At 39.1% G+C, this 144,179-nt stretch overlaps 3 protein-coding genes and 1 long non-coding RNA gene across 12 annotated transcripts in view; 2 read left to right on the top strand and 2 right to left on the bottom strand.

Moving 5' to 3' along the window:
- PPP2R5A (protein phosphatase 2 regulatory subunit B'alpha) overlaps positions 1–46,306 on the top strand; it is a 47,695-nt gene extending 1,389 nt beyond the window's left edge. The window contains exons 2-13 of one of the 2 annotated variants that reach the window (XM_030035012.2): positions 18,788–18,984; positions 24,187–24,288; positions 30,317–30,409; positions 32,390–32,520; positions 32,741–32,800; positions 34,014–34,122; positions 36,522–36,575; positions 40,685–40,735; positions 41,700–41,819; positions 41,905–42,032; positions 44,216–44,317; positions 45,077–46,306. In XM_030035012.2, the coding sequence (XP_029890872.1) occupies positions 18,788–18,984; positions 24,187–24,288; positions 30,317–30,409; positions 32,390–32,520; positions 32,741–32,800; positions 34,014–34,122; positions 36,522–36,575; positions 40,685–40,735; positions 41,700–41,819; positions 41,905–42,032; positions 44,216–44,317; positions 45,077–45,209 (1,280 nt within the window). In that variant the 3' untranslated portion in view covers positions 45,210–46,306. The remainder of the gene's footprint in view (positions 1–18,787; positions 18,985–24,186; positions 24,289–30,316; positions 30,410–32,389; positions 32,521–32,740; positions 32,801–34,013; positions 34,123–36,521; positions 36,576–40,684; positions 40,736–41,699; positions 41,820–41,904; positions 42,033–44,215; positions 44,318–45,076) is intronic. The other variant, XM_030035013.2, reaches the window with a different exon arrangement.
- A 2,648-nt stretch (positions 46,307–48,954) lies between these two features.
- On the bottom strand, positions 48,955–71,061 carry PACC1 (proton activated chloride channel 1). Of its 7 annotated transcripts, XM_030035015.2 has the most exons (9): positions 70,849–71,060; positions 66,780–66,876; positions 64,988–65,197; positions 62,767–62,921; positions 61,134–61,276; positions 54,688–54,832; positions 51,483–51,587; positions 49,512–49,675; positions 48,955–49,401 (listed from the first exon to the last, which is right to left on the bottom strand). In XM_030035015.2, the coding sequence occupies exons 1-8, from the start codon at positions 70,882–70,884 to the stop codon at positions 49,514–49,516; spliced, it is 1,053 nt and encodes a 350-aa protein (XP_029890875.1). In that variant the 5' UTR covers positions 70,885–71,060; the 3' UTR covers positions 48,955–49,401; positions 49,512–49,513. The 7 variants fall into 7 exon arrangements, with proteins under 7 accessions (XP_029890875.1, XP_029890874.1, XP_029890878.1 ...); XM_030035014.2 differs by having other exon boundaries at positions 48,955–49,675; XM_030035018.2 differs by having other exon boundaries at positions 48,955–49,675; positions 64,988–65,089.
- Positions 71,062–73,576: 2,515 nt separating this feature from the next.
- NENF (neudesin neurotrophic factor) lies at positions 73,577–80,297 on the top strand. Of its 2 annotated transcripts, XM_030035025.1 has the most exons (5): positions 73,656–73,772; positions 73,988–74,178; positions 74,959–75,019; positions 76,218–76,321; positions 76,969–80,297. In XM_030035025.1, the coding sequence occupies exons 2-5, from the start codon at positions 74,095–74,097 to the stop codon at positions 77,143–77,145; spliced, it is 426 nt and encodes a 141-aa protein (XP_029890885.1). In that variant the 5' UTR covers positions 73,656–73,772; positions 73,988–74,094; the 3' UTR covers positions 77,146–80,297. The 2 variants fall into 2 exon arrangements, with proteins under 2 accessions (XP_029890884.1, XP_029890885.1); XM_030035024.2 differs by lacking the exon at positions 73,988–74,178 and having other exon boundaries at positions 73,577–73,772.
- LOC115350012 lies at positions 78,522–142,327 on the bottom strand. The gene is made up of 6 exons (XR_005933823.1): positions 142,243–142,327; positions 138,178–139,867; positions 85,621–85,826; positions 83,622–84,378; positions 81,537–81,659; positions 78,522–79,261 (listed from the first exon to the last, which is right to left on the bottom strand). It is a non-coding gene; the product is annotated as an uncharacterized LOC115350012 (long non-coding RNA).
- Positions 142,328–144,179: the final 1,852 nt, after the last annotated feature.

Genomic DNA, 144,179 nt, shown 5'->3' with positions numbered 1-144,179 from the left:
GGAAGGACCCCACTGACTCGCCACCCCTTTTCTGGGTAATTTAGGAGTGAGCGTTAGGGGGGCAGGTGTGCTTTTTGAGGGCTTATTGAGGAAAACGTAGGTAAGTTGAGTTCAGGAGTGCAGGGAATTGAGCACTAAAACCTAGGAGCGAGTGGTGGCTCCTCCTACGGGGGGATTTTGCAAAGAGGAACTCTTTGCCCGTGGCAGAATATCCTGAGTTACCGGAGAGAGTTTGCGTTTGGCTTCTTGGTTCCTTCCCATCACCTTTGGACAGTGTTTGAATGATGTTTTGCCTGTCTCTTTAATGATCAGGAGTTGCCTCAGAGACCTTCTCCTGCATAGTGCTGTATGTGAACGCTCACAAGTGAATGAAAGTTGTAGATGCTGGCATTACTGACATTAAAATAGATAGTGAAGCTTTTATCTTTGTACTGGAGCTAAAATCTGAAAAGACTCAGTTCGTTAGATTAGAAAAATGAAACGAAAGTTAATTGCAACCTTCCACACCTTTGAGCATCAAAATAAATTTCTGTATATTATTTCTTTTAAGAATTACAGAAATAGTTACTAGGCAGAGAATATAAACTTGTTATTAAAGTATTTGACAGGGACCTGAAAAATAAGTGAGAGATAGTACCTTAACATGACCCAGCATATTAGTTTTACTTCCACTAGTCTTAAAGTCTTAAGGTTTTTGAAGCTGCATCATGTGATGGTAGAGAAAATCTCTGATCATTTCCAGCAGATATCCAAAATCTGAATGAAATACAGCAAATGTAAAAATATTCCTGCACACTAAGTAATTTTTTTTTCCTGTTTGATTTTTATGCTTTTTACAGTCATGTCTGTAGTATTTCACGACAATTTTTTTTTTCCTGCTCCTGAGTGGCACGTGTATGTGAACAATAAAACTGGCAGAAATGTTATTAAATGCAAGTAAGCTTGGGTGGGAGAGTAACAAGGTGAGGGTTTGGGGTTTTTTTTTTAGCATGTTTGTTGCAGCAGCTTTGTGTGTTAGTTTTAACAACAGCAGGGGTGTTCGTGCTGTTTGGTTTGAGCTTTCTTTTCTCTGTGAAGTTGTGTCCTGTCTTGGTACACTAGTTTGATTTGAGGAATTTATAACCGGAATATTATGTTTGAAATCAGTATTTAGTTTCTGCTATTTACGTGCTGTTTAGACAGTATATTTTCCTCAGAGATCATTTTTATAAAATCACACTTGAGACCTTGTAAAAGCACTTGGTAAATATCGCACATAGGTGGCAGACTTAAGAAAGTTTGACTCCTGATCCAGCAAACAGTTAAACATACATACTTTATTCAGGGAGTAATTCCAGCTTAAATCAGCAAAATATCCAAGTTTACATTCTTTGCTGAGCTTGGACTTCAATATTAAATTTTTAACTCTATACGTTTAAATATTACAGTTTTGTCGGTGTGGTTTTACAGCTTTTTACTTAGAGAAATTTTGCATGGCATCAGCAGCTCAGATGTTCGGAAATTTGAGGCCATAAACTATCAGAGGAATTTCTTCAGTTATGCAGAGTTTTGTAGTAGTTTGAATTGCATTAAATTCTTAAAGGAAAATCATATCTGTCTTTATGATTTTCAATTTAAAGACTTGCCTTCTAAACCTGCTTCAGAACATAAATTGTGGGCAAAATATACTTTTATGAAATATAGTATCCCGACTAACCAGTTAGCAGAAAGTTGGGCAGCACTCTTCTGCATGTTTTCTCCCTTGGGTTTGTGATGTTAGATTTGTCCTGAACGTAGCTATGGACATAGGATGATTTCTCTCCATCTGCTTGAGGCTCCCTCTCTTCCTTCCTGTCTTGAACTTCCCCTGCCCCCCAAACTAAAAAAGCTTCTAGAAGGAAGGTGTTTTCTTTCTCTATAAACATATCATTTTGTAAACTTTTTGTTCTAATCACACGTCTTGGGAAGATGCTTTGCTTTATTCTTTAAGGTTATTATAGAATTCAGTAATAGTTGTGATGCTGCCAGTCACTTACAGAGTAGTAGTCAGTGTTCCCAGGGAGGGGCTGAAAAAGGAAAGTACAGTCATTATACTGATGCCTAAGGGTGCTTAGCGTATGCTTACGAAATTAGATTAACACTTTTTGGTTTTCCAGTTATCTTCAAATAGATGGTTAAATCTGAGGTATTTGAAGCCTGTCTTGGGAGAAAAGTAGTGTTTTGTAGCTGAAAAAAGGCAGTTTGGTATTATGCTGCTGTAAAATATTTCATCTTGTTTATAGTTACTGTCTTGTTTCATCACTTTTAAGAAAAAAATATTGTAAAATAAGTATAAACTGTATTCTAAAACTCCCTGGTAGGTTTGTCAGACTGGCCTAAAATACTTGCATCTCTTTTACTGGAAGGAGAGATGTTCCAGAAGAAAAATAAAAATTACCTATCCACTTCAAAAAGTACCTTCTTGGGTAGATAGTGTTGTGGTTTTTTTTCCTTTTATCGAGGGACTGTTGTTTGTTTGCCACTGAAATGGCCAGATCAGATTGTGTAACATGCTTTCATAGTTGCGTTTTTTGAAAGCTTCTAGACAGATAATCTTAAAAATACATATTTCTGGAGTTAGTTGTGCTGCTGCTGTGTTTTACCAAAATTCCTTAATTTGGTTGCGTATTGTATCACTGCTAGGAGAAGAAATATATCTGTAAGTAGTAGGTAACAGTCCCAAATAGTAGGTTCTTTTCCCTTTGCAGTTGGGGTGGGTTTTTTTGGGGGGGGGTTGGGGGGGGTGTTAGATTGAGAGGACAGGCAGCAAGATTGTGTGTTGTCATTAACGTTCAGCTTAATGTTAATTGTTGTGTGTGATAGATATCTGGCATTTTTAGATAAAAGCTACACAAAATGTGACTGATGTCAGGATACCTAAAATAAATTAGTAGTGTGTTCTTCAGTTAAGTTAGCAGGTTTCCTATGTGTTTGTTATTCAGGATAGTGTCCATTTTACTGTATTGTTTAAAAGCTGAATAAGAAATACTGAAGAACCAGTGACTGTATTTAAAAGGGAAAAAAAAGCTTGCTAAACCTGTTAGAAGTTGAAGTTACTTCCCCCCCCATCTCCTTTTCATTGTGCTACTTTATAGTTTAGATAATACAAATCCTTTGAAAAATCTGCAGCCAAAATAACATGCTGGTTAACAGCAGGACTTTATCACTTCATGGACAATTCTGAGGGTGTTGTTTAAAGAAAACTGACAAAGGAAGTGTTACTTTTAAGGTCTTCAGAAGTGGCAATTCTGTCTCAATAGCAAGTCTTTTAAAAGACTGCAATAGCACATGCAGTTACCTTCATTTTTGAAAAAAGAGATACAACTTGACCTTGGAACCTGATCTGACTTATTACAGTAAAAGTATGCATATTTGTTGCTGTAATTTTTTATTGAAGCAGCGTGTAAAAATACAGGTGGAAAATGGTGAATAGAAAACACAACTCATTGCTTTTAGTTAGCACAGTTAATGTGGTCTGTCAGGTTGTAAAGCAAATACACCTTTTTTCCTGTGTACCAAACATGTCAAGTGCAGCTGGAATGAATAAACATTTCCTGATTCCTTTCTGTGATCTTCTCAATAGTGAATATCCATTTGGGAAGACACATGTCACCGTGGGCTTATTTCCTGTATTGTGCTCAGAGAACAAATATATGAAAAGAAATTCTTAGTATTCACTTCCAAATTAAACTGCCTCCCCACAGAGAAAACTCTGGTGCTTACAGCAGAAGAACTGGAAAGTGGTCCAAAAATCTTCCAACCCTAGGCTAGTGATGGTTATAACTATCTCTGTGGGGCTGAGAGTTATGGTGGTGAAGTATACTGGAATAGACATTTTTAAGACGACCTTCCAGTATGTAGTTTCGACATCAAGTACGGGGCCTAAAATAGGTGTTAACCATTGTATTTTCTTTACTTAAACCCTTGAGAGAGAGCTTTGGTTAGACTGAAAACAAGGTACCATGTTCAAGCTAAGCTTTTGTGGAAACATTACAGGAAGGCCTAATAAGCTTGCTTATGGGTAAAATTTTAACGTTATTAAATCTATCAGGGTCAGTTCAAACCTTAAACTTTGAATGTTTTGAGTCACAGAATCATAGAATGGTTTGGGTTGGAAGGGACCTTAAAAATCATCTAGTTTCAACCCCCCTGCCGTGGGGAGGGACATATAGTCATATATGTAGTCATATAGCGTGTGCTTCAGAGTGACAAAAATAAGTGGAGTTAAAAAACAGGTGAGAGGAATCCTCTCCTCATATTAAGTTGCCTTTGCTCCCCAAAGGAAAACGTCCATCAAAATTTTAGAATGGTTTACTTTTACTACAGCCTTAATAAATATTTGTAAGTGAAATGACAGTTTTCTGTCTCAGATTTGCACTTTTTTTTTTGTATCCCTCACGATTGATCATTATTTCCTCTTCTGTAGTCCCCCATCCTCTCTCTACCTTTTGTATTCAACATCCCTTGCAACTACGATCTTCTTGGGGGAGTCATTAAGAGAGATAATCTTTATTTCAGATGAAGAATGGGGATGTTCTGTGAGGAATTTAGTTGTAACTCTTCTGTATAATCTCAGCAGGGCGTACTGTAAAGTAGTCAAAAATTCTGTTTAGTGAAGTAACAATCTTGAGAAATAGAGAACCTATAATAGCTATAAAAGCTTTAAGAATTTTTTTAATATTCTAATGTAGCTTCATGAAAAATGAGCTGTTTAATTTTTTTTTCTATATTAAGGAACCGTTCCTAGTTTATGGAGTGGAACATTTAGTCTTTAATTCTTAACAAATTGACCTTTTTTATCCTTAGACTTGAATTTTTGGTCTTAGAATATACTTCCATCAAGAGCAACTCCTAAATATAGAGCCTATTGACAGTCTTCACATGAACTTTTCTATTTAAATCTTTCACATCTTCTGTGTGCCAGCTTAGTATCAGATTTCTTTTTCCATATTCGTTGCTTTCTAGTTTAGTCAGATATTACTTTTGCAGGTGCTGAATTTAATGTTGGTTCCTGTAGGAAATACAAATGGAATTACTTATTGCTCGAGGCTATCTGATTAAAAGAAGATTATTTCAATCTACAGATTTTTTTTTTTTAATATCTATCTTAAAATCATTCAGTGCTTTTGAAAAGGTGTCATACCAACAGTTCTGGACAGATTAATATTCTGTTTAAACATAGAAGGGATATGCGTTGTGTTCTTATGCAAAAAAGTCACTTCCATTGGGAAGGGTATAAGATTCAGCTTCTGTGCCATTGTAGTCCTGAATCCTGTTTTAATCTAGCAGGCTAAAATTATATTTATAGTTTCGTAACAGCGTGTGGATTTTGAAGGTTGGAACCACAGCCAAACTAGATGAATAGGTAGTAAGTAATGTCTGTTTTATAAGACTTCCTTGGCAAAATGCTCTACTAGAAACTGGACCAACAGCGACAGCTTCTTTTTGATGTCTGAATCACTGATTTTTATTACTGAACTAGTTTCTGTTAAATTTTGCTGAATTCATGGCCAATGAAGTATGTTGTCTACAAGATGCCTATTTCATAGTATACTTTTGACTTAAAGGCAGAGCTCATCATAGTTAAGGTTGCCTACAATTTTCCTTCACAAGACCTTATTCTCAGCTGCTTACAGCATTGCTAAACTGTTTGGACTGAAGTTTTCCGTGCCAAGTATGGACAGTTTTATTTGGAACTGTTCCTCAGGCTAATTTTCTTAGTTTCAGCAAAAACAGTTCAAACTGCTCCTAAGACTAGAGGAAAAATAAATCGTACAGTGTCAATATTAAAAAAAAAAAAAAAATCTTACTGTCTTGAGGTTTAATGTTTGCTGTACGTGGGAGCTTAGGACATAGTTACTAATGAAAGTGGATCTGATTTGGTCCAAATTCTAAGACATGCTCAGTAGCTATTGTAGCTCAGTAGCAAGACTGATGATTCAGTATGTACTACGCTATTCTGTACAGATACTTCAGGATCTACTATGCTACTCTCATCTGCTATGCTCTGTGGGGCTACTGTGCATGGCTTTTCTGTGGTTTTCTTGTCTGTAGTACTGCTAGGCACAGCAACTAAGCGTACTGAAAACTTGTAGTTTTCTACAAGCAAGAACCCAGAAGTGTATTACAGGTGAGGGGGTAGTATGGAAGTGGTGGGCTGATTAGAGAAGCTTAACTGGGAAGAGAGGGCAGGAGCTAGCTCCTTTCCAGTAGCTGTGGTAAGCTCAGTATTTAGAGTCTCAACATTCCTGTTGGCTGTGAAACTTTCTGGAAATGTTTCTTATCATACTCTTGTAGTTTCTTCATAGTCTTTCATTGCAGCCATGGTTTTTGAACTTCCCATGATCTTCCTGAAACTTCATGGGCTTAGGGTTTTTGTTCTGTACATCAGGAGCTGATTGCAGATGACTTGGTTCATCAAATGAGAGTCTTGCGAATTTAAAAATGAGGAGAACATAACAGCAGTGACCATGATTAGAGCATGAAATTCACTTTCAGTCATTGTGTTTAGTAGTACTGCTCTGGCTACCATATGGGTGGGGGGTGTGTATGGGAACTGAAGCTGAGAAAGGCTGGTGAAATGTAGATGCAGGATACTAGGCCTTAGTATGTTAAGGGTATGGAGGCTATGGGAAGAGAGAGCAGTCTGATCAGAATTGTAGGTGACCTGTAGCCTGTTTAGTAGCAGCATGTATTGCTGCTATGAATATGGTGAAGGGAAAAGGCTATAGATTTTTCTTTAAAAAAGATTGTGCTGTTGTGTTGCCTGGCTACTACTGAGAAAAGATTTCTATCTTGTTCTCATCTCAAGTTTCCTCTCTTGGCCATTGTTTCTCACTATCTTACCAAGCAAAGCTTTGGTGAAATTTATAGTTTTTGTCAGCTTCATTGATATGTTTCAGAAGAGAAGTATGAATTTTGCTGTGGAGCTGGGAGGTCAAGGTGCAAGTAACAACAAAAATTGTATTTGCACGTGTGTATTCAAGAACAGTGCTACAAAAGGAAGATGTTCTAATTGTAGTAAGTGATTTTTAAACCCTTGAGAATTAAAGGCATTAAAGCTATTCCCTACCATAACAGCAAAACTTTCAATATGTTATACAAGTTTACTTCTTCAAATTACTGATTAAAAGTTTCTATCTGAGACCATCACACACTTGGAGAGTTGACAAGCTGTGGATAACAGAGGTAAAAGCAGCACAGTAGATTTTCTCAGATCTGAAAGAAGAGATGAGGTGAGTGAGTTTAGAGAAGGACAATAGAGCATGGGCCAGGAATGCTGATCTGAAGAAGAGCAGGAATAAAAAGTCACAGCAATTTGTCTGAATATGAAGGGTGGAACAGCTTTATTTCTGCTATTGCTGTATTTGAGAATTAGCAGGGTGCATCACTGCATAAACAAGTGAACTTTTAGATGTGATTTAATAGGTTACTTTGTTTCTGTAGATGGTTGGTCCTTTAAAAAATAAAAGCACAGCTTTTATTTTATTTATTTCTTCCCAAGTAAAATTCTATGGGAAAGTGTAGCAGAATAAAATGGGTTTAACAAAAAAAGGTTGCAATTTAGTGTAATTGGGTAAAACTTTTGAAAAGTGTATGATGTTTTTCATTAAAAATTCTATGCTTGCTTATAATATGGCATATGTGTAAGACTGAAGTCTTGTTAAGCAGCATAAATTTTGGTTCCACACGTATGTAATGGCAAAAAATGATGAGAATTTAACTTAGGCTTTGAATTAAATATGTGAAATAAATTTTGCATTTCAGCATTGTTGGATTCTGTAGGAAAACAGTCATTATTATTTTGAGATGAAAATTAAATTGCAAATGTCAGAATCCCCTAGAGAGGCATAGGCTGGGTCCCACAGTACAGTCAGGAAGGACAAGGTTTAGTAATTTATATTTCTGTGTATTTTCCCTTCAGAGTAGGAAGCAGGAGCAAAATAAACTCAGTACATCAAAATGGTGTAAATTGAGTTTAAAAATAGCCAAGAGATTTTGCCCAATGGGAATATACTTAAGTGTAGGATCCCTCATGACTGAACACTGAAGTTTACAGTTTTTGATGGAAAGAACGTAACTGTTAGAGTATGGTTAAAATTGATGAAAAAAAGTAGCTCAACTTTTTATTTATGAGGCTAAATACTTAAATTTTAAGTGAAGTGGGTAAAGAAATCACGCAAGTGCTTTTGAATATTCATCTGCTTGGGATGATCTATTCCCATTGAGGTCAGTGGGAGTTAGGTCACTGAATGCAGCAGAACCATGATTTCACCGGTGTTTCCAGTCTAATTTAATCTTGGTTCTTCCTACTGTAACACTTATCATTATAAAATATCTCATTATCTTATTAGTCTGAGAAAACTTTGAAAGTTAAGAAACACTGGTTTAGCCAATTCGTAAAGTATATATTTATCTGAGGAATGAATTAAATACCTGTAACTTCCACCCAGATTTACACAGGGATTTGAGGGAAGAGGAGGTTTTTCCTTGGCTTTTGAAAAGCTAGATTGCATGTTTCCCCTGGCACAGACTTCCTATTGAATTGCTCCCCTATACATCCCCTTCACACACTGCAAAATGAGTTCCTGTACTTCTGTGAAGTAATGTTTAACAGCTACCCCTTGGTTTCAAATACAAGGTATTCTTATATTACACTCAGCACTAATTTTGCCATGTGAAAACAACATGAGTGTGTCTTCAGTTTCTAGGAAAACGCAAACAAAATTGATTTGTAATGTTGACTTGCATTTTCTAGTGTGATGGCAAACTGGAGAACTTCAGTGTCTTATTGAAATTAATTTTATATTTGGATAAGGTGAGGAAGTGATTGGGGGAACATACAAGTTAATAGATTTTAAAAAATAATATCCCACACCAGATTCACTTATGGCATACTTCATTATCAATGCTTACTAATTATAAAATACCATAATTTCAGTCATACAGGAGTTTTGCAGTTGACTTAATAAAAAGGGAACTTTCAAATTGTAAATACAGTTTCTGTCCTTTCAAGCTTAAAAAGTACAAATCTATTTGTTTTGGTCTTCTCGTCAAGGAAAGTGTTTATGTTCCTATGAATAGAGACTGTTTTTAATACAGTATAATGTATAATACTGTATAATGGATATTGAGCTTAAGTTTTTACTGAGTCTGTGTGGCACACAACTTTGTCACCTGCTTTTCAGCTGTCTTTATCCCCTGGTAATGTATATGCAGAGTACTACAGCTGTTGGGGCAGTAAAATAGCTGTTCAGATTATTCTTTTAATACTTACAGGGTAGATGTGAAACGGTTCCTTGAATCTACCTTGTCACAACCTAAGGGTTGTTTTACATCTTCAGAATTACCTGTGAAAATCCAAAATTGTATTGAACCTTTACACTTCAATAATATTTCTTTAAGGGCAAATGCTTGCGTTTGGTGAAAAGTATAATTAGCAGTTTGTGTGTCAGGAACAAGCAGCATCATACCGATTGTCCCTTCTGATCTTTTTTGATTCAACAATCTCAGAAACTTGGTCCGTTCTCTCCTTCCCTTTCTGTAGAGTCTCTTTGGTCTTGCTGGTGGTTCATTTTCCTGGCACGAGTGAGTTACCAGGAGTAACAAGTTGTTGTGTGCCAGCCTCTGTGGGTGCTCTCAGCTTGTGGCTAATACAATATAACCTGAGTTAGACTTCAGAGAGAGGACCTTTTTATATACCCAGGACTTTACCTTGACCTTTCTTTGCCCTCTTGTTAGGAGGACTTCTTGAAAGCGTGTATGTTTTACCATATCAAAAACTTTTGTTCCATTTCAATGTAACAAAAGCTATTTAGGAGTTGTATTTTCTGTTTTGGGAAAGCAGTTTTAATTCTCAGACCTTTGTATCAACTTTTGTAATTTTAAGTTAAAGGTTGCCATCTATCCCATATTCACATCTTCTGAGAAACAATTTCCTATTCCAGAGATCAATTACTTTCCCCTCTTTCCCCATTTAATGACCTGGCTGTGCATGTTAATTCTGTGATAGGATTTATCACCTTTAAATTTAGCACTGTCTTCCTTAAAGAGGCAGGGTTCCTATTTTAAATTATTTTTAAGATCACTATTACTTAATAATCATGAGCCATGACACCTCTGTCAAGCCAGTGAAACCATTATTTGGGCTAATGTCTTGCATGCAGGAGAGAATGCTAAGCTCTTAGAGCCTCTGGTTATAGTCAAGATAGGCCCATCCTGGCATATGATCAGTCATTAAAACTACTTGATGGTTTTTAAATGAAGACATCAAATACAGTAGCAGTGTATGCCAAAAACATAAATGAATGCATTGAGGAACATAATAGTTGGCTTACTGGTGGAAGAAGGCTTGTGTGCTGGTTTTGGCTGGGATGATTTTCTTCATAGTAGCTGGTATGGGGCTATGTTTTGGATTTGTGCTGAAAACAGCATTGATTACACTGATAACTGAGAGATGTTTTCGTTACTGCTGAGCAGTGCTTACACAGAGTCAAGGCCTTTTCTGCTTCTCACCCCACCCCACCAGTGAGGAGGCTGGGGGGGGCACAAGGAGTTGGGACGGGGCACAGCTGGGACAGCTGACCCCAACTGAGCCAAGGGATATTCCAGATCATATGATGTCACGATCAGCATACAAAGCTGGGGAAGAAGAAGGAAGGGGGGATGTGATGGCTTGGAGTGATGGAGTTTGTCTTCCCAAGTAACTGCTACACGTGATGGAGCCCTGCTTTCCTGGAGATGGCTGAACACTCGCCTGCTGATGGGAAGTGGTGAATGAATTCCTTGTTTTGCTTTGCTTGTGTGTGCGGCTTTTGCTTTACCTATTAAACTGCCTTTATCTCAGCCCACGAGTTTTCTTGCCTTTACCCTTCCGATTCTCTCCCCCATCCCACTGTGAGGGAGGTGAGTGAGTGGCCATGTGGTGCTTAGTGGCTGGCTGGGGTTAAACCATGACAGCTTGGTTCAAACACAAGAGGCGTAGTGTAATTGTTTTTTGAAAACATACAATTCAGCTGTGTAAGAAGTGAAACTTCTTTGCCTTTTATAATAAATATAGTATCACTCTGAAAAAGCTTGCATACGGTTAACCATACGCAAATGGCTCAGCTTCTCTTGCCTGACCACAATGTTTGAGACATTAACTCTTTCAGTCTCTCACACTCAGTACTTTCAAAAGCAGCATTGATTCAACTGTGTCAGGTCATTGGACAGTTTTTTGGGTTTTTTTTGGCTTTTTGTTGTTGTTGTTGCATGGAACTAAATTTCAGTTAGATTCTGAACTGGTGGTATGCTCTTGAGGAAACCTTTGTATTGTTCAAGTTGTACATTTTGTTAAGGATAACTTCAGGGTGTTTTATATTCCTGTTCCAGTGGTTGGTATGTTTGGTGAGTTGTTTTTTTGTTTAAGGAATCAATGGTGCTTTAATTCTCCTTTTTGAGAAAGTGTGGTAGAAATGAGGTGAATTGTGGCAGACCTGGTTACTAGAATCTTGCTATTTAACTTTTTGGGGACCGAGAGTATGACTTATATTACTTTTTGCATCTGACTGCATGTTGTATTCTGTAATTAGACAGTAGGAAATAGGGCTATTAATATGAAAGCACTTCAGCAGAATACTTTCTTACTTTCTGAAGTGTCTTGGTTGACTCAAATCTTCAGTAAAATCAAGGGATTTGACGTGGTAGTAGTTGGAGACTCTTAACTGTATGAGATTATAAGAAAGCTTGGAAGATGGTAGAAACAATCCAGATAAGACGCTTGCAGTTTACCATCACTGCCAGGAGTCATGTCACACAATTTGTGACAGATATTGTTAGATGAGCATAGGCTTTTCAGATTTTCTGGACTGATTTAAGGTCAACTGCTGGCCCTGTGGAGTGGTGGAGGAGACTATCTGGACAAACAATGTCTGTTATTGGATGGAAGATAGCTTTCCAGGAGTACTTTTAGTAAATGACTTGGTAATTATCTATAGCCTAGACTTTGCAATTAACTCCGTAAATCACAATTCTGTGTGTGAATAAAAGTCATTGTTGATCGTTATCCTCATTTAGTTTTACTTCTGATGTGTGATTTCTTTTTTCTTTTTTTTTTTCCTTTTTTTCTCTTTCTTTTTCTTCCTTGGCACGTGTCATAGAATTAATCTTAAATCCAGAATATTCTAATGAGCAAAATTTCTGATTCCTTAGCTATTTCAAAAGAAAATGGGGATTTACTTGGATGGTGGTATGATTTTTAGCAGGTTGGTTGGTTTTGGCAATTTTAATTTGACTTTGCACAACTGGCTGGGGAAAGGTGTATATTAACTTGGACAAAATGTGTTATAGGGACAGTTGAGCAAGTAGGGTCTAACAGTGTATTTTTGAAGTACTGTTCATGTGGATCTCAGTGCAAGTCCTGCCTCACGACCATCTGCAGAATAGTTTGCCTCTAAGTGGAAGTACAGCAGAAGCTCAGCTCATTATCTTGATTGCTTCTTTGCAGTTCTTTTGATTTCTGAAATGAAGAGGTTAAGTGTTAGTATGAGCACACAGGTCCTAGACAGGATTGACCAATGTGCTTTCTGTGCCAAGTCTTTGTTTTGGTTATCTCCTATGTATGTAGTGTGAATTACCTTGTAGCATAATGTTTGAGAATACCATTCTACTTTGTTGTCTTCCAAACCTCCTTCTCCAGTGAACAAACATATTACTGTATAGGGAGCTGGTTAGCTTTTAAGATATATAATGTTCTGTCTGATTTCCTTATCTGACCTGGAAAGTCAGAGCTCTGTTTACTGCAAACATGCAGAGGAACTTACTCAGTCCCTTCCAGAGTTCCAGCAACAGCTGTAGACTTTTGGGTAACAGGTAATTTGAAAATATGTGCTGTTGAACTCTGAATGGAGGGGGTAGGGGGGGAAATCTACAATGCTAGTCTATTAAGAAATGGTACTTAGGGTGGCAAAGTTTTTCTGTGTGGAAAACCTGAAAATACTGATGACAAGATCCCTTGGATACCTAAGGTGCTGCATGAGTACTCATCTGAGTAGCCCCGCCAGTTCCAGTTGGGCTGCTGAGCTACCAAAAGCTGGAATTGTGGGAAATTCTGTTACAGGTGTACAGAGTTACAGGAGAATGTTACAGACTACCAGTATAGCCAAATATACTGTGAGATTTTATACAGGGGCTACATTTTCTTTAAAAAGGAGCTTAAAGCAATTTAAAAAAACCCCACACCAACACCCCTCCCCAAAGTATCATTCAAAAAAGTAGCTAACTTAATGCATAGGTAGGATTTTTCAGTTATCTCATACCTCTATAGTTGGATGATATGATTCCAAAGGTGATGGTGAGCTAACTTAACAGCTCACTGCAGCTGAAAGGAGTTTCTGCTCCCATCACTAATCTTGTGCCAGAGCTGAGGCACATCAGGCCCCTCCAGAAGCCATTTAACCTTACTAATATGGCCATGTTATTGAGTTAAAGCAGCTCACGGAAGAGTCTGACAAGTTCCAGAGCCAGTGTTGAGGGATGGATGTGACTGGGAGCAGAGGAGGGGAAGGGAGGAATAAATGGCAAGGGGGTAGTGAGGAGAGAGACCTCTCTCCTTTTCATTGTCAGCCAGCTATTTTGCTGCCTGTCAAGCTGCAGATGTAGACTTCTGAGAACCTGGAAACATGCTCCCTCTGTCCTCTGTTGTTACAAAATTTCATCAAAACTCCATTTCTTAATAATGCTTTACCATGCCTATAACATAAACACTGACCCAGATGCTACAAGAGATCACAACAACAATGCACACAAGAACTCCTCAGGACAAAAATAAATCTTAAATTTAGGTTAAACAGGACTCCTTATGCTTGATTTATGTAGACTAGGGCAAAGTTTATCGGACTAACCCCTTTCCAGACTAATGGTATCTCTGAAAAGAGCAGGCTGTACAACAGTGTTAGTAATTTACTGATGTGAAGAAATAAATCAAAAAGCAAAGCAAACCAAACACTTAATGTCTCACAGTGCATGTGCTTCTGTGCTTCTCTCTCCATGTCAGTGTTAGGGTTCTATTCTGCTCTGGCAGGTCCTTCCACCATTGAGTACAGCTACATATAACACAGTAAATGTAACCGGACAAGAGAGACTAAATGCTAAACTTCATGCTGTGGAATATGGCATAACTATGGCACAATCCTTGTCATGTATCAATCCTTGTCTGTATTTCAGTTTGTCAGGGAATTATGTAGAAATGTAGGATTGCCCACCAACTTCAATTTACTGTAAGGAGAGATGCAGTACTTTATTCTATAATATCGTTGTCCTCTAAGTGTTTGAAACGGCTGTATGTGAAGTGCTTTAAGAGGCTGTCAGAGGAAAACTTCATGGTTGTTTCTCTGGCTTCTGCATCTTCCTGGGGCAGCTTTTTCAGGAAGAAGTTACCTAGTTAGAGATATTTAAAAAAAAAAATTGGAAACTTGTTGCAAATGTTTGAGAGGGTTTACTTTGTATTGGCAGGGAAAGTGTGTTATTTGAATTTCCAATTTGTGTAGTTTAGAGAGGAGTTCCTGTGGACTTAGATTCTGGTTGCTGCTATTGAAGCAAGGATTATGTTAGGTTCTCTGGCTTTGTATGGAAGGTCTCGCGTAAACAATTCTGTTGAGAAGGGAGAAGAATCTATCTCTTCCTTCCACGAGAAAGGCCCGTAAACATATGTGATAAATACACTGTGGGAAGGCGTCATTGTAGTGCCCTGGCTAGTGATACGGTGGTAGTTGTCTCTCCAGTTACATACTAGTGAGGTAGCTCTGTGATTGTGAACTCTCCCTATCTGTATTTCATTTGGGCCCTCCCTGGAAAAAATAATCTTTTACCTCAATATTCCATGCTTAGACTTGGATTGACAACTTTATAATTTGAAAGCATTCGATTTGGAGACAAATCTGTACAACCATGCAGTTTTAATGTTTAAAAAACTTCTGCTCAGGAGGAACTTCCAAGTCAACTTGTTTGTAACTTTTTATCCTGTGATATTGTGGCTACTGCCTGTAATGATCAGGTTTTTGTAAACAGTAGAAATAGCCTGTTGAGAATTTCAGTACTATGAAGTGCAACGATCAAATGAACTACTTTAATCAGTTACAAACATTTTACCATCTATTGTGGAAATGACAAGAGACAATGAATGTCCTTAGAAAGAGTCATGGTTAAAGTGGATCATAACTTACAGTAATTCTTTTGGTGTTGGATGGAAATCTTGGCTTTAGAATTTCCCATCATCATACCTGATTAAGAATTGACTTTCTGTGGCTGCCTAAAAATCTCATTGCTACTTTCCCAAGGACCTCAGATCAACTTAGAACCAACCTTTCAAAGAATGTAACAGTGGATTTAAAGAATTTCCTAAATAGCACTTCTGTAGAGCAGCCTCTAGAAAATAAAGTTGAGGCAACTGCATTTTGTTCACCTGGATCAGATGCTGTGTAGACCATTTTCTGGGGTGTGGTTTAATATATGTATCTTGACATTCTTCTAAAAAGGATTAAATGCTTTTGTTCCTTTTTTTTTCCTGCTTTAGGCTTCGTCATGTTTTGTTTCCTTCCCTCCTTTTTTTTTTTTTTTTTTTTTTCCTCTCCCTAAAGTGTCTTTTCCAACAACATGCAGCAATTCAGGGACAGGCTGGTAACAGAATTCAGGCTTCAATTTTTATCCTACTCCTCCCCCCAATATCGCCCGTCAACAGGGTTATTTTATTGAGTCATCCACTCTGTACTTTGAATCTACATTATCTTCTATGGTCCTTATGGTATTTAGGGTATTTGAATAAAAGCAATTATCTTGAACTTCAGATGTATGGTGAAATATTGATAGATATTAAATTAGAAGTGGTTTAAAAATCATGCCACAGGTTGTTAAACTACTAAAGCTAAAAGCTCCACTATTTATGCAATTATGGTGACACAGTTTATTTTATTCATAGAACTGGAGTAAACTATTGCAATATGATATTATTGTTGCGTAGAGTTGTCTAGCTTCTGTTGTGCTGGGATAGCTAAAGATAGTTAAAGACAAGGCTTTAAAAAGCTAAGAACACTATCCAACAAACAAATTTTCCCAAATTACTCGGTGGTTCCCGTGGTACCTCTCATAACATTCCCAGGGTAAATGTGCTATGTGTCAAGCAGTGATTGAGTACATGAAGACAGGTAGTGCTGATACAACAGAACTGGCTTTCTTGTTACCTTTTTTATTACCATGGTTGTACACAATTTTCATCCCGTGCAGATGTCTTTATTTTATGATTCCCCTTATAAGTATGGAAAATGGATGTAGGCGTAGAAGAAAATACTTCCTTCAGTTTTGCTTTAAATAATAAGAGTAACAAAACAGATTAATGGGCAGGTTTTTCATTTGAGAAAACATGTCTAATTGAGGTAGATCAGATTGCTAATGAAATGGACTGGTGATGTATGGCAGGAGAGATATGATCTCTGTTACTCTAATGTCTAACTAAAAGTGGCTAATGCAGGGATTTCTTTGATACTCTAGGGAGGGTAATAAGTGATTTGATTATATTGTCTGAATTCCTGTTACTTGCTTTTAACCTTAGGTCTTTAGTCTGTTTTAACCAGTGTTAGGAGTATTCAGATGCTGTCTGCTGGTTTTTGAAACTTCTGGGTAAATTCCAGTTAATGATACTTTATTTTATCGAACATCAACTAAATACACTGTATTAGTGTATTTATACCCAGCCTCACTGCTGGGCTTTTGTAACTTGGAGTATAGTTAAGTTTGTAGTGAGGAAAAATAAGAGTAGGTTTGACTCCTGTTTGAGCCTGGCTATCAGCTTGGGGCTAGTGTCAAAAAAAGCTGTCCTCCCTGTGTCGGTTCTTTAAATTAGGCTTTTTGGATTTTAGCCTCAGCATGTCACTGTTATTGCTTTGTTGCTATGATACAATACTTACTCATGCAATCCCCTGTAGAATATTAGAAGATCTGAGCTGAAATGTTATGTAACTTACTGATGTTTTTACAGCTGATGCTCATTATTTTGCAGAGTGTAACAATTCATGTCTTTGTAGTTATCTGAGTGAAATAAGCATATTGCAAGATTTTTATTCAAAAGAAAAATAGTTAAAACTGCAGAATTAACATTCAAAAGTATGAATTGTTCTTTATGAGGGAGTAGTAATTGCTAGCTTTTTCAAAAGCTCACTGAAGTTGTTATGCTCATTTAATAGGATCATAACTGTTAGATGGGGAAAGGGAATACAATACAATATTCTGGTGTTTGAACTTTCAGGGCAGAGTGGGTGGTTGGGATTACAGTGGAGGCGTTTCCGTCCATTTTAGCAATTACTTTTTGCTTATGGAAACGAAAGAATTCTATCAGATAATTACTGAACATTAAAACCACTGTTGACTGTTGTTCCAGCCACTAAATAGAAAGTGTTTTGGTAAGAAACTTGAGGAGCTGGCATTATTAAAGAGCGTCTGAGTTGTTAAACTTTAAAATGAAGTTTGTTTAATTAGAATAATGCTTAAACAATAAAGAGAAGCATGAGATCTTTTTGTGATTTGTTCAAATTTTAAAGTGAGACTCGAGATTTTCAATACTCAGTGTTACAAGGCAGTTGCCTTTTTCTTGTCTTGATAATTTCCTTATGGTGAAACAGCAGTGCTAAGATCAATACTGCAGTGAATGAATGAAGCAAAGGGATTAGTAGTCTGGCTATAGACAGGTCTTGAAATTTCTTCAGGGGGAGAGCATTCCTTATTTGCAGATAAAATTGGAAACAAAAATTTTTCACAAGAACAAGTGAAACCCCAACTGACTGATAGATGATGTGATGCTATGTTGCTGGAGTGGCGTAGAACCCCAACAATTAAAAACAAGAATGACAGGCACATTAAACCAATTTTTCAGTTAAAACCATGGCTTCTTTTGTTGTGATCGTGCAACTTTTGACCAGTTACAATGTTTTAAGGATGTATTAAATTTAAGTGTACAGTACTTAACAATCCATCTCTTTTTAGAGCTAATGTGAAATACTAATGGAGGAATTTTGCTTATCAGCTTATAGAGAAACTGCACTCTGAAATGAAAATGCCAAGTCATAGCCGAACATGTTGCCTTAATAGGCCAAAAAAGCTGGAAGACCTTACATGACTAAGATTGTAATAAATTATTTAGACCAAAGCATGAAAATTCAGGATTAATCCTTTGGAAATATTGGAGTTGTTTCTTAAGAGAAACATTCATCACATGATGTCAAAAGTATGGGAAGTATTTTGCATTGGGGTAAAGCGACAAGGTTCCTTCAAAGCAGATTTTACAGCTTTTAAGCAGGTTACATAATAAAGGATTAGGGAACAGAATGAGACAAATCGGATGAATGAAAGGTTAGTATGATACACTGCTTCTGTATATGACTTTTGGTGAGGGAGAGTTGGTACTTATTAATGTCTATGTATTTCAAATAAAGTTAATTCAGGCACTCATTTTCCATAAGTATATTTACTGCCATATGTTTATCCATTATTTCTTGTACAGAACACCAATTGTGAATGGCGGGTCTTTCATTCTAATATACTTGAATAGGTATTTTCAGTTTTGACAGTATTGCTTATTAATTTGCTGACTATAGAGCATACTCTTCCTCATAATAAAAAAACCTGATAGCTATGCAAATTTTAGTCAGCAAAATATTTAGAAATCCTGTGTTTGCTTCTACAGACTTAAGTGTTGGTTGGTTCTGTTTGGTTTTTTTTTGTTTTTTTTTTTCTTCTATAGATGCCACCTTCAATGAACAGCAAGATCTTTTTTGTCAGAAGTTGCAACAGTGTTGTGTACTCTTTGACTTCATGGACTCTGTTTCAGACCTGAAAAGCAAAGAAATTAAGAGAGCAACACTGAATGAACTGGTTGAATATGTTTCAACAAATCGTGGAGTGATAGTTGAATCAGCTTATGCTGACATAGTGAAAATGGTAAGTAGAATGTTCTTGTTATATTTTGTATTTTGATAAAATATCTTAAATTAATCCGTTTACAACTCTGATGGCATCTAACTCAGAATTGCTGTTGGTTATTCTGCTTATACAATATAATATAATTCGTTAATGATAACTTGGCTTACAAGATTGTTTAGAAAGGCTTGTAAAAACAAACAACTTTTAAGTTTTAATTATTAGCTGCAATATGATGCATTCAGGTTAATTAAAATGAAAGAACTGGTATATTGCAGATGCTTGCAGTCTGGGTAAGCTTTGAAGTTGTTCCCATTCAGAAAATGGCAATATTTCAGTGCTGCCTGTCTTTAAGAATGGCAGTGGAATGAGAGGCTAAGGTTTTTTGGTAAAGATTCTTGCAGGTACTAGTGTCAAGAGAAAGATTTATCAGTGTAAGAAAGCAACTTTGTAAATACTTTATATGGCTGTTTGTTACTGTTTTGGCCTTGGAGAGCTGTGCTAGAGTAGTCTTAAGTGGTTTGCTTGAGTTGTAAACCACAGGGTGTCTTGTGCTGTGCAATTTCTACAAATAGTGTATTGAATAAGCAACAAAATATTTGTGGTCCTTATCTGCTGACTTTCCCAGGTTTTTTATATGCATTTTCAAATGCTACGTAAGAGATGTTTTAGATATGCCTATACTCCATGTACAGGCAACGCAACTGAAGGACATTTGACAATAATCTGAAATATTTTAAAATTGTTTTTTCTAGAAATTTGAGATGTAAAAAGAATGTGTTTAGTGCCCATGCACTTAAGCTAATGGTTCTCTAAACTTTGGTTAAGTTTACATAGGCACAATGCTGACTTTAAAAGTAGCTATTGGGAACATAAGCAGACCAGTTCAAACATATGGCCTATGACTTTTGTAGTTTTCTATACAGTGCAAGCTATTTTTTCTTAAGGTTTTGTTTGGTTTTTGTTCTGTGGTTTTTATTTTTTTCTTTTTCTGAGCTGCTGATATGGAAGATCAAATCCTTAATATAAATAAGTGTAGAAATTTTGCCATTATACCGAAGGGCTAGGATTATTGAAACCCTTTTAATCATTTTGGCTGTTTCACCAGATGCTTATCAAGTTTTACAAAAGATCTAGGACACTGGGTTTTTTTGTATAGTTTTGTTTTTTAAAGGACCTGTGTTTCTGCCCTAAATGTTTTTTACACAAGAAAATAAAGGACAGAGTATGTCTACCTCTTCTTTGGCTTTTTTGGTTTTGCTGCTGGTGGCAGCAAGCCTGAACCCTTGCAGTGTTTTCTTACTCTGCCCTCTATAGCCTCTTGTTAGAAGAAAGAGTATACCAACTAGCCTATCGGTACTTGTTGGAGGGAGATTTTCTTTTATATTGGAGTTGTTTTCTTTTCTTGAAGATAAGGTGGTGTTGAGCTGTTCTTTTGAGGTCGTTGTTGTGCAAATGATTGGGCTCTGTGGATGCTTGTTCCTCCTTCCATAACAAATTTCCATCTCCTTTTCTCCCCTAAAATGACAGAAAATGAAGAAGGCCTTAAATGCTCAGTGAGAGCGTTTTCAGAGCTTGAGACAAAAGATCCCTCCAAGCCTGAATAGTATTTCTAGTCTCCCTGGCAACTGGCAGCAGAAAAGGTCTTTGCTGTGAATTAGGACGAAGTACCAGCTTTCAGAAAGAACTCTGGATGGGTCTCTCCCTCCAAACAACACGTGTGTCAGGCTTGAGGCCTTTCTTTGTAGCAAAACCTCTATGAGATTTAAAAGGTTTTTTTTGTTCAGTGAACTGTTCAGTGTTACTACCTTAAAAGAAAAAGCATTTGATTTTTTTGCAGAGTTTGAAGGATAGTGGTTTTGGGACGAAAAAGTAGAAACCAGCCTTAATGAAATCCAACTATCATCTGACTGATAGTAAAGGATGAACAAACTACAAAAATTCCAGAAAAAAGCCAGAATGGTATCAGTGGCAGAAGCTGAGCCTATTTCTTTCCAAAGCCCCTTGTCTTTCCCTAGGCCTAGGAGACCTTTCCTCCAGCTTGTAGAGGAAGCAGTCTGGGTTCCTTGGAGTGACCTGAGTCTTGGGGAGGCAAAGTCAACAATCCCTTACAGATATCAAGAGGAAAAAAATGTTCCTGACCAGTGCATAGGCAAGGTCTGTGCAGGTGAGGAGGTCTCCTAGCATTCCTTCTCTTCACATGGTCTCTGTTACCATGATAACTACTGGGCCAGTACCACACAATAACGGCTTGTGTAGTTGTCCCCAGTCTGCTTGGATCCTGAGGTAGGGAGCACTGGGTGAAATGGTATCGATGTTTTTTCAAGCCACCAAGGATGGAACAAGATCATTAAAAAAAAAAAAAAAAAAAAAAATCATCTTTGTTTAGGCAGATGTGCAGGACATATGCTGCAGGTTATCTTTTTGGTGCCCTAGGCACCTGATTTTCCTATAGTTTCTTTGCCAAAGCCTTTGAATTAAGAACTGAGGAAGAGTTCTGCTTACAGGTAGTTTTGGAGGGGCAGCACAGTGATCTGTGTACCTCCTTTCTAGGTCATCTACATCTTCTCTGTTTGGAAATTCTCAGTTCAAAGTATTCTGAAGCTAACAGCAAATTAGGGTTTGTCATTGTGAATGTTTTAACACTTCCTGGGAAGTTAGAAAGCTCTAGCCTTTCAGGTTTGGGAGTGCAACAGAAGTGTCCCTCCACTACACGTTACTCCTCCATCTCCTTGTGCCTGCCAACCTCCCCTCATTCCCCACCAGCATATAAAAATCCAATGTAAATGAGATTGTCCTAGCAGCTTGCACAAGCTATGAATTCAGAATTTCAAAAAACATCAGGTATCCCTATCTGTATGCTCAGAAATTGGAATTGAATCTAATATCTCTCCAAATGCTTAGCTCCTTGGGAAGTGTACAGACAATAAGGGACTTTTTTTTTCTTGTTTTAATAAAATACAATTGCTGCATTTTAATACATTAACTGGCACACTTTCAGATGTCACTTTTACAAAACTTTCTGAGATTTAGTTTAGAAAGCTAATGCTGGGTGTCTCTGGAAACCTATCCAGCTGTAAAAGCCTTTTATTATTTGTATTTCTCAAACCACAGTTTTGAGATAAGACCCCACTTACAAAGGAAAAAGGATGTTTTAAATAATATGAGCTGATATAGAGAAGAATTTGCCCATAGAAAAACAGTGGGGGTTTTAACCACATTTTTGATCAATACTATTAGCAAGATATTAGAAAGAAACAAATGAGACAGGAACCAAAAGTATTGCAAACATAATGAGGTGAATGAATGAGTTCTTTAGGGAGTCAGGCTAGTACATAAAAATAGTACAGTTTATTCTAAGTTTCATATGGTATCAGGAGACCAATAATGCTAGTAGAAGTACTGAATACTCTGAAAATCATAAAATTAGTTTTGTAAGGATCTGGCAGAGAGGCTTGCTATTTGTTTCTGCTACAGAAGTACATTCAGTAGTTAGTACCTTTGTTTTGGACTTGAATCTTTTGCATTCTGTACTCTGAGGTTCTGTGCTAAAGGGTTGACGGGTTCAGTTCAGCAAAATGCATCTAGAAATAAAAGGATGCATTTTCAAGAGATGTTACCAGAAGACTTGTAAGCAGAGGTAAGGAAGACTCTGTAGGGGACTGATTTGTATGTTGGGTGTTATTGTTGAGTACCTAATAAGAGTAGACAATATCAAATAACAGAACCAGGATTATAGTCTTTTGTTTTGGGCTTGATTAAAATTCACATTCTTTGACTCCTATTTTCCCCCCCTCTCCCGTCAGCCAGTTTCTCCTGTGGTCCAGAATCCCAAGTCCCTTCTGTTTACAACATTAAAGGACAACTGTACTGTTTTGGGTTTTTTTTTGTTTTTTTTTTCCTGCTGTGCAGTAAACTAGGAGACTGCTGTAGTGCCCGTCCATACAGAACATCATTGCCCTTCTACTCCAGAGCAGCAGTGCCTGCAGCTTTACCGTGTAACAACAGGAGACAGTGACAGGACATAGAATGAAGCGCATAGGAGGAAATGAAAAGTCAGTTTATGCAATAGCTTTATATCTTGTTTAATGAGGCAGCTGATTCTTCTATGCAGAGCCAGCTGGGTGACTTCAGGATTTTTTAAAGTCCTTTTGCAAGATTCTTCAAACACCTTGGAGACTCCACGGAAGCTATGCAGTAGCATTTGCTGCCAACTGTCAAACGTTTTCTTTTGTGTTTAGTAGGCTTGGGTGGTTAGCAGCTATTTGAAATAGATTTGATTGAAAAGACTAAAGAGTTTTAAAGATGATTGGAAAAGTTGGGCTAAATGTGTTCCTGAAAAAACAGTAGAAAATGCAGAAATGAAATTAACTGCATGTTCTTTTCTGTTCATGTTAAAGAGATTTAAAATCCAGTATGTTGCATCTGGCAGAAGATATGACATTTATTTTTCTCTTGACATCTGAAAGATTGGTCTTCTATCCAGACTTCCATATAATTCAAAAATCCCTGAAGAAACCTTTTTAAACTTGCTCTTTTCAAATTGATTTGATATGACTATATCATACTTAAAGTAACTTGGTAGCTATTTTTCTTAGTTTTTTTAAAGTTACTTTGTGTTAAATCAAAAAGTTATGATTGTTATGTATTTCTGACTTCCCAAAACCTTGAAACATTTTGAAATCATGAAAGGTGAAAAACGGTAAACAGTTCTTCAGTTCTTACTTGAAAGTGAGAAATATGTTGAAATTAAGTAAAGTGAAGAACTCTAAAATTAGATATATTTTTGGGATTGTCTGCCTTGCGCATGAAGAGAGCACTGTTTAAATCATAAATGGTTAGTCATACTGTATTTGTTGTCTTATATAAAACCTCAGGTCTCAGTGTCACATACTTTAAAATTGTCTTTATAACGGGAAACTGAAATTTTCTTTCAACTTTCATAGTTTCAGAGAAAAATTTTAAATATGACCATGTCTAGCTACAAACTTGTAGAACAGTTGAGATAAAAGTTACTTTCTTATTATTTTAATTCGCCTCTTTCAGACTTTTGGCTGTTTGGATTTAGCAGTTTTGAAAAAATAAAAGTGATTATTATGTTACTTTTCTTTTTTTAAGATGGTTTTATTTCTTGTAATTTTAGGGTAAAAGCAGTACGTTGCTGAGTGTGATCTGTGGAAACATAAAAAGTGATACAATTAAACAATTTTTTTTCTCTTGCAGATTAGTTCTAATATTTTCAGAACACTTCCACCTAGTGATAACCCAGATTTTGATCCAGAAGAAGATGAACCAACTCTTGAAGCCTCATGGCCCCACATACAGGTATACGATTCCTTTATTTTCAAGCCTTCATTCACAGTTCTTGCCTTACAAGGATGCTTGAGTCATTTTGTGCCTTTGCTAAGAACGTCAAAATTGCTTATATAATACAACTGAGTTTCTATACTTGGGAGGGAAAAAAAGTGTTGCTTTTCTTAATGTGTATAAATATGGCAGAATGTAAGCCTTCCAAATTGCTTAAATACTTTTTTTTTAAACAGAGTGTTTGCACCTAAATTATCCATATATTTTTGTTCTTTACTTAGGAGGTTTGTTTTCTGCACTTCAGCAACTTTTTTGTGTGACTTCAATAAAATATAAGTGGATGTTAACAGTTTGGTTTCTTGTGACAATAACAAAAAGTGGAGTAGTAGCCTTTATTTGTTTTTTGAGCAAGAAATAGATATCTCCTCATTCTTCCCACCCTGTTCCCTCCATGCAAAAACTTTACAATATAGGAGTCGTTGTTTGGTAACAGTTGGTTAGTTATTCTGTTGTTGCACTCCTGTGCCAATCTCGTGATTTTTATAGCATTGCTGTATCAGTCACGTGATTGACTTGCAATACTGCTGAATTTTTTTTCTCAATTAACTGTTAAAAGTTGAACAAACCTAAATCACTTATAATCATCCGAGTTCATATCTCAGGTAGTTTGTTGCCAAATTTATATATAAGTAGTAGTTATGTAGCAGCTCCTAGTAGTGGGTAGAAGATTAATAGCTACTGCCCATCTGCATACCATTCTCTCCCCTCTCTTACGAGAGTTAAAATGCTACTCTGTCCCTATAATATTACAGTTCTAATGTATCAACAAATGCTCTTATTTAAAAACTGGACTTCTATTGGCTATAAAAAGTACGTGTTCAGGATAGTATTTGAGACTTACGCCAAGTAAGAAACAAGTTATCACAAAAAACAACTCTGCGGGTTAAAGGCTGTGATAATAATAATCTTATATATGGCTGATTCTGATTTTGTAGGAGAAATGGCTATAACTGAACTAGATGAGAAGCTTTATTATGTAGGGGTGGGAGGGGTGCAAGGGCTACGCAAATGTCTCTTATAGTCAGTAGCGGCATCATCTGACTTCAAAATGCCCCTGTCTCTCAGGAGTAAAATTTGTAAATGTTAGCTTGGTTCACTTTAGGTTGTAAGCAAACTATAGCTCTTTTTATAGAAAAAGACTTGTGCTTTCTGCAACCAGTTCACTTGTACTTTAGGCTTGCCTAAGAGAAATTGAAAGAGGTTCATAGCCCCTGGTATTATTTGAAATTTTACTTTCAACTTTTTCCTTTGCCTTTTTCTAAATGAGTTTTGGTCAGGCTGTCTAATCATTGTGGATTTTCCTCTCCTGCATCAGTTGTTCATCCTGTCCTTGGAATAGATTGCTCGTTACAGCACAATGGAAACCGTTTGTGTTTTCCTCTCCTTTCTTTTACAGTTCATGTGCTATCGGATGGTAGAAGACTTGAGTTTGGTAACTTGCTAATTGCCATCCAGGAGCACAAAGCTGCTGGAAGTGTCACATTTTGTGTATGAAGGAAGGGGGTGTCCACACCCATTCCCCTGCCATGAAAACCCATTATTACTTTTGGTGTAGTCTGAAGAACTGCTTGGGGGGCAGGTGGTGTGGATGTTTTGCTGGCTGTGATTTGTGATTGCTCAGTTACAAACAAATTCAGAATTTTATCCTAATCTGGCAGTCAGGTAGCCAGTTTTCTGGGAGGTAAAAGGAAAAAAAATCTGAATCTCTACTGTTCTCTGGTTGCATCTGTTGGCATTTCTCTATAAAATAGCATGATAGAAAATGGCTTAGTAAATTACCAGTGTGTGTAGTCGCAACAAAAGACTCTAGACCTTCAGTAAAACGAGTGCCACTTGAAAGACATTGCTTTAAAGCAAATACCTAAGATGGCTTGTAACAGCCCAACGAGGTTGAACAGGTTGGCGTTAAAGCTACTGTGTATTTTAAAGCTTGGGGAGTTTCAGACTTGGTGGAATTGATAGCTTAAACCAGTAATATTCTAGTGGTCTCTGCAAGAAAGAAGATTGAATCACCAAAGTAATAGGAGTTATATTTCATAGCTCTTTGACCTAAGCAGACCAATTTTGAGAACCAGAACGCCTAAATCCAACAGTTCTCCCATGATTTAGTATTTCCAATGGTAATGCTTCAGTTGTATGCTCAACTTTCTTGAGGTTTTTTTTTTTTTAAGGTGGGAGCAGCCAGTGTCTGGTATCTGTTGGCTAGAATCCATTCTTGTCCCCCTACTTGATAGTTGTTGTTACACTTCTAAGTTTGCAAACATTAGCTTACAGGAGAAGGGAGAGGCTGAGAGGCTGACTAGCCAGAAACAGCCATTGCAGCTTGCTTCCTGAAATGCCTCTGAAGCTTCATGGATTTCCCAAGGTTCCCAAGGATTTCTGAAGTTATTCGATCCTTTTACCTGCTGTACATGTTCTAGAAGCAGTGGTACTAATTATCAGGAAGCTACATGATTCTGTAAGCATCAGAACTGCATAAATGCTCCTTCAGTGCACATAACTTCCCTGAGATACATCTCAGAAACTGTATTTTTGAGCACTACATTTTGTTTTTCTGAAAGCTCTTTAAGAACAATAGCAACAGTTGCGGTTCCAGAATTGCATGTGTTTATATGAAGCATTCAAATGGTTACTAATGCGTACTCTCCCTATATTAGAAATGAGACATGTAACTGACTAATTTGTCGTATGTATTGTGAATCTTGCATTAATATTGACTTGTTCTATTTTATAGAAGAGATGTACCTTGGTTTCGATCCCAATTGATACCCTAAACTTAGTCTTGGACAGGTTGTGCCAAGATGTTACAGCATTATGCTTTAACTACTTGATGTCTATCGTAGTTTCTGTATCTATTTATGGGAAGAAGCCATGTCCTTCCTCCCCTTGTCCTTTAGGGAAAACAAAATATGCCAGTTCAGTCTTCACTTGTAAAAGGTGCTCTATCCCAGGACAATTCTAGTGGCTCCTTCTCGGTATCATTTCAGGTTTGAATAAATTTCCTCAAGCATGTGTAGGGCTGTGCATCTCTATCTGTACTGTCAGTATCTTCCTGGAATATCCCAGGATTACATCAGTTGCTTCCATGGCTTCATTGTGTAGATGGATCTTAGTCATCCTATGGTTAACCCTTTCTCAGCTTAAAGGCTTGCAAATGCTTAGCAGAGCTTTTTCTTGGATCTCGAACTGTGACTCTGCAATCCTTGAGTTTCATCCTGTATTTATCACTCCAGGCCTTCAGGGTCAACTGGTCCTTTCCTATTGATAACCTGACATACTTTTTTTTTTCTTTTTTCTCCCCCCTCCCCTGGTGGTAGCTTCCAATATTGTGTCATTGTCTAAGCAGTTATCACACGTAACTATTCTTTGTTGTGGTCGCTGACAGAAATATTTGATATAGGAATTTATTACAGAAATATTTAATGAAATTTAATTCCAAAATTAATCCCTATGAAGTTGTGCCAATAAGCCTCCCTCCAGCCATATGTTTCCCATTTCAATACAAGCCACTAATCAATTTAGCTAGTACTAGGTTGAAAAAGATCAGTAGAATCATAGAATGGTTTGGGTTGCAAGGGACCTTTAAGGATCATGTAGTCCAACCCCCCAGCCATGGTCAGGGATACCTTCAACTAGAGCTGGTGGCTCAGAGCTCCGTCCAACCTGAACTTAAGTATTTCCAGGGATGGGGCATCTACCACCTCTCTGGGCAACCTGTTCCAGTGTTTCACCACCCTCATTGTGAAAAACTTCTTCCTTATATCTAATCTAAATCTATGCTGTTTTAGTTTAAAACCATTACCCCTTGTCCTATCACAATAGGCCCTCCTAAAAAGTTTGTCTCCATCTTTCTTATAAGCCCCCTTTAAATACTGAAAGGCCACAATAAAGGCTTCCCGGAGCCTTCTGTTCTGCAGGTTGAACAACCCCAACTCTCTCAGCCTTTCTTCACAGGAGAGGAGTTCCATCCCTCTGATCATTTTTGTGGCCCTCCTCTGGACCCGCTCCAGTAGCTCCGTGTCTTTCCTGTGCTGAGGGCTCCAGAGCGGGACACAGAACTCCAGGTGGGGTCTCACCAGAGCAGAGTAAAGGTGCAGAATCACCTCCCTCAACCTGCTGGTCATGCTTCTTTTGACACAGCCCAGGATACAGTTGGCCTTCTGGGCTGCGAGTGCACGTTGCCAGCTCACGTCTGGCTTTTCATCTACCAGTACCCCCAAGCCCTTCTCCGCAGGGCTGCTCTCAATCCCTTCGTCCTCCAGCCTGTATTGATACTAGGGGTTGCCCCTACCCAGGTGCAGGACCTTGCACTTGGCCTTGCTGAACCTCCTGAGGTTCACGTGGGACCACTTCTCAAGCTTGTCCAGGTCCCCCTGGATGGCATCCCGTCTCAGGCATCCATTGCACCACTCAGCTTGGTGTCATTCACAAACTTGCTGAGGGTGCACTTGATTCCACTGTCTGTGTCACTGATGAAATTACTAAACAGCCATGGGTGATACCTTTCTAAGACAGAGGATGGAGTATGTTAATACTTAAAATTATATTATTGGATTGTCTGTTACCAAGCTTTTAAAAATTCTGTCCTGTGTTGTCTACTGTGCATCTGTGTGCTATTGTGTTTATGCACCAGAAGACTAATTAAGGCTGTATGGGGAAGCTTGGGTTTTGATACAGTTCTGTTACATGAAATTTGTATACATTCAAACTGCTGATATGAAAAGCTCTTGTTACAGTCTGTCAGAGGGGAAAAAAGAGCGAAGGGGAATTTGTGTTTCTGAGATTCTGCTTTGCAGATACAGCATACCCTCCTTGAGGCTATGCATAAGTAACTGTCATCTCAAATGTTGTAGATAAAAAGCACTTCTCCCAAGTGAACTTCATAATTATAATTATGAATTACTCAGGTGTTGGCTCTCTGTTTAATAAGTACTCATAGTGGTAATAATTGAAATACATGCCTGTGAGTATGACCACAGCTCTGTGTGGGTTTTATTTAGAAGTCCAGTCAGTGATGTTGTTATGTATCTAAATTGCATTTTAGTATTATTACTAATCAGTTGTTTAACTAACATGGAGTTAAGAAATAGGCATTGAGAACATAGGTTTAGATACATTCAGGGCTGCTTAAGACATCTGTCGTCTCAATTCTGTCTTAAGTAAGAGATGCCTTACATGTATCTTATAAATCTGCCATTTTTATGGAAGTACAGTATTTTGTGTCTTGAACTTTTGATAAACCCCAAAATATGGGACTTGTGCTCTGGCTTTGTCATGCCTCTCTCGGCTACCTTGCTAGCTCTCTCTCCTGTCTGTTTTTTCATCTGTAGGCATTGTGGGATCATAGCCAATGGGGACTTGAACTCAATAAAAATAATATACTACAAAATATAAAGGATGTTGAAGATAAATCTGCAGAGGGTCCTGTTGTTTAAATTGAGTGTCCAGGATATAGAAACCTAATGTTAAGCCAAACTCTTAAGTTTCTGTGTATTCATTCAGCTTTTTAATATGACTTTTCATTTTTGGACTTTGAAGCTGAAACTTAATTTCAGGAACACTTAGGAGATTTTTTTCTTCATCTCTTTAAGGAATTATGTGATGTTAGAGCACGTAATTTTACCCTCAGTGTTGATAAGTGTTTGGTAACTTATTTCTACATAATAAATTCTTAATATAGTAGGAAATGTGAATCTATGTAATACTTGGAACTTATTTTTGTCTAATAGTGATATTTTCAGTAGATTATTTATTAATCTTTGACCCTTCTGGGAATTAAAGTGTTCTTGATACTTACTGTAAGTCTTCCAGTGGATTCCAGTAGAGGCTGTGATTAAGCAGTGATGTGTTAAGCTTTGGTTTCCTTTTGTACCTTTTACACTTGTGAATAGAACCACTTGACTTTGGGGGGGGGGGGGGGGGGGGGGCTGAGGTCTGTGTAATGGTGTACTTACTAACTTCAAAATTTTCATTTCAATATTTGTAGTTGGTGTATGAATTTTTTCTGAGGTTTTTGGAGAGCCCGGATTTTCAGCCTAGCATTGCAAAGCGATATATTGACCAGAAATTTGTACAGCAGGTAAGTAGAGAGCTTTTCCACCCCTGGATTTAAAGATCACCTCTCAAGCTTATCAGATGACTGTACAGCTATGGAGAATATTAAAGCTTTTGTGTTGACAGGGGGTTAAATTTTAGTTTTTCCAACAGTGGTTTCTGCCAAACACTAAATAAACAGCACATCATACTACACAGGCTATATGTAGTTAGTAACTTCAGAAACCCTTTCTTTTCAGGTATCAACCTCAGTGCTTTGCAATGCAAGATATTTGTAATTTGTAAATACAAGTTGTGTTTTTAATGATTTGTAACTTACTTCCAGTCAAATCAACAATGTGCCAATTAGATTTTTGTAGTGCTCTTATGTTTGTTTTTTTGTAGCTTTATCATGGGAAAACTTACAGCAAACTTTTTTCCTGTAAAAAATTCATGTACTTACTGTACTTGAAATGTGTTCCAACATCTGCTAACTTGTGACTAGATAGTGTCATTCTCTTTACTATCATGTGTTAACCACAGAAGGAAAACCAAGTGAGGAAGTACATAGGAAAATCATACTTAGCCATGCAAAGTAACTATAACCAAGAAAGTGATGTGAGATTTCATATTAAATATAACTTCTCAAGGAATTGGGATGTAGAATATCATAACAATTTTTGTCCGAGGTTAACTCGGTGGGTTTTTTTTTTTTACCGTGTCAAAATACTTGTTTGTCAAGGAAAAGCTCAGTATCTGAAGAGTGAGTGCTGGCAGGCCATCACAGTACAGCAATGAAAAGTAAAAACATAAATGGGTGCTTTCCCTCCCCACCTTCAGTGACTGCATTTCATTTCCACTTGTTTAGTTTTACTGTTCTTGTTTATAGGTGTTTCCTTCTTCTCTGTTTTATTCGACTTTCCCATAAAATTTAGGCCTGAAGCTGCAGCTGAACTAGTGGCTGTGGGTATCCAATTTACTAATTGACCCGTGGTTCTTAAGAGCCATGTTGCAGAGTTTCAGTTCCTGACATTTCACTTGATCTTTCTCTAGAGTACAAGACAGACAATGCAATGAACAGCTAGCTATATATGGAAAAAAGTGGGTAGTGACCCTGAGAAATTCCTTCTAAATATAAAAATGAAATGAGCCTGGACAAAGTTCCTGAACAGCTGTTTCCAGTCCCTTATGCTGCTTGGTGTAGATATACCTAAGCTCACAGACCTGGGCTGAGCAGGAGAGTGTAGTGACTGCTTGAGCCAAATTACTAACTTGTTTAGCACAGTTAGCATTTCTGAATATGCTCTTACCTGGACATGCAGGAAAAAAAACAAACCTAAAATAATGGTCTGTAATGGGATTGGAATATCTTTGGATGTCTTCAAGTGAGTGTGGTCTTTTCTGTATCCTTGGAAATCTCTCTGCAAGAAAAAAATGCGTGGAAAATCTTGCTAGCTTATTGCGGCATTTAGTCTGTATTAGCAGAGAATTAGTTAATAATTACATATCTTATGCTTATTTTATGACCCTCTCCATATTAAATCATTAACTGTGAAATTTCTTGTATAGGAATGCTATTGCTTAACCTTCAAGACACAAGTAGCTTTTTGAGATGAGCAGTACAGGATTTTAGTTAAGAAATTGTAAATATCTGACACTGATTTGATTCATTCTGATTTCTTAAAGACCAAGTGTAAACCACTTACCTAAGGTTTGATAATCTCATTCTTACAATTTCATTTTTATTTTGCTAGTGTAACAGTTATAGGAGTGGCTTTAATGTCAGTTATATACTGACTTTTAAAGGGAATGAAGCTTCTGGGTTTATTTAAAAGAAAAAAAAATCAGCTTTATTAAAAATCTTATTTTGAAAACATAATATTGACATCCAAACAAAATTTTTAGTTAAACTGATTCTAATTTTTCTAATGTAAACTTGTAAATTAAAGATAAAACTCAAATCAGTTAGTAATGTAACAAAATTTAACCCTTTCCAATGTAATACATTTCAATTTAATTTTTAAAGTTGTTGGAGCTCTTTGATAGTGAAGACCCACGAGAACGTGATTTCCTAAAGACAGTTCTTCATCGAATTTATGGAAAATTCCTCGGTTTAAGAGCATTCATCAGGAAACAGATTAACAACATTTTCCTCAGGTATGCTGTGTATGTATGTATGTGTCTGCGTGTGTCTAGGTTGAGGAATATTTTTATCTTGCCTTCATGGTCTGGGTCTGCAGTGATTTATTCTTGAAATAAAAGAGCTGGGTTTGGTCTGTGATCTGGCTTTCAAATGTTTGAAGCTTATTAAGGGTTATGTCTTTGGAATCTCTGATCCTGTGTTTTGATTTTTGACGGTTGTCTCTTTTTGTAACAGGTTTATATATGAAACAGAGCACTTCAATGGTGTTGCTGAACTTCTTGAGATACTAGGAAGGTAAGTTTGATCTGACACAGAAAAAATACAAAATGATATTGTGGGTGTTTGCTTCATCTTTCTTGCTTTGGGAATGGAGGGGAGGAAAGAATTGTTACAGTAACAAGTGATGAAGTGCAGTCACTCGCATAATCTAATGCTGTCTGGGTTACCATGTGAATATCAAATTAGGATATAGAGTATAAATTGTTCTTTTTTGGTGCAAGTTTTAAAGATGACTGGCAAAATATTTCTCAGGAGTTCTTGTTTGCCAGGAATATCTACTCTTGCTTATCTTGTTTCTGATGACATTCAGAAAATGAATGTTAACTTTTGCCCTCATGCTGAATGAAATGCTTTAACCTTCAGCAGGCTGGTTTTCTTTAAGTTCTATTCAGGAAAGCCTTGTAAGTGCTAGCATTTTTTAGTTATCTGTTTTGACATTATTTCACTAATTTAATTTTTAACATTGATGTTTTTTGTGGTAATAGTTTATTGTTTGTTCCAAAACTTTCACATATATTTCACAGTAGAAAATTCTATAAATATTACTGGTCTAACTAAAAATACAAACATTGTGGAACTATTGTGGAACAAATTTTTATGAAAATCAAGTGAAAGGGGTACCATTATTTTCTCAGATTTATCTAAAATGTAGCGACGGGGGGAAAAAACCCAACCTCTTCCTGAAGTACTTTTTTCTGTTCTATGACTCATCAACTCTTAAAAATAAGATTACTGAATCAATGAGACAACTTTTTAACTTTGTTTTTGGACAGAAAGGTTATTCAACAATCTCAAAACAAATGTTCAAACAGCACTGTTAAAACTGTCCAAAATTGTATGCCATCTACTTTTTTTTCCTCTGCAAGTTGCTAATGATTGTGGATGAAGTGGATCAGCTTCCTGATGCATCTGTCTAAGCTTTACAATTAGACAGCAAGAGTTACTGTAGATTACTTTACTTAATAGAGGTCATGATAAAAATACTTCAGCTCATCTAATTATTTGACTTCTTCTATGGTTCTCTGGTATTCCTACCAAGAGTCTAAACTTGCATGATACCAATGCTTTAAAGGTTGTACATACGTAGAGCTATTTTATGGCTTCAAAATAATCAGGTTTAGAAATTGAATCAGAAAATGGAGTGTCTCTTGAATTTACAGAAATTCTTGACTTGCTAGGAAAAAATTATTTTTTAATAAAAATAAATCCTGCTTATTCATGTTTTCAGTATTATCAATGGTTTTGCACTGCCACTGAAAGCAGAACACAAACAGTTCCTTATGAAAGTTCTGATTCCCATGCATACTGCAAAGGGATTAGCTTTGTTTCATGCACAGGTAAGCTTTTGCCTATTTTTAAGAGTGGTGGGGTTTTTTGTATTTGCATTTGAAACTAATGAAACTTAAAGCAGTATGTGTTTATAATATCAATATTTCAAAATATTTGCAAATTGAGTCACTTCTTTTTTTAAAAGATCTTACAGATCTTATGTCTAAATGTTAATTTTGAGATAATATTTAGCATATATTAAAAGTGAAAGACTATAACAGTCAAAGTCATGTCAACTGAACGGGGAAGCTTTTTTGCTTGCTAGTCTTGTCACACTTGAAGCTTCGTTTAATCCCAGGACCCTGTGCTGTTATCACTTCCTTTTATGTAACCTAAATGCTGTGTGTAAAGGAACCTTGAGTATGGCCAGGTACTTATTTCAGAAGTGGTTTTTTTATTTCTAAAACCATACCACTGATGGAGAGGGGAGGAGAATGTTGGATATAAATGGCAGAAATGTATAGTAGCTCTCTGGATCGGCTAGAAATTATGTAGATCCATGACACGCTGTCAGAATGCTGTAGTTCTTCATTTGACTTCCATTCTTATACTTTGCACAGTCGTTCAGCATTTCATTTGAGGGATAATGTATATCCTTTCCAGACATACGGCACTTGAGTATTGAATACATTTGATGCAAACTTTGCAAGTAATTCTGCTGTGGCTAATTAGAAACTTGCTTTGTTAACTTAGCTCACTAATACAGCTCCTTATAGACTAAAGATACAAAGAAATTAGTTTCTAATTAAAGTGAAATCATTATGACTATATAGTCTACAAACAGGATCAAGTCAAGAGCTCAGTTAATTCCTAATTCTCATATAAAGTTTTAATTTAATTAAATCCCTTGGTTTTGTGGTTTATTGCTATGCAATAGGCTGCTCCATGGAATGAGTCAGTGATATGAAAGGGACCAGTCTCTTGCCAAAGGTATTCTCACTGGTAGATCAGTACAGCAAGCTGTCCTTTTTTCTGTGATGTGTTTAATCTGGTTCATCGGTACCTGAAAGGATCCTATTAATTCAGAGGTACTGTGTACCTGAAAGTAGCGTTTGGTTTGCTGACCAGGCTACTCATCTCTCCCTTCATAAACCACTAGTGCCATGTGCAGTTTTGGCACTGTGTATTTCTGGTTTCGTATTATCCTGAAGGTGTAAACCAGCATTAAATCTGTTCTGCAATCAGGAGTGGCCTGGTTGCTTTGTTGCTAGAGTACAAGTTTAGCCTACCCTTAGAAGTTAAAGCCTTAAAGCTGAATTAAGTTTGAGTCTTTGTGTCTTTGAACAATAAAGCATTACTGTACAATATATATAATGGGATTTTATGAGATTAATGTGTGGCATTTTTGAATCTATACATATACATCCTTAGCCTAAGGGTAAAAGAAATAAATTAGACCTGTTTTAATCACAGCATTGTAATTATCTGCTTTGGGATAACAGATTAAAAAAAATAAATGGAGAAGTAATGCTTGAATTCAAGCATCCTAAATACTGAAATGTATATGTAATGCATGTAAATAGTTTTTTTCTTCACTTAATATTGAGATGAAAAATACTATGACCTCTTAAAATCAGTGTTACTGGAATCTAGGATTGTAACTACTTTGGTAATAGGATTACTGTATGGTTTCTGTACTGGGCAGAGGTATGGTTGTTAAGTTACTTAATTATGTGCTAAGTAACTAAACAGTAAGTAATTATATAATATCACACTTTGGTCTGAGAAGACCCTGGACAGAAATCACTAGAGGCTGGGAGAGCATGCTGGTGACTTAATCACATTATGCTTCCCCCACTTCATACAGTCTTCCACAGGCATTTGTTGTTGGCCATTGCTGGGGACAGGATACTCAGCAGGACAGGTGCTGCCTGATCTCTTGTGGCCATGTAATATGTTAAAATTCTTTCACCTCTAATCTTATCACTGAATGTTGCATGCTGTAGATTTCTAGAACTTGAGCAATGTGTGCTCAGTCAAATCTGTTTTAAAACTTTTTTTTTTGGACTGAAAATACCACCTTTTTTACCCCATTATAGATGTTTGAAAATGATAGCGTTGTAATGTTAATACAGGAATTGATGTTGAGAAAAATCTGTCCAGATACTGGATCTGAGTTAGGGAAATACCTGTAATATTAGAAGTAATTCTTTTCTAGGATAAAAAAAATTAAGATTTTTGGTATGCAGGAAGTTTCTGTAAGGTAGAGCAGGCCTGTATATATTGCTGCTTTAATTGCTGTTTTGTTTAGCTTGGAAGACTTTGAAATGGCTGTGTAGGGGTGTTTTGGGTTGGGTTCCCCCTCCTGATTTGAAGTGCTTCCATTATAAGTTGTGATATTTAGTTATGCTGCAATGTCTAAACAGTGTCTGTTTAAACTAAATAATTGTATGACTTAACATTCTAGCTCGCCTATTGTGTTGTACAGTTCCTGGAAAAAGATACAACTTTAACAGAGCCTGTAAGTGTTTTTCAGTTGAATGTTTTTCTATTTTTACTTTCAACTAAATATTTCAGTGTAACTTGTTAGAATTGTATAGCAGTGTTATTTGTGCTATCTTGATGATCCATAGGCGAGTTTTGGGGGGGGCAGAACTTTTAAATCTAGAACAGTTATTAAGAAAATTCTGGGTTTGAAAGGGCAGTTATCTCTTAACCTGTGACCAAGATGGAGCACAAATTTAAATAAAAGTTTGAACTACTGATATCATGCAAATCACCTCACATGAGAAAGCATGTAACAACAGTATTCCCTCCTGGTAAGGACTAAAATTTTCAGTATTTTTGGTGCTGATGGCTTGTGCCTAGCCATTGCATAAAGTTGAAAGATTTTAGGGAATAAACAATCCCCAAATAAAAGCTGAAAAGAATAACAACACTTTATTTAGACGGAAAGAACTCTGAAATTTCAAATGCACTGTTTCTGCTCTGTCTCTTTAGTTATTGGGGTGCCTCTTGGCTGTTTTAATGCAGGTGCTTCAGGCATCAGTGGCTTTTGCCAGACTCAATCTCCCGTGGTACATAGTGACAGCTCAGCTAAAAAGGGGTTTGCAGTGCTTCATGCAAGGGCTTTGGCAATGCCCGTAAAGAAGAATGCAGGTTCAGGGCAGTGTAGCAGCTCATGGGGACACAGACTGATTTTAGTTGGACAATCAGAAATCTTTCCGTTAGGGGTATGTTGATATTTAAATACTTTATCCCTTTTTGTGACAGAAAAATGAAGAGCTTAGGCAAAATCTAAATTTTTCTATAAAGAAAAAAGATAAACAGCTTTGTGGAAACAACATAGATCATCACCGGTCTTTCAGTGGAAGCTTGTTTTCTGCACAGCCACTTAAGTATTGACATTCCTCATCAGAAGACAGGTTATTCTGTAGGTGGTGGAAGGTGGTCAACCTGACTGATTATAAATTTGCCTTGTCTGCTTGAAGCATCTTCTTTCCCCCTGTACTGCAGTGTTGCCAGCTACACTAGTCAATGAGCTTATTTTGTTGGATAGGGTGAGGAGAAAGGAATTGCATAAGCCTTATTCCTTAAGCCAAGCAATAAAACAACCCAGGCGTTTTGACAGTTAAAGTTGACATGTGAGTGGAAAATGTGTAGTATTACATAAAAACCTGCAAAGTTGAATGAAATGACAATGTAACAAAGTCAGAACTTTGTGACATGAATTTACAAAACTGTGATGCAGGATGCAAGGCCAAACTTTGAAGTGAAGGCAGCAGGGCTTCTGAAGTAGTAGTGCTATAGTGCAGTTCTGAGACTTCATCTGGACTATGGTATATACAATTCTGGTTGCCTCTTAATTCATAAAGATTAATTCAGAATGGAGAAGGTATCAGAACTCCCTGCAGAGTCACTGCCTGTGCTCGCTTTGGTCGTCAGTCTGAATGTATAGTAAAATTGGCTTTATAAAGGAGTGAAGGTTACTAAGATGATAAGAAGTGAAGCTTTAAGAAACTTTCTGAAATGCTTGAAAAGTAAATGTTAAAATTTGGGGCAACTGATGAGATAGCATTTGAAATTTTTTTTTGGCTTTAGGTCAAGTAGTATTTTAAGAACTCCATCAGAAGGCTGTCTTCACGAGTACCTTACTGTTATTTTTCTGGCAGGAATTGTCACTCAGGGTCAACTTAGAGGACGTTCAATTTGAGCTCTTGTAACTATGGTAGTCTGCCTTAGGTCAGTCCTGATGTTTGCAGAGCTGACAAGAGTTTGTTACCTAACCCTGCTAAGTGCAGTGGCCTTTTCATTGAAGAAATCAGGCTAAACATACAGTCCTTGTACATAAGATAAGTTTTCTAGCAGGTGCCTACTGTTGTAAGTCACTTTATGGGGAATTTTGTAGCTCGGGGAAGAACATTAATCTTAAGAGTTTGGTGTACTAAGAGCAGCAAGATTTCAGATCTGCATGCATGTTGAATATCTCTTTGAATAAAATCTTTGAACATAAATATGCATGTATCAGCTTTTTAATATGAAAGCGTAGTCAAGCTGGAAAACTGGTAACTCTGAGGAGCAAGGAATAGGTATCTTGTTGAGGTCTGCACCGTTATACTCGGGAACGTTATTTCTTTATCAAGTTGAGAATGTGATTGTAGCGAAGTATATTCAACACTCTTACAATAACAAGTGCTGGAAATTGGACTCTTAGAGCTAACTCAATTTTATGCTTCTGAGACTAGTAAATTCATGCTCCAATTAGGGGTGTATGGTAGGTTCTCACAGCTTTTCTTTGGCAAATGTGCTTGTCTGAAGTTTTTTGGCTTACTTGCATTGTTCTAGGGGAAGGGAAGGTGTTGGCAGAATGACCTATTATACCTGTAGATGTTCAGGTTTGTTCTTTAAAAATATAAAATCTTAATAGTACATAGCTGAGTCATTCAGTTATGAGCTAATTAACAGAAAATGGCCCTAGATTTAAAGTGTATTTACACAGACTACTTTAAATAATGAATCTAGAGAAACAAATGTAATTCATTCTCATCCTTGAGAGTGGAGGAGAAGCGAGTGAGCGAAGGACTGCCAGATCAGGTAATTGCAGTGAAATGGGGGAGCTCAAAATTTTTCCTCCCCCTGCACCGTGCCATCTGCCCCAGCTCTTCTGCTCTGTCCGTGGAGGCAGCAGGGAGGCCAGGGCAGCGCCAGCTGAGCAGTTCAGGGAGGGAGCTCTGCCTCTGTGGGCCAGGCAGCAAACTTGTCACTTGTGTGGGCTGGCCCAGACCTCCTGCTCCTTCATCAGGTGTCAGATGCTGACATGAGTATTTCAGTTGTCTGCATCTTTCAGTCAGCTAGGTTGAACTGTATGGTCAAGGCTCTGTAAGGAATCTGTTCTTCCCTTGTAACTTGCTTTGGTTTTGTGGATTTAAGCATAGGACTTTACCACCTGCCTGAGGTTTCTGCATTTGCTCAGTGTCATTCGAAGTGACGTTCAGTTTTGTAATAGCAGGATATGTGAGTATCCTAGGATAAAGGCTTGCGGGCACTTAAAATCATACTAACTTTTTCTCTGGAAAATCACTTTTGAATAGTGCACATAGTTGTGTATAAAATAGCCAGCTGGGAAGCTGGGAAAAAAAAAAATTAAGATCAACATGGCAAAAACCACATATGGAAGGTGTTCAAATAGTTGAGTAAGTTTTACAGCTGGATATGATCAGTTAGGTGCTTTTGTGTCATAAAAATAGAGGTCCTTTCCTCACAATGAAAGTTCATAAGAATTAAAGTTTATAAGGCTCTGAGAATGTTTCTGCTTCTGAAACATACAGTTACAGCTGCTTTTTTTTTTTTTTTTTTCTCCCCAGACAGCATTAATTTTGTAATTTAGATGCCATGTCAGATGTTTGTTTCTAGGAAACAGGCCTCCAGCCTTTTTGTTGTGTGTTCTCCCCCCCCGCCTTTTTTTTTTCTTGGGGGCTGCACTTTTTAAGTTTCCCGATGTTTTTTTCCAGTCTTGTGTAAGATAGTTTCCAATGTAGATACTGGGATATATTTTCTCTAAGTTCACATCCTTCTTTTTTTCTTTTTTTCTTTTTTTCTTTTTTTCTTTTTTTTTTTAGTTTCCAGTCTTTAAGACTTCAAATTCTAGAAGAAAAACAGAAGCGGTGGGGGCTATGGCTCCTCTGTATAGCCCTGTTTGTGCAGTCAGCCTATACTGCTTGCTCTCGGGCTTCAAACCTTGACACCAAAACAGGTGCTCCCCAAAATATGGATGAGTAGAAGACAAAATATTCTGGGAAATCTAGCAACAGGGGAGTTAACTTCATTTTGTGATGCTTTGATGTTATCGCCATCACTATCAATTAATATATGTACTGTGATGGGAGTGGAGTGTGAATGGATAATCAAAGACTTGTGAAGTGATAAGGTTCCAAATTATTCTGATAACCTAAACAAGATAAATATTTAAATGAGACAGCACAGTATTTATTTTCAGTGGAACTACATTTAGCTGTATTCAGTTTTCATTAAACCTTTGGGTAAGGAAAAGCAAACTAGTACTTTTTAAAATCTTATCAAGTATGTAATAGAAACTTGTTCTGCTTTAACTTGTTTGTATTTTTAATCTAGGTAATCAGAGGACTGCTCAAATTTTGGCCAAAAACTTGCAGTCAGAAAGAGGTTGGTTTTGTCTCTCACTTCTGGTGTCTGCTGTGATGTAAAATGTAGTGTGGCTACCTTACCTCTGCTGTGCTTTTCAAGAGATCTTGCAGTTCTTGAAGCTCCTTGAGGCACTCATCTTTGTCATGCAACTCAGTGCAATTGTTTTGTATGTCTGTTCTTACTGTGGTGTTACTATGTTAAAACTATATTAAAAGTTGCATTCTAGTTAAGATATTGTATAAACAATTTTCTGAGGTGAGAAGTATTTTAGTAGATATAGACCAGATTGGAGGTAGTCATCTGCAGTGTGACACAGACTTAGCATTTGAAATACCAAGTAAGTGTCTAGTAAAGCATGCATACATTCTTTTTCTGGAGTATAAAAATAACTTTAAATGGTCTTGGGAAATTCATTCTTTTTTTTCATTTCTTCCATGTAGTTAAAATGAGTTTAAAAATCAGGAGTTTGATTTATGCCACCAGATCCCACCCTCTGACAGCTCTTTAAAAGTGGGGTCCCTTAACACCGTTGTCCCTGTTTGTGTGTGGTGGTAAATTTTTCTGTGCAACCTACCTAGTGTTCTGCTCATTGTAATTTAAAACAGGAATTAACTATATTTATCACTTCAAAAGCTACTTTAGAGACCTCAGATAATGGTAATCTCTGTAGCCATTCTTGAAGAAATAAAATGTTCTAGTGTTTTTTTAACTGTAAAAAAACATATTCTGCAGAAGCAGTTCTGTGAAGTGTTGAGGGTAATTGCACAAAAGAAGATGAGAGCTGTAACCTGGTAGCTGAAACTGATGATTGACTTTTTTTTAGGCTGCAGACAACCTGTGGATGTCTAATGCATTGTGATTACATGCAGTGTTCTGTGCAGGGTTCATGACTAATGTATATGCTGTATTTTGTTTGTTTCTGTTCACAATGGTGATATAAAACATTCTCATGCTTTTTGATATATTTCTTTTATACAAATAGGTAATGTTTTTAGGTGAAATTGAAGAAATCTTAGATGTAATAGAACCGACACAATTCAAAAAAATAGAAGAGCCTTTATTTAAGCAAATATCCAAGTGTGTGTCAAGTTCACATTTTCAGGTAAAAAAAAAGTTTTTTAAAAAAAAAAAAACCAACTTGTAGTAATTTATTTTGTGGCTGTTGACCCCTGAACTTTGTGTTTCAGGTTGCAGAAAGAGCTTTGTACTTCTGGAATAATGAATATATTCTTAGCCTGATTGAGGAGAACATTGATAAAATTCTACCAATTATGTTTGGCAGTTTATACAAGATCTCCAAAGAACACTGGAATCCGTATGTAATGTTTAACTTTATCTATAGAATCATAAATAAATTGTCCACTGTTTCAATTTTGGATCGTAGCTTGTAAATGTGACTTCATTTTTATTTAAATCAGATGAAATCCATGAGATTATGATGCAAAAATGGATGTCCTTTTCGGGTATAACATGCTTTCACTGTTCTGCATTGTTATGATGGAGACCTGGAATTTATTGAGAAAGCATGAGGAAATTGGATGATGGTCTTCATATTGTAATCACATTTGATCTTATGTGTTAGTTAAAAATGCAAATTAATACTACTTAGACCAAAACAATTTCCAAGGGATGCTTCTGCTGTATTTATGCTTTGCTGTCCTTTATTACTTTAGATGAAAAAAAAATCTGTCAGTCTCTTCCTAAGTAGTTATTACTGCCCAGTGAGATAAGAAGGGGAAAAGATACTACCAGAGCTAAGAGCAATGCCTACTCCTGTAAAGGATGGTAGGAGTGAGAAATGAGTGACTACTTCATTTTACAATTAATGCCACAAGTTATATATTAGTATTTTTATATTATGTTTGAAAGAAGCAGTAATTATATTGAAATACTAAAAAGCAAAGTTTTGCTTGTGTCCAGCACCCTGAATTGAGTTGCAAGTCAATTTGCAGAATGTGAAGCTCATACAGGCGAAAGCCAGGGTAGGCAGGAGCCTCCCACAAGCCCTTAAGAGGCTCTGAAATTATTCTGAATTTATCTAGATGGTGTGTCTAGTTTCAAATGTATCAGCTGAGACTGAATATACATTTTGGAGAACTGGTTCTTGGAGCATTAGCAGTACTTGGGACCTCAACAAATTGGAAGGATGTCCCCTTTTCCCTAGCTGCAGAACAGAAGTTGCTCTTTATGAAGGAAGTGAAAGACACAGGATAATTGTGTACCTTGAGGACCAAGAAGTTTGGAGAAGAAAGTCTAACCCTTTGGTTTTAATCTGTTTTGGAGGGCAGAGGAACATCCTTATATCCATCTAGCTGTCCAATATGGACTTAACTACTAGCTCAAAATCAAGCTTTTCTTCTCCGGAGACCAAAACTCCGAATAAGCTTTTGCCTTCAAACCATGTGAAAGCCAGTGGTTTTTTTTTTTTTTTTTTTTTTTAAAAAAAAAAAAAAAGTGTGTAGACAGGCTTAGTGTACTGTGCATTTTGAATGAGCATAAGGCCTCCAATGAATAGCTGGGAGGTTTCCTGGTGCCACAACAGACAGACTGTCCTGAACAGGCAAACCTGGTCCTTTGGTTACTTCCTTAGATTTTTCTTTCACTCATTTTTCAAGGTCACAAGACACTGCGGCACCCCTGCTCTACAACCTTACAACCAATACTGCTGTGTGAAGGTGAACTGCTAGTGAGGGGAAAGATGGGAAAGACAGTTTACCTGCTTTGTTGATTAGTGATAAGCTTAATGATAGGCACCTTTTTAATGTTTAATTTTATTGTTATTTTTGCATTTCTTTCTATAATTAAGACTGGGTTTAAAGGAGATAAACAACATAATATTTAAGATAATTTATTGAAATATGAATGCTTTCACAAAAAGAAGAGTAATACCTAATGTGGAAATACGGACAGCCATGTAAGACCCAGCCAGTATTGCTCAAGCTGTTTAGTTTTTTTAAAGAAAAAGAGACCATCACCTGATGGTCTCAATTCAGTTCTCTAATGGGGCATATGCAGCAAAACTAGCTGCTATCTGGAAATGCTTCTGGTAGAGTGTTTAGTAGCTGTATTAAACCATGTGCCTGTGGTTCCTCTGCTGCATTCTTTTGCCCAGTCTTGAAGCTATTAGCCACAAGCTTTATTTTTCTAGACTCTCATGTTTCAACAATTTTGTAATATTTGAGTAATGTTAAAACTCGGTTTATTAAATGTTAACATAATTGAATGGCTTTATAGTACAGCCACAGTACTAATAATTATATCCTGTGCAATTACAAGAGTCAGGAAGTTAAGGTTAAGTAGCCATTTCAAAAAATGTTTAAATATGCATTTTATGAATTTACAGGGGAAATTATAGTAAAGGATTTTGTTTCAGAAACTCCCTGACCTTACAGTAGTATCTTAAATAAAAAGCTCAGAGTCCAAAAAAGAAGTTGAACACATTTACTGAAGTTAATTTTGTGTTGAGTAATTCTAATGGTTGTGTTCCTTCTGTTCTAGAACTATTGTGGCACTGGTATATAATGTGCTGAAAACCCTGATGGAAATGGATGGCAAGCTTTTTGATGAACTTACAAGCTCATATAAAGCAGAAAGGCAAAGGTACCAATTCTTCTTCCAAGTGCACGTTGATGAATACGTATCTAAAATGTACCAGCTGAAAAGAAACGAAACTTAACTGTTGTGGCTATGGGGTTCTGTAGTGGAACTGCTCACCAGAGACTGGCTGCTGGGTGTCACGGGAGTGAAGCACCCACGCAGGTGTGTGTCAGCGGCATGGTGGGAGACAAAGCCCAGGGAGGCAGCAGGAAGGCCCCAGCTCCCCACCCTGCCTGGGCAGGGAGTGCGCACTCTCCTCTGAGGCAGAACAGGGCTCTGCTGCTTCAGGGGGTGTTGCCTGAAGCAAGCTGAGCTGGAGAGTACTTCATAGCTTGGCTGAAACACCTCTTAGCCTACTAAGCAGTACTGTTGCAGTAAGGGAAGCAGGGCATAGATTATCCTAGGCCAGCTGAAACCACATGCTAAGTCTCCCTTTGTAGTTGCGCTTTTCTCCCCCAAAGATGCTTAGTCTCTTAATTCGTTTGCATGTGACAAAAAACCTCCTTAGAATTGCAGTCGTCTGTGCAAAGCCACGCTACAGCAATTGTCTGAGTTTGTTGGAGCAAAGTTACAGTTTTACCACTAACTGTTACCAATTTGTATGCTCGCTTTTTAATAGAGGAAACTAATTGCCTCTAAAAATAGCTCTGGAGGAAAACTTAGAAGAGGAATTACTATATGTAAATCACAGTTGTTAAGTAACTGTATCTCCACGTTGCATTTAAAACACATCTGAAATTGATACTTCACTCTTTTCTACAGAGAGAAAAAGAAAGAATTGGAACGTGAAGAGTTGTGGAGAAAGCTAGAGGAGTTAAAGCTTAAGAAGGCTATGGCAGAAAAGCAGCACAGCACTCACAATGTGCTAAATGCACACAATACAAGTGCCAAATAAAAGAAATGACCACCTCTACTCGGCAGACATACTTTTTTGTACCCTTTTGAAATACGTAAGGATTTGCAAAAGAAACCTCATCAGTATAATAGCAACAGCCAATTTTTTCTCTGGCAAATGTAAAGATTTGAATTTAAATACAGCAGTTAAGTGATGACATTACCACAGCATATTGTAAATTTGTTTAATTATTGATATACTGTCACTTCCAGTGTTTCATAGAACTGAATTATCATCCTTAATGAGTGAAATAATTATGGGAGTGGTGAGAATTATGACTTGAATTTTTGATTGTGTTGCACATAGGTGGTATAGTTTGCTATGTACATTTCTTCCTTGTTTTATATGTGCTTTTCACATCGCTGCGTACTTCGGTTAAGATGATAGAAAAGGCTTCTAGTTGTGCTGTATTTTCTCAAATAAAAACAAGGTACGTTACCAGTAACTTGAGATACTCAGTATGTGCCCCTTACAGCATTGAAAGGTGCTGTCCTTGAATTCCTGATTGGATTCAGATTTAGATTTATGTAATGTTCACATTAGAGTGAGGCAAAGTAGGGAAAGTCAGCTTGAACAGGTTGGGGTGGTCCATGTGTCTGACCTACCACTTGGTGAGTGCCTCTACCCCATTCTCGCTGCCTCTGGGTCCTGGGCTACTTGGAGAGTTCTTCCTGCTGCAGCTGAGGATGGAGCTTCCTCTGGAGAGCCCATCAATGATGCTTCTCATCAGCCTAAGGACCCCCTGCAGAGTAGTGCAGGTCTCAGAGAGACTATCTATCCTGGATGTTTCTGCATTAGTTTTAGCATCTCATGGACTGAAGAATGAGACCAAAATTGGGATTATTCTTTTTTTTTTTTAGTAAGGAGGGAAGGATGTTGAGAAATAGTTCCTTGTTTTATTTAAAGAAAATGCAGTCTGTTTCTTAAAGGTGGAAAGTTGACAATAGAAGTCTTGTCTGTTTACTCGATCAAGTATTTTTTCACATCTTTTATCAGAGTACCATTCCAATCTCTTAAATTGCAGTTGTGTGGAAAACTTTTGTAATGAAAGATCTTTGGGGAATTGAGCAGCATTCAATAAAGTCTTTATGTTTGTATTTAGTGCTGTATATCACATCTTTGTATTTATAAAGACCAGGAGCATTAGGATGGCTTTTATGAACAACCTTTTAACTGCATGTGTCTGAATAACCTGTGGCTTTTCACTGAGTGGCAAAAGTGTTGGAGGTGCAGGCCGCAGGGGGGTTCATTTTTGGTGGGTAGGGCAGAAGGCTTTGTTCTGCTCTGGGGTGGTCAGAATAGCTGAGGCAGGTGTCCTGGGCTTTTCTTACCTATTGCTTGGCTGGTTTACTGACTTTATTCAAGCAGTTTCCAGGGGGGAAGTCTCTACTACACTGAGTTGACTTTTATTTATTTATGCTTTTATTGTTAGTTGCTTCATTTTTGTCTGTAAGTAGTTGTGTTTCACAGAGGAAATGGGAATAACACTGCCTGAAGGTGTTTATGCTTCCAGTAGCTCCATCTGATGAAAACCAGTTAGTTGCTACTCTCTGCATGTCAGTTTTGTATAAAATGACTACATAATTAGCTGACCAAAGCAGACTCTGCCATGGTAGGTGGCTGCCCAAAATTTGGGGGGAAAAAAGTCCTTTACTTTCCCTGGTGCTTCTTGGAAGCCCTGAAGCCAGACATGAAACACTGTGGGGCCTGCAAGGGTGCACTTTGCCAGCTCAGGAGGGAAATGACTGTCATGCAGACACTTCCCTTGGTTTAATACTTTAGTGCCTTTTTTCCATAGAATAAAAGCCCCAGTTTGAGATAAAAAATAATTTTCAGCTGTCCTACAGTCTAAAGGAAATAAATTATACAGATGTTGGGGAATCTAACTCTTAACCTTGCTGTGGCAGAAATAACAATTACAAATGGCAGTAATTTGTTCTGAGTTGTTAAAAAATTTACAGATATGGACATCAAGAGTAAGTATTAGAAGAACAACACAGTAGCTGTAAGAGGCCATTTCAAACAAATTGTGCAACACTTGCTCTTAGAATCACTCCTATAAATAGGTATATAAAAGAAAGATTTCTTGGCTGGAATCAGCTGGCCTGCTCTAGTAACATTTCCTTATAAAACAAAAGATCTTGATAGCTGAGATGTAGTGACTGAAGCTGACTACTGTGGGAATTTATTTTTTTTTAAAAAAATACACTAACTGCTGCAGAAAGGAATGCATCCTTTATTTAACCACACCTCCTACTTAGCCCAGAGCTGGGCCTAGGTTATATTCCAACTTACCTTCTCTGACATCATTAGCAAAAAAAAGAACAAAAATTGCAGTAGGATGCATCACTACCTGATCAAATTGTTGTTTCTAAATATTTTTGTAAAATCCAAGAAATAGGTGCTGTAATATCATTTGTTAAAGGAACAGTTGGCTGTTTCTTTGACAGTGAGGAGTCACAAAAGCTCACTTGTCTCTGTCTTACCTGTAGAACAGGCCCTTACCAGTGTAGTTGGGAAAGCAGAGGGCTATAAGCTGACATGGGAAGTCAGTGGAATACTTTCCTACCAGTGTAGGTGGTTACATAGCAAAATGAACAGGGTTTTTCTTGATTACAGATGGTCTAAGTGTGGGTTTTTTACCCCCTCCCCTGCCCCTTCCTGGCCCTGAGTTTGTCCCATTCCCCACCACACCAGCACCTAGGGATGAAGTACTTTGGTCTTTGCTACCCCCTGCTCATTTAACTTCATTCACTTGCTGTGCGCTATGCTAACTACCTCACCTGAGGCAGGTACAATGTTGACCCTGCTGGACCAGAACCATCATTGCAAGATACTGCACAGAAAGTGTTGACTGACCACCACCTGTCCTTCCATTCAAACATTTTTTTTTTTCCCCAGAAGAGTGTGATCAAGTGAGCTCAGACTATACCATTCAAATTACAAGCTGTTTAAAGCACCAACACAGGATCTGGGAAAGAGGCAAGAGCAGTAACTGCAAGTGACTGGTAGGCTGTCACCTCCTCCTGCCCTCACCTGTCTGGACACAGGAGAACCTGTATGCTGCCTCCATGCCTGCAGCCAGTGCTGCTGTTCTGTGTTTTTCTTATTACAATGAGTTGTTGCTCCCTTGTTTAAGGCTGTGTTTGGTCAATACAGTGCCTTGATTTGCTCTGATCAGCTGGAAGTAGTAAATTGTGTTCCAAAATGCTTCCTTAGAAGGCAAAGAAAAAAAGAATGAGGGTGTACTTTTTATATGCTTACTACTATATTAATATTCTGTTAGTAGAGGATGGAAGAAGCAGAATATGACTTGGCATCCTCCTTTCCTTGCAACAAAGCCTTCAGAGCAAACACACAGTGGTGTACTGCTGCCCTGCAGACTCCACAAGTCTGAGCTAGGCATCTAGACTAATAAGAGACTTGACTTACTTATAAGGAAGAAAAAGACACCACATTCTCTATAAAATAATCACATTTAAATGCCAGGCTGATGAAAGATGTATTTTTCACTTCCTTAGCAAAGACTGGGGGGAAGAGGAACAGCCTGAGACACTTTGAACTCTTATCATCAGCTCAGATGCCCAGGTCCAGAGTTGCTTGAGTTTACTTTGAGTTGGATGGATCAGGAATAAATTTTTGTTTTCACCTTACCCTCTTGCAGTAGTACTCCTGTCCAGACTACCTCCTGTAAAGCTCCAGCTGAATCTGAGAGCAGGTAGTTTCAATGAATGTACACAGTATCTTATTTGAAGTATTTTTTTAATATTAAAGTCACTATACTTTAAATCAAAAAATGACACATCATAGAATTCCAGTGTATTTTGTTTTAACACATACTTTAGAGAGGGGAGGCTTGACTTTTGTTGAGTGCTTTACCTTCCACTAACCACAGCCAAGGCAGTAACTGCGTTACGGCAGCAGATGCAGGTCATAGCTCATGCAGAAGTTAAATGGTCTCCTGGTCTGAGAAGCATTCATTGTCCATTTTTTTTAGAACTTAACCACTACAGTGTTAACTTCTTGAACATCAGTGAATTCTCTCCTTTCCCCCAGTGCCCCCCCATATATTGAGGTAAGCTTGTTAAATTTGAAATAGGAAAGCATGAGTGAGTTAGACCTGTCCTAGAGTTAGCTCCTTTCTGAAGTTCAAAGGCCCGTTCACTAGGCTGTTCCTCCAGCTGTCGTTTTTCTGGAAGAAAACATACCTGTTTTGCATCTTTAATTGCTGTATTGCTGATCAAAGTTTATTCCAGTTATTTTCTATCCCTTCTGCTACAAATAGTTAAAAGGCAGTCTTAGTCTCAGTTTATGTGGTTCATTACTTGACGACTCCTCTTCAGATGTCTCTTCCGGATTTTGATCATCCACTTAACACTTAACTTAGCAAAGTCTGCTGCTTTAAACAGAGCCAAAAAGATACCACAAAGAAGAGCAATCATGTTCCAGGGGTTTGCTGTGATAATCTGAAAGAGATTAAAAATATTATTCCCCTCAACTGACTCAGCGTATATTATTATACCTATTCAATAACAAACAATTCCATTTTTCAAATGGAAGTGTTTTTCAGCATATTCCCTTATGCTGCAAAGGTGGCTTGTAGTGCCTTCTCCACGCATCTGCCTCACACCACAGTTTTCCAATTCCTTCCATCAGGAAGAAAACACACTGTATTAGCTGCTAAATCCCTTTCAGACTATTTCAGGATATTCAATTGTTTAAAACACTAGAGATACAGTTAAATTGCTAATTTCAAGATTATAGATTAAATTTACTACATTATTTAAAGATTCACAAAAATAATTAGCACATTAAAGATGATCTTCCAGAAGACAAAGCTAAAAGAAGTGACTACTGGGAAGCTTTAACAAGACAGCATTGTAATGCTAAACCCGCTTTTGACAGTGGCAACTGTTTCTGCAGACCTACAGCAAGTATTTTATATTTCTATTTTTAACTACATTTGGTTCAAGAGTAGTTAAGTTTATTTATAGTTTGCAATTCTCCTCGCACCTCTAGGCACAAGGATGACTTCTAGGATCTCAGATGAAGCAAGCAGAGCTAGGCTTAGGCAGCAATAAGGTAGCACACAGCTTTGGGACTTCCCATGGAGTCTGCAACTCCAATGGTCAGCATAAGTGCAATGTCACTAGGTCACCACCTGAGCCAGAAGGTCTTAAACAGGCTTTCCATATTTGTTAATCCTCCTAACAGCAGCAGTGCTGGCTGCGGGTGCCTGTGAACTATGGCTTCTTAGCAAGAGGAATCAAGCACCCCCAATCCACTGGATCAAGGGCAGCTTTCAGCTTGAAGGCGGCAGAGGTGCGAACCCCATCTGGCAGAGTGGAACGAGAGGTGCCAGGAGAAGGACTAGGCTCTCAACGCTAAGGAGGTGCCTGGCCCCAGCATGGACATGACCACAGGAGTTCAAAGGACCAACCACCAACTCCTGCCCCGCACAGTCTGCATTCACACTCTGGTTTTGGGCAAGAAAACGAGAACTCTGTGGACTGGGCTGGTGATGGACTTTGGTTGTCAGGTAAGGCCACTTTAAATGCAAAATTTTAAACAGATTTTCTCTGCACACTTTGCCATTCTACATTTTTCCAGAGAGGGCAAGTGTATCTGACCTCCTCCCCTAGAACACTAGGAAAACAAGATCTAGCTCATGCTTAAGGCACATGTACCTGCAGTACACACCTGCACACCTTTTAAGCACTCCAGGGACCAATTGTGGTCTTCTCTGGCACATCATACACCTCTGGCTGCAGCATACTGAGCTAAATTTTAAAGTGCTTTTTGTGCACTTGAATGCAGTACCAAATTATGTTCTAGTAATGGATAAAAAAAATACACTAGGCTATTTTTATTATTCTTATTTAAGTCTAGGTTTCTTGCTTGTCAATTAATGAAAAAAGTCATTAAATCTGTTTATCCAAGCACACTTCCCTAAGCAAAAAGTTCAGACTTGACCTGAAGCTACACTTTGCTAGAACACAGGGGACATGTGCTTTTTCTTAGCTACCTGTACCTCTAGCTGCAGACAGAATGCTGAGTGTCACCAAGCCAAGGAAAGGCAGGGATGGTCTTGACCTCTGCAGAATATCCATTACTGGATATAAGGAAGAGCATAGACTGAAATTTCAGAAGTAACCTACCTCCTCCTTTGAATTTCTGCTTGGAGTGAGGTAACAGAGGCATGTGCACACCCACACAAACCATGAGCATGTACAGTTGGACAACAATTCAAAAAGAGACTAGCATGTTACTCACATCTTGAACAGTCTGTATAAAAGGATCTTTCCATTCAAATACCACAAAAAACAGCTGGTCACTTCTTGGTTTAGTTCTCTGGTCAATATAGTTAACCACGCTAGTCTGGGGACAGGGGAAAAAAAAAGAAATGTACAGGTTATGTTCTTCAGTGGTGTAAATGAGTCTGTGCAACAGAAGAGGCTTGTAAGAACGTGAAATTAGCAGACTGTTCACAGACTTCCAATTCAGCCCTCCTCTACCTGGAACAATAGGCTCTCAATATGGAAAGGGCAGTTCCTTCCATCTGTCTCATGGTCATATTCTTTTCCTATTTCTCACTTAGTAAAACACTGCAATACCATTTTTACACTGGTAGCCAGGGCCTTTATTTTATTACATAGTTTTTCCCTTTTAAGGGGGGAAATTTCATTTACAAAACTCATTTACTTGGAGTAATACAGCATGTGGTAAGTTTATGAATGAATGCTAAATTACCAGATTACATGATGATGGCAGGAAGACCTTTTTTTTTTTTTTTAAATCACTTGTAGAGTAGACTGGAAGATGCCAGCACATGCAGAGTGCAAATGGAAGGGAAAGAAGCCTAGACATTAACAATTAAAACCGTACTTCCCAGTACTGCCCATTTACTAGATTACCATTTGAAACTAGCACTGACAGGCTGAGAGTTCTAGCACAGTTCCACCAGGGTACAGTTTAGGATACCAGATCGATGTTGCAGCCACCTGAAACCATAGTCTTATGAACCACAATCTGGAAAAGTATTAAGACATCAGGCCTCAGAAAAACATTGATCTTGTCTTGTAACACACACCCCCAGCCCAGAGGGGAGCTACACAGGCAATAACAACACAGCTTGCACTAACCCCCCTGCTGCTAGGAGCCAATATAAACTGCTCAAGAGCCAGACAGTTGCCTAACAGGAACGCACACTGGAGTTACAGCTGAACAAGTGATGGAAGGACTTCTCCCTTCTCCAGCCCTCAAAGGAGTATTTTTATCTTGGTGTGTGCACAAGGGAGTACTGCTGCTCTTCCTACATGAGTTTAGTACTGTACTGGAAGTAATGAATCCAGCAGTACTGTAACTTCATTTCAGGGTTGACAGGAACATGAGACAGATGGAGGAAACTGCCCTTTCCATATTTTGGGAGCCTATTGTTCTAGGTAGAGGAAGGCTGAATCGGAAGTCCCTAAACAGTGTGCTATTTTCACCTTCTTACAAGCCTTTTCATTGCATGAGGGCTGGCCTACTGCAAAACCCTCCCATCTACTATGGCTTAGTTTCTTTACAGACACTCGAAGATTTCTATTACTCTTTTCCACACACCCTGCTCTGACCAGATTTTAGGCTGTGAACATGTAGAAGCAGGAGCTAGAACACTATATGTTCATTCAGAGCATACGGGAGCTTCACCACCTCGTGGTTTCTGGTCAGACACCTTTGCTACAGACTTGCCCTATACTTCCACAGCTCGCTCACTTATTGCAGCGTACCATCACCCCAACTACACTCATTCAAGAAAACTGCACACCAGGAAATAAACAGTACACAAAGCTCAATGAAGGCAATGGGAAAGGAAGAAAAGACAAAGTAATGACTACTGGGCTAGTTAGCAGACTGACTGTGCTATTTGACCTAATATTTATATCCAGCTTTCTGGTATGCCACCTCCCAGTTTTAGATTTGAAAGGCTAATGGATTTCCTTATGCAATTTGAGCAGACATACTGTCAAACAAAGCAAGTGCAATTTATGTCTGAGCTGTTTCAACTTCTGCTGTATTATTAATATGGATCTGAAACCCAGAATTCACATTTGTACTGATTCCTACTTCCTAGGTTTTATGTAAAACAAACCAACTCACCCACCCACAAAACAACAAAAAAACCCAAAAGAGTGTTCACCTACCCAGATGATCAGAGAGTCTGTAACTGCTGGACTAAATGGATGTTTATGATCACAAAAAGCTCAGCTTTTTCTGAGTTTGAGTCAGCCTTTTGTTTCCTCTTAGAGACATTAGACTTGGGCACACAAAGGAGGACTTTCAAAAATCCTACACTTGGTAAGTACCAAAGGGCAAGTGATACAGAGCTGTAGGTGATGAAGGACAGACAGACAGCTGCTGTTAGTGCTTACATGGCAGCAGCTGACTGATGCATTCTTTCCTCTCCTCCAAACTAAGGCATTAGTTTGGGACTTGCATGACTCTGGGATTTGCCTCCTGTCCTCCTCCAGTGGAGTAGGAGGGTTCCCACCTCACAGTCACAGCTCTACTCTTCCCAAGTGTACCATGGACTAAAAGAAAGTGTAGTCTCTGAAAGATATACTCTGGAAAGGACTGCTCTTAAAATTCTCATTTCTCACCACTGATGAGACACTTCCTCTCCAACCAACACTGGCAGCAAGATAACAAAATCAAAACACAATTATTTTCCTGTCCATTAGTGTGAACAGAACAGGAATGAAAGTCAAACTCATTTCATCTCTAGCTAAGTTTGCATCTTCCACCTGCATATTTTCTAGTTTTAAATGATGCAAGAAGTTGAGCTACTCCATGTTTCTACGGATACTCAACAGCTAAAAATCCCAAACCCAAACAAAAAGCAGGCACGAGAATGCTACGAAGGATACAAGGCTCATGTTTACCTCTTCATCCTAACATCAGCCCTTGTGGTAACCTAAACAATACCTCTTTCCAATACTAGCTATTATTTAGACAATTCCTTTGGCAATTGTTCCCCACCTTGAACTAAAGGTAGCTGTGTTTGTTAATATTTCTGTGTTGGCTCTTTGGACCCTTACCTCAGACTACAGGTGTCACAACACATTCAAGGCCTGGCTTTTCTGGCCTCCCCATTAGATCTTTTCCTGAGATGTGTCACTAGGCCATACCAACAGCCAAGCACATCAAGACATGTACACTTTTACAGAACCTCTCTATGTTAGGAAAGAATGCAAGTGATTGTACAGCCAAAACTGCTCAGTGGCAAGTGCCATAATGGATGCAATGAAACAAAACACAAGCTCTTCATCTTTCACTCACTTAACCAGCCAGCCCACCCACCCACCCTTCTTCCAACTCATATTGCTATTTGCCCTAAGAACTGGTTCTGTTGGCCAGTTATCATTAAAACTGAGGCAGTAACTAGTTCTTAATAAACTAAGAGGTCCCAAAACACTCTTCCTATTTCTATTTTTACCTCTTGTTTGAATTCAACAGTCTCACTACCATCTTCTTCTTTTGTTTTCACCAAGGACATCTTGACCCAAGTTCGAAAGCCTCCAGAAAATTTCCAGCTGGAGTATGAACTTTCACAGTCCTTCATGAATTCTGCTTTTTCTGGACTAAAGGAAAAAGACCATTACTTTACTGACCAAACTCAGAGCGGTACCTGAACACTATAGGCAGGAGACTGTCAGACCTACAGGCACTTCAAAATGTATTCACAATTCCTTTTATGTTTCAACCGCTAAAATTCAGCATATCTAAAACATTGTGAGTAGTGATGTTTTGATTAATGGTAGCACTTGCACTCATGTGTTCCTCACTGCAGAAGACTTACCTGGTGCCCTACCACCCTAGAGTTCTGCCTGCCCCTCAGGATTATTCTGCCTTATAGGGGAGCTTTATTCTGCTCATCTGTCATCTCTGGGACAGAAAGGAGCAGAGCCAGGACCCCAGGAAACAATTCACCACAATGCTAGGAAGCAAGAGATGGAAGGAGCAGCCTAAAGGCAGGGCAGGCTGCTTCACCCCATTTCTGGGATGCAAAGAAACTGGTTGCAATGCAGACATACTTAAAATGCTTTGAAATTTACATTCAGTTTATTCCTATTATTTTGGAAACACTATACCTTTGGTGTAAGGCTCCCAACTGCAATAACATGGCTGTTTTCCCAATATGCAATCGCAGATATCTATAGGCCCAGAATAGCAGGATTGCTTTGTGTCTTTCTTTTAATACTGTGACTAAGCCGTTTTAAGGCTTCTGATACCCCTCCTGCTGCAAGTGCTAAAGAAGTAGCTCCAAGGCATATCTGGTCTCCGTCCTTTCTCTACCAACTGCGCAGGACGTGCTATTGGAGATCTTCAGTACTGTGATTTTAGCCACTTTCATGTAATCTCTATGAAATAAGCCTGGCCTTGCAGCTGCTTTTTCAACAAGGTTTCATTTGAAATGAAGGGGTAAACCACTGTTAGGAGTCATGAATCATTAAAGCACAGACTGCTGATTTTTACTAAAGATAGATTTCAGGTTGCAGAGGTACATCAGGGTATGCTGGTCCTTGAGACAAGGGAAAGGGAAACTGTTTTGACTCACATTAAATCCATCTTCCTAGGTGAAGGGAAAGAGTATGCTTTGCTTGTATGGCAGAGGGTATGCATGACTAGGTGATTGGGAGATTAAGGTATTTTGGTCTTTCAGGAGAAAGATGCAAAGAAGTAAAAGAAGAAAAGCAGACCTAAACCAGCAAGCTCTTGTCCCAGAGAACAGACGAATCCGGAAGATTTGTCCTGTACCAGCACTGACTGGATTTGCACTTTGCCTGTCTTTTTCCTTAGTTTTCAGAATCAGGGCTCCTTCCTACAAACCAAGATGCCTTGTCTACAAGGCAGCAAAAACAAGCACTGATAAAAAGAATACCATACTGATGGCTACTCTGTACTACGCTGCCTGCTTAGGCTTAATAGATGAATACATGTATGTTTGTAGGAAGGCAAAACCTAGCAAAGCCATTGCTCTCAAGTCAGGGCTTCGGGTGATAGGCTCAAACACAAAACTCCATTGTGCATACAAACAGAAAGGAGGAACGTTTCTGGAAAGAAAACTAACACGCTTTGCTACCCATCAAGACAGATGATACTCCAAGAGCGTTTTAGTGAGTTAGGAATATCTTTATCTGTTTGTAACATTAGGTGCTTGTTTAGTGATCCCAACAGGATGGCAGTGTACCTCTCTAACCTCCCCAAGGAAGACGTGGGCAAAGCATAAGAACAAAGCCCATCACCTGACTGCTCCTCACCATACAAGCCCATGACATAGGGAGACCTGACAATGATGTCTTCCCCCTTCGGTATGTGGGTACAGCAGCAGCTGGTGGGACAGCATGGAAGAGCACAGTGCTTTGCCACTCAGAGGAATGTACCTAATTAGCACTCTGCCAGCTAGTCATATACCTAATGCCTGACTAAATACAGCATCCCAGAAAAGCTTTCCAAGCCAACATGGAAAATTGAGGCAGGAAGTTATGACACAGAGCTGAACGTTACAGCCACAACTTACATGGTAAGCAGACAGCAGTAGTATACTTTGCCTTCGACAGTAATTGTTGGCTAGAAAGAGAAAGATTAATAATATCTTAGGAGAAGCTGTGGAGAAGTGGTCTGAGAAGGCATCTCTTTGCATGTGCCCATAACCCAGACCACTGCCAGAGTCAGGAGAGAGAAAAAAAAAAAAAAAAAAGGAGGGGAGAGCAGAGCAGAAAGGCACAAGCTTTGCACAAATGATAGCAGAGGGCAAATAACGCAGCTTAAAAACCACACACAACTAAGTGAACACAAGACAAGCAAGGGATTTTAAGATGAAGAACAATTCTCCAGGCAGTTTCTTTTAATCCCCTCTTTACCCCGAAGACAGACAACCTGCAAAGGCTGCACTTTTTTTTTTTTTTTTTTTTTAAAGTTCTACCTATTACACTGTCTTTTGGACGCATGGTAAGATTCCTGGAATACCCTGCACCAGGCTCTCCCAGGATATTAATGGTACCTGAAGACCATGCAAAAATTCCTACATCACAGCAGAGAGAGAGAAGTGCAATAAGCCACTGTCTCACTCAGGTGAACTACAAAGCCCTGGTCTCCTCTCAGCCAATGCTCCCTGGTAACCATTGACATTTCAAACTACTAACGGAGAACCCATTGCCCCAGCACAGACTGATCAACGTCAGACCATGAGAGATTGTATTTGTCCCAACTGTGGGAGTTGCTAACCTAATTCTGGACTGGGCTGTAGCACTGCAATGGATCCTTCTAACACCAATCTCTATTGACCAACCCACAAGAGCCAGAGGCAGCTTAGGACGTCCCACCAGCAGATTCCAACACAACAGCAAGAGCCAAAACCACAGATGGGTCAAACCCAATTCTTGTTTATTGCTTTTGCTTTTCCCTAGACTGGGAAACTCTCAGACAGCCAAGGGATCTAATAAAGGGTCAGATGGTGTGGTACCAAAAGTCTCAATCCTTCTCTAATTTATTTCTCAGCACACAGCAATCCAGACCAGAGACGTGAACATGGAGCTCTGTTTAGACCCTTAAATAATCTCTGATCTGTTCAGACTGGTATTAATCATTTCACATGACTGTAAGTTATTTTACATGCTACACTAACAATAGTTTTGTCAGTAATATGTTCAGAGGATTTTCTTCTTAAACCCATATATTATACTAATGACAGTTCAGGAAAGGAAGTTGTATTTTTAGCTATGCTTTTTTGCTAAATTGCAAGGGTTTCACTATTTCCTTCCCTCCAATTAATATGGTACAGACAGCAGCTGCCACTGCCTTAAAAAAAAAAAAAAAAAAAGCCAGTGGCAGTATCCCTCTAACTCACAGGCCAACAATAGCACACAGTTCAGCAGTGTTCTGCGAAGGCCAGAACAAAACTAGCAAGCAGTGCCGGTTTCATGTAGTCTGTCAATCCAATTTTAACAGAAGAGCTGCAGACAATAAAACCCTTGACAGAAACAACTGGACCTTACTTGAGTCCTCACCACTTGCTATGCCTCAAAAAAACCCTTAAAGATACAAGTCTCTAGATGCCATTTTTCTTATTGCTGATGCTTGCAGCAGCCTTCACTGATATGATTATTGCTATTTAAAGCAAAAGTGAACTGCGAATAATACTGTCTACTCAGAAACTGTAGTGTAGATACAGCAGGACTCTTCTCACCAATTTCAAGGGGGTTTGGATTGTGATGTAAGATGATGGAATACCCTACACATACATTTTACAGCAGTCTGCCTGCCCAACCCAACCTAAGCTGTTTGCAGCCATGGCAAAAAACTGTAAAGGTAATTATGATATCTCATGAATTCTAGCACGTATCTCAGCACCTTTGGTAACACTTTACACAAGTTGCTGGACACAGTGCTAATAATACGCTCTCCTAACTAGTGAGACACTTTGTCAGGAAAAGTAGTTAACAGTGGCCAGTAATTGAAGTTTCTAGAGGTCATATGGAAGGACACACAACAGTTTCTACAGATATTTTAGTCCAGACTTCCCATCAACTAAATTTAGCATCTGCTGATGAACCAGAAATAATTTCTATTTTCTCTTCTGCTGAAAGGTGGACAGAATGAGTACATTCCACATATGCACGTGGTTTCACATGTACTTCATAGTCAGGAGAAAACATAAAACTTTCAACCTGCCCTGAGCCTGTCCAGTTCATGCTCCGGGACGCCAGGACAGCAATATACCGAGCAAGACAAGCCCTACAATTTGTACCAAGCTTTGGAGGATGCTATAAAAGAGACACTACTGGCCTCTTGCACGCAACTGCTGCTTTTACTGTATTTCACCTAGACATGCAGATCATTTACTACTAAGTTTAAAGGCCTACATACCTTTGCCAATTTTACTGTTATCTGGGTTAGTTCAAAATCATTTTTAACTCACATTCCTACTGCCTGCTGCAAACGGGCACAAAGGATGCATCCCCAAACAGACACCACCATTTTCTACCTTTTCACTTTGCTCCAAACATGACCCAGGCTCAGCCTTCACTCTCCCAGCTTCAGTTCTGGTGCCTTGCAACACTTGCAGCTTCTCTAGGAACAAAGTGACACATCCCCATCTCTTCGGAGATAGATTCTGCCATCTAACCGGTTTGACCTGGCAAACCTGGAAGCAGGAGGTTGCGATCCAGGTTTCTCCCAGGCAGCTTGCAGACGATTCTTACTGATCCACCTACACTGGTACAATCACAGCCTTGAAGCTAGGACCTTTGCAATACTACTTATTGCTGTTTTGCACACCTAACCTGCCTTTGCACAACATGTGGCACAAGCTTTTGGGACAGCAGCATGCAGACTTACAGCTTGCTTGCAGAAATACTGCCAACTTAAGCAGGATGTACATGTTTTAACTTGGGATGAAACAGCTCTTTAAAATGGCTTACCTGCAAATTGATACAACGAGCACAGAAATGAGGCTTCCAAGATTTGGAAGATGCATAGACCAAGTTGTATCTTGGTAAGTTAGCTCATTCTGCAAAGAGCCAGGAACCAGATGCAACACAACCGTGCCTTCTGCTCTGTGTTTCGCAAGGGGTGGTCTCAGACAGTGCTTGCGGTATACAAACAGTTGTGCACCTTGCTGGAATTGGTCCCACTGTGCATACCGCTAAGTGCAGCATGAGCCACAAAACCCAAGAAAAAACAACACATAAGGAACAAGTAGCACTTTCTACATCACTACTCTTAACTGGTATTTTCTCACCCTAAAATATCAATGTCTAAAATACCCAGAACATTAGCATTTTATGAGGCCTTTTAGTACAGTTACAGAAAGTACTTAATGACTTAAGAGCTCTCCTTCACTGAAGTAGAAATGCTTTGTAAAAAGCAAATTCAGGTAATTGGTGTTTGGCCACCCAGAGATACTGTGCCTGAACGCTTCCAGTCTTTGCTGCATCTGAAAAGCACTGGTATGACCATGTCCAAGCCTCCAAGAATGCCTTGTTATGATAAAATCTGTTATTTCTCTTCTCCTCCCTCACCTAATTCTTTTCTGCATATGGCCTTTACCCCCTGTCCCTTTTTCACTGAGCATCTGACCATTACCAAGTTAAGGCTTTCTGTTAGGTCTCACTGTGACTAATATCTCATCTAACTTAATCTGGATCACAGAGAGAAGAATAGAACCTGAATTTAAATTAAAGCAAAAATTTAACTGTTAAGTATGGAATTTATTCTCACAAGGTGGGAAAAAGGGTGGGACTTTCAAGAAAGTTCAAGACAGGATTAATTCCACTCCTGTTAAAATTAGAGGAAGGTTGATCAGTTATTCCAACGGCACCAATGTCAAACCAATACGAAGCAATTTTGAAAACCCCATCTATGAAATTACATCATTCTGTTAAATCTTACATAAAGCTAGTAATACCGAGAAATATAGTTAATCTTTCAATGAAATCACAACAAATCAATCTAGGGACTTGACCTTTACAGTAATTGCTTTAAAAAAAAAAACAAAAACAAAAACAAAAACACAAAGGTACAGGAATGTTAGTGTTCTCAGTGCACTTCCTGAGCACACTGCCCAGGACAGCACACTTCCTGATCACCCACAGCAGCAGACAGTGGTAAGCCAGCACAAACTTCAAACTTTTAGAAAGTGAAGCAACAAATGGCTGAAGCATAGCTGAAAGGTAGTTTTTGTCACCGAAAAAGTCCTCAATTCATTTTCTAAAAAGTAATATTAGTAACTTAAGACATGAAAGAGCACCAATGTAACCCAAACATAACAAAAAAATAAAATAAAATAAAAGCCTGTGTGATTTTTACTAAAAAAGCCCTGCTTTCACTAGTATTGTTGTAGCAAGTTCAATGCAGTTACAGGCTCATCCCTTTACATACCTGTTGATGAACTCTTGGAAAGAAGAAAACAGAAGATAGTCAATGGCACTAAAATCTTGGTCTGTTCCATTTAAATGAAATTGCAAAAACACCAGTTCCTTTTTCTTCACATCACGAGGGCCTTGAACAACCAAAGCATACTTCTGTAAGCAAACAGAGAGATGCTGAGAGTAGCAAAGGAATCCTCATTTTCCACTCATGAATTTGCCATCTGTCACTAATACTCTATAGAAATCTAATACACACCGAGATTTTCTTGGCCGCTACTATGTATACATCTATTAAAATATCTAACAAGAATGCCAACTGAATCCCTCCTTTTAGTTTAAAAATGAGGTCTTTATATCAAGGTTTAGGGTTTTTCTGCTTTAGTTCTATCATAGTCCTTTGGATTCATGTGGAATTACCAGTCAAGGCCCTGTAACCTGCATTCTGCAGAAGGACAATCAAAACTGGTTTGAGCATTAAAGCCTAGGAACTTTCAGCACTTTATGTGAAACAAATTAATATGGAGTCTGATGTGGAGAACATCAGGCTTCTCCTTGAGAAAGAGGAACAGTTTCACATCCCCCAGCACCTCAAGTAAGCTGCTGAAAGGAAAAAAACACAACAAAAAATGCTAGCAGGCAGAATACAACTTGAAGTAGTGCAGGCATTATACTGAACAGCAAGCTGCTGCTTGCAAAAGGACTCAGCCAATCTGAACAGGGCTCTGTGTGGTTCAGAAGTCTCTGCCTCAGTGCCTCTCCATTCCACTACAGGACTAGAGCCTATTGGATAAGCAGGCTTCTAAATGAATCTACCATGCAGCATAAAATGCAGGTTCTTAATTTGTTAAAACATGCAGAAAGAGCATATTAGTGGCAGAAATTAAATTAGACTTGCACCTAGAATATTACTTTCAAATATACTAAGGAGCTGCTTCCCAGAAAGAAATGGTGACTAGGCAAAACATGAAGAGGAAAAAAGTTGACCAAACAGGTACCTAGATTGTTTGTTTGTTCACATTTAGTTTCCTTAAAAATAATCTGAGCAATCACTTTAGATACAAATGACCATATTTAATACTTTATTTTTTGAACATTTATTTATACAGAAGCTAGATTCCCTGTATTTTTAGGGGCAATTTAAGACAGACTATCACTCAATGTAGCCATCTTATTGGCTTACAGCATTTCAGTGTAATGAAATGCTTGGTGCCCAGTTAAGATTTTTCCAAGTGTGACAAAAATAGCATGTAATTCCCAGCAAACATACAAAAAGAGAGAAGCTATCCTACTTTAATGGAATAACTGCTACTGCTTTCAATCAAAGCTAGATTTACTATACCAAGGAGTATGCTTGCCAGTTCATTTAGGAGAGGAATGAAGCGAGAGTTTCATTGTGAAAAATGACTTATTTTGTCCCATTCAGGTTTTCATGCTGCACACACCCACATGACAGCTGATCTTCCATAACACATATACACACTGACTGGGGTCTTTTACATTTCTGAAAACAAAAGGACAGATGGCTTGAAAAAAACTAGAAGCAACGATCTTTTGCAGCACTTAGTAAATATTTTTACTCTCAAATACCATTATGAGCAGAACACCCCCACTGAATAAGTTCTGTTCTACTATATTATTATTACCATAGTTTCATTAGTAAAAGGATCTGTGTAGTTGATTCTCTGCGTGGTGCATTCAATGTCTCCTGGCTGACCTGGATTTATCAGAGGTGGAATGTGATCATAGTAATGATGCTTGCAGCTAAGCAGCCGAGCCTTGCCTGGGTAAAAGGCAATACCTGTTTTGGAAGAAAAAACATTGGAGAGAGCTGATTTCTTTCCCAAGAACATAGATTTTCATTCTGGGATTTAATCCCGCAGGATGCTGAGCTACCCTCAAGATTCAGCAAAACAATCAAATTAAACCACACACTTCAGCATTTTTCTGGAGCAGGATAAAAGTGCCAGCTGCATCAGGAGAGAACCCCCGTGATGCGTTGAAAAAAAATCAGGGTTCACATTCTGTTACAACAATTCAAGGTTCACAGAAGCTACTAAGTTTCCCTAGTCTTCCCACAAGCCAGCAGCTAACACATCAGTCCCTTTTGCCCCAAATGAAATGAACATGTAAAGTAAATAAGGACACTACTGAAGTCAAATGGGACACGCAGCACTTCAGCATGTACATTTTCAGATATTATCATCTAACATGTCAAATTTTAATTGGAAATAATGTATGTACTATACATGACAGATCAAAGATCACTGGCTGATCTAATAAAAGTGAAAAGATGCTCTTCAGAACATCTAGCATTTTCTGTTCACTGAATACAATGTCATGATAAAAATCAAAGCCATCAAACGAGTACAAACTGTTACCCATCCCTTATTACTTGTATCATTGGGTAGGCAGGCTACTACTTTACCTATATGGAAATTCATATATACCATAAACCTACCGTTCCAGACCAACAGCATGCATTAAAAGAACCTCAGTCACCCCAGCTGTAGAAAGCTGGCAAAATACAAGGCCCAAAACCAACAATTCTGTTACGTCAATATGCCAGATTTATTACTGGAAACAAGCATTCTTGAAGATAATGTAGACCAGCTACCAAAAAAAAAAAGAGTATGATCTGAGTTATTAGATAGGATTAACTCACACAACTGAGATGGCCTGTCCGCCAAAATGCATGATGTCAAAGCAGTCAGCATGTATCAGTCTAAAAACGCTTTATCCCTCTCTTCAGCGCTCCATGCTTGCAACTTGCCATCTCATCACTTTAATGGAGCAATGAAGTAAAGGGCTACATTAATTTAGGTTCTCTGATCTGGCAGGGACCCCCAACAATACTTGTGGATTTAATGTATGTTGCCCTGCGTCTTTAAATGACATTTTCTTCCTGTTGCTGTATGAAAAGCTCGGGGGAGGGGAAGGGGGGAGGGGAGGAGGAAAAAAAAAAAAAAAAAAAAAAAAAAAAGGAAAAGCCTGCTCTTGCAGTCAGATCCATATGATCTGGACACAACGACCTACTTACAGAGCCAAGCCTAACTGACCATTACAGCAAAACAACTACAGGCATATGGCAACAACTTGAAACACACCTTTCAGCCACAATTACTGGAGTGGTTATTTGTAAAACGTGGTAACACTTCAAAGAAAAGCATTATTTTTAAATTGGAAACTGACGTATGACTGTTGGAGCTGCATTTGCTACCGCAGCTCTATTTATGAATGGCTACCGGATAATTTAAAAAAATAATAATGATAGGACTCACTATTCAAAAATGCTTCTGTGGCGTAATCCCTCCTGCAGACTGCAACACAGTTTTCTGATGCCACACTGCATTTTTATGCCAACATTGTTCCCTGCAGTCACATCACATTTTCATTGCCTACTGATGTAATACCAAGTTGTAAACAATGCAGAACAGAAGCAGAAAGTGGCTTTGTGGTTATTTTGTGGTTGGTTTGAGAAATTCACCTGCTTCACTGTCAACAGCATCTCGCTGTCCAGTGCAGAACGATAACAGTTTTGGGAATATTTCCGTAAGAAATTATCTTCTTTCCCTAAAAGAGGACTCATTCTAGAGTCTTAAAACACTTCTTATCTAATGTTGCATAATGCTCCACAGCTACTGTCATTCGTGTTATTGGCATGAAAGCTCCCCAAATCTCCCGTACAATATTAATATTTCTGTGCAAACTCAACACAACGTAGATTAAAAAAAGACGAAGTGAAAAAGACCTGGGTCAAAGCATTATACGCACTCTGGGCCCTGAAGAATCAACACCAAAAATTTAAAACAATCTAAGATAAATGTGAACAACAACTTAACCCATTTTGTTTGTTACCACTCTTACCAGGTGCATCGTACAAGGACACTTCCTTGTAAGAGACAGACATCACTGGATGCTTGAGCTTCTCCCTGAAGTCACTGATGGTTTGGTAGACAAGGAACACAGCTACAGCCATGAGCAGCAGATAAATAAACAGGAGAATTACTGAAAAAACATTCTTTAGGCACGTCTTGCTGAAACGCAAAGAAGGGGCAGTGGTACCCAGTTCACTATCTGGAACCAAACAAAATAGGGATTAGGACTTTAAAATACAGATATTTGGGCTGAATTTATGTAGTGTTCATTTAAAGATCAATCACTTGAGAGGAAAATAAGCCTCAAACTCAGCTTGATTTAAAAAACCACAACTATTGCTGGTTTTGATTATCAGTCAGACAGATGCTTCCTTCTCAAGCATGAGGCATAATCATCCAAAGATTGTGCCTCTATTTCACATGTTGAATTTGGCACTCTGATTTAAGGACAGGGCAGGCAGGAAACAAGGTTTATTTTCAAGAAGGACAACTCTTCCAAGACAAACAAAGTTCAAAGTTCATAAGAAAAGAAGTCTGTTGATGGTCAATCTTTCTTCCTGGAAAAAACAACTCCTTTCCCCTTTCCCAGTCTGAAGTGATTCTTACACACTTAGCATATGCATCAGCAGAAAGATTTAATATTCTAATGCTCTTACACAGCTATCTGCATTGCATCGCCACCATGGTAGAAGACACTCTCATTTTGGACTCTAATTCACAACTCCTTGTGCACACTACATGAAGTTTCACAAAAGGATCCTTCCAATTACAGCTAGAAAAAGACCAACCCAATTCTCCCACAGTCTCCTTGCCTTCCAAGCTTATTCTCTGAAGATCTTCACACTAGTCTTACTTGTACACAGACACTGCTTTCCCCATACTCCTTGCATTCGCCATTTCTTTTGGCAATACTTGTAAGGAAAAAAGTTCATGTACTCTTCTTGAGTTACACATCATGTTTTGATCATGAGCGATATACAGCTGAACAACAGAAGCATTAAAACCCAACATATGAAAGGAGATAAGTAGGCATGTTTTACGCTGACTCTTCTGTGTAATGTAATTTAATGAGTCAGGCCCCCTCAGGCCATGCCACACTCTGCCCTTCAACTATAACAACATCATTTGGTGTTTGCTCCTTACCTACTGAACACATAACCACTTACAAAGGTCCATGGTCACACATCTGTTCCCAAGTTACAAGCCCAGAGATGGCAGCCAAGGAAATTCAGACATTAATGTGCACAAAATTGCACTACTGAAACAAGTATGTCTTGAACAGCTGCAAAGCATTCAGGCAATACTCATTTCAGGTTGGCTTACCTTAATGCCTTCATCTGAGCTGCAATAAGCCCATTCAACACTACCCCGCACCCTCCAAAAGCAGGTCCGAACAGTCTAACTAAAATCCATTTAAAAGCACATCTGTTCAATATTGCATCTTGCTCATGTAAATCTGACACAGACTTTGCTTGCAATCCACTGCCATCACAGACACTGCAACTCAGGTAAGATACGACATAAAGGAAGATGACATACTAAGCTATCTCAGAACCAGATGTGCTAAATCTTCTTTGAGCACAGTTCACGACAAAAGTGTTCTCACCTCAATCTTTAGAAAAACTCCTTGGCTTTCCACCACTACTTATTCCCCAAAATAAGTAATTTAGTGTTTTGTTTGCTTTCAGAAGTGCAATAAAAACAAACCCCAACCAAACCCCCACACAGAAGCAGCTTATCAGGCACTTAAAATTGGTAATTTCTGGGTCAATAGTACTTACCTGGTAAAATAACAGAGCTGGCATCTTCATGAACTTCCATCTCTCCTTCTCTCTCATCTGTTGGGTTTTCAGATATTCGCTCCACATCTTCACTCAGCTGTGTAGTTAAAACAGTGGTTCAATTTCCAAACATGCTCTCAACTTGCAATTGCTGGAATTTCTATGGTATAAATAAAAGAGGCTCCAACTAACCAAACACACAAAAACATGCCCCCAGTCCAAGAGCACCCAACATCTGCTCCACCTGTTCACAAGACGAGCCAGTTATGTAGACCTACAGCTAAAAATTAAGTCACTTGCACACTGCAAAAAAGGAAAGACAGCACATTAAATTTAACCTACTTCCACCCTGCTCCTTCAACAATAACATCACCTTTTCTTTCAAGATCAAAGTAATTGTTTCCCTGGCAGCTTCAGCTCACTTTAAACCCCCAATTAGGACAATGCCCTCTGAAATAAGCAGGAACTTCGCTCTGTCACTCAAGAACGTATTTTTAGGCATAAACAAACTACAGCACATACCAGCAAACAGAGCATTAGCACTTCTTAACAAAGAGGTGCAAAAAGAGTGAGTTGCATTTTAACATGCGTTAGGCCAAGTAACTCAAATGCAGTCTCAGCCACATAGGTAGGTGGGTCATTACAACGCAACAATCAAACATCCCTACATTTCTGGTACTTATTTGAGCTCACTGTACATATTATTATATATTAGTGGTTATGCAACTAATTAGTCTTCCAGTGTTTCTAAAACAGAACAGAGACCAGATGTTTTCTTGTTTTGCTGTTCAGAGCTCTGGCCCCAAACTGCCAAGACACTTCCATCAAAGTCAGAAGCTTGTCACATCAGGTAGGCATCACATGAAATTGTAAAGCATTAGACTTTTTATACATATATAAAGTATCTCCTGTACGTTTTCCAAATTTCTTTCGTGGCAGAGACTGACATGCAAATTACAGCAAGCCAAACCGGGGCATAAGCTTGCAGCACATCATGTGCTGCACAGTAACTGTCCGAGCTAAACAATCAGCATCACCTACCTAAATAGGTAAGGAAGACTAGCTTTGTTCCTATTTCAAGGAAAATGGGGGCACAGTTAATGCAGCAGCCATACTGAATGCTATTAAATTTTAAATCCCCAACTTACTCAACAGTAACGTGCATGTATCCATAAGGAAGTGCTTTTATTTCACCCAACTTTAATTCAGTATTGAAATCATCATTATACCATTAACCTCTTATTAGGAAAGAGTCCACTCATTGTACATCTTCGAAGTCTGACGTAAAGTCTCCGTCACCTCCTGCTGTATTTCTGTATTCATTTCGACCATGCAAAGCAAGTTGAAAGCAGCTACCCAGCTGTTTTTAAATGTTTTGCACATAAATAAAGCATGATTTCCCATGGTGTGAGGCATGGAGTGAACAGGTAACTAATAGGCTGAACTCAGCTTATTTGCAGGAGACTTACCAGGGTCCAACCAAAGATACTTTTTTCAATTATCTTCATAAAATAAGGGAAAATTAACACTCTGCTCCTTTTTGTACAAACACACCAGTTCTATTTGTTTACCTGACCCAAAATAAGCTATTCTGACACAAGAAGAGTATTCACTGAACCTCTTGTACTGGTTAAGCCAAATCAGCTAAGAAGCCCGTTCAAATTATACTCATGCAAATTACTTATACCAAAGCTGATCCAAAAAGTTTAACATAAGTTACAAAGTCACTGCAGTTTCTCAGCTGACTCCCTCACCTCTCTGGTTCAGCCATGGTTCCCCAGGTACAGGCACCTCATCGACTGAGGTTATGTAGAGAGTAAGCGATTTCTATTCCTCGTAGCAAGGAGATCCCAACACAGGTTTAAACAAGAACACAATATGCAACATTTCTTATCCTCTCAAGAGGACCTACAGCAACTCACACATAGGAGAAGAAAAACTCAGAAAATGTAACCTTTCAGCATTCCTTAGAAACAAAACAAAAAAATGCAAACAATATGCAACTATGTTTTCTTATCTCTGCTCACAAGGCAGATACAGTTTCATGAGCTTTTCACACATAAAACCAGTGAAGGACAGCTAGTCAAAACCAGGTGTGCTAACATTGCCTCAGGTGCAGTGAGTAGGTTGAGCTGATGTATAAGGCCCCCTAAAACCAACTAATTTCACTGCAAATCCTGAACACCTGACTTGACAAGAGGTGAAGTTGCATAAACCCACTGAGGCCACCAAGAACCTAGGGCTGTTCGTGGCTCAGCCACCACATTCTGAGCGTACAGCACACTGACTCTACAAGGCATGGCAGCACAGACCTACAAATGCAACAACTTACAGACGTACTGAACTACAGTCTCCTACTGACCGGGAAGCCAGCGCAGCAATACTGCATGACAGACGATTCTAGTTTCTTCACAATTGACAGAATCCCCAATTCAAGACAAATTACAACAGTGAACCTAGCGTATGGCAATGGCATGGCCTCACAGGCCAGCTTTTCCTACATGTTATTTTTGATAAAGAGGTGAAGCATGGTGCTAATGCAGAAGGAACACAAACTTGCAGGGCAGTTAAGCTTACAATAGGATGCAGAGATAGGATAGGATGTCAAGAGCAGGAAGGGCATGAAACAGACCTTTGTTCAGCATTCCCCTGGGCTCTGCACGTACAGCTGAGTAAGAAGCTGCAGGAGCCTGCCCGTGACCTGGGAGTTCCTTTTCAGCCCTGCACACAGAAAAGCACTGGACAAACGGAAGCTCAGAAAAGACAATTCTAGATATTTGAGTGTCCCTGCTAGTGGCAGGAGCACACAGACTGCCCCAGGTACCGGAGAAGGGATGCAAACAGAGCCACTGCACTTACACACAATCTAGACTTGTGCCACAGAGTTTGGGACAATCCCAAACATATGGAGCAGTGTCAGTGGTGGCTGACACCTGAGTCAGAAATGTAACATCCATAGTCCAGTCCATACTTCAAGCATCAATGCGATTTCATTAACTCTCTCAAGTACCTCACCTACATACAAGCTCTTACACGAGTTAATTTAATCCTGATAATCACGGAATAAAACCCTCTTAAATAAAAGGAGAACTTGTCCATACAGGTCTTTTGCTGGTCCACTGATTCATCACCTTCCAATGCCTTCTAGCCTGGCACAAAACCCAGAAGCTGAAACTAAGCAGACAGTACTAAACTAAATTAGAACGTATTAAAACAGAGCCCCAAACTACCCATCACACGCAGAGGAAGGCAAACATCTGCAGTCCTTTTGCCTGCAAGACGCAAACAAAAGTGCCCTGCTGCAAGTCTCCACCGCTGCTGAACTTGGCACAAATAGCTTGTATCTCTAGTACAAGAGATAGGAACGAGCAAGGAATTCCGGCTGCTCGAGCCTGTACATTGATAGGCAAACTAGGCGCTGCCTCGGGCTCTCGGCAGGATGATAACGCGGCCTTCGGTTTCAGCTCTGGTACCAAAGTCGCTTCTCACGCCCGACAGACCATCTCCACCTCCTTGTTACGAAAGCCCCAGTTACAGAGCTCACCGGCCAGCCGTCCCTAGCTCATACACTAAAAAGAGCTGCTGCCGATTATTTTAACCACGTTGAAAGGTAAAACATGAAATAAAGCGCGCCCCAAACCCCCGTTTCTTTCTGGCGAGTGTAGATGCGACCCGACCTCCCGGCTGCCGGCAGTAGGAAGGAGGGCTAGGGGCAGCTCCGGGCAGGTGAAGGCACACGGCCTCACGGCGGTACCCGGCTCGGCCGCGCTTGAGCGGATGCAGACGGGCCACAGGGCGCAAGGCCGGCTGCGGCGGGCTCCCTGCGGCGGGCGACCCGCTTCGCCAGGGCTCTCCGCCCCCGGCAGCGACGCGGCCAGCCCTGCCGAGCCGTAGAGCCGGAGACCGGAGCCGAACTGAGCTCAGGGCGGCGGCGCCGAGTGTAACCGCTTGGCAAGCGGCAAGCCCCGGGTCGGGCATCACCGCCGGGGGGGGGGGGGGGGGGCTGCCCCGGCCCCTCTCGGCGAGCTGGGGCCCGCCGCCCACTAGCCCTGCCCCGGCCCCCCCGTACCTCCTGGTAGGATGCGGAGACCTCTGGCCTTAGCATGGCATCGGCGGGGAGCGGCCGCCGCGGGGGCCGGGAGGCAGCCCAGCCGCGCCGCACGGGACTGGACCAGACGGGACTGGAGGGGACGGGGACAGCGACGGCGACGCCGCGGCCGAGCCGCCCTGCCCGGGCAGGGCCACGCAGGCGCCGGGAGCCCCCCACCCACCCGCCGGCTGCTTCCCGCCCCGGCGCCGTGGTCTCGCCACAGCGGCGCGGGGGCTGCTGGGAGGCGTAGTCCGGTGCGAGCCGCTGTTAACGACCGCCGGGCGACCGTTGGTGCCGGGCAGCGGGCAGCTACCCGCTGCTGAGCCCGGACCTCACCTCAGCGGCAGGCAGCGAGGGGGCCCTGGGCGCGCCGGGGGTGGCCGGCAGCCGCCCCGGCGGTAACCACCCTCGTTTTCCACGTCCGGGCTGTAGGGGACGGAGCGTTAAAACGCGCCAGACGCTACACGGCTTGCAACGCCACCGGGTCTTATTTCAGCTTAGCAATTTCTGCCGAGCTCTCTTGCTCTAGGCGGCAGAAAGCCGTGCAGCGCAGCGCAGCGCGCTTGCTCGTCGCACGCGCAGGCGGTTTTTTTGTAAGGCGTATAGGAACGTTTCTCTACTGAGAACACGAAAGCGTACCGTGTAGTGGTGGGGAAATGAGTCTTTTCTACACCACGCGCTTCACCAGACAAGCTCTCCTACGCGAGACCGAACTAGATGGTAAAAGCGATTTAAAACAATTTTGCCAGCTGTCCCCAAGATGCACACAACGTCATTTTTTTTTGTTTTTATTTTTTTGCTGCTCAAGGCTGCTAGCGGAACACCAAAACAACAGACTCCCTCGGCAACGAGACAAAACTTCAGCAGGGCTCCTACGAACACCCACGCTGCGCTGGCAGAGGAGCGCCTGCAGTGGGGTGCTCCAGGAAGATAAAAGCCAAAACCACGTAAGAGCTGACTCATGAACCATCCGTCCACAAATACCAACGCAGCTATTTTTCTTCCCCAGTGTGGAAGTAATTGTTCACGTTTCATCATCAAGAAAAAGCATGCACAACGTTTCTTGCATTGAGATGCAACGCTGTAGTGGAGTCCCTGCTCAGTAGATCATTTCCCTGTGCCTGAGACCCACGCCTACTAAGTTAATAACCAAGGTTTGAAGTCCTGTGACAACAACAGTCCTAATATACAGCTTCTCCTTTCAGAAAGAAAATATTTCAGTTCTTGTTACTCATTTTTCAGATGTTTGTGGTTCAAAGGCAAGCTCTAACTCACCTCCAAATCAATAACACTTCAGACAGATGTTGGCTAGCATTCAGCACTTGCAGCCCTCCTCTGGGGAGACACTAATAAATAATTATTTCAGAATAAAAGGTAAATCTATAATGTGATTGAACTAAACTGACAAATTGGACTTTTGCATATTTCCCAGCAGCATGGGTCTCTGTGGCAAGCCATGCCGGGTATTTGCAGGCAGAGCAACCAGGCAAATGCCAGAGCTCTTTCTCGCACGTAACGGGAGCATTCCAGAGCTGTTTTGTCCAAAGCCTTACTAAAGGTCTCTTTTCTGCTTGACATTTCATATCTGTCTTGTGGCGTGTGGAGTCAGCAAATGGACGTGACAGACAGCCGGGATGGGAAGCCTTCTCTGAAGCTCAGCTATTGTTTAGGCAGTGTAGGCAAACTTCACAGCTTAAGGACAATCACAGTAACAACCTTGTAAACCTTCACCCTAACAGGACCAACACTCAGCTTGCCACACCAGGTAGCAGCTTGCGGCAGTCAGCTCCCAGATGGCCACAGCAACTCACCTTCCCCATGCCCTGGCTCTGCAGGCTTTGCCCGGCTCCTCACACAGGGACGTGGCCCACTGGTCATCACCCCCATACTGTGGTGACGTGCCCTCACTCCCCTGTGCTTCTCATCTTGCGCTGCTTTTGTCATCCAGAAGAGAACTATGGCGATGTTGCTTTGCATTAGCTACTTCAGCTCTGCTTACACCAATGCACAGAATTGCCTCTGGACAGCCTGCGGAAAAGGGTGTTACCTCAGGCAACACGGAACAAGTGTCCTCCAAAGTGGATGTAGGGATTTTATACAAGAAGGGTTTATAAACAGTCCTTAAAACAAAGATCAAACCCATTGCTACCTCCTATTTACCGTCCAGATCCTTCTTTGAACTGTTCAGCTTTTGCAGAACACTGTACAAGGAGCAGAGATACCAAACAGGCATTTGAATTATGGCACGGCAGTCAGGAAGACTGCAGGGGTGCTGCAGCATCGAACATCCAGGCTTTAAATCCTTCAAGTCCTCACCTGCCAGCACTACAGTGAGGGATGTGATATATATATCTAAATTGTAAAAAGTTTCTGATTTTCTTAATTCTCTATAGAATTACACACAGCAATCTGCTTATTCTTCTGCCAGCCCAGAATGTTTCCCTGTGCTATACTTACGGCGTGGCGAAATCACGTCATTCGAAAATTTCCTATTTATTCTCCCCTTCCTTAGGCTAAAAATGCCAGTTTATTATCTTTTTTAAGTCACAAAGACGAAGCCTGCCCTGCGTGTGCCGATTTAGTGGCTAAACATCTAAAGCAGCAAGCAGAGAAACTTCAGAGGGAAAAAAGGATGGAAATTGAGGACTCATCAGCAGACCTCTGACGGTCGGGAGGACGAGCGGGGCCCGGGGCTGCCTCCGGCTGGGGCTGGAGGCGGGGCCGGGCCGGGGCCGCCGCCCGCCGTTGGCGGTATGGCGGGCGGCGCGGCGCGGGTGCTGCTGGCCGCCCTGCTCGGCGTCCTGCCGGCCGCGGCCGAGCGGGAGCTGCGCTTCAGGCCGCCGGCCGAGGCCCCGGTGCGGCTCTTCACCGAGCCCGAGCTGGCCAGATACGACGGGCAGCAGGTAGGGGCGGGCGGGAGGGAGGCAGAGCCGCGGCGGGGCCTCCCCGGCCGGTTCTTTGAAGCCGCTGGGCCGGGGCCGGTGGGGCGTCCTGGCGTCGCCTCCGTCCCTGCGGCTCGGTGCCCTGAAACCACCTTAAAACTCGGTTTTCTCGTGCTCTGCTGCTGTGCTATTCCCTCCCTCCCTCCCAGTAATTATGGGATAACTTGCTTTTTTAGGCGTTCGTGAGAAGTTTGTTGGCATTCGTGCGTTGCTGACCTGCTATTCATTTGTCCTCCTGGCAGCTGCGGAGTTTGGTCCGTTGAAGTTGGGTACAGACAATTAGATGGCACGATCCTCTTTTACTCATTGCCTGCTTGACGATGTACTCATGCCAGTGAATTTCATATTACCACAAGTTAGAGCCAAAGTAATTTTCTCTCAATAACTCATTAAACCATATATTTAGACCCTTTTTTTCCCTACGAGATTATAGAAATAAGAAAGCAATTTCATCTTAAGAGTTTAGCTTTCTGTGACGCAGAAATCTCAGCAGATCTTCACATTCAAAATAATAAAGTCCTATATTGATACACATCTGTTTTCTCGTTCAAAAAACTTGCTGGCTGACCTTCTCACGGTCTTCTCTAGATACTTTCAAGAAGCTAACCAGCATCTGACTTAAAATACATCTTATGCATAAAAGACAAAGCAGAAGCACTGGCTTATTAAGTAAACCAGATGTCAGCAGATGAGATTTGTGTGTGTTTATGTATTTATCTGTTGTTCTCTTAATCAAATAAAGAATGCTGTTGGCCATACACCCTTTTATCTTGGGCAATACCCATCTGCATTAGGAAGACAAAGATGCAGTTGATCATCTTCGAGCAGACAAGTGTGCAAGACAAGAGGTGACCTGCAAGAGGGATGTCTTTTATGATTGTGATGTTTAGATTAAAAAGATTCTCTCATTCCATATGCTTATATCCTCAAAAAAGAAAAAAATCTTGCGAACAGTTTAAAGCACAAGCAAGAAATTTCAAGAGAGATAACGTGTATGCTTGTATACACACACAAACGAGAGAAAACATACAAAAGAGAATTTAATTCTCTTCTTTGTGTCCTGAGTGCTTATGGATTTCATAGCTAAAACTAATTGCCTTTTGCCTACACTTAAGTGTTGAGGATCTACTGATGGCTTTCTTTCCAGGAAGGACAGCCCATTTACCTGGCGGTGAAGGGAGTAGTATTTGATGTCACTTCTGGAAAAGGTGAGTTTGCTTCTCCTCTGCTGTCTCCTTTGTTTTCATGCTATTATTCAGTCATTAATTTTTAAATATTCTCAATGTATTAGAAGCCTGCAGTTCAATTGCAACAAAAAGAATGTACTTTTTCCTTTTTTGAAAAACTCAGTTTTCCTCTTCTGACACCTCCCCCACTAAGGTTTTGTCTAGAATTTACAGTGGTTTCAGGTTACAGTACACATAGACAGCCAAGCCAGCATAGTCCAGTTAGCTTGGGTGCTGACGACAGAAATGCTGAAGACACCTGCCCAGACCCCTGAATGGGCAGACCCCCTGAATACTCACTAGGCCTGGGGTCATGCCACACAGAAGCTGGTGCTACAGTGTTTTATTGCACTGGGTACATGAACTGACGAGATCAAAGCTAACTGGGATGTACCCATACTGCACTACACAATATCAGCATTGCTGCAGCTTCATCTTTTCCTTTTGTGCTGGTGTTTGCTTACCTGTGCTGTCCAGTGATCTGGTCAAAACTCTTGGAAGAGTTGACTGTGATTTTGAAAGGAGAGCGGAGGGCTAAGTAATTTTTTTTCTCCTTTAAAATTTTCGTATTTCATGAGGCTTCTTGTCTCATCATTTACACCTAAACCATTTATTGCTGTATTTGCTGTTTGTGCCTTCCCTAGGAACTACAGATGTTTTAATTTGAACTCCTGTTACTTAATCCAGATTTGCTGTAAAATGTTTGAAGGGACCATGGGGGTCCTGGACGCTTGCCTTAATGTCATCATAAGCAAACTAATGGCTTGTTGCTTTCTTTGTACTAAGCTTGTTAGTGCAGCTTGTCTGGACATCCACGTTGGCTGATCTTCAAATCCTAAGTTAGACAAGGCTTGCCCCTGCAAATTCTGGAGTCTACAAACTTCTCATGAGTATGTAAAGCACAGCTCCCTAAATAATAGGTAAATTTTAAGACTGCAGCATAGGAGTTCAACAGTTGTATTGTATAACCCCACGCTCTGTTCTGTGTTTTTTTTAAGGACTGGGACATATTATCAAAAAATAGCAAATCAAAAGTCAGTTTTGGAGAAAAGGGTCTGAGACTTGAGTTGCTGCTTTCAGTTCACTGACAAGTGTAACAGGCTGGTGAAAAGTAGAGGCTGAACATACCCTGTACATTGTCAGATCATCACTGGATATTATTTTTTTTCTAATCTGACAGAATTTTATGGAAAAGGAGCCCCATACAATGCTTTGGTTGGAAAAGACTCAACAAGAGGAGTTGCAAAGATGTCTCTGGATCCAGCAGATCTTACACATGACATAGTAAGAAAATGGACTATTAGTTTAATTCTGTTTTGCAAAGTTTTATTTTTTTGCATGATGATGAATGATAATATTAAATTATTGGTATTAATTTATTTAAGTTGATTCACATCTTTTAAAACTGCATTAATATTCTTGAAATACATTAAATGGGTATGTGTTTACTGCTCATGGAAGGTGCAGTGCTAACAGCCTTAAAGAGGAAGGTTTTTAATCTGTGGAATCAGTACAATTTATGTAAGCACGTAAAGGGGAAATTACCTGCTGTTTAAAAAGATGCTTCCAAAGAGAATAAATCACTTTCTTTGTCAATTGATTTGGCGTATCCTGTGTCACTGACATGGCGGTGGATGCTAACTCTGGCAGTGGGTTGTTGCTTGTGTGAGGTGTGATTTACTTACAAAGGGAAAATGAAGGGAGATTAATGGTTTGTTTGACCTGAATATATTAAAGTTTTGTCAAGGCTGAACTTGAATGAGAAGAATAAAATTACAGGTTATACTATGAATTTTGTTAATTGTCCTCTGCAAAGTATACCCAAAAGCTGACCCTAAGGTTTATAGTAATCAATAAAAAAGAAAAATGCATATAAATACCTGTATTTTTATTTCTTTGAGACAGGACTTTCATTTCCATATTTCATTTAGACAGGACTCACAGAAGAGGAACTGAAGTCTCTGGATGATATCTTCAATAATGTTTATAAGGCCAAATATCCAATTGTTGGCTATACTTCTCGCCGAATTCTGAATGAGGATGGCAGCCCCAATCTAGACTTTAAACCTGAAGATCAGCCACATTTCAACATTAAAGATGAGTTTTGAGGAATATTTTTGTACCTAGAGAATGCCTGGGGAGAGGCATAATAGAATATCATATTGATTCCCTGTTTTCTGGAGTTCATTACAACAATTAGCTATCATGAGTCAGTTTTCTGTTTAGAAAATATATATGTCTGTACACATACAGTTTAGAGGAAACAAATGGATCTATATTAGTGTCATACACTTGGGCTGTTTGTTCTGAACTATGGGAATTATTTCACATGAAAGTTCTTTCTGCCTGGATTTCTCTGTGTACAAGTGTGTAATGTAAAATTACATTCCTTAGAAAAGATAAGGCAGTTTTTAATAGTTGAAACATGACTGGTCTTTTTGTAAATCCCAAGTTGTTTCCTACTCCTTGGAAAAGTGTGAATGCATTATCTGGACGAGCTAACATCAGTTCTCTGTGCTTCACATGAGTGTTGGTATCACATGTACAAACAGGTGTAATAGAGGCTTACATTTTAAAAAGCATTATAGGATTTAATATTTGATAGGTTTGAGAATACTGGATATAAAACCACTCAATCTCTTCAAATGCAGTTACTGTGGAATATTTATGCAAAGCCTACAGCTGTAAACCAAGAAAAAGAATTATTTTTTCCCCCATGAGAACTACTGTGGCATTTTAAGTAAGACTATTATTATGTTAGTTTTGAATAAATGACACTTTAATTTTTTTTAAATAATTATCAAAGATTTCATCTATATTAGATTATGATAATTTCCTTCTAGCTTCCTCCACTCCTTCTCTGATAAAAAAAGGAAATGATAGCCCACTGTTTACCACAAACTCTTACAGCACAAGTTTATTATAGTAGTTTAGTATCCTGTGGATATTGTTAGCATCTTTATATTGACAATTTCAGCTCTCATTTTTAATTTCTCTTAGTTTTTCTTTGTTCTTACTCTGGCTTCATCATTGCTGCTGCAATGAAGTGTGCATTCACACGTTCCTCTTCCTTTTAACCTAATACAAAACTGCAGATCCTGTACGGTGAAAGCAGACCCCCTTTATCAGGTTTCTCTGGCAGTCTTTCAGCAACAAGAGGACTGTAAAAGCATATGCTATATAAATTGCTGCTAACCACTGACTTTCACTAACTTGAGTAGAATGTAAGTTGTCATGTATGTGAATTTATCTGCCAGTGTGACAGGTTGAACTGACATGGAAAAACTGAGCAGCTCCTCCCAATTCTATATTAATAATATAGATGTAATAAAAATACAATTCTATATTTCGTTCTCTTTCTTTAGCATTTTGGCCATTTTCTTTGAACGAAAGATTTTTTTAGATGACTCTCCACTTTATGGTGTGCAGGAGACAGCTGCCTGTCAGTTGAATAACTAGAAAAGCTGTTTCTATTTATTTCTCATTTCTTTTCCAATGTTACAGATTTTACTCTAAGCTTGTTTTGTGTCTTACTATTAGACCACTTAATTTGCAGGAGGGACTCCATGGCGCTCCCCCGCCCCTGCTGTTGGATGGTGCTCTGTGGTGTAATAAATAATTTAGCATCTAAGAATATACTATTGCTTCAGAGAACTATTTCTGTTTTATTATTATTATTACTGCTGACCTTTTGATTAGATACCAACACCAGCTAGGAGTTGGCCCCTTGATAATGCCTGCCTACAGGTATGGGTGTATACCTGCCATCTTTATAGGAACGCATGTGGGTTTAGTGGTAATGGTGGTTGTTCTTTTGCCAGCATTTCACAAATAGTTTTCCAGTGTCTACTGTTTTCTCCCCTTCTCTTACCTTTGTTGCACGCTTCCTTATGGGGCAGCTTCAGTAGCTGTGCTACGGTGATTACTGTAACAATCTTGGCTTCATCTGCGATCAGCATATCCAGCTGCGTGTCAAAAATGTTGTAGCTAGGTGGTAAACTCATCACCACTGAGTGGCTTAGTGTTACTATTCTCTCCCTGCTTTTCCTGTTCATGCTATGAAGGTCACCTTTGCTGATCTTGAAGTGGGTAACTCAGCTTCTATTTGTTTCAGGTTCATTTCAGTGAAGAAACCCTCCTGCTGCAACAGGAAACAGGGGTGATATAAACCCCACTCTTGTACTGTGAGATCCTTGCAAATCCAACTCGCCCTCACTCATATATCTGTGAACGGAGGGAGATGCTCTAGTCCTTCCTTTCTGTTATTAAAGACAGGATTATCACAACTGAGGGCATTTTAGAATGCAGAACATTTCCTTTTTATTTCAGTTTGCGAACTGAAGGACTCACAGGTAATCATGTGATAGCCTTCCTAGGCTATTTCACTTGAGGTTCCCACTCAACAGAACAGTGTTATGATAATAAGGCTTTAAGTGGGCATATATCCTTAACATGTTTTCACTGACTACTTTTCAAAAATTAATTCAGAGTAACACAGTATTTCTTTTGGTGTTAATTTAATGACACTATTTTATGTCTAAGGTTGTTACTTGCCAACAGCCTGAAACTTACTGTGCTTAAAAGCAAACCGTCTGCTATGGTGGTTTTGTTCAGTAAGTTGCATTTCCCAGACCTCTGTGTTACTCCAGGATGACAGGTGTCCTCACCAGCTATACATTGTACTTAAAACAAGCAAATTGTATGCTATCCTTGTTTTTTCAGTCAGCTGCATTTCCCTGACCTCTGTATTATTGCAGTAAAACAGGTACCCTCACTATCTGTAAATGGCACTCAAAACAAGCAAGTTGCGTAAAGCCCTGTTGTATCCTCCTACTACTCCACACCTCCTTTGGAGAGTGAAGAATTTCTTTTCAATTTACTTGCTGCTTCCAGATAACATTGCAAATGTCATTATTTTTGCTCTGCTGTTTGTAAATCTGCATCTTGCTAACTTAGCTTGGGTGTTTGAATGGTCTGAGGTTTTAATGAATTGCTGCACCAAGAATTTACTCTTCAGAATGTTAAGAATTATCAGATGGGTTCATCACTTACAGGATGCATAACCTGAGTTGCTGTTTCCCACCTGGCACTGTTTTCAATAGTCCCTCACTTTGATCCTAATACATTTGACTAACTGCTGTGACAGGATAGATTCTATCATCTGTACTTTAAGAATGACTTCTCTGATTAACAACGGGAGCAACAGGACTAATAATATAAGCAACAAAAATTCAATAAAGGGCATGCAATGAAATGCAAATCAAAGTATTATCTTTATTTTTGCAGTTGTAGAGTCTGCAGTTAAGTGAAATCCTACTAAGAACGTGTAAGGTGTGTTAGCAGCTGTTAGTCACAGTTATTAGTTATTGCATCCTAATCCAAACAAGAGCACCTGCCAGAATGCAGGGACTCTGAATCTTGCAGACTGAGTGGCTGAGATTTTTCCAACAATTTGGGATTAGACATAAAACAAAGTTATTTCTTTCCTAACTGTCTCTTTTATAGATAAATATATTTATCTGAAACGTGCTCAATGTAATTTGCATCTGCTCAAGAGAAAAAGGAAGAGATGTGAAAAATTTCATATTGGAAGTCCAATGCTAATTTTTCAGCTGATCTGGTTAAACTGAGAAGGAAAAAAAAAAAAAAAAAAAATCAAAAAAACTTCTGACTACTTCTGTGAGTGAAAGGCTGCCGTTCAGTAGGATTCAGCTGCACATCAGTAAGATGTGCTAAGTAGCTCTGACTAATATTTGCATATTTTCAGATGAACACTGGATATTCTCAGGGATATCTTGAGGTCCCAGAACTGACGTCAGTGATGACAATCAAATACTTTGTTATCCATCATCCATTTATGCTTTTGCTTAATGTTTTTCTGTCCATACAGGAAACAATATACAAGCCACGCAACTTCTGTGACAAATGCATGCACCATGAGTAATAATATTCAGATAAAGTAAAACGTGCATGAACCTATAACCTGAAAGCTATTTATGTGGTATACAGAATGGCTGTTTTTAAAGAAATCCAGTCCTTGTCTGTGAATGCTTTGATTAAAACAAACCAAAAAACCCCCTTAACTTAGATTTGTAATAACTTCACTCAGAGCCCTATGTGCAAATGTTGATTCAGATAGTTGTAGAATGTATCTGACTGCTTTGACAGAAAAATCAGTGCTATATCAAAAGGTGATATTTTTTTTCCACTATTCAATCAGACTCTCAAAGAACTAAGTGTATGATAGGTGGGCATCACTGCTAGAAGTACTCCAATAGCATAGGCATGATTTTGATCTCGGCATGACCAAAAAAACACCTAACCCAGAAAACAGAGTAGGTGGGAAATGAGAATGTATCTTAGTGCATTATTGGGGCAATTTATAGTGGTAAGGTAGATATGGCAGAGCAGTACATGCAGGACTGATAACAGACAGTGCTTCCTATTTTTCCTTCTGTCAAATATGGTCAATGATAACAATGTAAACTTGTACCCTTACCCATCTGTTGGTCTTTACATAATGGCTTCTGTTTTGGCTTTTTTCCTCCTGTTCAGTAGAAGGTGTGAGTCCTAATTTACTTGTTTACAAAACCTATGCTTAGATCTTCTTGGCTTGGGTTATCTGTTGACAAGAAATCCAAAATAACAGAGATTAACTTTCTGTGAAAAATAGAGCTTGTGCACCTGGATAAACTGCAGAGCCACAGGAAGTATTCTTGAATAAACAATTCCTATTCTTGTTTCCCACAGGTTATTTGTAGGTGTTGCCATCAGAAATTTTGCACTGTTAATGAATGTTCAGATTATTGTGTTCTGCAGTACTTCTTGACATAAGCCTTTATCCTTATGACATGAGATGTTATCCTTCTGAGAAGTGAAAAGTTTAGAAGAATCTGGGTGCAAGCTGTCTTGGAGATAAGCCACCCAAGAAAAATCAAAAAATGACATAATTTTCCCTCAACTTAAAGAAACCTCTTTGAAAAAGGAAAAGAAATCAATGTCCCAATGTCCATTTTTACCTTCCAGATTTTGCTGAAATTTTTCTGATATTGTGCAAAGGCAGCAGTTAAAGCAGAGACTTGGATCTAACGCTTGCATTGTGAAAATCTGAGTCCACTTCTCGGCATATCTACTGGGGCTTTAGAGATTATGACAACATAGATAGTAGACTGATTACAAAGAGTCGAGTCAAACACATGAACTGAATCCAAACAGGCCTAAACTTGAAGGAATGTTTTAATGTAGAGCTGAACTTAGAGCCTTGCACCCTTCTTTTGTAGACAACAGAATCTTTGAATGAAAAAAACCCTTATGGGTAGCATTTGTTTCAGCCAGTTTGGACAGATAGAATTAGATGACGATTGAAGTGAAAAATTCCCAGTGCCTTGTTCTGTGCTCCTTTGCAGGGATAGTAAAATCAGTTGTGTTGGATATGCGGAGCGTATTTACCAAGCAATTAACTGCCTGGAGCATAATTTTATAGATTAAATTGATAACTGGTTCGAAATAGCTGTTGCAGATCAAGAGTATCCTGGGAGGCTACTCTTCTCATTGGAGGCTGTGGCTACATACCGTTTATTTTACATTGCAGTGCTCTTTTGGTAATGATCACAGATAAAGTCCAAGTAACTCAAAGTTACTCATTACATTTAACCCTTTATTAAATTTTATGTTTGAGCAAAGCTCTTAAAAACATAGTCTCGTTAAAAAAGAATAAATATTGCTCCACAAAAAGCAAAGTGTTCATTCTGAACTGCAGAACTGTGCAGCCATGCATCAGACCTAAGTATACTTACAGCAGAGTGTTAATTGAAGGGATTACATGTTTAAATTGAGATTATTTTCTTAGGTAACATGTCTGTGTCCTACATTATGCTTGGAAGTGTCTCAAGAATATCACTGATTTTTCCTTATTTATTATTTAACCATGCTCTGTACTTTAAAATAGTTATGCAATACTTTTAAAGAATAGGACAGTAGGACTTTCAAGGTATTTGTGATGTATTTTCATGTTACAGAAAGACAAACATACATGTATGTCTGAGATGATACACAACAGAGATCTAGCAATTTAGACAAAGGCAGCATTCTTACAGTCTTTCTAAAACATGTTCTAGTCCATGTATTTCTTAAACTGAACAGGTCAGAAATAATGCCCTGCAGTTTTGATCTCTGACACAATAAAAAATGGTAGACAGAAATGAAATTATGATGGCAGCTTGTAGGGATTTCTGAAAAGCTCTCAATATTAGCATGCAGAAGACCAACCTATCAATTCTAGTGAACTTGAAAGGATTTTAAGAACACATACTTAGTAGGGATGTTTGAGTATGTGCTGAGCCTCTATGATTCTACACATTAAATACTACATATTGCTGCTGCCAAGGGTAAGTAGTTCCTTCCCATTTCTCTGAATGGTCTCCTGTGAATCTAACATGTCTTGGATCTAGAAGAAAACAGGCTGCTGAAAGGTTTATACGTGAAGCAGCAGCATATCAGTGGAACACAACAATCCGAGGCAGGGAGAAGGAAGGCAAGTGAAATTCTACTTAGGAGAAGCAGCAGGAGATTATAAATAACTCACAGGAGAAGAGGTGAAACTTGCTGATGCACTCAGAGATAAGGTTGAACTTGAGAACGGAAAAGTGTGACATTCTCCTTGGATACAGTTCTGGGAAAATCAGCATGAATTAAACAGTTTGTGACTGCTGGCTCCTTGCTTGACATCCTTGGTCCCATTTTCCAAAAATACTAATGCCTTTGGCTTTGATACCTTGCAGGTGCCTGGATTCATAGAAAAATCACACTGCTGCTATTCAGTCCATAACTTAGCAATTTTTCTCATTTTGTCTTTAAACGATGCCCATTCTAGTTTAAGAAAAAAGGCTGGAGTTTTGCTGCTGAAGAGGTGACCAGGGACACAGAGATGAAGGTGCAATTCTCATCTTCACTACAACTTAGCAATCCTTAATGCTAGCTTTCCTGGCTGTTAAAAGAGCTGATGCTTCCCTTGAATTCCCTTTGTCTTTCATCCCTATTGGGACTTTAAGCCATTTGAAGAAGGTAGTGTTGGTTGGACACTTGGGCTGGTAGGAACCTAAGATGGCTATAATATCAAGAATGCTACTTTCTGACGCTCTAGCTTTAATTTCCTCACTCCAAAGAGGTATCACTTTGTGGTGCTTCATCTTTCAGCTGAAGTGAGTGTATTTTACTCACGTTCATCCGTGTCTGTCATCACTTGGAATTTGCCTGTATGTTCATTGGTCATTTGCTTGTTGAAATACTGGTAGAAACCACGATGACCCCAACAGTATTTCTGGCTCAGCCACTTAAAGACACTGTATAAAAGGTGTTTCACAACATTGTCAAGAGTTTTAATGATACATTCAAAATGTGCAAAATGAAGGTGCAGCTGGAAGCTAAAGGTAAACTTTTCATCCACTAAGCTTAGCTAGTTTATGATAAACTAGACCAGATATTTCAAATAAGTAAGAAAGAAATGAGCCTCTAATCCCAAAACAACTGTTTGTAGCCTTTGCAGACTAAGATACATTAACCTGTACTTCCCTAAGTACCTAAAGGAGCTTTTCAGCTTGAAAAAAAATAAAATCTTAAGCAAGATTTTATCTGAATAATTGTTAGCTGTATCTGTTTCACAAAGTAATATATATTTATGGAAAACTTTAATACACAGGGAAATAGTTACAAACTATTATTCCACAATACTGCAGCTCACCTTACTGCAAGCCCTATCAGAGAGTATGCATGTAAATTCCTCATGGTACTGTGAAAACGCAAATACATGCTAGTCTAACTTAGTCTTTTAAATGTATCTGGTTTATGTTACCCTTAAAAAAATCACTCCCATTCCACTAGGCTGTTTGATTTAACAACAACATAAATAAATCAGGGGTTGTCCTGATACTAGCTGACGAATTACCTCACTGAATGTGTTTTCTTCACAGCTGGGAACCTGCTGGCCACTTTTATTTCTGATTGCACACACTGTTCATAGTCATGTAATACCACTGGAATAACTGCATCAATTATTTACATAAATAGTTTAAAAATTCTACTTTAAAAAATATATTCTGTTTTTAATGCAATTGAACTGAAAACAAAGACAGCTAGCACCGTATGACTAGAGAGGTCTCCATGAGCCACTGGAAAGCACTTGATTTACAGACAGGGTTTGGAAAGCCAAATGAATTCTGCAGAATGTTTATATAAAAGCATTACTCCCCATAACTTCCTCTAACTGGACTGTCCTTTCATTTATATCTTTTTCCATCAACTCATTTAGAATGACTCATTACACCTAAAAATAGTTTAGATTTACTTTATCTTTTTATACTCAGAATAACACCACAAAATGGATCGTGCCTACATGCAGTTATCTGAGAAAACCTACTCTGTTATTTCAGTTCATTCCTTTTGGTGTCTGAAAATCACTGAACCACATATTAAGTTGGTATAAATTTAGAAAAACCATAAAAGTCAAGGAAGTTACGTGCAAGAATCTGACCCCAACTTATAAAGTGTAACAAAGATTACTCTCTAGGCCATAGAGAATGTCTCACCTTTAGATAGCCTTTTAGACAGCTTGACTGCAGTGCTGTTAATGGCATCATCCCAGATCTATGTTGGTGTTACTTCAAATAAATCCAAGCTTCTTGAATTTTTTTTTTTTTGCATGTGCTGGAGCAATTTTTCCATGTAGCAGGAGCTAGCTTTACACCACTAGAGCTGAAGGAGGAACTCCATGAATAGCAAGCTCTTACCCTGTCTGGGACAAATCAGAAGAAAGAAACAAAACCAACTGTAGTTTATTATTCTGTGCCCTGCAATGTGGTCTTTTTAGAGAGGAAAAAAAAGCAAAGAAGGGATAGAGGAACTTCAGGGAAAAAAGTGGGACTATAGCTGCACACCAGAGAGCTGGTATGAACTTTAACAGTAATGCTTACCCCTTGTACACATTTTTGTGAGCACAAAGTTCAAAAATATTCTGAAACGCTTAATACAAGTGAGAACAGCACAGATATAATTTAGCTGTTATTTATCTATTTCAGAAAACAGACTTCTGCTTCAAGCTATAAATCTTTAAGACCTCTAACTTTCAAACAGTGCATCACAAATTTGCCTTCCGGTTTATAAAAATCATCCTAATATGTCTCAGCACTGCTTTCTTTCAAGAAAAGTCTACAGAGAGCCAGCTGTCTGAGCTGGTCATGTAAGATTTGTGCATAAGTGTCTCTCTGGGAGTTTTGTTTTGGTTCTATCATTTAATATTCATGACAATCTTTATTAACCTGCCAACTGAGCCATCTTAGCATCCTGCCTCCAGACAAAGTCAAAAGTTTATTCCTAGCCCACACAGCTCCTGGAAGCCTACATCTCCACATTACAGGCTATTTTGGCTTGGAAATCTTATGTTTAAACTAACAGGATGAAACAAAAAAAATCCAGAAGAACTGCTAAGGAAAGGATAAAGCAAGAACAAGAGGATGTTCAGTACTTCTAGTTAGCAATGACATGGTTAAGCAACTAAATTAATCTGATCATTCCAGCCCATACACCAAGGCTTTGGGAAAGCTGACAATTCAAATGTGGCCATTAATAATAAAATGTGATGGGGCAAAAGGGGAGGGGGAAAATCCTTGCTTTTAAGCTGCATGGAGTAAACTGTGCCACCTTAGAATTACTCATAGCCCACTGCATATCTGTCAAAATAATATATAAATATTAGGAGTACTAAATAATTTCAGTGTCACTGAGAAGAAATATATTCATGCTAAAAGCAAATTCTGTAATTACATTATGATTTTAATGTACATATTTTTTCATCAAGAATGTCAGAATAATCAAATGATGATTAACACTCTAGACAATTCAATTACACAACATTTACCCAGAGAAATCCATGAGTTTCAGCCTCCCCTATCAAACAGAACAAAATATACAGTAGGTCCAGTCCTGCCAATGTGGAGCAAACTGAAAAGCTGTCAGAGAATCAAGAAAAGGACAGAGTGACATGAGAAGGATGGAGTGATCAGTGGAAGAAGGAGAGTAAGAGTAGAGAAGGACCCCTATAATTAATCAAGAATGAGGTAATAGAGATTTTGATGCTGACAGCTACAGCAGAGTAAGAGAAGACCAGAGTCTGCCTAACTGCATGGTTGGTTCCTGCCATTATTTCAGACTAGTGTAGTGGGGAAAGAAGATACACACATTTTAAAGAGAGAACTCTTGAGGATTAAGTTTTATTTTATATCGAACCTAGTGATTAGAAGAAATATATGGTGAATTCTATTTCTCCCTCTAAGTTTCTGTGATGGTTTTTGTTCAACTGCAGTTGAACAGAGGGAAAAGGGGAGAGGCTTACTTGTTGCGTGAAGGAGAAAAAATGTTTTTCTTTACTGTATACTACACCCTGCAATGGAGCATCAGGGATGGATTTGTCAAAAAACAGCAGTTGAGGGAATTAAGAGCTCACTCTTAAGTCAAGACATGACATCTCATCATCTTTTCTAAGGAGGGATATATTTTCCAGAGGGAACCAGTCTCCCAGGGGTGATACTAGTAACAATGTACTTCTAGAATTACCTTTCAAAAATAGAGAGTTTGATAAAAGCTCCTATGTAAAACTTTAGATAACAGATTTCTAAAACTTGCCAGTGGATAAACAACTTTACGAATGTTTCTTCCCCACTGAACAAAAGATTTAGGAGACTTGAGGAATGTGAAATACAAATATCTAACATGACAAACAGCTGTCTATAAATAAAATGAAATTACAAAAACAGGAACAGTAAAGAAGAGTAGGACAAGGGCTTCTTAGTTTCTACCTAATGGGCACCCCAAATGGGGATGCTGATATCCTGAACTAAATCACAGTTCACCTGCACTTTCTGGGTGGAACCAGCTCAGTTGTGATGGGGAAAATAGCAGCAGCTTTCACCAGACTGTTCCTATGCCATAAACCAGCACTGCTCAGTCTGGTTTTAGCCTCCTGCTGCCTTCTGTAAAATCAACTCTACTGCACTTAGACTGGTTTAAGACTCTAGCAACAGAAAGTCCACCAGGACTCAAAGCCTGTTATGAAATCCTAACAGGAAGACCAAATTTTCTAGCATCTCTTTTCATACTTCGCATGTCCTTTCGTAAGCCTGATACTATGAGCTGTTTAATAATGATAAGCCCCCCAAGTACGACACAAATATTAAATGGAAGAAGAGTAAAGCATAATGTAAGTTAATTTGCCAGCGGCTGGGTTTTCCTGTACCTCAAAGGGGAGGAAAGAGCACTTGTTTTCTCCAAGTATGACTGTTACGAGGCTTATACACATTACCACGTCTATGCAGAAAATAATTATTTTATATCTTTAGTAAAAGCTGGCTATCAAGACTGTTAAGTGCCTTAACAACATTAAAATTAAAATAAAGGAAAAAAAGGCAGCAAAAATAAAGGAGAAGCAGCTCCTACTGCATACCAAATAGCAATTCAATAAAAGAAAAAAGTATTCTCAGACTCCTTTCTGGAAGCCATCTTTTGAAAGATTCTATATTATCTTCAAAGCCAGCCATAAGCATAGCTTTATGACGATGTGGCATAGCTGTTGCATTTTCAAAAAAAAGTATGTGCCCATTAGACTGTTTCTGATCTCCTTATAGTCACAAGCTATGCTCAATATTGTTTATTTTCTATAATTTGTTAGATCATGTTTTACCCTCAAGTACATTTAAGTATTACTCTACCCACAGCTGATTCAAAGCAGCCAAAGGAAGTAGGAACAGGACAGCAAAGTATGCAGTAATAGGTAACAGGCCTAGAGAGAAAGTTTAGAGAAAGTTTCAGTTCAGAGAGTAGCTATTTCTGTATAAGCAGAAATCACCTACAGGCAATTTTCCTTGTTTTTAGGAGCCTGTTAACTTAGATATTTATGAAACTATTAAGCTGTTCCTTTGGAAACAACCCTAGCAAATGCTTCTTAAGGTGGTTATGAAGCATGGGTATTTTTCTCTAGAAACCTTCTTTAGAAGTAATTAAAAAAAAAAAAAAAAAAAAAAGAAAGAAATTTAGTTCTTGTAAATATACCATCAAGGCAGCTAAAAGAGCAATCAAGGTTTGCTTCATATTTCAGTCCACATTTTCCAGGAACTCCCCACTAGGAAACTTTATTAAATTTAATAGTAAATTTAATTTAGAAAGAGTTCTGTTTTCACTGTATTTTTCTTCCCCCAATGTTTTCCTAGATGGATGCTTTTGTAACAGTTTCTTTGGTTTGCTTTGTTTCTATGCAACTTGAAGTCATAAACCAATTTTCAACTAGTGTACATCAATAGAAATAAAGGGCTACAACTGAGCTATGCTGATTTGTACTATTTTAGAATCCAGTCCCCCTTCCTTTCCCTGGACTGCAATAACCTCCTACATTATCAGCTTTGATGTTTTCTATGATGCTCAGAAACCTACGTATTTTACACTATTTAGATTAAGCACCAAAAAAAGACCCCTCTAATTATGAACATAATTACAGATCCACTTTTCTTCCATAATTCTTGAATTAGACAGACATTTACTTTTGACTAAAAATACACTGGAACTTCAGAGCTCTGTACTGCACTCATCTGTGTACATTTCTATCCCTTTCCCTTCATGTCTCCTTTTGCAGAGTTTTAATAGATCCACAGTACAGGGAGTTCTGACAACACTAGGACAAATATTGTTGCAAGATACAGTATAGGATAATTAATGATGAACTCTGAAGCAATCGCTAAATCTAGCTGAAAGCTACAGAAAGAAACCATACATTATGGTGATGATTATTCTTGATTTTGCTGGGGAAAAATCCCTAAACATCCCCCCAAAACTCAAAGCAAAACTCCTTTTCTAATTGCATGCTAATTTACAAAATTAAATAACTCTCCAGGGGTTTCACTGCCAGTCTAAGATAACAACCATACAATCTGGCTCTTGCACTAAATAACCACTTCGGATTACTGTTTTTATACATAATCAGGATTAGGCAAAGATCTTTCCCAACACTAACCTGGACAAGCTAAATTCCAGAAAGAGTAGAGGCCTTAAAATATTCAGTATAGCAAAATGCAGGTTTGTCTGCCCTAGACTTTAAGAATACGGCAATGAGCATATCCCCTGTTTAAGGTTTCGTTTAGACTGTTAAACACCACTTCTGATATTCTTAAAATTTCACCATCCCAGATAAGAGAGCAAAACTTCTTGGATGACCAAATGCTGTTTAGGTCCTTTAAAAAGAAGTGAAGCTCAAAAGAACTGATAACAGCACATTTCGAAATACAGTAACAAAACCCACCTTTTACAAAGAAGTGGGAGGCACACTTTCCCTGCCTGTTTTCCTTAATGGCTACAGAGAAAACAGACAGGAAACAGTGGAACGACACTGGTTTGTAGTCCTAGAGAGGAAAATGATTTTGAAATGTAACTGTGGGCAAACAGAAGATCCAGACAAATACGTATCACCTCCCAAGCCCAGCCCCAAGACAGGCAAATTAAAAAAATCTGAGCCACATGGATGCGAACACAAAGGTGCGTATATAATTTTAGCAAAATGGTGTGACCCAGCCAGAAATGTTACATATGCAGGCAACATCCCCCCGCCCTGCCCAAATAGTGAAACACTTTGTAGAATGATCCTGAATTCCCACAAAGAGAGAAAAAGGAGCAAGAGTTCCGAGTGCAGCACTGATTGAAGAGAGGCTTGGGTTACTGCCAAAGGAGCTGTTTCCTATTGTCTTTTTTCTTGCTGCATTCAGGGAAACAGTTTAATCCCACTTTGATTACAAAGAATGTACACAAAGATATATCACTTCATCTCAACATTTTCGACAGATATAAACTAGAGGAGCTCAAATATTGGCCAACCATTAAAGTAAAAAGTAACTTCTTCCATGTATACTGAGAGATACAGAAAAAAAAATCTAGCAAAGTTCTGAAAGATACCAGACTTTTAGCATTCAGAATTTGTAATCTAAGCTGGTGTTTAACTTAAAGAATTAAACAAATTTTATGAATATAAGGAAACACACTATCTCACAATATACAGATGAAACTCTTTCTGAAAATAGTGTGGAGAATTGAAGAATGGAAAAAATCATCTAGTCATCACATTACCTTGAAACTTAAAGATCTCTATTACATTCCTCCCTACCCCAAATTCCTGTATTATCCTAGCTAAATCACTGAAACCCTAAATTCTCAGCATTCACCTTCATAGGTCCTTCTGAAATCACTGCCTGAGGTTTCACTCTGTTCTTCCCTGTATTTCACATTGCTGAAAGCTATGTGCTACGAAGCAGTACGAAACTTTGATTCTACACAAGGGAGAGACCTTGAAGTTCTTAACCTCAAAAGGATTTCTTAAGCATCTTCCTGCATTCATTTATTTTTGACGCCTCAAGCAAACAAGAGCCAATAATCCACATGCAGAAAGATTTCCATTGATTAAGCAATACAGCTGAGCAAAACAAAGACCTGGTCCTGTACCCTCAACTCACACAGGTAACTAAAATAATCTCTCCTAATGTTTACTTTTCCAGAACAGGATTTCATGGGAAGTTCGAATGTGTGTGTCTCTCAATTCTATTTCAGGACAGAGAAATAAATAGAAGGTGCAGACTCTTCCAGAAAAGGGAAATCTAGTTCTTGTCAGGCTGAAGTTACTACCAACTTCAACTGGCCTGAGCCAGAAACCCCTGGCAGGAAAAAAGAAAATTTACCTGGTGCATTTCCACTATCCAGTCTAACGTAATATTTCCTTACATACTGTAACTATCGAGAAAAGCACTACTGATTTTAACTTATTGTCTCAAATAATATTCAGTTATTGGCATCAGGTTATTTAATACAGTTGTGTAGAGCACAACTGAGAAGAATGGGGCTGTTAAGAAGTGCTCTTCTAAAGGAGGAAAAATGCATTTCTCAACTGTTAATCTTGCTTGTGTCTTGTACTTATGGTCTGTCACATTGAGAGTTGGGCTGGTGTCATACCATTTCAGTCAGCTGGGCAGCACTGGATAGCTGGCTTTCCATACAGACCCATTTGTGTTTCTGAGAAGTAGGTTTTAACTCTGAAAGGCCACTCCTCATACATGTAAGGAGAACAAGAGAGACATCCAGCGGCTGGACCATTTAAGTGTATTTTTTTAACCTAACTAGAGACAAACTCAACTATGTCCTTACCTAGTCCATGTTCTTGCATGTATAAGAAACCATTTATGAGCCAACTACCAGACATACAGAACCAGAGAAAAAATTATTCCAGTGGCTGAAGCACTACTGTCATCTCTGCTGTGTATTTTTCCTGCAACCTACAGACTTCCTCGCTGCATACTCCAAGTCCCATCCGTAGTTCTCCCTTTTTCTCTTAAGCTTAACTTCATTATTTTGATTCTCAACTCACGTGAATTGGTATAGGTCTATTAACTTCCATGGAGCTATAATGGTTTGCGTCAACCCAGAATCTCATTCTAATTGTTTGCCATTCAGACATGTACTTTTCACATCTACTATCTTCTATTCAAATATTTTATCTAACCTTAACTCTATTTGTACTACTTATTTTTATCTGCATAGTAAATAGACTTTCCAGTCATTAGTGATATAAAATGCCAGAGAATTGGTGCTAAATCCTGGTATTAAGTGGTTTGATCTTCATGTAAGAGCAGGGAGAAAAAGATTATTAAATTTACTAATATAAATTAGTAGTATCTACAGTATTTGTTAAAAAAATTCTGTATCTTCACTGTCACATCTAAACTATTACTTGTATATAAGAAGACAGCTTATTTGGAAACATAAATCAGCACAACAGGGCTTATAAATTCAAAAATCTGAAGACAGGATGAATAAATATAAGGGAAACATAGGGATAAACTTTTTGACAAAGTATTAGCAATATTAATTTAGAAGTAATTTATTTGCAAAAATCAACTTTGTCACTGCTACATGTTAAATAATTCATTTTTTAAAGGGCTTGACCCTTACAAACTTGAAAGATTTGTATGAAAAGTTCTGGTAAGAGAATAAGGAATGGGTTAATTCTTCCATATTTGGTGAAGAATTGAAGGCAGGCAATTACTGACTTCACTTACAACAATGTAGGATGAAGTGTTAGGGATACAGTTAAGGGCTACGAGCAACTTTCCCAGCTTCTAAAGAGAAAACTGTATGCAGCCAACGGGGTAAAAACAGATAGCAAGATGTGATGACCCTTGTTGGCAAGTTGGCAACCCCAAGTTAGCAGGATATGCTACTTATGAAAAAACTGACATACCCACTATGAGAAAAAAATTTCTTCCCTTCTTACCACATACACGTATGGAAAATACATCACACATAAGCCAAGCAACATATCAAGCTGCAATAGTTATTCCTAATGTAAAAAAAAAACAACAGAAGGCTCAAGTTTTGTACTGTACCCTCTGCTAAAATATTTCACTCTACTGTGCACTTCCTTGCAAGTTTTTAACTGTGCTGCTACAAAAACACTTGCCCCAAACAAAATATCGAAAAAAGAAAAAAGAAAAAAAAAAAGAGAGAAAGTAAAGAAAGAAATGTCCACAAGGCACTTCTTACTGCTGCATAGTAAGAATTGCTTGGTATAGCTTTCATATCAACATTAATTCCGTGCTTGAATTAAATAAAACATTTCTTTACTACCAAATGTCCACAGGGGTTGATTTCAATTGCTAACATCATTAGAATCTACTTTCAGAAAGACTCTAAATCAGTATATTCATAGACTTCTGGATATAGCCTACTGTGACTGAAAAATGAGAGCGAATAGGTTTCCCTTATGATTGCAGACCATAATTGCTCTTATTGGAAAGCCAGACAGGCTCCATTGAAGCAACAGAGCTGTATCAATAGAAATGGAAAGCTGAAATCAGGATCTCAGATTCTGAAAATCAAGTGCAGCCTCTTTACCAATAAACTTTGGACAAGGATCTAGTTCTTTAAATATTTTATCAAAACTTTGCTCTTCTTGTGTTTTTAAAGGAGGTATCTAAGCAACGCAGAGCAGATGACATTTGGAGAATTATGAGACATGCAGTAGACCTATTTTTCAGTTTGAAATTTTTTTTAAAAGAGTATGTATCTTGGACTTGCTCTAAGGCATGTTGTCTCACCTTAGGGATCTATCTTGGTACCCATGTGGCACACTCCTAATCAGCAAACTCCCCCTCCCCCAGGCAATTGAGAACACCTAATTGAGGAGCTAATATTCTCCCTGCTGACTATGTACGTGAGGGCTATCTGGTTCCCATATAGTGTCCTGTGTTTGTAAGTGATCAAACAATAACAGCTGTTGGTGAACATTATCCACAATTCATTTATGCAGGTGGAGGTCCACAGCACTGATCTGTCATGTACAGCTTCATCTCAAGCCTCATTAGCAGTAGCAAGTCAGTTGTCAGCATGCCTCAGTCCTTGACCAGTCTGGGGAGGGGTGTTGAGTTGAACTAATGTCGTTAGCTAATGCCAGGGCCTCGTGGTGGTGGACCATACAGGTGGTGAACCATACATGTTAAGCAACACTTCAGCGTCTTAAAAACCTGTATGTCAAAAAGCTATTACACACAAAGCAAGCCACAAAAGCAAACAGCAGTTTAGTACATGGCACAGGCACAGAAGAATGTGGTTTGTCTGACAAATCACAGAACTTACATTACTGCTATTTCCTCCACAGGAAATCCTTCATGGATGCCTTTACAGCAATACTTTGTAACACACTGAGCTACAGCCCATCTAGCATACACCTCCCACCCCTCAAATTAGCTTTGATCAGTGTTAAATTACCTGTCCAGCTGCCTCACTCAAATGACCTAAGTTGAGGATTTGTCCATCTGCTGAGGCCTGAACAGTGGCCTCTGAAAACAGAGAGACAAAACGAGAGACACACCTTTTCATCAGTCTGGACTCATGAAAATCATTAAGTTTTACCTAATTGCTGTACCCTGGAGATCTGAAGTCCCTCAGATTACTGCTCTGTTGGGGGAAAAAAAGTGACACTGGCTGGAGGTGATACTTGGGTTCTTACGAACTTCTTTCTTTCCTTCTTTCTTTCCATACTTATGCCTGTGGAAAAGTGCAGAAAAATGCATATGAATTTTCTTCTATTAGAAGAGTTACTAATTATCAGCAGGGTAATTGGTGGAATTTTCACCTGTATATCATTGCAGTTAGATGGATACCAGACAGTAACTTGAAATTATTCTTACTTTCTAGTTACCTCAAAAGAATTAATAATATTATTTTTAATTTAAAGGTTAAATCAACAACTGATTAACACTAATTAATCAATGATTTAATCATTTAGGTCTAAACGTATTAACAAAACATATTCTAATATGCCTATATGAAAAGTAATGAAAAGAAAAGAGAACATTTGAAATCTGGTTTTGTTTTGATTGTTTTTTTTTTCCTCAGCCTCTATCTGCTTTGGAGTCTGTGATACTAGGTATGAATTCACTGAAAAACAAAGAATTTAAAACCGGTGATCTATATATGGCAAGAGCTCACCCTGATTTTATGCAAGCATATAAAAAATACCACTCCTGAGACATAATTCTCTCAAAGAGCTTGGATCCTATTGTAACAGGCAATGTATTACTGTTTTTTACACTGCATATTCTTTGCACCAAGGACCTTGTTTCCATCAACAACCCTCAAACAAGGATGATGAAGTGGCTATTATTATTGTCACTCCTCTCTCCGTACAGAAAATGGTAGGGAAAAATGACATCCAAAGTTTCACCAATGCTTTACAGTTGAAATGGAGCGATAACTCCAATCCCTTGACTTGATGTTTTGTACTTTTCCAACAAATATTATTCCATTTGAGTTCAAGGAACAACACAGAAGAACAGCTGAGGCAGCCAACTAAAACTTAAAACTAAACCTGAAACTGAATTATGTTAACAAAGTCCCGCTATCACACTTCCCGTCAACTTTATTACAAAGTTCCTCTGTTAAGAACTTCTTCCTAAATGTTTTTGTTATTTTTAGGCAACCTTTTCAAAGCAAGATGGTTCTTCAAGAACGGTATTAACGTGTGAATAACATGGAGAAGGAAGTGCCCGAAAGCACCCTGGTTTTGAGGTAAGGCTGCAAGCAGAGTATTTTACCACTAGAGGACAGTATAATGTAACCTCCCGGACATACTGCATTTGGCAAAGACTCATGGCTTCAACCCTGTTAGAAATCTGACAACCTGAAGATAGAGGACTTTGTCTAGTGAAGTGAGGAGGATTAAAAACCGGCCCATTACTGATTTACTGGGTCATAGACAGGAGCATCAACATACAGCGACAGCAGAGATAACTTTGGGTGTGAGCATGCTTGCGAGTGCTGGGCAGAGCCAATGGGGTGTCTGCTTCTCTGTTGGGCTGGGGGTTAAGGAGAAGACTTAAAGACTCGTAATACCGCTACGTGGCACAAATTCTAAAATGCTCTCTCCTTTTTACTGGTCCTCTTACTCAGGCGAAATGGCATCAACTTTGATGGGAAAGTTGCCCAGCTGAGAACTGAGTAAAAACTGGAGAAAGGCTTCAAGCAGTTGACCTGTTAACAGACTATGCACAGAACTGATGAGTGAGTTTTTATAATAAAATTAATAAAGAAAATGTCAGGGGATTATTATTGTTCTTTATTCTTTAATATCACTATCTTGGCATTGTGTCATATGACAGAACTCTGATCCCACTTAGGTTTCTGAATCAAGTCACTGACTTCAATGTGCAGGCTCCTCTCGACTCCTGACTCTGAGATGAGCCTCTTTCCTTAGGGCCCAGGTGAAGTGAGCTTCATGATATCAAAGGGGTTAGCAGATATCTATCTACATTGCACAAGAACAGCACTGTGCACTGTGGCAATAACAGCACAGGAAGAACTTAGGACTGGAATAAGAGAAGTGATACAGGTGAGCGTGGTCTCACGTATGCAATGAGAGCTGCGTGCAGACATACAGCAAAATTTGGTTGGCTCTCATTTAACTTTATTTAATGACCCAATGAGCCCATATTAATGAAAAATATGTACCACAGAAACATAATATGCACATATGAAAATAAGCATATCAAGTTGCCAGAAGAAATGGTCCCTCGTTAAGATGCAGATGACTTGGGCAGTGGCCTGAAGCGAGGTGAGCTATTTAACTACTCCACGCTCTAACAGAGACCAGGCTGTGTGAAGTTGCTATAATCACGTGTGTCTATTCTTCTGTGTAAGAAATGAGAAGGTGCTTACCTAGCTGGGAGAACTGTAAGTAGAAAGCACTGGATAAAGAGCAAAATCTTACTGTATTACACCTGGAAAAAGGAAGACAAGGAACCTCTGTACCTGAGGGAACTACAGTTCAGGAAAAGTTGTGAGATTCACAGGAAAGGAGTGAACAGTCTGTCTGTGCAGCCACTGCAGTCCAGGAGGGCTGATTTGCAGCACAAGGAACAGCAGATTTGAGGTGAATACCTGGAAGGGACATACATCTGCACAGCACTACAGGCCATTTGCAGCATCTCCTGTGACAGCAGTGCCTAGGGCACAATGGAGAAAAGGACAATGAGATGACTGCACCAAAGAACAACAGTATCAAACAGAAAATTTCAGGTTGGTTCTTTTTTTTCTTTCTGTCAGTGAATAAATTTACATCCATTCCAGTCTAGCACAGCATGCTCTTCCAGAGTTTAGAAGCAATGAGATTTCTGTTCAGCCTGCTACAAGAAAAGAGGGATCTGAATGGGGGTCTGCAGGCACTCAGAGCTAGGTCTCTGTTCTGAGCAAAATGACCACATATAACCCAGCAATTCCCGGAAGAGTTAGTTACACCCTCTTTCCTGCTGCTCTGCACCAAAACAAGGTGTATTTTCACAAACATCTCTTTCAGCAACAGTGCTGGCTTTAACACCTTGTTCCCTCCAGCTTATTCCCACCTTATACCACAACCTTATTTGTGCCAGGACAACTACTGGTATGGGCACACAATGAACTGTATTGAGGAAAATAACCCTCTCCTACCCCCAAAAAAAGATTTTTTAAAAAGTGAATTAGTTTCCCAATCTAATTCACTATGCAGTCACACAAACTTACACTAGCATAAGTGAATATGTGGGTAAAGGTGGGCAGCAAGCAAAAATGAACAGTGAGTAGATGGCACTACTGTGAGGAAGAAGTGTTTGTTAAACCACAGCCTCGGTGGAGGCTGAACCTGCTCATTAATCACTGCTGAAGCACATTTAACTTTGACACCAGCTGAACTATTCAGCTCTTAACATTTTAACCTGAGCACCTACACAAAACTCAGGTGGTCTTTCCAGTTAGAAGATACTGGTATAGAATTTAATGCTAAAATAGTAACTGGTTTAATTATTATCAAGTTCACAAATAATAATTAGTTTTAAATGTTAGTTTTAATAACCAGTATTAATTTATAATTTTAAGGCATTCCCCCATCCTCTCATGCCTGTTACCCACTTTCACCTTGCTCACTGGACTTTCCCCCCCATCAGTCACAGCACAGCTGCAGAGGTTGCTGGATCAGCCTTTGCCACAGCCGGGGGACAGGAGGGAACAGCCAGGGGAGGAGTAGGACTCTTCCACAGCACCTCTGCTGCTGAGAGCACAGAAACCTTCATCGATGCCAGATCGTTTTTAGGAGACATCTGACACTGTTTCCAGGCTGTGCTCCTCACCGCAGTTTCAGCCTCTCAGCTGTGCCAAATACAGGTACTCAACCTATTTGAGTACTTGCACTCTAGCTGAAGGGGTAGAAACCGCCCACAGAGAGAAGGCAGAAACAAGAACTGACTTTTCTCTTTGTTTGTTTTTCTCCCCCCCCCCCCCCCCCAATTTATTTATCAGCTATACTTTCAAGATAAAACTAACAAGCCCTTTTACAGGGTCAGATCTTTTCCAGCTGTGCAAGAATCAAATGAGACAGCCAGAAGTGCCCCCAGCTGGTAAAGCCGGATGCTGCCCCAAGAGCCCTTGCTCAGCTTTTCTTTACTCTTACCCAAGACAAGCTTCCTACTCACTCTGTGGTTTTTCTGTTTTAGTTCCCAAACTCAGCTCTTCTGCATACGTGCTTTCCCCCTCTCAAGACTACTTGATATTGCCCATTAGTCCAAATTGTTCAAATATTCAAGAAGTCTGCACTTATTTTTTTTTCCAGAATTGCTGGCATGCTTGAGTATCTTTTAAAATAAAATATAACTTCTTTAACACAAAATTACATAAAATAAAGGGCATCGGTAAAACCTCCTGATTTCAGGAAGGTTCACATCACTAGTTAATAATGGAATATTCAAACACACACACATCTAACCCAGCTGCATTTTCCCCTTGCATACAATTACATATGAAACAAACAGCTTAAATTGGTAATAGGAGAAGAGAATTTATACAAATAATTGTAAAAACAAATTTAGGGGTAATCAGTAGTCCTAATTTTTCCTCTTGAATATTGTAAATTTCTATCTCAAAAAGAGATAAGCTCTGTGCCTGTTAAGAGGGGATAAAATAACATTTTAAGATCCTATATTGCATAATGCCTACATATTTGAAGATAAGTAATTACAGACATTTTACAGAGACATTCTCTCTCTTCCCATTTTTGTCAGTTCATATTCCAAACCAGCTTTTAAAACCTTCTGTTAGCTGCAGAAAACACAGTGGCTGCTAGAATGAAGCAATAGTCAATAAATACGTTGCAGGGTAATTCCAAAGACATGCACTGTAAAACTTATAAAATTTGTTCCATTCCATATACATTAATCCTATGTCACCTGAAGAGGAAAGGTGGAAAAACAGATTTATTTAGATTTATTTATTTATGCTTTAAAAAAATAAATCTTCAAGATGGCATTATAAGAATGAAGTTATGGTGTCCAAGTTATACTGAACCCTTGTGTCCAACAGTGCTTCTACTTGTTCTGCTCAGTGTTTATTTTAATTTCTGAGCACATCAGACTGGCATTCCACTTGTAGGTGTATAGTAAGAGAAAACCAAACTCGAACTCCTTTCATACAATGTACAACTTTCAAGCTTGGATGCCTACATTAAGCCAACTAAAGGTCAGAGCAGAGGAGCTGCCATTATACTTGTCATTAGAAGAAAACCGAGGCCTCAGTCCAGAAAGTATCAATGAAACTGCTTAGTTTTCAGTTGCTTAGTACTATAAAGAAGTTCAGTGGTACTTTCCTAGATAGGATCCTAAATATGGATTGGGTTTCCAAGTACTTTACAGTAGATTTACCAGTACTGTTAATTGGACTGTTTCCCTCTTTACTTCACTCCATATAGTAATGCCCAGTCATGTAACTGCTTAATGCACATGCAGTCCCCTTCCTATATCACAGCTGTGCCTGGGGCTGTATTAGCCAGTTTTAAAGTTTTGTACTATATGATTTATGAGAATGATATTTGTAAAATAAGTAAGAGACAGTACCTCTAGCAGATGGGGCTTCACATCTGCATCAGTATTCATAACCTGGACTCTTCTCTGCTCTGGCTGAAGTTACAGAGAATTCTCCAGTTTTAAAATTTTGCTAGTTTTAGCAAGAAGGTGTAGTAAGAACAGGCTAAACACCTGAGCTGGCCTGATCTGCTTTTTCAGCCCTAAAGATTACATTTCTACGTGAGAACGGAGATGCTGTCATGCCAGCGTGAGGAAAACCTGCAGTATAACCATATGTATGGTATTTGTTCAGGGGATAGAGAGAAAGTGTCGCTTCCCAGAACTGCTAGCACGATACCTTCCCACAAGCAAGAAAATGTCTATCTTGGAGGGGAAAAAAAGAAGACAGACAAGATGCCCTACTTACCATATTATGTTCCTCATACTGTCAAGTGACCTACCACACGGTGGTGAAGCATGTGAGGCTGGCTAAATCTTGCCGTGTTATATAATTTGGTGGTAACAGAGAACTAGGCACGTTACCCAAATGACCGAGCAGATGCGACATTTAAAAATGTGTCAACTTTGCCCTGGACAACCTCAAAGGAAGACCAAATAAAACTAACCCAGACTCTTCCATCATCCTGATTACCATCTCTGGTGATTATTTTACTCCAGATTTTTGTCTGGGACACTTGACTTTCCCTCTCTGTCCTCCTCAAACCCCAGCCGTGGGAGTTTTCCCATCTCCAGTGCCAATGACGGGAAAACAAGAGCGAAACTGTTGTTCTGGGTCACATGAGCTGTCACAGACACCCTGTCACCAACCCCAACTTCACTGTATGTATCTTAACATGAATCTGAGGTGGCAACGTGTCCTTAAGCTATGACACAACACTTGCATACAATCACAAAAGTCAGTGAAGGGAGCACATTCTCCATCTCATGACCAAAGCAATAGGCATGCTCTCACATGCTACTTTTGCCAAGCAAATACTTGCTCATCTAAATTACACCTCAAAGATTTTGGGGATGTGGCCTAAATTTGTACTGAGTGTGCAATTAAAATAAACTATCTAATTTCCCATTCAAGTCCATAAAGCTATATTGCAACATTGTTTCTATTTAACCAATTTGCAGCCTAATTCATCTCTTGTAAGTTAGGTTCCCACAGTAGGACAGATAGGAAACTAATAAAGGAATGCACAGTCCAAATACGTTGAGCATACACTGCCTGCACACAGTGAATCAATATATGATTCATCCACTTTCATAAAACAGTTGTGACCTTTCATCTGACTACTTCCTCAAACACAATACAGAGAAATATATATATAACATACGGAAATCAGGGACAAACAAATTAGGAGAATAATAATAGCTCATCTCATGACTTTTTGCTGTTGTGCTAATCCTTACTACATGCTCTATCAAACATTTGTGTCATCTCTTGCTATCCTTTGACTAATTAACCAGATGAACTAAGGCATAGGTTGCTCTTTGTTATTAAATGAGTGAAGGCAGAGAATACCTAGACTTTTGAAGTATCAGGCCCTAGAGGATTCATAAAGTGATAATTTTTTTAAAAAATTATAAAAAGAAACAATGTTATATGAATAAACAATATACCAATCTGCCAATAGAGAATCTAGTTCTGTATTTTAAGTGACATTTATTTGTACAACTAACTTTCCTTTCTGCCACTTACAATGTAAAGCTGATAATAAGCAACCCTGAGCACAAACATTAAATTTTGTCAACAAACACAGTTTACACTTAGAATTAGGGAAGGTAAGATTAACATGCTACAGCATTGCAGCACAAATCTTTTCACCACAGCGTGTGAAAAATTGCAGGCATAAAATTAAACACTAGACCAAAATCCTCTCAAGCACCTACTAGCAATACCTTGCCCTATTAGGCATTTTGAAACAATTAATTAAACATCAGAGAAAAAGCCCTACTTGGTGTCTAGAAACATAAGGTGATACACATCGAGAGGAAAATGTATTTTAAATGTTATGAAACCTTTGGCAGGAAGATTGAAGCAGCACCATTATAATCCAAACCCAAAACCAGCAGAGTTGACATAGAGGAGAAAGATCAGAGCCCCACTGGATTCTACCAGGACATCATACATATAAAAGAAACATATGATAAATCTGAGAAGCAAAGCCTAAATGTATTTTCAAGGGACGCCATCCTGCAAATATTTTGCAAACGGTGAAAAACAGTGCATTTTTCTCATAATATGTGAGACATTGTAAACTGGTGCTTCACTGCATTTTTTTTCCTTCTAAATTAGATCACTTATTTCTTAGTAGCTCACTCTGATCAGGGATCATAGTATTCTAGGGACCATGTAATTGGTACCCTAAAACCCAGAAGAGATGTTTTCTTGGAATGTCATGGAGCTTGCTGCTCACTACCAGGTTGCGCTATGAGTTTGCATCTAGGAGAGACAGCAGAGCCCACGGCCTGTTAGAAAATCTCCAGGGAGTGGCAGAATTGTGAAAAAGGTTGACTACTAACCAGGTGAAGTCACCACAGTGATGCTTTGCATTGTTAATGATCCGAATTTCCAACCATGTAGCTAGAGGCCTGTTTTGCAACCCCCTGGGGGGTCACTTCAAAGCCAGGGTACAGCACCTCCCTTTTCCCATGTGAATGTGGTGACAGTTTGCACCACCAAGTGCCTAACGCTTCTAGGTATTGGACAATGCAGTGGGTCAAAATGAGTCAACCAACGAATCATTAGTTGAAATCACAGATTTGTATTACCAAAAAAATCTTATAAAATGCATAAGGAATTGGGTCTTATTACCCTTGGCACTGTACCAATAAATAACAAAGAGCTCCTATCCCAAACAACACACTATCTCGATTGCTGACAAGATGCCACAGGAGAAGGAAACATAGGAACAAGATGGGGATGGATAAGCACAAAAATAGCTTGAAGAAAAGCAGAAGTCCAAGCTTCCCCTTTTCCTAACCACTTATTTATGTCCTTTGCCAGTGTGGCACAAATGCAGATGACTTAAAGCTACTGTATTCACCCTTAAAGAGGAATCTTATTCTTCGCTGCACTTGGGACTCTGTTTCCTCATTGCTTTATCAGCAAAAGATTAGCACAGTTCAAGCAGCTCATATGTTCAAATGCTGATGCAAATTCTCAAAGACTGGGAATGTTTGGCAGTTACTCGAATGCTGCAAGAGGCAGACACCCGCAGGTATAGACACAATGAGGTGAAATACTCAGGTCTGCAGTAAAGCTTAATCACACTATCAAACACAGCTGTACTAGTCACGTGCTGGGGATGTCCCAGCTGCAGACTATCTCCCAAAGCAAACCTAGTTTGAAACAATTCAGTCACTATGTAATCAGCAACCATGTGACAATTTCATTTTCTCTTTCAAAACACCCGAACAAGTCTGGATTCAGAAAGACTGTGTGGCTCAGCCACTGTGACTCTTTCTTAGTACTTTTTCTGCATTTATCATGGCAAATATAACACTGGTACTAATGTAGGGCTGTACTGGCTTTTACAGAAAGTACTTCTGTGATCTTCATTCAGGAAGGAAATAAATGTTCTTATGTACTCACGAGATCTAAAGATTTCTCTAGCAATGTGGTCTGGACAGGTTACACGTGTGACACTCAAGCATCATTAGGTTTTGAGTCTTTGTCACTAGAAAATATCAGATGAAATCTGTATAAGAAGATGACCGTTTCAACAAGAGTATGAAATAGCTAGGAATTAGGAAAAGAAAAGCCTGCATTTAAAATTCTTTGTACATTCTAATTCCACTGGCTTATTGTTCCTCTCCTTCCTCAGTTATAAATCAGACTGCAAGCCCATGAAGGAAGAGGTGCAGTTGAATTTTGTCAGCTGTCTCTTCCTCTCTGCTCATCATCCATCAATATTTCTGTTCCCAGATAGGAAAACCTATGGAAAGAAGTAATTCTTTACTTCCGGGTTCGTCTCTCGTCTGTGCTAGCTGGCAGGTTTAAGCAGGAATATTACTAAAATAAATTTTTAAAAGGCTTTATTGCAACATACATGTATTAAGGAGACAGTTTTTGCTGCGAGTACCTGCTGCAGACAGGAGAGTCTGCAGTGACGTCTATTTTACTACAGGAAGGAAAAAGGAAGTCAGAGGGGAGAATGGTGCTAAGGGCCCTGCCCTTGGAAGGCATTTGATTTAAAATACTAAAGCAAAGAGGTATGTCCAAGCCACATTCTTTGTTTATCACCTCTGAATGGCTATTGTTTCTGAATGCTGACCAAATTGGAACGCTCACTGCATAATTTGCAAGGTGCTCTACTCCTGGAGAGCAGCCTTTAACATCACTAACAAATCAGCTGGATGCTACAGTTACCTCAACACCCTTTATATCATCCCATTGAATTTACTACACACGATTGGAAAACAAGAAAGAAAAACACACACTAGTTTGGAATAATAACCTGACACATCCTCCAGATATGCAGGAGTCTGAGTCACAGAGGCAAAAGGCAAAAAATTAAAAGCAGTGACTGCTGTATAAGACCATCAAAAAAAAGAGATTTACTTTAGGCTTCTGCTGGTATACCACTGTGGAAGGCACGCTGGTGAAAATTTTGCATAGAGAACATAATGTTGTGATGAAATATATCTGAAATCTCCTTTTTGCAGCATCACTTCCGGAACAGATGGCATTATCCTCAGAGTAAGTATGGTCAGGTGGATAACAGACAAAGGAGTGCATGACTTGGGAAGACTTCATTAACAGGGCTTTTATGAAAATCCACTCCCCATGGTAATTCTACCTCTTAGAAAAACTCAAAAAGAAGATGGTGCAAGCGTTACCTCTTTCTGATCTGGAGACAAGCTGAAGTAGGCAGGAGGCGGGAGTAACTATGACTCTCTTAAGATGGTATCATAGTTACGAACTGGGTAGAGCTACAGAGGTTACACCTCCTTGTGGTCCCGCTGGATGCCCTTCGGGGTAACCAAGATGACCTCTGCCCCTGAGTGGGAATTATGGCTGCTTCCTCCCTATCGACTGGCTTCACCGACCATTCAATAGTATTCCTAAAGATGAAACAAACTCCTGGCACTAATATCCTATGGTTGGCCAAAACCTGTGCCCATTGGTAAAGTTGGGCCCACGCTGACGGCCCTTGAGGGTAGTGCTGTCCGGCTTATACAAACCCTCAGAATTGGATTGGGAAACTGGGCTGGCCAAGCACCTCCGACTATAGTCAAGGGCAAGACTGGGTTGGCCTCTGTGTTTGCCACCATGAAGAACTTCTAGTTTTGCTGTTGGCTGCAACCCAGTAGGCACTGAGCGGTGGGGACACACCACCATACCAGACCTTGATGTGAGGGAAGGCTCCCTCAGCTCTAAGAGGACCATCCAGGTGGAGAGTGCAGGCCATGCAGTCTAGATGGGACATAAATTACCAGATTTGACATAGGTGGACGGGACACCTTTACTTAACTCGGAAAAGAAACATATATACATATGTACGTTTGTAAAATAGCAGTACGAAGGCAAATACAGTACATGCTCAAACAGTCCCTAAAGAAACTGAATTAGCGTGGCAAAGAGTAGTAAAAGATGACATTTTGGGGGCTTTATGTATTGAGATTGGAAGAGGTTATTAAGAGATTATTAAGCCAGAGAACATGACGTTATCACCAATGCAAAAGAATAATGACATTATTATTGGTGAACATTGTGCAATGATTCACCTGATTTAAATGCTAAAAAAAACCCCACACTAAGAGGGCAGAATGAGTAGGTGAGATGAGGGAGACACTGCTCCATAAAGCCATGAGCGTGGTACATGTGTTACAGTTGTCAATAACCTGCAACTTCAGTATCCTAGCAGAGTAATTAAAATGATGATTGAAATTGATGTGGGAAAGTCAAAAGTGAGAAGTTTCTTTAAGAAGAAAACTTAGGATGGTTGAGAATTTGTAATTCCACAGTCAAGGAGAGGATAATTTTGGCTAAAAATGGTGTCTTCTTTCACTACTCAAGTATAAGCAGTAGTTCATAATAAAAAGTACTACATAATAAATTAAAGAGAAACAGTAATAATCCATATGAATTGGGAGTTACAAAGGAGAAAAAAAATCAATAAGGCAAACTAGAAACATCAGTGGAAAGTCCACAGCTGACAGGACTAATGTAACATGAAGAATTAAAAAAAAAAAAAAAAAAAAAAAAAAAAAAAAAGTATCAAGACTACAATAGTCCTAGCAGTTATATAAACCCTTTGCCAAATGGAAATGATAAAACTTTTAATGGTGATGCAGGAGAGACAGAAATTTTTAGAAATATTTCTATTCCATATTTGGACAGATGTTCTTATGTCACATGATGACGTCAAACAGTTTTCCAGTTCCTTAGTAACCAAGCAGAATGTTATACAACAGGTACTAGGAATGAACATTTTAATACCAGTCAATCCATCTAACTCACACCTAAGAACTAAGACTAAGAAGACCTGAGAACTAATCATGTTTATTTTAATAAATTAAGGCATTCCAGGGAAATTCCATTTGACTGGAAAAGTGCTACTGTTGTGCCAATAATAACAAAGGCCAGCAGGATGACTCAGAGAGCTAATGGATAGTTAATCTGACGTTACTTCCAGGTAATAAAGCTATTATAAAATTAATAAAGAATTAAAGTACTGGAATATAATTAATATCAGTCAACCCAGTTTTGAGACAAATGAATCTTGTAAAATGAAGTTATTGCATTGTTTGATGAGACAGACATTTAGCTGATGAAAGTAATTGTATACCTGCAATATATTTGCGGAAAGCAGTTGACTTAACAGTGTATGACATTGTCATTATGAAAATTAGCACAACACACTATCAATAAAATGTGTTAAATGGAGTGAAAACTGAAAGACCTAACAAAGTAATAATGAATGGAGACTTACAACATAAACTTTAGGGGTTTCATGATTTGGAAATAAATATAAATCATCAGTGATTTGGAAATAAATGTATACATCCACGATAATAAGATTTGTGAGATTAATAAAACTGTGAGGATGAAAGCTGAAGATAGTCATGTAGAACAATTTGAATCACTTAATAAACTAAGCCAGTTCTAATTAAACATGTCTTAATACAGCCAAATGCAAAGGGATTAGAACTAAAAGCTCCACCAGCAGCCAAGTCTCCTCCCTGGAAAACACATGGTCCGAAAGGTACCATGGATTACAGGTGACAAACAGCTGACATTGTAGCACCTCCCCCCCCCCCCCCCCCCCCCAATATGATCCTTGTATTTATAGATGCAAAACCAAAACAGCTTTATACAGCTATATGCAACACTGGTGAAATGTGCAGTGAATCATCACACCAAGTTTCACATTTTAGAAAGAACGTTTTGAAAACAGAATACAAAAAAGCAGACAAAATTATTTGAAGAGAAAAATGTCTTACAGTGACATGTTTGAAGGAAAGACTTAAAGTTCCCTTGTTAACATTATTAATGAGCTTGACTTAATATATCACAGAAAATACTGGCTTCTACAGGGTTCTCTAGCATAAACACAAAGTTCAGGTAGGAAACATGGCATATCAAACAAGTTATTTATAACTTAAATTACCATGGGAATTCTCAATGGCATTAGTTCTTGAAGTCTTCAAGTCTGGATACCTTTTTCAGTGTTGTAGCTCAGCATGTATTTGCATGCTTACTACTGCAGTTGAACACAAAATATTCTATACAGAGGTAATTGGGTAATAATGACCTATGATACAAAGAACAAATTAACTGACTTAGTTCCTTCTAGCTTTTCCCCGCACTGTGGGTACAGTAAATATATTTTACTCTCTCTTCCAAAGAAGTGAACTGACACCACTTCAACTAATTTTGGAATACTTTTATGTTGAGATCTGCCAGAAATAACTAAAGATTGCCAGATCCTTAGGCTTAGTATCAGAACAGGTATTCCCTAGAAAGGATAAGAAAAGGGTTTTGTTTAAAGAAAAGGTGGGGGGAGAGGGAAGCGAAAAGCCTAAGTCTGATCCCATTGACATTAATATGTGATTTGTTACTGATGTGCAGAGGCAAGATCTGGAGCAAAGAGTTCATAACACTATGGAAATAGTTCTAATTTTCTAATGTTGGGGTTCTTAATTCCACTCTCAATTTTCTTCAGGAGCAACTGCTTGGCTCTGTATGGTGTAATAACGACAGTCAGACCTTCCGCTTTTCCAGAAATAACCATGTCATAAGCTGCTGCTTCCTTGTTTTATGTATTTACAGACATCAACAAGTCTATATAAAGCCTATCCATAATTTGTTCATATACAGTAGTTTTCCTTTTGATACATTTTTAGATCAATTGCACTTAAACAATACTTCCTCAACCTACTGAACTTTGCTCTGGGACAGATGATCAAGAGAAATGCAAATACTGCACTCTTTAAAGGATGACAGCCAATGTTTTCCACAGTACTTGTTGAAAGGGTAGGGTACTATAAAGCACAAAGAGTTTAGCATGACTCCAAAGTGGTGCAGCATGCATGCTTACAAACGCTGCATCTGCCCTCTGAGTTGTCTCCAAAGCAAGATAGGTGTAAATTTATCAATGTGCAAGAAGCAGAAGCTAACTCACAATCTTTCTGTTTTCTAATAAACCATGTCACTTTGAAGAAAACAGCTTTAAGCCTCTTTACAAATAATTTTATCAAAGGGAGAATTGTAAGGAATAAGGTGACTCATCAAGGAAAAGCTCTGTCTCTGTGTTCCTTTCCTTCTCTGGTACAAGGTACAAAAAAGCTGTAAACATTTGGAGAGGGTATTTTCCTAAGGCTACGTTATTGTGTACCTTCAAGCATATTACCTTAGAATCTCAGGAATGTCAAACCTACCCTTTTCTGAATTTTCCAGTGTAGAGGATATAAACAGGCCCAACTTCTGGTTACTGGCTCTAGTACAGGAAACCTTTCTATCAGATTCTGCCATTCCCTACAGAGAAAGAGGTGTGGCTAAGTAAAGCCATGCCTTCAAGACTTTTCACGGTCTAAAAAGCTTGACTGCTAAAGCAGCACAGCGGACAAAAGTCACAAAAGACTGTGGAGACATGAGGATTTTTTTTACATGGTTAAAGTACAAGCTAAATCAGTCCCAATTACAGTACTGGGCACTGTTGCATGAATATACCCTGTGAGGGGAAATCTAAAGTACACCAAGAAAAATTCATCGCTGTTTTGAAAAACAATTTTCAGCTACCTTGTATGCTACAAAAACTCTCCTGTTCTGATCCCAGGCAACTAACGCATGTCTTTCTGTGCGGAGCACTTGTGTAAGGAGAAAACCTGTTAGCATGTCCCCATTGGATGAGTAGACTCTTTATGTGCAAATTTTGTTTTAAAATGGTGGTTAGCCACATAATTAACAATCAGAATATTGAGGAGAAAAGCACTTGGAACATCTGCAGTTTGCAGTGATTATACCCGAGTTGAGAATCCACTGTGCATTACAATATACACACGCACATCTTGCTACACCTTAGTGAGGAAAAACCACTGCAATTTCATCAGATACCAGACGATATCCCAGCAGGTAAATAAAAACCTTACAATGTTGAAAAAATGTTACAATGTTAATTTTTGTGCTTTCTAAGTGGAAATTGTTGAGATATTGTATTTAACAACTACTTAATTTGTTTTTCAACATAGTCTTCAACTACTAAACCATCTTGAGTGGTGATTTTTAAAAGCTGTTCACAAACTAAATAGTTATAGGAGGACATCCCCTGGACAGGAGACCCCTAAAGAACTAGGATATTACTCCAAATTGTATTAGTGGTTCAAATGGACACCCCTTTTCCCTATGACTCAGTACTGGGCTAAATACCCCCATATTGTTTGAGAAGCACCACAACATAGAAGGTCACACATCTGCTAGCATTTTCAAGAGGAAAAAAGTGATAGAGGCCATGATAAGTATCACTTCGGGCAAGTATTCTACCCACTTCCATCTCCTTCTGAGGATTCACATAAAGGTGCTGTTCTTCACTCACAGATATATGGTGTTTCTAAATGCTGACTACAGGCAGACATCTCATGGCAGCTGAATACCATCCCTTCTATATAACTACCTGGGCAGATTGAGAATACCTGTGTGGTGAACAAAGAAAGCCAAGGCATATACATCAGTGCAAAACAGAATAAAGTTATGTCTGCTTTGTAGGAACAAGACATTCTTGTAGAATTGATTATATTGCTACTCATGCTCTGCTGGCAGAACTAGAGATACATGCAGGTGGCATATTCTGCAGCTGGTAATCCAAAGTAGACTACTGAAAAACAATCAGGCTCTAAAGAATAACACTGCGAATGAAGAGAGACACAAATGGACTTTGAGATGGAGAGTGGTACACAACATGAAATGAGATGGAAAATGATTGACACAGGGACAGGCAGGACAGGCACATAAACAGTACAAGAAAAGGCATGGAAGCCTGGAAAGGGTGGAAGCATATGGCTGTATCATGTGCAACTGAAGTCAGCGAGAGCTGACTCAAACCGGCAAAAAGTGAAGGATATACGTAAAGGTAGAAGAATGGTGATGCACAGGGTGTGTGCTGCTGCTGATTTCACAGGAATCTGAAGCTAAGTAGTCAAGCCTCATAGTCTGAATTTGATGGAAGATGAAAACCTGGTACAGGCAACCTTTTTTCAGCTGTTAAACTTATATTAGGTGAAATTCACTCCATTGTAACTGAAATGCATGCCTACTGTGAATGTCTCCAGCCACCACAAACTGTCTTTCAGGATCCTGCAGAGCCCTGTCATACATATGGTCTGGATCTTAAAAGAAATAATTTTAAGAGGGTTTTGTCCTGTAAAACTCCAACAACTAACTCAGTAACAAATGTCTTGAAGTTTCAGCAGGAAAAATGCCCCTTTCCCAATTGTTATCTATCCTGGCTGCCCCTTCAGGACCTTTGCAAATAAATGGGGCAGTTTTGCCATGCTTACTCACAAGGAATAGCTCCTGTCACATGGCAGCCTGCTGGAACCCAGTGACACAGCTTACATGAGTTAGAATTACAGAATCAAGCCTACAGAGACTAATGGATAAGCTGCTCCTACCCAGTACTCTAAAATTATTCGCCGGCCTCCAGATTCAGTTTTTATGTTCTCTCCTGACTCATGCTACCTTTCAGCCCTGGATCCTAAAGAATCTGACTTAATCCACCCCTCCGTGTTTTTGATCACTACCAAGTCTTCCCTATCTCTGTTGTCACAGTGCCATGCTTTAAGAAAACTGAAGAATGTGGCCTTTGTGGCAGCACTGAGTGAACACCACTTTTAAGGAGAACATCCCAAATCTCATTAAAAAGAGATAAAGCCATCTGGATCCTAAGACAGTCAGTTTAAAAAAAACAAACCACAAAACTATTTTGAAACCAATTTACTAAGAAAAACAGAAAGGAAAACAAGTTTGCTGCCAGCAAACATTGTAGCCCTTGTCATCTATTACCACATGAACAAAGCACTCAATGACTGACTCCAATACCATTGCCAATTATTATGACAACATACAGTATAATCATATTATGTTTACAATATAATACATGTGAGTATTCGATAGAGCCTGGCAGGACTTCAGTCACTGCCTCTTTTATGCTTTAAAAATCAATTTTTCAAACTGAGTTTGCTGTATAATATGATCCCTAATTACATACTTCACTGTATAGAGAACAAGAAAGGATATTGAAAGTGATTTCAGGCAAACCTCTTAACTTTTAGTGAGATAAACCATTTTTATTCACACATTTTGCACCATTACCAGCTGACATAGTGTCTTTTTTCTATAAACATGCCCCACCTCGTTCCCATTGACACTGGTGGCAAGTTTTCCAGAAGTTTCAACTGAAGCAAAATCAAGACCAAAATGTTCAGGGCCTAGTTTTAAAGGGGTTCTTGCTTCACCGTTTATTCTACAATTGCAAATAACTATAAACAGGATCATTTAAACATCTGCTTAATTTGTGAATGACATCAGATAACAAGCTTACCAAATGACTCAATTTGCCAAATCACATGCAAAATACAAGCAGGAGGTTGCCTTGCAAAATATGAACTGAAGACATATGCTCAGACTCAACTACCTAGTTACTAAGAGACCCCACTGTCAGCCCATAGTCCATAACTCAAATTTCTGGGTGGGCTACCTACTTTGCAGATAAATCAGGACACAGGTGCAGAGATACTTAAAACAGTAACATGCATGCCAGCTTAAGTGCACCATGCCTAAGCAACAGCACACAAATATGACTATAATGATTCTCAGGCAAGCCTGAGTTCAGAAGTAACATGGTTCACACAGCTCTTCATCTGAGTTAATGAACCTCACTAGATTCAAGATATCATTATGAATTATTATAATGCACCAGCCTGGGTGCCTCTACACTGTGTTCCACTGAGTAGCCAGTCTGAGAGACTTCTTAGCTCAGGATCAGCTAAGAATAAATTAAATCAATTTAGGTTTAAAAGTTTAGATTTAAAAGCAGTAGTAGTATCCACAGCTTTTTTTTCTCCAGACTATCCTGGTCCCTCGCTATCATGGCTTAAATGCATTTCTATGATAAAATGTTTCTTAATGTAATAACTGAATTACCAAAAAGTAACATTGCTGAATTGATGTAATGGGTAAAAAACTGGTTTGATAGTTGGTTTCAGAAGGTAGTGGTTAATGGGCTGTCCTCAGCCTGGAGGCTTGTAACGAGTACTGCACAGGTCTGTAGCGGGACCTGTTCTGTTTTACATATATCGATGATCTGGAGGAGTCAATGAAGCGTGTTCTCACCAAGTTTCCATATGACACCAAACTGGGCAGACCAGTCAAACTCAAGAGCAGGGCCACCAGTCAAAGGGACCTAGATAGGCTAGAGGGTTGGGCTGATAGGAAATTATGAAATTCAACAAGGGCAAATGAAAGTCTTGCACTTGGGAAGGAAAAACCCCATGCAGCAGTACAGGCTGGAGACCAACTGGCTGGGCAGCTGGGGACATTGGCAGCAACATGAGCAGCAGTGTGCTCTGGCAGCAAAGAAGGGCAACATTGTGGGCTGTATCACCAGGCACATAGCCAGTAGATCATTAGAAGCGAGTATCCCCCTTCACTCAGCATGGTTTTGACTGCATTGAGAATACTGCATCGAGAATACTGCACCCAGTTTTGAGCCTCCCAGTATGAGAAAGGTGTTGATAAAGCAGAGTAAGTTCACTGAAGGGCCACCAGGATGGTCAGGGGCTAGAGCAGAGGCTGGATGAGGAGATGGTGAGGGAGGTAGGCTTGTTCAGCCTGGAGAGGAGGTGGCTTTGGGAGGACCTAACAGCAGCTTTTCAATACCTGTGAGGAGGTTACCAAGAAGATGGAGCCAGGCTCTTCTCAGCACTGCATGGCAGAAGGATGAGACACAAAAAGGACAAACTGAAACAAGAAAGGCCCCAACTTGACATAAGGATAAACTTTTTCACCAGCCAAGCATTGGAGCGGGTTGTCCAAAGATGATGTGTAGTCTCCAACCTCGGCAGTATTCAAGACCTGAATAAAGCTCCGAGCATGTGCATATTGGTGCCACAACTTGAATTCCAGTTACTGACAGAACTGGCTTGTTCTGCTATTGAAAGGTGCTCAAAAACACATGCCACCACTAGCAGCTCCAAAGCACAGCCCTGGTTACAGGGGAGGCAGAGTCAGAGCAAGTAACAGTTGGGATGCCTTCTTAAATGTGATGCTCAGCTTGGAAATTTTAGTGCTGGCACAGTGGTCTGAGTGGAGCTGCTTTGCAAATACCTGAAGAATGTCTGGAACCTCTTAGAACTTCTCTGATCACTGTTGGGGGATCAATTTTCACTCTTCAGTATGATTTATACAATTAAGGTCCATGTATAAACTTCACAGGAAAATTTGGAATATACGTCCTTGTGTTTCTATAGCACTGGCTAAAGAGAAAACAATTGAAAGTATCAGGCTGGAGACAAACTGTTAGGGTAATTCCTCAAGTATCTGTCTTGGGACATACTTAGTATTTTCCCTTGTGAGCTTGGCACAGAAATTATGTCTGTAATAAGCTGTTAGTACAAAGAAAGACTGTATTCCACACCAAAGGAGAACAGGTAACTCTGCAATAACAGAAAGAGAATGAAATTAGATGAAGTGCATGGTCATACACATCGGAATAAGAATTCCTGTGACAAGTTGGAAATAACAAATGAGAAAGAAGAGGGTGTATTAGTCCATCAGAGGATGACTATGAGCAATCACTGTGATGTGGCACAGATAACACTAAGCTATTCTGGGAGAGATGTTGCCAGGAAAGATAGAGAAGTATTAATGTGAGGATACAAAGTGCTAATCAGGGTGAAACATATTACATGTAAGGTCTTGTCACTCATATTCAAGAAAAATTAAATCAAAACAGAGCAACTACAAAAAAGTCTGACTTGAGCTCCCAGGCAACACAGTAATAAAAATTAGATAAATCCTAAAGATGTAGACAAAATGTCTGTTATGAAAGAAAAGTCAAATCAAACTATTGTCAGATCAAACAAGCTGACAAAATTCACTACTTGTAAAGGAAATATTCAAATATCCTTCATGTGTAAATAATTACAATTTTAAATGACCAGCATTATGTACTACTTTGTTTCTCTAGACATCAGTTTTAGCATATTTTTTCTTCCAGATATCTCTTTTTTTCATCTCCTGTTCCAGGACTAGGGATAGCAACAACTCTGAAATTTATTTCAACATGGATCCTCACAAATATAGATAAACTTCTACTACTCTCTAAGAGTTGCAGAAAATTTTAGCAGAAATATCAGTTACCAAGAAGAAACAGAAATGGCAGAGTTTGATTTCATAATGAAAAGGAAGCCTGTCCAATTATGAATTCGTATTGATGGAATCAGGAATCTTATCGTCATTCTTCAGGCAAGATAACTGAAAAAACACAATTTCCCCCACTAACATCACAGACTTTGTTTTCAAGGCTGGCAGTAAATGTACAGTATTCTTACAGCCAGACATAATGTTAAGCATTTGCCTGTTCAATTAATCCTCATGGCTCCTCCTGGTAGGTAGTTTAAAGATGTGCCTAAGGCCACAAAAGTAAATCAACTAGGATAAGAACACAGCGACGCCCATCACCCAGGTGTGTGTTGACCATTAGACCATGCTCCTCTTCTAGGAAGGGATCCTGGCAGATTCCAAGCTTTATGGGAAAGTGGTTCTATTTAAACATTTAAAACTTTAAAGCACTTACTGGAATAGAAAAAAGGAAACGGAAATTGAAAAGATGAGAAATCCAAGTTAATCCAAGAAACACGATACCAGTTGATCACAGTGCAGTTTGGAAGGAAAATGCAATCGATAGAGGGGGAGAAATCAAATAAAAAAGGTATTGCTTCAGTGACTGAAGCAGAGATCCTCAAATTGCAGCTAGGGGCGATTAATTTGTTCTCACCCCTACTGTATGATAAAACTAGAAAGCTAAACATTAAGAAATGTCATCTAATGACTACACATCTTTCTTACAACTGTGTAAAAGTGGCAAAATATGAGTCTGAAATTGCTATTAGAATTGCTATTCAGTGCTTTAGAAGTGGCTTACTCACCAAACAGACTGCTTACTCACTGCAGAGGGAGTGTTTTGGTGCACCTGTGCTCCTGCAAAATGATGCGAGCATGAAAACTCTCCTGGCTCTTAATGTCTTTTCTAGATCTGGTATTGGTATTTTGATGACAAATCGGTATTTTTGGTGACAATTTCAATTTGTTCCAGGTATTGGGAGCATAACATTGTTAATGAAAATAATGCTAACATTTACAAAGTTTATGATGTTACCAATCTAGACAGAAAGAAAGTACCACACAGGAAAGTATCCTAAATATTAAGCAAATACTATTTTCGTTTAGGAAATAAATTGTCATGATTTTTTTAAATATTATTTGTACCTAAGAAGTAACTGGAGCCAGGTCAGTATAGTCTTATGTATACCTAGAAGACAGCAATACTATATTGCTATGAAAATCAGAATCTTTCATTAGAGAATTTGAACTTTTTTTTTTTTTCTCTTAAAAAAAAAAAAAAAAAAAAAAAAGTAGGGAGTTCCCACTCTGCAGCTTGGAAAACTTCAGTCTCATAATCAAGAGCTCAAAAGTCAAGCTCCATTATTCATATGTTACAGTATCTTATTCCATGTGTAGCTACAATAACTCACTGCTAACACTTTCAAAGCACAATATTACTTAGATAGAAGCAAGAATGCAAAATCTAGCTCAAAGGTTTTATCAAGAAGTTCAGAAGAAATTCTTGCCTTTGTGTTTCCTCATTCTGCCCTCTAATTCTCAGATTGTTCAGTCTCTCATAGGATTATTTCTGAGGGAAATACTTGAATACATACCCTCTTCTGTGTCCTATACTTGCTTTCTGGAATTAATATAGTGGATATAATTAAAAAAAAAAAAAAAAAAAGACTTGTCTAGGTTATATCAGAAACTTATCTGGCCCTCTCTTAGTACAAGAAGAGAAGAATGATGGTCCAATTTCTTTCCCTCTCTCCTCAGACGGGTCATAATGACATATGTAGGGACTTGACCCCCTGCCTTTCATAGGCAAGTGAGTCACTCCTAGGATTAAGAACACAGACATTAAAGTACATCTGATCCTTAAACCCCAAGGTCAAATCAAACTCTCTTTTCTCTTTCAGATATTATTAATTCTGAGAATATGAGACTTTTTTCTTTTCTCCTCCTCCCTTATGTTTCACTGAGTTTTAATTCTAATTTATTTTTAATATAAGGATTCCCTTAGTTCAGTTTTCTTGAGTTTCATTTTTTTTAAAAGTTTTCTTAACATTTTCCCTCAGAATTTAAACTCTTCTTTCTTTCCAAGGTTTAGATGACATTATAAAATGAATACTGTTTCTTTAAAGCTGACACAGTAAGAATGAGCAGGCTGTCTTAGATTGCAGGCCATTTCATTTCTCATAAGCATGCTATCATTAGCTACCTTTAGGAGAATGAATTATATTGATTGGTTCAAATCAAACTTGTGACCTGGTGGCAGTATTAGATGTTTGTTACAAAGCATCATCTCCTCATTAATCTTTCATTAGACAGCATGATCCGAGAAGCCAGCAGCAGTCACACCATGCTTACTCTCTCGAGTGATGCCACCACAGAGGGCTCCCTTATTGGATCAGAGCAATTACTGGCCTTACAACGCAGATTCTGAAAGCCTTATCAAATTTCCTCCTAGATATGGCAAGCATACAAATGATCATGTGCTGTTTCTTGGGTGAGGACATCACGGAATTACACCAAATTGCAGTAAGCTCAAGTCATTTGCAATTAAACATGTGACTCTTGATTCTGAGATGATACATCTTCATTTACAGCATATGAAGTATTTTACAGAAAGCTGAAATACATAATATTGAGGTATCTTAAAAAGTTCCAGTCAAAGAATAGGAAAAAACTGCCAAATCAGACTTCTTTATGGGAGAAATGAAGGAGAATCTCTGGTATCTGAATTGCTGGCATCTCAGTGCTGTGATTTAAAGGAACTGGCTAACAACTGCAAGTAAACAGCAGACAGTATGACAAAGAAGCATCTATCCCTGAGTACCTAAGTACTGCTGGAACAGAGCCCAAGAGGGGGACAGAGGTTCTTATTTTCAGCTCAATAGCACATCATAACAAGGCTTGGGGGGGAAAGTTGGGAACTGTGGAACTAACAATACATGATTATTTGCACGCAAACATAAAAAAGGTTAAAATTTTAGTGGCTTTGAGTGAAGATGAGTCTTAATATACTGCAACTGACCAATACTTCCAGGGATCCTCAGGCTTACAAGTATAACGGTTGTATCACTAAGCTATTTTCTGCAGTCATATAAAGGTAGCATTAAAATCTGAACACAAGACATCTCATTAACCTCTGCAACCATTTAAAAAAAAAAAGGCCTAGCAAAGGACAATATAACCCTCCATTAGAAGAGAACTTAAAAATGCACACTGCAGAAATGTTCTTACTTATGCAGCTTAAAAATTATTCTGGCTAAATTGCCAAGTTTTGATCAGGGATATGGAAAAATGACATGCACAGTGCACACTGGCATAAGGTAACCACCTCACTATTGCCTCAGGCAAGATGGTGAACACATTCCAGTCCCACAGATGTTACACCTCCTAGAAACATCATCCATGGCCACACTCATGGCAAACCTGATAGAGTTGTCCACTACCAGTATGACTGTGAAAGGACAGGCAGCCTACCTAGAATATCAAAATTAAGACTGACTTCCTTTCCCACATGAAAAAAGACCCACAAAAAGACACTTCTGGGACAGGTAGATTGGTAAATTTAGATAAAATATAGGACAGGTAGATGTAGCTAATGCTGTAAGTTGTGGGTTCATCTCATTATGGGCAGTACGAAATGTCACTGTGACACTTACTACACAAACTCCAGTGGTTCAGAGTATGGAATTTGCTCTTAAAAAGATAACTTGAGCTTTAGGAAACTGAAATGCCTCCTTTTTTATTATGCTGTTGGCTTGGGCACTTAGTTAAGTACTTATCTCCTCTTGTGTTAAACAGGAAACTTCTATCATTGTTCTCTCAAGTCCCTCCACCAAAGCACACATATTTGGAAAGGCAAAATGATACTACCCTAAGTCATATGATATACTCCATCATATCTTGCATGATAAAAATCAGTGCCTAGTCTATTACACCCGGGTTGTGATAACAGCAAAAAGACAGACAAGATGAGCTGGCCCAGATTTCTATGACAGGCAGATTCACTGTACAAATCTGGACCTGGTATTTGTCAGAAAAAAATCAGCCTTCAAGTTTCACATTAACCTCAAAATACTTCATCATGACATGATTCCTCAGTGAGGAACATGGACTTTGTAAAGATTTAAACTAATGTGCCATCTTAGGTCACACACTACTGTTCTCGGGAGCTACCAGACAAGTTTCGGGTAAGATACCAGTATTCTGAAAAAAGTCTCCAGTGAAAAACTTTTCAAATGTGAATGTGCCATTCTGATGCAGAAACTGAGACTGATAGGAGAAAAAGAAAATATACGAGCACTGTCAAAAGAAAATGAAATAGAACAAGGTATGAATATATATCTTCAGTTGCAAGTAATGTGCATTCATTTTAAAAAAAGACTGAAATTTAAATATTTCTAATAGAAAACCATGCATCTATCATACCCTTCCAGTGCATTTACATTACAGAATTAAATATTTTAGCAACAATAGGTGAATACAATAAATACACTCCAAATTCTAACAAAACTGTTTTGAGCTAATATGCTTTAGGCAAGATTGTAAGCCAACAGATAGACTTTCTGGATGACAGTCCTATGTCCTGATGAAATGCAGCAATAATAATGTTAATAAGCCTAAAAACCTAATTAACATTCAAACACATGCATATGAAAAATTTTAACCAGTGCAACTATCTTAGAAGCTACCCAGAGATTACTTCAGCCATAACTGAAAGGTAGGCATCTATGGGGCAAAAGGTAACAGCTGTGTTACACAATTGTTTTGGTTGGGGAGTATATTCCAACTGAAACTGCAGAAATAATTTAGGGAGCTATATAAATATTATTTAAGGATAGAGAGGTTAACAACCTTGAAAAGAATCTTTACTGACCACAAATGGCTTCTTTCCAAAAGACACCTCTGTATCACAGCATTCCACTACACCTTCCTTGAAGCGTGAATCCCAATACTGAATTTTTAATACCAATTCCTAGAACACAGACATAGTCAGTGGATGTTTCTAATCCAAGGTTTTATTGAAGCTAATGGACCCTGACTCACGAAATGTGAAAAAAATCAAAGCACAGTGATAAAAACTGTGTGAGCAATATCAGTTAATCATATGTACCATGCACCTATTTTAAGCGTGAGGCTGATACTGTTATTTGTTCTTTGTAACTCATGGAAACATATACATTAAGGAATAATTGTACTGTTAACTTACTGTAAGTTTTCCATCAATAGTCTGTAGATTACTACCATACTGTGAAATGTTGAGACAGGAAGGAATTATATAATGCTGTGGCATTTCAACTCCATATAATGAATATGCCATCCTTAAGTAGTAGTAGATGTGTGGAAGACAAACTGGTTACATCTAGAAGGACCAAGAAAGGCATAATTTAATTTTCCAATTTACCAAGCCTCAGAACTCCTTGCCCAAATTGCTAATTTGAGATTGATAATAAACTGTAGGTGTCATCACTATCATGGTCATACAAGCCTATTATAATGAAGCCAGAGGCAGTTTACATTTTTCAACAATGCTATTCATTTCACCTGAGAAGTCAGAAGTGGATCATTTCCAATAGTAAACAATAATGTGACATATGAAACATGTCTAACATAACTGACTTACTAGTAAACCAGTCCAAATAAAGCCATTTATGTTAAGGGGGAAAAAAAAAAAAGAAAAAGGACTGGAAAAGCAGAACGCTGCTTCACAAGGTATACAGCTCCACAATTCTCGACTAACTGCAGGCAGCTAGATGTATTTCTAAGCGCCTTCCTGATCCAAACAGAGCTCATCTAATGGCAATAGTTCTTTCCACAGTACAATGGCAAAATGAAACCCTGCATATGGAGCAATGTGTAAATTGGCTCCACGTGTCTTACTGCAAGATGTTAGAAGACTTCATGTGTGGAATATTTTTCAGTTTGGGACATGTGAAGCAGTGAACGTTGATCTTCAGATCTGGAAGCTTCCTGCACAAGGAGGCCTTGAAAATAAAGAAGTAATAGATGCATTTTAGTAAATAACTGTGTATCTCCATGCTTCCCTCAGGCTCTTGCTTGCTTGGCTGGAAAACAGAGATAAAATGGAGCAGCTCATATGCTTCTCAACAAGACAATGAGAATCCTTTTCATTCTAAGAAAACATCTTGCATTTGAAAAATTGTCTTTTCTGACAACAAAAAAATCCTACCAGAATCCTCATTTCACCAATCCTAATTCCATCCATTTCACCGACTGTAGCTTCCCTTGCCTTTCGTTATTCCTTTCCCCCAAACTACAAGCCCCTGTTTTTCTGTTCTAAGTGAGGGCTTCTGACTTTCTTTGCTTGACCATCTAGAAATGCTCCAGGGGGCTAAGATATATTAAGTAAAATCAAATAACAGAAACTAGATCTTTCATATATAATTACAATCAGTTAGAAATCTCAAAACAATACTGAGGACATTCCTTGAAGTTCTGGAATAAACAGTATGGCTTCATGAAAAATTAAGGTGCTCTAGTCAGAGAAATGTTAATGTTAGACTTTACTTTGCTCAGCCAGTATCGCTGATATCATTCTGTTGAATTAATAAATATGGCTGAATACATTTTCTGAATTTTTTCAGAGGCCTGGCAGCAAGCTCATTGCAACAAGGAAATTGTTTGGAAAGCCTGTGTAACAATTACGTTCCCAACATATACTCAGGGCAGAAAACAAAACGTGTGATAGAAATCACTGGATGTGGACTTAGAGAAAGACCTGAATCTATGCTTATATAAGGATGACAGATCCTCGCACGACAGAGACTGTAATTTGTTTCTTATTTGATAAGAGTGAATTTCATCTCACAACTCTAATACAAAACTCCAACAAATATTCTAATAAAAATCTTGTATTTGATTCTATGCAGAACTCTTATTTACAAACTTTGATCCTGCCTTCTTAGTGTACTTCAGAGAACAACCCCAGTTTTCAGCTGCTTTCAGAAAAATCCAAATTCTCAAAGGCTCAAACCAGAAATGAAACAGGGAGGGAAAATTAACTTGTCTTGAGAGGACTACCATTAACTCACAGTTCTCATCAGATTAATACAGAAATTGGGTTCCTAGCATTATCCAGCCTGGTCACTGGCTTTTTTAATCTTATATATGTGATGCAATACTTAGGTGTTGTAAAGGATTAAATCCTTAAACCCTGATACAGCAGAGCATTTAAGCAAGTAAGCCCAATGAAGTAAGCAACTAAATACGACATGTGACTTCCATGAAGAAAGTCACACTATGAGAAGTTTAGCAAAGGTTTCTACAGCTAACTTTCAGATATATAGGATTATAGGAGGAGAAGGAATAACCCAGGTAAAGCAAAAACATAGCAAATAAAAAAAAAAGGTTAAGTTAGGTAAAATAGGTTATAAGAACCTGTTTAGTACATTCACCTATGAAAAACCTAAAACATTTCTGTACAGAGCAGTAGCAACCTTAAATGCTATTAACAGAGCAAGGCCTGGTTTAAAATAACATCCACATTGAATCTTAAGTGGTGAAGTACTGTGCTGAAGCCAGAGTAACTGGGGATAGTGGCACCTGATTAATTCATAGATGGATAGTTTTTCCATTGACAACTTAGAGTTCTACAGAGGAACTAACTCACCAGTACTAAAGGAAGATGAAACAGATGTTTGTATTGTAGACACCAACATTCATCTGGAACCTGGACTGTTTAGTTTAGAACGCATGGTATAAGAACAATTGGTAGTGAGAGGAAATAGTGTGAATAAGTTTACAAAATCTAACATATATCTCATTCCAAAACCAGACTTCTTCATGAAACAAAATTAACTTCAAAAAGTTTAATGCCAAAAACCAACCAAAATCATTCACAACCCTGCCTCTGAATAATTACATTTTTGCTGGTCTTGCCACAAAATCATGCTATTTCATTAACTCTCTACTATTTCAACATCAGAAATACGTACTCTGCATGTTTGTATGCATTAGCACACATTTTCTAGACATCCACATCAGTAATAATAGTAACATCTTTTTAAAAGATTTGCAAGCATGGATGAGCTTGTTCACATACAGAGTACACAACACAACATGAAACTAGATGTATTTTGTGGGGGGTTTGGATTTTACCAAGAGCTTCTGGCACAGCATAACTCCCTCCTTATGCTGTCATTCCAGATCACAGATTTGAGAAAAACAAAACACATTCTCATTTACTTTTAAGTCTGTGGTATACTGTATCTAGCATGGAATTTCTCTGTAAGCAAAATTCACTTAGGTAAAGCATTATTTACTAATCAAGTGTTTGGTAATACATTAAGCAATTCAAATACCTCCTATACTATCAACAGTGTACTTTCCAAGGACTGTAGAATGTATGTTCTTCAGAGATTAAGAATTACCTACCACAGTGAGTCACACAAAATCTCAATACTTGGTTTCTTTCCAAACAGTCTTACTAGAACACGAGATTGAAAACTAAAGATTTATTGTAAATGACTGTTGTTTTTGTAATATGCTCTGCAATTCTAATAAACAATCAGCTGTAAAAAGATTTCATTTACACATGACAATATAGGGCAACATCCACTACATGGAAATCTAAATACAGTATCTGTGTCAAGTAGGTTTTAATAACTTTCCTTGGTTTCTTTTTCTGCATGATAGAACTCTTGATTAGAAAGTCACACAGAAAATGTTAAACTGGAGAAATTAATCTAATTTACAACCAATAAAAAAGTTAAAAATATAAAATCCATTGGAATAGCAGTAAGTTATAGTTAGATATAAATTGTGTTTTTATATGTATTCATACATACACATAAAATAAATTACTTGTTACCAAACTGTATGGTTGGTGCTCACCTAGAACACCAGCTTGGTAAAGAATGTATATCAGTACAGTGGTTTGTACACCAAGGTATACTAATACATATGTACATTGAAATGCAGATATTAGAATCTTGAATTTGTACCCAACCTATCTTAAATACAGATATTGTACCTACCATACAGAACAGAGCATCTGATCCTATTCTAACAGCACTCCCACTGATACCCCGTCATATGGAGAATCACATCCATACACAGATTAAAACAATGCTAGCCACATTTTATGCATTCAAAAAACCAAATAAATTGTTATGCAAAATATAATGAGTTTGACATTACCTCGTGAAAAATCTGGTAGGTGAGGTAAGTTTATGGATTAGTATAGGCATACGTGATGTGTTACTGGATGGTTATCCTGAACAGTTCTGTATATATTTTGAAATGTATATGATTAATTAAGTAACTATATTTTATAATTATGAATAACGTATATGAATTGCATTAAGAAAAGTATTTAAATTCTAAGCTGATAACATCAAATGGAACAGAATTGCCTGATTTCGTCTGAAAAATTCACATTATCAGGTAAAAGAGATGGCCATTTCAACAGTAACTGAAAATGGAAATGCAGAACTGTATTGAGCCCTTCCATGAACATTCCTGCTGACCTAGGAGGAAGAGTTATCTATGCAGGATTAATATTGGAGCACAATGTCTGCTCAGCATTCAGAGCAATAAAAGAACAGGCACTGCACATCCAGTACAGGGAACAAACAAGAAACCAGAAATCCTATTTTTCCAGGGCATAGCCATATTCCACTTATGCCAACAGGATCTCCCAGTGCATGCAGCCAAGAGGTAAACTAAGATTCATGAAGGTGACAGTGGATATAGATGTGCAGCTATGAAGGGAAGAGAAAGACCACTTTCACATGGGAAACTAATGGAAATTCAGCATACCACTACCGCCCAGAAGAGCATTCTTATAAAGCAGAACTGCTGTCCTCATTAAACGATTGTTTTGGTGGTTTTTCATATTGGTCTTAAATTGGCTATTCTCTAAACATATTGTATCTCAGTCAAGTGACTTTTGAGTATGTAGTTTTATTTAACATAAAACTTTTTTTGAGCCACTAATAAGTATATTTAGATTAAATGATATTTACACTAGAAAACTTCAGGTCATGTAGTATTCTAGCAAGCCATTTTTTCCTACTATAAATACCAATGTTCTAATTTTTACCTGTTGAGAATGAGTGAATTTAAGGTTTTAACTAAATCCTTTATGAATTTAAGTCAAACACTGAAAATTAATTCAATATGGCCCATTTCAGTTTTCTATATTGCTTGCTATGTCACTTCACTAACCACAAAACATCTACATAGCTATCTATAGTTAATCTACACATGACTAAATCTGGATATGTATAAAAATAATTCTGTAACACAGTATTTGCTTTTAGAAAGTCCAGAATTACCCAAGATGTACACATCATAAGGTCCTGTTTAAAGTTACTTTAAAACCTCTTGCGTACATCATTGCTTAGAATTTTAAAAGTGTGAAGTGCAACTGACATACTATTTTTTTCATGCAAGATTGTGTTCACACTGGCATATATTTTTTTTCCATAAGAAAAAGAACTTCTATACTCCTTTAGTCTGAGTCACTTTTATCTTCTACCAACAGAAACAATAAAATCAAAGAGAAAGAGAAGTGTCTCCAAGGGTTGCCCTCATAAAGGAAAAAATTATGTTAACTCACAGTAATTAAAAATGCAGTCATAACATTGGCTGCAGTATAATCTAGACATGTCTCTTCTAGCTTTAGAATAATTTGCTGGGATACTTGTAGCGATCTAGGTGGGGCAGCACAGAGCTCAGCAATGGCTAGGAAAATGGTCTCGTTTGGGCAGTCAGAAGCTCCATGGAATTGAAAGCTTTACAATAGCAATACAATTTGAATCCTTACACAAGATCAGCAAATCAAATGTATAACTATGCTTCCTTGTAGTCTTTAATTCAGAGTACATGCTTGGATGATATGCACCCTCACTTCCCTAGGTTTTGCCTTTATGTTTATAGGAATTAATACTTTCATTCTTCAAAAGGCCCATACATGAATGAGACTGGCTTGTCGGATCAACTATTACGTTTTGATCTAAGAGCCACTCCTGCAGGCTTCTTTGAAATTTGATATTAGATTCAGTTTTGCTGTAATCTTAGCTCAAGTTGCAAGTTAAATATTGACCTTAAGTCCTATCTATACATGAAAAAAACCAAACCACCCTAGCTTGATATGGCACTGGAAAATTAAAGGACAGGTAAAGGTCAATTTACACAACTCATCAGTTGCTCACACCATGACTTTGTGGTGTGGATACTTGCTTACAATGCTTATATGCTACTAGCGTTTCACAGTTGTTGACAATTACTTCCATGTCTCCAGAACAAACAATCCACTAATAATTCAGAGAGTAGCAAAATCCATTGTAATAAAAGAATCCAAGAAATACGCAACTGAATTCACCCTAGCACACAAAAATGAGTGGATTTCTTGTATGGACACATTATCTCATGCATCACTTTGCACTGTGGTCCCCGTTTAGACTAACTTGAGTACATGAGTCACGCAGCAGAAAAAAAAAAGCCCATTGTCTGGAGACAAGTTCACAGTGGCTGTCCTTACCATGTGGTTTCTCTCAATACCTACAGATTGTCCAACTCAGATTCATTGTTGTTCTTATGCCAGCAGTGGTACAAGGATGTAAGGGAGGTGGCTTGCACCTTCCTCAGTGAGAGTCAGGGTCACATACAACCAACAGCACAACTTAGGGCTGTTCTCCAGATTCCCCAATTTGTGCTCCTGATGCAGTCCTTATAAATTATTACAAGAGAGTTGCCTATATGTACACAAAAGCATTCTGACTGCTCCCTCCCTTTGAATGACTTCTGTGCTCAGAGCCAGGAACGTGGAGGCAGGATGCTGTAACGGCTATGAGGAGAAGAGACAGAGAACCAGTGTACAGGGAGGAAGACCAGACCTTTTTGCTCTCTTGTCCCCTGATATCTGTACATGGGGCAAGGAAGACCAAAAAATGGCTCCTAAATGTAGAATCAGTACACAATCATGCTGAAATGTTAGTAAAAAAATACATTTTTTCCTCTGTTACAGTTATTACCCATTTCTTTTTTCTCAGGTAGGAAATGAGACTTTAATCAACAAAAACACTAAAACCTAAGAAGATTAAAGAAGTTCTATCAGAAAATTTTCCTTCTGAAAACTTAGTCTGAGTAAAGAGATGTCACTACAATATTCTAAGACATGCTTTGTTATCTAATTGTCTCTTATAAAGAAATAAAGCAACATTACTGCACAGAACAAAAATACACTCTACAATCTGCTTCAATACATTTCTTTTCCTAGGCTTGAAAACAGCAACATTAATCAAAGAGATAGTAAGTATTGCTAATACAGAAAAAGTAGCCCATCCCCCCAAACACATGCACAATTATATTTAAAAAGCAATGCAATGGTTCTTTATACTGACTTTTATCTGTATACAATTCTCAAAGACAGCGATAATTTCCATTGTGAGGAACATTATATGGCCAGGGATGTGTACTATGTAGAAGGGAAAAACGGTTACTAACTGTCATGGTTTAACCCCAGCCGGCAACTAAGCACCACGCAGCTGCTCACTCACTCCCCCCCACCCAGTGGGATGGGGGAGAGATTCGGAAAAAAAAAAGTAAAACTCGTGGGTTGAGATAAGAACAGTTTAATAGGACAGATAGGAAGAAAATAATAATGATAGTAACAATAATAAAATGACAACAATAACAATAAAAGAATGAGAATATGTAAAACAAGTGATGCACAACCCAGTTGCTCACCACTCGCTGACCGATGCCCAATTAGTTCCTGAGCAGCGACCTCCCCCCGTTCCCTGGCCAACTCCCCCCAGTTCGTATACTGGGCATGACATCACATGGTATGGAATACCTTCTTCTCCAGTTTGGGTCAGCTGTCCTGGCTGTGTCCCCTCCCAACTGCTTGTGCCCCTCCAGCCTTCTTGCTGGCTGGGCATGACAAGCTGAAAAATCCTTGACTTAGTCTAAACATTACTTAGCAACAACTGAAAACATCAGTGTGTTATCAACATCCTTCTCATACTGAACCGAAAACATAGCACTATACCAGCTACTAGAAAGAAAATTAACCTACCCAATCCAAAACCAGGACACTAACCTTTTCGTATCTTGTTCTCAGAGTAGATACATCTCTTCTACTCTTGGTTGAAGCATCTCCTGGGCACTAGAGCTAGATTTTTCTTGGCACTGAATGGAATGAGCCCTTTTTGTGTGATTTTGACCAGAGCAGATACCACTCTAACCTGTTTTCCATTTCATCATGTGAAATTATTAATGGATACACATGGTGAAACGGAAGAAAAAGCAGAACACTCCTCACAGAGCAGGCAATTCTAAAAAAGGAAAACTGATACTTCGCTTGTGTTTATAATTCTTCTTTATATGACTTTCAAAATGTACTTCATAGATCCTGAGAATCACAGTCTATTTAGAAGACATGTTGATGCATCAGCCCTCAAAGTAACAGTGTTTTGCAATGATACAAATAGGTGACCAAGTAATTAGTTTGCAGAATTACAAAAAAGGTTGCCTTCCCTACTATATTGTGTGTGCTATTTAGAAATCGTAACGTAATCTAGGTAACATAACCTAGGTAATCGTAAGGTAATAGTAAGGTAATAAAAAAACCCTTATAACGAGCTGACACTTTAGCTCCTCAGTAAGAGAATACTATCCAGCAAGTATTTGTTAGAAAGTATCCATGGATAAGCAGGTATACATTTTATTTTTTCCACACGTGGAATAAACAGGATAATGCCGAGGCTTCAGTTTAGAATAACACAGAGGGTTAGACAAACAGTTGAGGCTGTAAACCTTCCCTCTCCTCTATGCCTATGAAGCTCAGTCATGAAAATGGAGGATAAATAGTATCAATGAAGTCAATACTTCTTTTTGTCAAAAATATGGATAAAACCTCGAAGGTCTTTGCCCTTGTAGAAAGAGACAAAAAAAAAAGTCCCTCGTACTAGCAAGAAGTACATTAGTTTGGATCTATTAAGAGTTAACAAGGTCTTCCATAGTAATCAGACCACTGCCAAATAGACTTGACCTTACCTAGCACCAGGGGCTGAAGACTAGCCATTGAGCCATCTTGAAGCATTGAAACATCTGCAATCCTTTAGCAACTACCAACATCATCTGATGTAGCAAAAGACTATTTCAGGATTTCATCCTGTGATGATGAGAAAATTCTATGAGCAGACTACATGATGGCAAGTTTTCTGAACTCTACCTTATAAGACACCTGCTCACATATGGAAAGTAACCCTGCACAAATGAGACACAGAGCTGACTACAGTCCTTGGAGATGATGGAAGAGATGACCCATAGTTTAGAAAATTAGTAGAGCAGCACCATCTATAAAAAGGAACAGGTACAACCCAGACCAGGCCATGGCAAAGAGGACTACTGCTACAAGCTCCAAGGACCTGTCTTTGGCTCTATGGCCTATTTATTCTCTGCCATGGAAATAAATTTCTTAGACAATCTGGACCAGCAGTCTAGATTAGCACTCCACAAACTGGGAATCAGGCATCTGGGAGAAAAAAAAAAAGGGGTAGCAAGTATCAGTCTCCTGCAGAAGCTTCTCAAAGCAGCAGTTCTTCTGCTTTTTAAGTTGCTTTGGGCTCATCTCAGCAAGTTGACTGCAACACTGAGCTTCTGTGAAGCAGTTAATAGCTACTGGGGAGAGCTGCTCAAAGTAAGTGTTCCTGGGGAGAGGAGAAGAGCATGAAGCTTCCCTGTGACGTAGCAGTGAAGGATGTGATCTTTCTCATTGACGCAGAGTAAGGAATAATGCCCAAAGCCACCATTTTGACATCTTCCTTTCCCTGGAGATACTGTCTGAATACAGCATGCATTGTGGGGCTGGAGTGGCAGAACTGCAGTCCCCAGCAGCCACCTTTGTCCTGCAGCAGCAAGAGGTACCTGTAATGGCAGTTCTCCAGAGCACAACCTAGAGTAACCTCCAGCCTTTTATCTTATCCTGTTCTGTTTCCCCTACCTCAAGAAAACATGTATCCAGCTGAGAGGAAGGGTAGAGAATGGCAGAGAAAACATGTGAGAACTGCTCCTGGATCTACCTCATGCAGCATTTCCAGCAGATCTGGTATTGAGCTGTGAGTGTAAGCAATTTATTGGCACAGGTGAGACTATATCAAGAGGAGTAAAAATAGCAAGCTGTTGCCAGTCTGATGTTGCTTCTAACATCAGTAGAGACTGCAATGCCAATGCAGGCACCTACCTCAAAGAAAAATGACATTAGAGGTTTCTAGCCTACACTTCAATCTCTAGTGGCACTGGAGTCAAAGGAGGGAAAGGAATACCCAGGTAAGAACTACTAAACATGCTAAAGCTCTCAGTAGTGGGAAGAATCCTTTGATACATAACAAAAGAGACAAGGGAAGTAAGAAAAAAATTTTCCTCCATAGAACAAATGCTGTCACATAGATCTCTAGCAGGGGTAGCACCAGAAAGGTCCTAGAGATTAACAAAGGGGAAGGTGGATGGGTAGATATGTAGAGTTTCAACCAATTTTGTTATGTCATTGTGTCTGGCTGTAATAACAGACAATAGGGCCAGTCTTGTTTGTGGAAAGTACCAAGCCTTGGCTCTTTTTCTTATTGCCCATTGTAAAGGTCAGACAATTTTACCTGAGATATCCCAATATATTTTCCTGTCTTGAGGCTTTTCAGTGATCCTTCAGCTACCGCTCCGGGAATCTTACAAAAATGCCCTGAAGACAGAACAAACCTTCTCTTGTCCAAAGATAAGACACGTACCTTCAACCTTACAGAGGAGAGTTAAATAGCACTAAAGCAGCACTCTTTAGAGAGACAGACTTGCACAGCTTTAAGAAAAGAAGGTCATGAGGAGTCCTATTGCTGTCTTCCGTGACCTAATAGAAGAGCGTAGAGAAGATAAAGTCAAACTCTTCTCAGAAATGCGCAGTGAAAGGACTGCATTACACGAGGCAACGGACACAAGTCGCAATAAGGGAAATTTTGATTAGGTATTACAAATTTATTCACCATGAAGGCAGTCAAACCTCGGAACAAGTTACTGAGGGAAGATGTAGAATTTCTATCCTTGGAAATGCTCAAAACCTGACTGGACAAGGCCTTGAGCAAACTAATCTAAGTAGGCCATGCTTTCAGCAGTGGTTTGAAATAGATAATCTCTAGGGATCCCTTCCAGTCTAAATAATCCTGTGATTCTTGACCAGGCATTCCTCTTGTCAGAAACAGAAGATGGGACAAAGATTCAAGAAAATAATCCTGTTAGTGTATCTCTGGTAGCTTCTGAAGCCTTCTTTTAAGCAAACGTGCTATGTTTACCTCCACTCTGTTGTCTTGTGGCAAATGTGGAAAAGAGGTCTAGGGGCTACTGCCATGGAAGCTCTGGAATTCTTGTGGTATAAAGGGCTGTGTAGAAACCATGGTCCACAGTAACATAAAGAAATTAGAGGCAAACTTAATGAAGAAGAGTACTCCTACAAACCTACCTATGTAACACTACGCTACTTACATTACAGAGAGCTGTTCAAGGAATGTAAGAGCACCAGTTCTCATCCACGTCAAAGAAAGGTCAGAAAGCTCTGCATGAGTGCCCATCCTGTCCTGATGCTACCAATTTCTCCATCTCTGATGTCTGAGATACACACATACCAAGCATGGAAAACACAGGTGCTCTCAATGGAAGAACTTTGCCTAGGTCTTCCAAAAATACTTCCCTACTATCGCAGTCCAATATCTTTATAGCAAAGCCAAATTATATTAGGGGATATCTTAACAAAAAGTTTTCACCTTCGTCCAATTTTTACGACATCTATGTACAAGAAGTGATAGATATTTTGCTCCTAAAATTAGAAATAGCACTGTAGCATGAGTACTTCCCACAAATTTCACAACTAAGAAAGGAACATTGCTAGTTACTGCTTTACTTTTCTGCAGTTCACCATTTCTAGTAAGTTTTGAAAGTATTCTTTAAATGGGCAGTGTTCCTTCACTCCAGTGCTGTAGGGCATTTCTTGATAATCAGGAAGAAGTAGGAGAAATGAAATGAGTGTTACTTTCAGCAAAAGCTGAGTCACAGTTAAATTTCGCTACGCAACACCCTGCCCTTTGTGCCCTTCTGCTTACAGGCTGCCGCAACCTTCAGCTGTCTACAAGTTGAAAGTCATGTTCAAAAACCAAACAATGAAATCAGCAGCTTTTGTAACATGTCACATGGATCTGCGAGCATGATTTTGGGAAGGGTCCAAGTTTAGAAAATGTTGCTCCTACTATTCCAATTATGTGGCAAGAACTTTTTGTTTACATGGTTTATTTGTAATACTGTGTAGGATCAGGGGTTTCAGCCTGAAAATAAAAATGAGGTATTACTGGAAACTGACTAACAGTGACAATGGCCACTAATGGTCCTCCATTATGTGTGGGTGCATATTAGGAACTGCAGAGAATTAATCAGCATACCCTTATTATGTCCTACGGTGATCAACTAATCAAAATCAATGGAGAGACTTGTGCTGCTTTCAATAGCATTTGGATCAAACAAGCCATGATGCAAAAACAACCCAACCCCAAACCAGTTGATATCAAACCCTTGGGTACACGCTAAATAAAGATGACTGAAGTTCCCAAACTGACATATTGCCTCTGAATAGTCAGATTCCCAGACTTCTGAGCACTCACAAATAAAGTTAATTGCCAGTAAATCTGGCAGCTGTTTCAGCTTCATGTTGGTTAAAGTTTATAAACCCAGGCTTCGCAAACAATGGTAGAAACCCTCGTCACTGTTGGAGACATGTTAGTGCATCTGCTAATACCTATGGCTTGTTCACCCAAGAAACTGATACTATTCAAGACGCTCTTACCTTTCTGCAAGGGGTTAACATCAGCGAGCAGTTAGAGTAAAAAAAAATGTATGAGCAAACCTAAACAAAAAGCAGCCTCAACCATTTGCTACATGAACATATCCTTTGTGCAGCTGAACTATACTGACAAAGCTATACAAGCACATAAATGCCTAACTACATTTTTGTACTACATTTTACGTACCCATAGTTCAGTGTATAAGGTCAAGTTATTATTACATTTTTACGGCCAGTTTATATTCTTAGTGAATTTATCTTAATGGAATAGCGTAAGCATATTGTACAAAGTGTTCTTTGCCCCTATCCTCTTGTAAACCAGAACTTCCCCGTTTCAAAAATGTTAAATGTAAGTTTATAATAAGCAATATGAGCTTGTATATTTTCTCAGCCATAGTTCCAACATGAACTCAATCACAACAGCACTGTGCCACATCAAAGACCCAAACTAGACACTATGCCGTGACATATGGCTACCATGAGCTTATTCAGAACTTGGGTATCTCTGCATGTGCATGACTAGATGGTATAGACATCCATAGTGTATTTCAGAAAAGGACCCATCTGATCTCTGTAAAGTTAGTTTCAATCTGCACCCATCTGTACACAGCAAAACATGATGTACAACTCATACTCTGTATTATCAAAATGCCAATTATCAGAAAGTGAACTAATATTCAACATCTTAAAATGGAAGTTCTCAGAAAGCAGATACAAGCAGGAAGGACACACTGTCAAATTTGAATGTTATACTTCACTAACACAATTGTCAGCATAACTTGCAAATCCTCAGGTCATCTCCAGTGTCAGATGTTATAAGACTCCTTCATTAAACCATTAAGCTTTGGAGAAAAAGGTTTGGAGAAAAGGTACCTGAAGATACCCAAAAAAGGGACACAAGTGGCTTTCAGCATGTTCTCTGCATATTGTATCATACAATGAAAACAAAAGGAGACTGTGAAGAAAGGGCAGAAAATATTTCTGCCTCTGTGTGACTGCTCTCCTTTAATTTACTGCATTGTTATAAACTGATAATCCAATTATGTGAGAAATAAATGCTCTGTTATGGATCTAAGTATTTAGCAAAACCAGGCAAAGACCATGAGAGAGTCATCTTCCCCACCATATTAACAGCAAAACTCCTGTGATTGAATGAATCAAGAGTTAACACTACAACACATTAAAGGAGCAGTTTAGAGTAATTAATTGTCCAAATTATAGGTCTTATTAAAAATAAGAGCATCATCACAATAAAATGTTTGTTATAAATGCCAGAGCACTATAATAAAGCAGGAACTGTCAAGCTCATCTTTGAAAAATGTTAAGAGGGGGGAAAAAAAAAAAAAAAAAGTAAAAACAACTCCAAGTAATATCCCTTACTCCTGCTACTAGAAATAATATAAATCAACACCTACAGCACTAATGCATACCAATACCATAGTCTATGGGTGCAGCTAACCCACTCTTATACAGAAGGGATTAGCTTCAAAACAGCACTGTCCCACCGCTTCCTTGGCCTTGTGACGCCCAGTCACAAGGGGAGACTGTAAGATTGGGGACATACATTATCTCCACTGTCACTCTTGGAGGGTTTACAGGAAGAGAATTAACACCACAGTGGAAGTTTTATAACAATAAGGTATCCTCAAATCAATGCAACTAGGTGTGGTAAATACAGTTAAACAATACCCAAGTGTTTTTCAGTACTAGATTCTCCGTTAGACATCATCAGCTACTTGTGTATAGCCTCTCATGTGCTCAGTGAGAATGGACATGGAAAACAAGATTTAATCTTTAAAATGCTGCAAATTATTTAAAAAGAGTACTTATTTGTTTCATGTCAACAAGATTTATTTTCTTTTATACAGACGGCCATTCTATTTTGTATCTAGATTTTCATTGCAGCACTTAATATTGTACAAGATTGCTATTTGTAACTGGACAAGAATCTGCAAAGTAACACTTAGAATACTGTACCTTAGAATACACTTTTCCTCAACGTTAAATCAGAAATGCCGATTAAAAAAACGTGTCACCTTGTTTTATGATTCAAATGTACTATTAAAAATGTTGCTAAGAAACATCTGGTTGGTATTCACACCAGTTTGGTTTAAATCCATATGTCAACAGATAATCCTCATATTCCAAGTCTTGAGTGAAAACAGACCTTTCAGCAAATTCAGCCTCACCCTAATTCCTTCTGAAATAAGTGATAATTTCTGCTTCATTGGGTGCAGAATATTATCCAGTAGTGATAAAACTCTCAATGAGCTTAAAAATCTTACCTTTAATAATAAATTCTTACCTCAACCTATTATCACTGATCTCACTGACACAGGAACACGGTCTAAGGGATCATTAAATAAACAAGCATATGCCTTTTTAGATTTGAAATTATACTTTTTCAATGAACTGATAACAGCATAAAAACTAATCACAATAACCTTTATTACAGATGCACTCATATTTTCAGTGGCTGAAGACTTTCTTTTCAGTGCTAAATAACTTAGCATTTAAGCAGAACAGCAATCATGAAACAACAAAACTCTACAGCAGTTATGAAGTGGCAAAAGAATAAAACCTGGATTTCTTTATCTGCATTTTCAAGCCCTTACAAGATTGCACTAAAGATGGCATAACTGCCCAGGAGGCGGCCAGGATACTACACTGTAATCACAGTTACTAAAAGCAATCTGAATTACAGAAGTTAAAGCAAAACTAGACCTATTTTAAAGTACTGTGTTTAGTATTGCACAAAGACTAAAAATCATTATCCTTCTGGATTACAAAGGGCTTTTAGAACATAAACTACCATGACGAATTATTGCAATTCCTTTTTCTAAAATGTGAATAAAACAATGATAGATTATGTGGAAGTGAAATAAATATAAGTTTTCAGTAGAGTCTTGAATAATATTCAAGCAGTATGCAACTCAATCTTTAAACATTTCATTGTTTATAACATAAATCAAATTTAAAAGCTTTAAAAAAATCAACTTATAATTAGGCATGTTGTATCACTGAAATGCATTTTCAAAAGTTAGTGATTTTACCGGGAGGAACCAAGCTTTTGTGGGAAATCTCACAGTTCCAGAAAGTATGCAAAATTAGACAAAAGCTAATTAGAAAGCCTTAGAAGACCCTGCTTACAACAAGATAGATATAAGAAGTTACCTGAGTTCAAACACAAATCAATGACCAGAAATATAATTTACATACCTGGTGCTAGGAAGAAAAGCAGTAGACTACAAACAAAATCAGTATCTTGAAATGATCTTAAAAGTAGTTACTGAAAGGGAATCAAATTTTAAAACAATCTTCACTTTTAACATTGTGTAAGTTGTGTGTTTTAGCAGCCAAACTTGTGGCTTTTGGTCACACATCAATCCATATGAAGAAAGGAAACTTAAGAACGAGCAAACTCTCCCATCCAAGAACCTACACACCCAGTCCTGTATCACTTCAGTTAGCGAGAACTGTCACTGAGCTCAACAGGGACAGGATCACACCCCACTTGGAAAACAGCTTTATCTTATTTGCAGTACTTATTATTTTGAGATTTGAACACGCAGAAAAGTCAAAGAAATGAAAGATTAAATTCTCACAAAGCAACAATTCTCTCCTACAGTGTAAGGTGTATGGTGTATTTCTGCTGATAATGTTTAAATATATTGCCTTGACACGTGCTCATTCATGGTTTTGCTTCTGCTGTGCATTCAACTGAATGAGTAATAAATTAAGGATTTCTTCTAAGCATTGTGCTCACTTAAGATCAATGTTCCACAGTACACAGTGCCCCATTGTTTATGAAAGTTTCAAAATGGTAGTCATGATCTACTGAGTCCATTTTCAACTTCTCACATTTAGTAAGGTGTTCCGAAGCAAAAGACAAGTTCAAAAGAATGTATGAACCTGAACAGTTATAAAAACAGGAGCCTTTGGGGAAAACAATGGGTTTTTAACTTGTTTTAAACTTCTTCACACAGCTGCTTTGCAAAATATATTTCCCATTGTGATTTACAGTATACCACAGCTGTTTCTTTATGTACTTTATTAAGTTATCCACATTTTTTTAATAACAGTTGAAAACCAGAGTTCCAGACCACTGGCAGTCCTAGATAAAGGCAAATACCATGCCAGAGCAAACAAAAAGACACCCAGTGGATATAGAGGAAGTGACAGGAAGTTTTGGAAGAAACAAACAGAACAGAACAAAAGTTTCAAAGAGCCTGAGCTGCATCAAGAAGATTTATGGGAAACATTTTGACTTTACAGTCTTAGAAACTTTGATTTGGCGGTGGGCAAGGAGGCAAGGGGCAGGAAGGATTAGAATGGAGAACGCAGCGATAGGACTTAATCTATTTCTGAACTTTGTGAGTCACATTTAATGTAAAGTTTCAAGTCACGCTGTTGGTAAACAGCGGTAGTAACAACAAAAAGTTCATAAATTCTGTAATTCATTCTGTCATGATAAACACTACCAGGTAACAATCCTGCACTGACCTTGTGAATGCACTAGTTGACAAAATGTCAATTAGAAATGAATAGACTTATGAAATAGTTTAATGTTAAATGAAAAGCTATGATAACCTTATGATACGAATTAAAGTTTGATTAATTCACAGGTAACTATCACAAAATTTGTTACAGCTGAATGCTCTGAACTCTTACCAAGATTTGAAGACAGAAATAAAACAGGGACTTTTTTTGGTAAGTTATTCAAATTTTCAATAATATAACAAATGTCACAAATGGAATAAATTGATTTGTGATACTATTACACTACAGCAGATTCTATGAATAGAATTGTATTGTTTCAGTTCATACAGATGCTGCAGTATCTGTTCTGCAGAAAGTAGTAAAAGGTCAAAAGAAACAGGTAAAGCCTTTAATGTGCAATTTCTATTTATCTTAGGTATTTGCATGATAAACAGTCTTAATATTATGCTCACCACATTGCTCTGAGGTACAAAACATACTATCTCTATTTGTCAGAAAGCATTAAATGACTTACCTAAAACACCCTGTAGTAGACTGTACATTTTCTAAGTTTCTTGCTCACATCTTAACTACTCTTTTCTACCTGAAAAGAAAAATGCTCAGGATCACTGATAATTCTGCTTACACTTGCTCAGAGAAAGGAAGTTATCACCTAAGGAATAAGATAAAATAATTTCTTCATTTCTCAAAAAGCCACGAATTCTTGACTTTGGTGCTGCTAGAAAAACAGGAGACTCCCATGAAGAAGAAAACTACAGGATACTTAGTGCCTACACTTGATCAAGGGCTGTTCATAAGTAATAGCAGAACTGTACACACTGAGGGATTTGTGAACTTTTTTTTAAACATTAATTTTCTCATATACCTTCATCATCCAGACTATACCCACTTCTACAAAAACTTTTATCATGTCCCTTCTTGAATCCCATCTTCCCTCATTAGATTCACAACCACAGTAATAAATAGCTTTAAGGGTAACTGCCATCCTCCACCTTGCATAACCTAACGATCTAATGAGAAAATGATATTTCAAATACATTTCAAATGTATCATGTTTTCTCTAGAATGAAAAAGCCAGACTGCAAGAACTGACTTGACATTCAGCTCTGGTTCATACCAACAGGAAATCCTTACGATTGTGAAGGAGGGAAAGTAGCACATTTAAGTCACAGATATAACTCCCATTTACCTTTTTAGAGAGCTCCCACAGAAAAAGGAGGACAATCACAAATCAGAAGTGTAACACAGCCAAATCTCCTCCATAGCCACAGGAAAGGTGCAATTATAATTTAGCAACAAAACAGCAACTCCTCCAGGCAGAACTAAATCACAAACATCATATTGAGAAACAAAAATCACTCCTCCTTTCCCTCTACCCTCAGGCTTATAATTAAAGGAAACTCAAGAGAGATCCTCTTTATTTCTATTGCTTGAAAACAAAGAGCCCTGTTGAGTCAGAAAATACATATCTTTTTCTTAACTTCCACCAGAAACTCCTTCTACTCTGCCCTGAAAATGGATTCCAGACATAGAAGGCAAGGACATAGAAAGCAATAGAAAATATATCTATTTTTTTTAAATCAGATCAATAGATCTAAGTTGTTAAAAGTATGTGGACCTTCCTAAGTCTCATAAGAATTAAAATACCCCGATTACATTAAAATGCTAGATGTTTTTAGAGAAAAGGGTAATTAGCACTTAGAAGTGAGGAACAGCTTTAATCATCATGGAACTTAAAGAACAGCTGTTAATTATTGCCTGGGGGAAACCAAAGGGCTGACAAGAAGAATAATGACAAAATGAAGTACCAAACTTCAGTTTCTGTTGAAACCACAGTTTTTAAGTGTCCATTTCAGTTAAAAAAATTAAGCTCTGGGCTTGTGTTTTGGAAGCACTCTATCAGTCCACTTGGATTGCTTTGTGACAATATTCTCTAGCTGCTGACTGGCCATTTCTGTCCTTCAGCTTGTGAGAGCCTCTCTAATGCCTTGTAGCTGTTCAGGTTCATCCCAGTAACTTCCATGAGGACACTCTGTATCTTGAGCAAGTAGGTCACATTCTGGGATGAGAATGAGTAGGATCCATACATCGTGGTAGTTCTGCTGTAGAGGGCAATTATTATGCAGGACTCACACAGAGTCTGATTCTGCTCAGTACTCGCCAATTTCCAGTAAGGTTGTTTCTGATGGGGCACCATCTGAAAGCTACGAAGGGCAAAAGGAAAATTCTGGGAAAGCTTCATTTCAAAGCATAGGACTTTTCCCAGGATAAGGGGATTATTTAACTGTTTTCCAGAGAGGTTCTAGTATAGGATAGTCCATCACAGGCAGAGATGTACAATCAGTACAGATTTTTTTTAGAGTTACAACAAGCTTTGCAATGGTATTCTGGTAGCTCATTCAAAAGACTGTTTCTTTATCGGTATACAGTCATCCTTATAATGGTGAGGTAGGCGTTGTAAATGCCCCCTTCAGAGGAGATACAGTGTTATCTTCAGAACTGACAATATAACCTGGGGCTGTTTTGTTGCACTTGGAGCAATTAATTGTGCAACTACATGTATATTGGTCCAAACACCATTCTGTTTGACAGGGGTGTTCATAGTAGCACATAACCAGAAACAGCTTAATGGAAAAATAGCAGCTATTAAATTTCCAGAAACTGATTAAGTAACCCAGGTTTTTCATAGAGAACAGCTTCATCATCTTTATTTTAGGAACAGCACAGATTTCTTGGTACAGGTTTCTAGAATCTCTTTTTTAAAACCACTGAAGGAGAAAAGCTTGTATTCCTGAAAGCTTGTCCGCTTCTCTCCTCTACTTCTCTGTAAGATTTATCTAATAAAAGGCACAGCCACTCTTTACAACCATACCAGCTTTCCTTGGAATCCTCTGTGACAGCAGTATTTAGCTTAAGTTTGCACTGCACCACGCCATCATTACACTGCACAGCAAAGCCCTTCAAACTGGATATGCAACCTCTGCGAACATATGCCGCTTTACTACAACGGAAGACTGAAAAAGGATTGCCAACAACTATTCAACTACCTTTTCTACTACACTGCCACACATGAACGGTTGAATCTCTACTTCCTTCAAGTCAAGACTTTGGCTAAGCCTATCCAAAAACACTTGAAAATAATCTCAAATAAACTACTTGGTTAAACTGTGGAATGAAAATATTCCCATGTTCTAGTCTCGATTAGTCTAGATTTAGTTCAACCCCTTGATCTTTCAAATAGAATAAAAGATAAGTTTAAGAGCTTGTGCATGCTGATGTGGATGCATCAGCCATATGGGGACAGAAGTTGGCGCACTCATTTTGCCTTCAGGCAGTCTTAACCTACTTTCCAGCTCTTTTATAGAGACTTTTATTTGGTGCTTATTGCATAACTCTTAGTGAATTTTTCTACTTCTTTTACCTGCTCACAGTTACTAGCGAACCAGAAGCTACTTGCTGATGTAGTTCAAGCCCCTTTTTTCACATGGCCCACCACATCTTCCGTAAGCTCAAACAACCTGAGAAGATGCCATCCCAAGCTAAAGATCTATTTCCTGCCTCGTCTGTCTACAGAAAGCAACAGCTTTAGGAGACAGACATACAGTTACTGACTTTTATGCACAACTTTTCAAAAAAAGTCAAAAGGACCCAGCAGCTTTATAATACCCGATTTTGAAATACAAAGAGTTAAAATAACAAGTGGGTAAGCCTTGTCTACCATATACTACTATTAAAAGCCTGTACACACAGCCCAATTTCCTTTCAAACATACAGTCACTATAGCACTTTTTTTTTTTTTTTTTTTAAATGTAGGATGCTCTGATTCTTAGAAACAAGGCAAAAGAGCCAAGGCCAGCTCCTACAGGGGAGTGTAAACGCTCCTAGGCTCTGGTCTTTCACAGAAAGAGTGCACGGCCACAAAACCTACAGAACATCCTCAGGCTGTTCTTGACAAAGATGGACTTGGCAACTGGAATAGAAATCAAACAGCATCCTTATAAGATTCTAGATATAAGCTATTGCTATAGTTAAGAGAAAGGCCGTGACATAAATGGCATTCCCGACATGATATTTATGTAATAATTAATTGTGGGGAACGTCATGTTCCAGTAGGCATAGAAACTATCCCCCCGGGTAAGATGTTGCTTTTGTTTACTGGGGGAGCACAGTACTGGAACAAGAGCACCATGGTTTGCTGTCTGCTCTTGCTCTCAGTGCGAGAGAGTAATTCTTTCACAGGGTTCCCCGCAAAGCGAGGTTAAGCAACGTCGCAGCCTCCCTTGCTGATGCCAAATAACGGAAAACCGACGGCATCGCACAAAGAAGCCTCTCTCTGTTTCAAGAGCTATAAATTCAACCGGAGCTGTTGACCCCCGTGACTCAGAGGCGTGACTACCCGCAGAAACCAGCGCCCCAGCCGCGGCTCGGCTCGGCTCCACGCCCCGCGGGGCGGGCGGGGCAGGGCAGGGCCGTGCCGTGCCGTACCGGGCCCGGGCTCTCCGCCCGCTCGCTCGCCCGCCCTGCCTCCCCTCAGCCGGGGCGGCGAACGGCCCCGCTCCCACCCGGCCGGGCTCCTCACCTCTGCCCACCGGCCCGGCCCGAGCCCTGCGGCCGGGGGATGAGGAGAGCCCCGGCCGGGGAGGACGAAGCCTCCTCCGCCCCGGCGGGAGCCCCGGCCCGGCCCCGCCCGCCGCCTCAAGGAGCCCGGCCCGGTCGCCAGGCAACCGCCGGCCGCGGCCCCTGCTGCTGTAAACACCGCCACGCACGTGACGTGACGCAGCGCGCACAACCCCGACGACGCGGCGGCCCCCGCATTACGTCACCTCCCCGGCGGGGACGGCGGGGCGCCTATAAATAACGCCAGGGCCTGCGCACGCGCACTACCGGCGCGGGGTCGGGGGGAGCGGTGCGCGGGACGGAGCCCAGCGAGGCCGTCACCGCCGACGCGGCCGCGGCCACGCCCGCCGGCCACCGTACTCCCCACCTTCACCTTCTATTTTTATTCCTTTGTTTCAGGTCCCCGCCCCTCCGCCGGCAGCCGCCGCGGGAGGACGGGATGACGCCATCCGCTTCCCGGAACGATGACGCGCGGGGCGGGGGAGGGGGAAGCCGTTGGAATGCGCGCGGGGCTTCGCTGCCTTAAAGGGGCAGCGTCCCCCGGCCCCGCCCCCGGGCGGGGGGCGGCCCTGACGGACGGGCGCAGCTGGCGGGGGCGGGGGACGCGGCGGGGGGGGGGGGGGGGGTAGTGCGGAGCCACGGCGCTCAGCCCGGCTCCAGCCCTCGGTGCCACAGCCGCCGCTCCGGCGAGGGGCCGCGGGGCCCGGCCCCGGCCCCTGCCCAGCCCCTGCCCGGAGCTCTCCCGAGGGGCCGGGCTCGGGCGGCGGGAGCGGAGCCGGCCCCGAGGGGAGCGGGGCGCGGGCGGGTGGCAGGTGCCGAGGCCCGGCCCGGGTGTCGCCCCGCCGAGGGGAGCTCGGCCTGGCGGGGAACGTGACCCCTCCGGGGGGGCCGGGGGGTGTCCCCAGTGTGTGTCCCGGGTCGGGCCCGAAGCGGCGGGGCTGGCGTGGGCACCGCGTGGGGTCTCCCTCCCCCCCCCCCCGGCCCTCCCGGGCAGTTCGGCGGAGGGGGCCGCGACCGGCCGGGCCTGCCGCGGGTGGGGTTTTGTATGGAGCGGTTCTCTTCATCGCCGCTTGCGCCGGTTAGCGGCTGGTGCGGCGGAGCGGCTCCCCGAGGGCGGGCGGGCGGGCGGGCTGTGCGGCCGGGGTCCCCTGCCGCCCGGCCTGGCGGGGACCCGCAGGAGAGAAACGCCCGGTCCTGCCCCGGAGCAGCAGCAGCGTGGCATGGACAGCGCCTGTCTGCCTCTCTAGGGCAAACCACAGATACACATCGTTAATAAAACGACGCTAATTTACAAAGGAAGAAGTCGTGAGTGCGTTTTCTGTATGTTTCTAGCTGAAACACAGAAGCATCAGACGCTACAATAAAGGTTTTCTGACGATACGTTAAGCGTGAGCGTGTTTGACGTACCAAAACACAGCTTTAACCCGGCCGAGAGCTGAGGGCTTGTCCATAGTAGGTTATCCCTGGATCGGGGATGTGCTCCGAAATAAAGCCCCTCACTCAGTATAAGGTCGAGATGATGCTGTGGCATCATATTTAGATCATGGCTCGTAGGGAAATCTAGGGTGTACTTAGTCACCTATGGCATGACCTTATATTCCCACTCAATTTAGTAACAACAGTTGGTTTCTTATGGGGCATGTGAGATTTAATTTATTAACTGAGTTTCTAGGATAAGTGGAGAGGAAAGTCAGAAAAGGCATGAGATGAGAAGTCAGCAGATGAAAGGGAAATGCTCAGAGAGATGGAGCTCCCAGAGAAACGTAAGTCTTGTCTCCTAAGCTGCTCAAATGGGACGTTAATGTAAATGCAGTTACTTATCAACAAATATTTTTGATACGTTGCCCCGAGTGATTTTTTTTTTCTGATTTTTAAAATATCTGGTTATGATTCTCATTT

The sequence above is a fragment of the Aquila chrysaetos genome, chromosome 13 (genome assembly GCF_900496995.4).
Source record: "Aquila chrysaetos chrysaetos chromosome 13, bAquChr1.4, whole genome shotgun sequence".
Taxonomy (NCBI): Eukaryota; Metazoa; Chordata; class Aves; order Accipitriformes; family Accipitridae; genus Aquila; species Aquila chrysaetos.
This window is presented reverse-complemented; position numbering and strand designations above follow the sequence as displayed.

What these genes read in the sequence shown, in the direction of transcription:
- PACC1 (XM_030035014.2), bottom strand. Translation starts at nt 70,884, where the DNA reads ATGCTAAGGCCAGAGGTCTCCGCATCCTACCAGGAG. An exon ending in GTCCTTGTACGATGCACCTG is followed by an intron (nt 62,922 to 64,987) that starts GTAAGAGTGGTA and finishes CTTCCAAAACAG; the next exon opens with GTATTGCCTTTTACCCAGGC. An exon ending in TTCCAAGAGTTCATCAACAG is followed by an intron (nt 54,833 to 61,133) that starts GTATGTAAAGGG and finishes TTTTTCCTTTAG; the next exon opens with TCCAGAAAAAGCAGAATTCA.
- NENF (XM_030035024.2), top strand. Translation starts at nt 73,623, where the DNA reads ATGGCGGGCGGCGCGGCGCGGGTGCTGCTGGCCGCCCTGCTCGGCGTC. An exon ending in TGATGTCACTTCTGGAAAAG is followed by an intron (nt 75,020 to 76,217) that starts GTGAGTTTGCTT and finishes CTAATCTGACAG; the next exon opens with AATTTTATGGAAAAGGAGCC. An exon ending in CAGATCTTACACATGACATA is followed by an intron (nt 76,322 to 76,968) that starts GTAAGAAAATGG and finishes TATTTCATTTAG; the next exon opens with ACAGGACTCACAGAAGAGGA.